Source organism: Oncorhynchus nerka, linkage group LG28 (genome assembly GCF_034236695.1).
Source record: "Oncorhynchus nerka isolate Pitt River linkage group LG28, Oner_Uvic_2.0, whole genome shotgun sequence".
NCBI lineage: Eukaryota > Metazoa > Chordata > Actinopteri > Salmoniformes > Salmonidae > Oncorhynchus > Oncorhynchus nerka.
Window position 1 is genome coordinate 53,400,513 of NC_088423.1, and position 127,351 is coordinate 53,527,863.

The 127,351-nt window shown below is 42.9% G+C and overlaps 2 protein-coding genes across 10 annotated transcripts in view; one reads left to right on the plus strand and one right to left on the minus strand.

Moving 5' to 3' along the window:
- The window catches only part of LOC115113423 (FHF complex subunit HOOK interacting protein 2A-like), a 16,800-nt gene extending 5,176 nt beyond the window's left edge, over positions 1–11,624 (plus strand). For 2 of the 4 annotated variants that reach the window (XM_029641030.2, XM_029641031.2), the window contains 4 exons: positions 3,256–3,334; positions 3,472–3,641; positions 3,926–4,033; positions 10,805–11,624. In XM_029641030.2, the coding sequence (XP_029496890.2) occupies positions 3,256–3,334; positions 3,472–3,641; positions 3,926–4,033; positions 10,805–11,242 (795 nt within the window). In that variant the 3' untranslated portion in view covers positions 11,243–11,624. Of the gene's footprint in view, positions 1–3,255; positions 3,335–3,471; positions 3,642–3,925; positions 4,034–6,018; positions 7,061–10,804 lie in introns of those variants that run through there. The other 2 variants (XM_029641034.2, XM_029641032.2) reach the window with 2 other exon arrangements.
- A 10,455-nt stretch (positions 11,625–22,079) lies between these two features.
- Positions 22,080–90,947, minus strand: LOC115113426 (serum response factor-like). 6 transcript variants are annotated; one of them, XM_029641036.2, is made up of 8 exons: positions 89,849–90,946; positions 59,298–59,531; positions 35,811–36,054; positions 31,109–31,261; positions 30,414–30,515; positions 29,940–30,161; positions 29,466–29,542; positions 22,080–26,735 (listed from the first exon to the last, which is right to left on the minus strand). In XM_029641036.2, exons 1-8 carry the CDS (start codon positions 90,479–90,481, stop codon positions 26,640–26,642), a joined length of 1,761 nt encoding a protein of 586 aa, XP_029496896.2. In that variant the 5' UTR covers positions 90,482–90,946; the 3' UTR covers positions 22,080–26,639. The 6 variants fall into 6 exon arrangements, with proteins under 6 accessions (XP_029496896.2, XP_029496895.2, XP_029496897.2 ...); XM_029641035.2 differs by having other exon boundaries at positions 59,265–59,531; XM_029641037.2 differs by having other exon boundaries at positions 29,982–30,161; positions 59,265–59,531; positions 89,849–90,944.
- Between the last annotated feature and the right edge of the window lie 36,404 nt (positions 90,948–127,351).

Genomic DNA, 127,351 nt, shown 5'->3' on the forward strand with positions numbered 1-127,351 from the left:
ACATACAGTGGGGCAAAAAAGTATTTAGTCAGCCACCAATTGTGCAAGTTCTCCCACTTAAAAAGAGGAGGCCTGTAATTTTCATCATAGGTACACTTCAACTATGACAGACAAAATAAAATTAAAAAATCCAGAAAATCACATTGTAGGATTTTTAATGAATGTATTTGCAAATTATGGTGGAAAATAAGTATTTGGTCACCTACAAACAAGCAAGATTTCTGGCTCTCACAGACCTGTAACTTCTTTAAGAGGCTCCTCTGTCCTCCACTCGTTACCTGTATTAATGGCACCTGTTTGAACTTGTTATCAGTATAAAAGATACCTGTCCACAACCTCAAACAGTCACACTCCAAACTCCACTATGGCCAAGACCAAAGAGCTGTCAAAGGACACCAGAAACAAAATTGTAGACCTGCACCAGGCTGGGAAGACTGAATCTGCAATAGGTAAGCAGCTTGGTTTGAAGAAATCAACTGTGGGAACAATTATTAGGTAATGGAAGACATACAAGACCACTGATAATCTCCCTCGATCTGGGGCTCCACGCAAGATCTCACCCCGTGGGGTCAAAATGATCACCAAAACGGTGAGCAAAAATCCCAGAACCACACGGGGGGACCTAGTGAATGACCTGCAGAGAGCTGGGACCAAAGTAACAAAGCCTACCATAAGTAACACACTACGCCGCCAGGGACTCAAATCCTGCAGTGCCAGACGTACTGGCTTAAGCAGGGGGACACATGTCCAGGCCCGTCTGAAGTTTGCAAGAGAGCATTTGGATGATCCAGAAGAAGATTGGGAGAATGTCATATGGTCAGATGAAACAAAAATATAACTTTTTGGTAAAAACTCAACTCGTCGTGTTTGGAGGACAAAGAATGCTGAGTTGCATCCAAAGAACACCATACCTACTGTGAAGCATACGGGTGGAAACATCATGCTTTGGGGCTGTTTTTCTGCAAAGGGACCAGGACGACTGATCCGCGTAAAGGAAAGAATGAACGGGCCATGTATCGTGAGATTTTGAGTGAAAACCTCCTTCCATCAGCAAGGGCATTGAAGATGAAACGTGGCTGGGTCTTTCAGCTTGACAATGATCCCAAACACACCGCCCGGGCAATGAAGGAGTGGCTTCGTAAGAAGCATTTCAAGGTCCTGGAGTGGCCTAGCCAGTCTCCAGATCTCAACCCCATAGAACATCTTTGGAGGGAGTTGAAAGTCCGTGTTGCCCAGCAACAGCCCCAAAACATCACTGCTCTAGAGGAGATCTGCATGGAGGAATGGGCCAAAATACCAGCAACAGTGTGTGAAAACCTTGTGAAGACAGAAAATGGTTGACCTCTGTCATTGCCAACAAAGGGTATATGACAAAGTATTGAGATAAACTTTTCTTATTGACCAAATACTTATTTTCCACCATAATTTGCAAATAAATTCATAAAAAATCATACAATGTGATTTTCTGTATTTTTTTGTCTCATTTTGTCTGTCATAGTTGAAGTGTACCTATGATGAAAATTACAGGCCTCATCTTTTTAAGTAGGAGAACTTGCACAATTGGTGGCTGACTAAATACTTTTTTGCCCCACTATATGGACGAGCGATGTCAGAGTGGAACGAACTAAGATACAGTAGAATAGTATAGAAAACAGTATATACATATGAGATGAGTAATGCCATATATGTAAACGTTAAGTAACTAAGTGTAGAATACAGTTTATACATATGAGATGAGTAATGCCAGATATGTAAACATTATTAAAGTTCCATTCCTTAAAGTTTATGCCTGTAGGCAGCAGCCTGTAATGTGCTAGTGATGACTGTTTAGCAGTCTGATGGCCTTGAGATAGAAGCTGTTTTTCAGTCTCTTTGTCCCATCTTTGATGCATATGTACTGACCTCACCTTCTGGATGATAGTGGGGTGAACCGGCAGTGGCTCAGGTGGTTGATGTCCTTTATTATCTTTTTCGTCTTCCTGTGATATTGCCTCCGGTAATGTGTTGGGCAGACCGCACCACCCTCTGAAGAGCCTTGCGGTTGCGGGCGGTGCAGTTACCCTACCAGGCAGTGACACAGCCATCAGGATGCTTTCAATTGTGCATCTGTAAAAGTTTGAGGGTTTTAGGTACAAGCCATATTTCTTTAGCGTCCTGAGGTTGAAGAGGCCCTGTTGCGCCTTCTTCACGACACTGTCTGTGGGTGGTCCATTTCAGTTTGTCAGTGATGTGTACGCCAAGGAACTTGAAGCTTTCCACCTTCTCCACTGCGGTCCCGTCGATGTAGATAGCGGGATGCACCCTCTGCTGTTTCCTGAAGTCCACAATCATCTCCTTTGTTTTGTTGATGTTGAGTGAGAGGTTGTTTTCCAGGCACCACACTCCCAGAGCCCTCATCTCTTCGCTGTAGGCTGTCTCATCGTTGGTAATCAAGCCTACTACTGTTGTATCGTCTGCGAACTTGATGTTTGAGTTGGAGGCGTGCTTGGCCACACTGTCATGGGTGAACAGGGAGTACAGGAGGGGGCTGAGCAGGCACCCTTGTGGGGCCCCAGAGTTGAGGATCAGCGAAGTGGAGGTGATGTTTCCTACATACCTGGGGGTGGCCCTACTTGTCCAAGTGGCTAAAAAAAGGTAATGTCAAGCCCTGTAGCCTATCGAACTGTTATGCATGCAACTGCATATGCCTGTCAGATAACAACAGTGTGGGCGGCACAGCTGCTTGTGCAAACGAGAAATAGGCATATCTCTGTTCTATTTACAAACGTGTTGTCAGTCACAGAGCTCACTCTGACAGAGCTCCAGTGTTCCTCTGGAGATGGGAGAAACCTACTGTTCACTGTGTTAACCAGTTTTAACACAGTTGCAGCCAACAATATTTTTTCACTGACAACACGTTTGTGGCGTCCGTCTTCCGTTTACACTCATTCGGTGACGCAGATAGCTAGGGCGTAATTAGCACAGCTATGACTATCTTCCGTCTGTTTTCTGTAAACAAGCACTGTAACATGGAAATATGGGCGTGTGAAAACCCTAACCCTTTTAACGTCCAGAACGAGCGTCGGGTCTCTTAACAAAACTCCTCCGTCCAGAAAATACTACCATCAATAGGCACTAAAGGTAGTTTGTGTGCCTGAATGGGTTAGGTCTAGAGTAGAGATGTCTAAACTAATTAAGCAAACACTGGACTTATCCCATCCTCATATCACAATCTTGTGTGGTAAACATGCTTTTGATTGAATCTCTCCGTTTCAGGTTGCGCCTTCACTGCCCTTGCAGGAGGACTTTGTGTATCACTGGAAGGCCATCACACATTACTACATAGAGACATCGGGTAATAAACAGCACTTAATAGAAATCCAGTATGAGTTTCAAATCACTGTAAACATACATGGAGAATAGATGTTATTAATTATGTATTACCTGTAACGACAATGTGCATCATTTGCTTGTTTATTTCTACCTTGTCAGATGACAAAGACCCAGTGACAGACACCAACATCCCGTCTCATCTGGAGCTGATGCTGGACATCCTGACGCAGGAGGAGTCAGAGAGAGATTCTGGAGAGACTGGGCCATGCATGGAGTACCTGCTGCACCACAAGATCCTAGAGACCGTCTACACCCTGGGCAAGGCAGATGTAAGGGGAACAATGCCATTTTCACACTATCATGCCAACTCATACCACACTGTGCTGTCTTGGATATTTTATTTTCACATTGTCCTTTTCAGCAACTTTAGTGGATGCGTAACCAGGCCAGCACAGTACAGTAAGACTTGGCTCAGTAGTGTGAAAAGAGTAAAATACCTCACTGCGCTCTATTGGGTAGTTAGCCTATACCAAACCATGTACGAAATACCAGATCATGTATGAAAAGTACCACAATGTTTCTTCATCTTAATCTAGTGGTGTTTTGTCGCCAGCAGTGTCCTCCGGGAATGAAGCAACAGGTCCTGAGTTTCTACACCAAGCTGCTAGGACGCATTCGCCAGCCTCTTCTGCCCCACATCAATGTCCATAGACCTGTACTGGTGAGATCCCAGAAGTTCTCATGTAACATGTAGATATATTTACTAGGGTTGGGTGATATTATGATAGCATACAGTGGGTCCTCAACTAAAAGTTTTGAGATTATGCTGCGGGATTTAGAGGTAATTTAGTACGGTACCCTGCGTACCTGCTTCATTGCTCCAGACCAGGGCAAGCGGGAGTTAGAGCACTGATTATGCTTTTGGGTCCCAAGGTGCTAATATATCACTAACTGACAATGAATGGGCGATATAAACCAAATAGAAACTGATAATTGTGCACGTCTTCAAAGTTGAATTTCAATTAACTGAATGATGAGGATGAAGAAGGTGATTGAATTTAGAACAATAATGTAAGAATTGCTATTCCTCTGTCCTGCACGTTTACACCCTTGTTTCTACTCGTCAATATTACTTACTAAAACTGTTGTTACACTAAGGTTTTTATTCTAGGCGAAACAAAAAAGGTCAACTCTATTCCATGATATTCTTAAGATATGTGTTGACTGAATATAATCAAAGGATGGATGTCTGCTAAATAATCAAGTTGATGGCGTAGTCATATAGCCCCGGCACCTACATAAAGCTGAGTGACTCAGCTTTGGATCAAAATAAATAAGTAGCAACATTCTTTCTGATACTCTTTAATAAAGACATTTTTTTGTTATTTTCATAGCCCATTATGGGCTGTTAGCAGGACAATAGACTCTTTCCAACACCTCTCTGTATTTTGATACTTTGTGCAAGGCAATTGATCTGCATTAAAAACTTTGAAATCATCTCCACAATATCACTATGGTTTTAAACAAGCCATAGAAAGTTGCTTGCAATTTTAGTTTAGTCCACCAGAAAAGACAGAACAAATAATATAACAAATATTGTGGTTAAACTCAAATAAATATACTAATTGGTTAAAACAAAACATTGCCTGTACTAGATTTTCCGTTCATCCTGAAGGCCCTAATCTGCTCACTTAAATGAATAGAGATCCTGGTCATGTTGCTACAGTATGCTGTTACAGCATAATCAAAGTGAGGACAATCGGCAATCTGCTGTATACTTAAGGCCTATTGTAAGCTGAAAGTCACACCTTACCAGTACTCCTCGAGCCGTTTATCATTCAAAAATGACATTGCAACCAAAGAGAAGAGACGAAATGGACATTGTTTTCATCAAGCCAGCTACTTTCTATGGTGCTACCCATTCCAGGGTTAGGACCGTAACCACCAGAGGACTTGAAAATGAGCCGGAGCTGAGAGGATCACCAAAACTAAAAGTATTTTTGTTTCAGTGCATTTTCTTTAAAAAAAAAAAATCTATGTGTAGCCATACTGTGTAATAAAATTGATAATTAAATAAAGGCGAAATAAAAAATGATTGCGTATTAAAAACGTGAATGTGTTTTTGCAGATCATACAACCAACCATCCGTGGAGATCAGTGGACAAAGGGCTAGACAATGGGCCGCACTGAAAAAACGCATGGTTCCCATAAAAAGCTGTTAGTTTTGCTGGATTCTTAAAATGTGTTTCTGTACGCAGCATTTGTGTGTTGGAGTCACTTTTAATTCTTAGTTGATCTACCGTTTCTATCATAGGCCACTAATCGATGGTGGCTCAGGGCGGTAAACATTCTGCTCATCTGATGAAGGTGCACATGGATCAGATTCAAACTTTGAAGACCGAGATCGAGTCATTGAAGGCAGACCAGAGTCATTGAAGGCAGACCAGCAGAAAGAGAAACATTATCTGAGGGCAGAGATACGAGGGACAGCTGATGCATTGGTCCAGAGCCAGGCAGTATTGGCAGAGTGTCACTCGTCATTGACAGAGAGTCAGGCGGAGAATGACGCGTTGAAGAGGGCGAGGATGGAGATGGAGTCACAATCCATACCAGGCACACCTGTGAGCTCTGGAACTCCACCTCCTACAGGCAGAGTCAACATATGTGGCAACATATGTGACATTTACATTTTCCTTCTGACAACAGAACTGGACCAACTGCTCACCAGGCACAGCGAGGGCTGTCCGGATCGTTACGCTGCTCTGCTATTCCAAAGATGTTTAACCGAAGAGAGATACCACGAGTGGACACAGAATACGAACTGCGATGGATCCCGAGGCAAATGTGGCTCTGGGTGTTCGTCATTAAAACTGTCTCCAGAAGTTTCTGTCCGTGACTGATGCAACCTGAAAAAGCATTCAAGAAAGAGTTAATGAGTACTTGAGGTCACCGAGAAAGTCTAGACATGGCCTGCTCTCCCTTATGTAAGGAATTATTAATTACTTTATACCATATTTACTACAGTATTTACTGTAGGCTATGTTTACTTGTCAGACTGCACAGTAGCCTAATAAACAAATGCAGGTGGCTTCTATCTTCAAAATGCTTTAAATGCTTTATTCAAATGTTTAAAGTGCATGTGGGCAACCTCATGCAACCGCAAAATGTTGGATAAACCATATACTGTATTTCTTCATCAGCATCTTTATGCTTTCGTTAATGAAAAAATACTCAAAAAGCAAATGTTTATTTCGTTATGGATCCATAACAAATTATTTTATGGGATTAAATATCACTGAATGACAGATTGTTTACCTTCATTAGCCTACTTTGTTCCAAAGTGTTGCTTACTGGAAAATACTCTTTAAATATTAATGGAAGAGACAGCATTCAGAGGTCAAGATAGCGCTGCTCTGAGACAAGCATGGGGACTGGTCTTGATAAATCAACAAGATTTTTATTTTTACTGTATCGCCGTGTGGGTATTGGTTAGACTACAATTAGGGTGTGGAAATGTTAGGATTATTTTGCTCTTACTGTAGTACTGTAGCCTACTCCCGACCTGTCACATTGTATAGCTCCATTATGTTCTATTAGCAGGACAACAGACTATTGCCAAGAAGGAGGGTATCGTCAAATGTATTTCTTAGTTAAGTTGGCTGTATCACAACCGGTGTAGGCCGTCATTGTAAATAAGAATTTGTTCTTAACTGACTTGCCTTGTTAATAAAGGTCACGTTGTACAGGGTTTCATTTTTTCATTTTTCTTGGAATAGAAACACCATAATATGATTCACGTTAATTAATCGTAATTTCTTAAAATCAATCCCATATACTATGTTTTTACAAAAGGTTTTATGAGGTGACGGTGTACTTTTGGTTTATCTTCCTCTAAAAACAGAAATAAATCATTCTAAATAATAAACTGGCTTTATTTACAAATTAGTAAGAATGTCTCAACTCATGTTCAATAATGGCCTTTTTCTCGCTCACTTTTGGTAATTTGAAAACAAAATAATCTCCAAAATATTGTTATTTTTTAAACAAGCCATAGAAATTTGGTTGCAATTTCAGTTTAATCCACCAGAAAAGACTGACTAAATAATACAACAAATATTGTGGTTAAATTCAATTATACTAATTGATAAAAAAATTTAAAAAACGTTATCAATTGGAACATTTTAACATGTGGAAGGGAGGAAAAGTATTATTAACCATGTTTTTCACAAGCGTAGCAGGCTGTGAATTCTGCAAACAATGTTTCTAGGACAATATATATTGGTGATGGCTCCCGAGTGGCGCAGGCACTGCATCTCAGTGCAAGAGGCATCAGTACAGTCCCTGGTTCAAATCCAGGCTGTATCCCATCCGACCGTGTTTGGGCGTCCCATTGGGTGATGCACAATTGGCCCAGCGTCGTCCAGTTTAGGGGAGAGTTTACCCAGCCAGGATGACCTTGTCCAAAAAATGGTTGGTTTCTCTCCCTCTAAAAACAGAAATATTTTGGCCTTTATGAATATTATTTTGGCCTTTTATTCAGATTACAATCGTTCACTTTAGGTTATTTGAAAACAAAATCATGTCAAATGTCATTATTTAAAAAATATATAGCAATGGATGTTATAATGGCGCCGATGGAGATGGCAACATTGCGACTAGCTTTTAATCCACCTGGCGTGTCAGATTTCAAAAAAGCTTTTCAGCGAAAGCATACCAAGCGTTTATTTAAGGACATCTCTCTCAGCAGACAAAACATTACAAACAGCTAGCAGCCAAGTAGATTGGTCACTAAAGTCAGAAAAGCAATAAAATGAATCGCTTACTTTTGATGATCTTCGGATGTTTGCACTCACGAGACTCCCAGTTACACAATAAATGTTCCATAAAGATGATTTTTTATATCCAAAATACCTCCATTTGGTTGACGCGTTATGTTCAGAAATCCACAGGCTCGAGCGGTCACGACGGGGCAGATGAAAATTCCAAATAGTATCCGTAAAGTTCGTAGAAACATGTCAAATGTTTTTTATAATCAAACCTCAGGTTGTTTTTACAATATATAATTGATAATATTTCAACCGGACTGTAGTTTCTTCAATAGGAGAGAGAGATGGCACCCAGCCATCCAATGATGCGATGTGATCTTTCTCACTTTCTAAATAAAAGCCTGAAACTATGTCTAAAGACTGTTCACACCATGTGGAAGCCATAGGAAAAGGAATCTGGTTGATATCCCTTTAAATGGAGGGAAGGCATGCAATGGAACAGAGAGGTTTCAGGAAAAACAGCACTTCCTTGTTGGATTTCCCTCAGGTTTTCGCCTGCAATATCAGTTCTGTTATACTCACAGACAATATTTTGACAGTTTTGAGTGAGTGAGTGCTACGAAGCGATACTGCCTTTTACTGAGGAGTGGCTTTCATCTGGCCTGATTGGTGGAGTGTTGCATCTACACAGAGGTACTCTAGAGCTCTGTCAGAGCTTTAAAAATGTGTAATACATTTGCACAGAAAAAATATTTTTGCTTTGTCGTTATGGGGTATTGTGTGTAGATTATCCTTTTTATAATAAGGCTTTAACGTAACAAAATGTGGAAAAAGTCCAGGGGTGTGAATATTTTCTGTAGGCACAGTAAATAAAGGACTCCTTTCCAAAATCCCAAAGTATCCCTCTAAGGACACACCTCAAATATTGCTATTCCTCCCACCTCAATGCAAAAAAATAAGATGGAGAACAAGCTATAGGATGAAAAATACCAGGGGTTTGAAACAAGGGCACTGCGTTCATCCACCTCTGGCCTGCTCGCCTCCCTACCACTGAGGAAGTACAGTTCCCGCGCAGCCCAGTCAAAACTGTTCGCTGCTCTGGCCCCCCAATGGTGGAACAAACTCCCTCACGACGCCAGGACAGCGGAGTCAATCACCCCCTTCCGGAGACACCTGAAACCCCACCTCTTTCAGGAATATCTAGGATAGGATAAAGTAATCCTTCTCACCCCCCCCCCCCTTAAAAGATTTAGATGCACTATTGTAAAGTGGCTGTTCCACTGGATGTCTTAAGGTGAACGCACCAATTTGTAAGTCGCTCTGGATAAGAGCGTCTGCTAAATGACTTAAATGTAAATGTTTGAAGCAAAATTATTTTCAAATTGTTTCCTCCGAACAACACCATCATTTTTTTCCGTTCCGATCAGCAAAATATAGTTCTGAACCAATTCGAACCCCAAAAAAGTACAGATATATATCATTCCTTTCTGTTTCTTTTTAAACCTCTGAAATCAGCAAAACAAATGTACATCTAGCTCGACATTAAATTACTTCACCAATCAGTGCGGCTAGAGCAGTTTGCTATGTAGCCGGTAAGCGATTTAATCTCTATAGGAAAGTCGTTAAGAGCAAATTGTATTTTGCCTTAACAGCATGGTTTAATCATAATAAAAGACAAACACACACACACACTGTGCTGCCAATCACAGTGTATGGCGCGAGGTGCAACAGAAATTTTGCGGGTGAGGAAAGAGCGAGATAGGATGGAGGAAGCTTGCCTTGAAGAGCTGGTCATCTTATGACAGGCATTGTCTAAATTAGGCCCACAGAATTATACAGTACCTACGGAGGAGGCTTCTATGGAGGATCTTTACATTTCCGAGTTGGTTTAACATTGAACCAGAGCAAATGCTAAGTAGCTAGCTAGCTAACAAGTTTGTGTGTGCAGAGCAGCACTAGATAAAAAAAACATCTTACCTTTTTGTAGTTAATAAATCCAATGTGAAACGTGATAACTATAGTATCCTTAACTAGCGTTAAAAAGGTGAATCCAATCTTCTCTAATTAAACATCTCTCCCTAATTTATAAACCACGCTTGTAACGTTGTGAGTAGGCTTCAGAGGGGGAGGGGCAGGTAGTCTACACACACAAGCACTGGTACTTGGAGTCAAATATTGATATAATATCGTCCAAAAATAGTATCATGATATGTAAGTGTATGTCCCCCGCCATCACTAGGGCAAACAAATATATTTTTATGTTTCTAAATATGAGATTCATAGGCAAATAAGGCACATCTCTCCTTCCATGGGCAATGTGGATCATGGCTGGATAGGCTGCGCATCCGCTCTCAATATCCATGGTCTTAAAACTTCCCATTAGCGCTGCATGAAATTGTCACTTTTGCACTTGTTTATAAGGACATACTTCAAATATTGCCATTCCTCCCAACTCAGCGAGCTGATGTTAGACGATAAATTGACAAACCTGGAGTTTGGGCTGAAAAATGCCAGTGTGCCAGTTTTTACATGATGAAATTGCAAACTAATGTGCGTTTGCCACTTGTGCCTCCTTATCGCCAGCCAAAAATAGAGCCCAGTGTCTCTCTTGCCTTTTCTGTGTAGCATTGACCACAGACACATTTCGTTCAGATATCCTGATGTATTTGACTTGAAGTGGATGTTTTAAGGTTTGACACAGTGTTTCTCTGGTCTTTTCTATGAAGCATCGACCACATGACCCTGCTGGAGGGGGTGATCCTACTGGAGGAGTTCTGCAAGGAGCTGGCTGCCATTGTCTTTGTCAAGTTCCACACATCTGCCTCCAGCTCACCCTAACCCAGCTGCCAAGACCAGGCAGGCAAGGCAAGACTGGACCCTCGGGGGGGAATGGCAAAGAACAGGATCAACAAACCACTGATTACTTACCCACTGGTCATCCCTATATAGGTTTTGTCCCAAGGACATACTGTAAGCAGGACACGTTTCATCAAATGTCTCGGGGCTCCACTACAGAGAAAGTATTTTGCCCCTGCTCTACCCAGTACAGTACAGAACAGTATGACTGGCCACCGGGGAAGGCACTAGAGTCTTCTTCTCAGGGTGAGGAAGCGGATGGATGCAGAAGAGAGGGGACATCCTCTGGACGGTTTGACCTGGGCTAGGCAGGGCCTGCGGAGTCCCTTCATGCTCTCTCTCCGTCATTATCTTTCTCGCCAGCCAAAACAAGATGGTAGCCCCTTCACTATGTGTGTCGAGAGAAGAGGTTTATTGTGTATTTGTGCGTGTATCTATTTCTGGATTTCAGAATGCCTTAGTGTTGGATTATTACGACTGTTCAGTTAGTTACTTTTAGGGGATTGTTTCCTATTGAAACATGTTATCTTTAGCCCACATGTCTAATATATTCATATTCTGTCAGATTATCAATGTCTCAAAAAGTCTGGGTGAAATATAGACAAATTAGCCCATCTGTTGTTTACCAAAATCAGGTAATTTACTCAATTTGTTTGAAAACAATTAAAAAGTTGTATTTATTTAACTTCATTTTCTGATGGAGAAGTTTAACTGTAGTATCTGAGATACTGGTGTGGCAGAATTTATTCTCACCATTTTGCTTTCAGGTTGCCTTCTTAACTGATACATATTTGTATTGAGAGAAAAAAAAAGTTTTTAAACCAAGTAAATATAATTTGAATTATGTGGACTAACAGGAGAGACAAGGAGCTCATAATGCTTTGTTTGCAACACATCCATCAACTTTTGAATTATCTGTTACTGGTAAACTTCACTGTTGAGATGTTCTAGTGTTACCATTGCTGAGGCTACCTACCGAACTATGTTAGTAGTTGTGCATATTTCTTATTGGTTGCACCCTCAACCTCACTAGCAATGGGGTAACGTTAGATTAATGTGGCTTCACATTTTGTACAATGTGGATCCTGAAATTACAAATTCTGTGGATTTGTATATAGATAGATGGATAGATAGATGTGTGTGTACATACATACATACATACATTATGTTCTGTATCACGGAGGCCCTCCGCACTGCTAAAGCTAACTCTCTCTCCTCTGCTCTCATCCTTCTAGACCTATCGGCTGCCTTCGATACTGTGAACCATCAGATCCTCCTCTCCACCCTCTCCGAGTTGGGCATCTCCGGCGCGGCCCACGCTTGGATTGCGTCCTACCTGACAGGTCGCTCCTACCAGGTGGCGTGGCGAGAATCTGTCTCCTCACCACGCGCTCTCACCACTGGCGTCCCCCAGGGCTCTGTTCTAGGCCCTCTCCTATTCTCGCTATACACCAAGTCACTTGGCTCTGTCATAACCTCACATGGTCTCTCCTATCATTGCTATGCAGACGACACACAATTAATCTTCTCCTTTCCCCCTTCTGATGACCAGGTGGCGAATCGCATCTCTGCATGTCTGGCAGACATATCAGTGTGGATGACGGATCACCACCTCAAGCTGAACCTCGGCAAGACGGAGCTGCTCTTCCTCCCGGGAAGGACTGCCCGTTCCATGATCTCGCCATCACGGTTGACAACTCCATTGTGTCCTCCTCCCAGAGCGCTAAGAACCTTGGCGTGATCCTGGACAACACCCTGTCGTTCTCAACTAACATCAAGGCGGTGGCCCGTTCTTGTAGGTTCATGCTCTACAACATCCGCAGAGTACGACCCTGCCTCACACAGGAAGCAGCGCAGGTCCTAATCCAGGCACTTGTCATCTCCCGTCTGGATTACTGCAACTCGATGTTGGCTGGGCTCCCTGCCTGTGCCATTAAACCCCTACAACTCATCCAGAACGCCGCAGCCCGTCTGGTGTTCAACCTTCCCAAGTTCTCTCACGTCACCCCGCTCCTCCGCTCTCTCCACTGGCTTCCAGTTGAAGCTCGCATCCGCTACAAGACCATGGTGCTTGCCTACGGAGCTGTGAGGGGAACGGCACCTCAGTACCTCCAGGCTCTGATCAGGCCCTACACCCAAACAAGGGCACTGCGTTCATCCACCTCTGGCCTGCTCGCCTCCCTACCACTGAGGAAGTACAGTTCCCGCGCAGCCCAGTCAAAACTGTTCGCTGCTCTGGCCCCCCAATGGTGGAACAAACTCCCTCACGACGCCAGGACAGCGGAGTCAATCACCACCTTCCGGAGACACCTGAAACCCCACCTCTTTCAGGAATACCTAGGATAGGATAAAGTAATCCTTCTCACCCCCCCTTAAAAGATTTAGATGCACTATTGTAAAGTGGCTGTTCCACTGGATGTCTTAAGGTGAACGCACCAATTTGTAAGTCGCTCTGGATAAGAGCGTCTGCTAAATGACTTAAATGTAAATGTTGAAGTCGGAACTTTAAATACACTTAGGTTGGAGTCATTAAAACTCGTTTTTCAACCACTCCACCAATTTGTTGTTAATCTATAGTTTTGGCAAGTCGGTTAGGACATGTATCTTCTTTGCATGACACAAGTACGTTTTTCCAACAATTGTTTACAGATAGATTATTTCACTTACTGGACCACTGTATCACAATTGCAGTGGGTCAGAAGTTTACATACACTAAGTTGACTGTGCCTTTAAACAGCTTGGAAAATTCCAGAAAATGTCATTGCTTTAGAAGCTTCTGATAGGCTAATTGACACCATTTGAGTCAATTGGAGGTGTACCTGTGGATGTATTTCAAGGCCTACTTTAAAACTCAGTGCCTCTTTGCTTGACATCATGGGAAAATCTAAAGAAATCAGCCAAAATCTCAGAATGTGTGTGTGTATATATACAGTCGTGGCCAAAGGTTTTGAGAATGGCACAAATATTAATTTTCACAAAGTCTGCTGCCTCAGTTTGTATGATGGCAATTTGAATATACTCCAGAATGTTATGTAGAGTGATCAGATGGATTGAAATTAATTGCAAAGTCCATATTTGCCATGCAAATGAACTGAATCCCCCCCAAAACATTTCTACTGCATTTCAGCCATGCCACAAATGGATCAGCTGACATCATGTCAGTGATTCTCTCGTTTCACACAGGTGTGAGTGTTGACGAGGACAAGGCTGGATATCACTCTGTCATGCTGATTGAGTTTGAATAACAGACAGGAAGCTTCAAAAGGAGGGTGGTGCTTGGAATCATTGTTCTTCCTCTGTCAACCATGGTGACCTGCAAGGAAACATGTGCCTTCATCATTGCTTTGCACATAGGATATTGCTGCCAGTAAGATTGCACCTAAATCAACCATTTATCGGATCATCAAGAACTTCAAGGAGAGTGGTTCAATTGTTGTGAAGAAGGCTTCAGGGCGCCCAAGAAAGTCCAGCAAGCGCCAGGACCATCTCCTAAAGTTGATTCAGCTGTGAGATCGGGGCTCAACCAGTACAGAGCTTGCTCAGGAATGGCAGCAGGCAGGTGTGAGTGCATCTGCACGCACACTGAGGCAAAGACTTTTGGAGGATGGCCTGGGTGTCAAGAAGTGCAGCAAAGAAGCCACTTCTCTCCAGGAAAAACATCAGGGACAGACTGATATTCTGCAAAAGGTACAGGGATTGGACTGCTGAGGACTGGGGTAAAGTCATTTTCTCTGATGAATCCCCTTTCCAATTGTTTGGGCCATCCGTAAAAAAGCTTGTCCGGAGAAGACAAGGTGAGCGCTACCATCAGTCCTGTGTCATGCCAACAGTAAAGCATCCTGAGACCATTTGTGTGGGGTTTCTTCTCAGCCAAGGGAGTGGGCTCACTCACAATTTTGCCTAAGAACACAGCCATGAATAAAGAATGGTACCAGCACATCCTCCGAGAATGGTACCAGCACATCTCCCAACCATCCAGGAACAGTTTGGTGACGAACAATGCCGTTTCCAGCATGATTGAGCACCTTGCCATAAAGGCAAAAGTGATAACTAAGTGGCTCGGGGAACAAAACATCGATATTTTGGGTCCATGGCCAGGATACTCCCCAGACCTGAATCCCATTGGGAACTTCAAGCATTGATAATGCAAGAATGGGCTGGCATCAGTCAACATGTGGCCCAGAAGTTAATTGTCAGCATGCCAGGGCAGATTGCAGAGGTCTTGAAAAAGAAGGGTCAACACTGCGAATATTGACCCTTTGCATCAAGTTCATGTAATTGTCAATAAAAGCCTTTGATCGTTATGAAATGCTTGTAACTATACTTCAGTATTCCATAGTAACATCTGACAAATATCTAAAGACACTGAAGCAGCAAACGTTATGGAAATGAATATTTGTGTCATTCTCAACTTTTGCCCACGACTATATATAAAACTTTGTTTCTATTGAACATGCCATACAAATAAAGGCATTTTAATTAATTATATGAAGAGTACCTTCTGACAAAGAGTACCTTTTACCAAAGAGTACCTTCTGTCTACCAAAATGTACTATTGTGTACCTTAGTAGCGCTTACCTTCCTCAGCATATGTGGGAACTTCAAGACTGTTGGAAAAGCATTCCAGGTGAAGCTGGTTGAGAGAATTCCAAGTGTGTGCAAAGCTGTCATCAAGGCAAAGGGTGGGTACTTTGAAGTAAATAAAAATGTAGGTGTGTCCAATCTTTTGACTAGTACTGTTAATATGTTTTTAATAAACCCAAAAAGAATTTGGATGTACACTTATATGACCAAAAATATGTGTACAACTGCTGGGTATTAATATGGAGATCGTCCCCCATTTGCTGCTATAACAACCTCCACTCTTCTGGGAAGGCTTTCCACTAGATGTTGGAACATTGCTGCTGGGACTTGCTTTCCATTCAGCCATAAGAGCAGTAGTAAGGTCGGGTACTGATGTTGGGCAATTGGGCCTGGCTTACAGTCGGCGTTCCAATTCATCCCAAAGGTGATCAATGGGGTTGAGGTCAGGGCTCTGGGCAGGCCAGTCAAATTCTTCCAATCGTCTGGAATGTCATTGTATGCTGTAGCGTTAAGATTTCCATTCACTGGAACTAAGGGGTCTAGGCCGAACCATGAAAAACAGCCCCAGACATTATTCCTCCTCCACCAAACTGCATTCGGGCAGGTAACGTTGTCCTGGCGTCTGCCAAATTCAGATTAGTCCGTTGGACTGCCAGATGGTGAAGCGTGATTCACCACTCCAGAGAACACGTTTCCACTGCTCCAGAGTCCAATGGCGGCAAGCTTTACATAACTGCAGCCGACGCTTGGCATTGTGCATTGTGATATAAGGCTTGTATGCAGTTGCTCGGCCATGGAAACCCATTTCATGACAGTTTTTGTGCAGACGTTGCTTCCATAGGCAGTTTGGAACTCCGTAGTGAGTGTTGCAACTGAGGACAGAGGATTTTTACGCGCTTCAGCACTCGACGGTCCCGTTCTGTGAGCTTGTTAACCACTTACCTGCTGAGCCATTGTTGCTCCTAGACGTTTCCACTTCACAATAACAGCACTTACAGTTGACCTGGGCAGCTCTAACATGGCAGAAATTTGACAAACTGGCTTTTTTGAAAGGTGGGAGCCTATGACGGTACCACTTGAAAGTCACTGAGCTCTTCAGTAAGACCATTTTACTGCCAATGTTTGTCTATGGAGATTGCATAGCTATGTGCTCGATTTTATACACCTGTCAGCAACTGGTGTGGCTGAAATGGACATATCCACATACTTTTGTGTATATATAGTGTAGCAGTGACCTTTCTATTTTAATAGAAGAAAAAATTGTGTTAATCATGCACATTTGTTTGTCAACATTTCCAACTTTTCTGGACCTGCTGCTGGGTATAAATGCATGCATATCATTTATAGTAATGAGGAAAGCAGCCTCTTTCCTAGCATAGTCCCAGATCAGTTTGTGCGGTCTGGCCATCTCCTACGGCCATTGTCACGCAAATGACCATAGGAATTGGGAAGACGGGCTAAACAGATCTGGAACCAGGCTCTCTTCCCATCCATAATGATTTCTTAGCTGTCAGCACTGCTCCTCTTCTGAAGACACTGATAGGGAAATAAAACAATGCCTTACTTCACACTGGTTCTCAATGACAACATTTAAAAATAGACGATTGTTTCCCTGCTTGGGTTTGTTTGTTACACAGGATGCACTCTTTTGTGTTTGATTTGTGAAGGTATACAGGACTTATATTTCTTTGTCTGGGCAATATTCTAGCAGTATTATTATCGTAAAATCTGATGCCAACTTATTTTGTTTTCTTTCCTGTTATGTATCACCATAGACCTTAAAAACATCATACCCTATTTCACTCCATGTTAAGCAGCAATGGAGTTAACGATTAAATGCAGCAAAGATTTACTGTATATCTTTGATAAAAAAATCTTTGCTGCATTTAATCGTTAAAACCTCCATGGAGTGAAATGGGGTATGATGTCTTTTTAAATTGGTTTGACGACCAGTATGATTTCTTCAGTGATTAGTGCAATGTTATTTAAATGTAAGAAATTGCATGCTCATTCCTCATCATGCCTCTCGATGCCTATGATCAGTGTCGAAGGTGACTATCTCTGATGGGTGGGTTATTTTCTACAGTTTCTCTCATGCACATCACATCTTTTTCTCGCATCTGCCATTTCTGCTTTATGCCTGCTACTTTTCAGTGTGTATTATAAATCATACAGGACATTATGGCTAACATATTCCCGTCCCCAATAAAGAGCGCTTTCATCAAGTTGTTTGGTTGTTATTGCTGAATGAAATTGTGGGATTATGGACAAAATACATTCAAAAGGTTTAATTCGGTTTTTATTACAAAAGTTTTGGACATATACTATTACATTTAGATTCAAAAGTACTAAAACAAACCATTTATATTTTGCCATGACTGAGTGGACTGCACATTCCATTTATTCATAATCTCCTTTAAAATGCACTATTCTTATGTTTTTAAGAACTATTGGAGGGACCTGAGTATCTGATATAACAAGTGTCAACTTCTAACACACAAGAGACTTTGGATGGGATTCAATCCAAAACCACGCTATAGCACGCTTGACATTTAAATATTTTCTCCAATTGAGCCGACATCACAGTAAAGTGCCTGTAAAATACACATTGTCTTCAAACGCGACCGGATTGGTTCCTGGTCTTTGCAACCGTCAGGAAAATAAAATCTAAGCATTGCATGACCCTGCTCAACAGATCTTGTCAGCCCAGTCCATACACAATAAAAAACTGACTTCATAAAGACTGCACTGACTGGTGAAACAAATTTGTGGTTTGGGAGAAAAACATGACAGTTTCAATATACAGTATAAGGTAAGGGCCAAGGCTCTTGTGATGGTTTGCAGAATAAAGATGTTTAAATTCCCTTCATGTAAACATAAACCCACACTTATGAAAGAGGCATTGTGGTATATAAAAAATAAAATGGTGCTTTCACTACACCCAATCCACCATTACTTCTCCAAATAAATACTATGAAATTATGGATATAACCTCTGTCTTTAATACTTGTTTGGGGTTGACAGTAAATGTATAACTTTATTACATTTACATTTAAGTCATTTAGCAGACGCTCTTATCCAGAGCGACTTACAAATTGGTGCGTTCACCTTAAGACATCCAGTGGAACAGCCACTTTACAATAGTGCATCTAAATCTTTTAAGGGGGGTGAGAAGGATTACTTTATCCTATCCTAGGTATTCCTGAAAGAGGTGGGGTTTCAGGTGTCTCCGGAAGGTGGTGATTGACTCCGCTGTCCTGGCGTCGTGAGGGAGTTTGTTCCACCATTGGGGGCCAGAGCAGCGAACAGTTTTGACTGGGCTGCGGGAACTGTACTTCCTCAGTGGTAGGGAGGCGAGCAGGCCAGAGGTGGATGAACGCAGTGCCCTTGTTTGGGTGTAGGGCCTGATCAGAGCCTGGAGGTACTGAGGTGCCGTTCCCCTCACAGCTCCGTAGGCAAGCACCATGGTCTTGTAGCGGATGCGAGCTTCAACTGGAAGCCAGTGGAGAGAGCGGAGGAGCGGGGTGACGTGAGAGAACTTGGGAAGGTTGAACACCAGACGGGCTGCGGCGTTCTGGATGAGTTGTAGGGGTTTAATGGCACAGGCAGGGAGCCCAGCCAACAGCGAGTTGCAGTAATCCAGACGGGAGATGACAAGTGCCTGGATTAGGACCTGCGCTGCTTCCTATGTGAGGCAGGGTCGTACTCTGCGGATGTTGTAGAGCATGAACCTACAAGAACGGGCCACCGCCTTGATGTTAGTTGAGAACGACAGGGTGTTGTCCAGGATCACGCCAAGGTTCTTAGCGCTCTGGGAGGAGGACACAATGGAGTTGTCAACCGTGATGGCGAGATCATGGAATGGGCAGTCCTTCCCCGGGAGGAAGAGCAGCTCCGTCTTGCCGAGGTTCAGCTTGAGGTGGTGATCCGTCATCCACACTGATATGTCTGCCAGACATGCAGAGATGCGATTCGCCACCTGGTCATCAGAAGGGGGAAAAATTATGAAAAATAATAATAATATAATATAATTATAATATAATTATAAAAATTATTACTATTAATTATTTATGAAGTACTCTAAAACATTTTTCCTCAACGCAGTTAAACAAATACAAGCAAATACCAGTATAGTATGTGTACACTCCATGGACAAAAGTATGTTTGACTAGCAGGTGTCCCATCTCATTCCAACATCATGGGCATTAATATGGAGTTGGTCCCCCCTTTGCTGCTATAACAGCCTCCACTCTTCTGGGAAGGCTTTCCACTAGATGTTGGAACATTGATGCAGGGACATACTTCCATTCAGCCATAAGAGAATTAGTGAGGTCGGGCACTGATGTTGGGCGATTATGCCCACAGTCGGCGTTCAAATTCATCCCAAGGTGTTCAATTGTGGTTGAGGTCAGGGCTCTGTTCAGGCCAGTCAAGCTTTTCCACACCGATCTTGACCTTGCTTTGTCCACAAGGGGCATTGTTATGCTGAAACAGGAGAGGGCCTTCCTCAAACTGTTGCCACAATGTTGGAAGCACAGAATCGTCTAGAATGTCATTGGCTATAGCGTTAAGATTTCACTTCATTGGAATTAAGGGGCCTAGCCCGAACCATGAAAAACAGCCCCAGACTATTCCTCCTCCACCAAACTTCACAGTTGGCACTATGCAATCGGGCAGGTAGAGTTCTCTTGGCATCCGCCAAACCCAGATTAGTCTGTCGGACTGCCAGATGTTGAAACGTGATTTATCACTCCAGGGAACATGTTTCCACTGCTCCAGAGTCCATTGGCGGCGAGCTTTACACCACGCCAGTTGATGCTCAGCATTGCACATGGTGATCCTAGGCTTGTGTGTGGCTGCTCGGCCATGGAAACCCATTTCATGACCCATTCAGCTCCCGACGAAACCGATCTTGTGCTGTGGCAGTTTGGAACTCGGTAGTGAGTGTTGCAACTGAGGACAGACGATTTTTATGTGTTACACGCTTTGGCACTCGGAGGTCCCATTCTGTGAGCTTCTGTGACCTACTAATTAGCAACTGAGCCATTGTTGCTCCTAGACTTTTCCACCTCACAGTAACAGCACTTACAGTTGACCGGGCAGCTCTAGCAGGGCAGATATTTGATGAATTGACTTGAGGGTGCCACGTTGAAAGTCACTGAGCTATTCAATGCGGGCCATTCTACTGCCAATGTTTGTCTATGGAGATCTCATGGCTGTGTGCTCGATTTAATACGCCTTTCAGCAATGGGTGTGTCGGAAATAGTCGAATCCACTATTTTGAAGGGATTTCCACCTACTTTTGGCTATGTAATGTAAATGGTCCAGAGGCAATAGAATGACAGATTGATTGATTAACCATGTTACTGTATAAGCAGACCTGGGTCCAAACACTATTTGAAGTCATTTTAAATACTTATGTTGTGCTTGAGTGAGCTTGCCTGTTCCGATGGAACCAATAGAAAAGTCCCATAAGTGCAAAGCACACCCACCTAGCACTCCAGACAGGCTAACGCAAATGCTTAAAGTATTTGGAAGATACTATGTATAATACCTGAACCCAGGTATGGTTAAAAGGACACTAACAAACCCATCATACAGTACACCTATAGAACGTGGATAGACCCTTTTTATTTCAGTTTATGAGAATAGCAGAAAACCATTGAAAATGACAGTGTTTTATCTTGGCTTTATGTCTAACTCTTAAACGGCACAGGAGTAGAGGTCGTCACAGGTCCGTGTGGACCCAATATACCAGAGCCCCGCCCCGGGCCCCATTGGGTTCGGGTCTGAAATTCTAACTTGTCCCTCTGGTCCTGTTTAATTGTTATCGGGTCTATGTAACTACAGCTGATAGATCCGACCACTGCTCTGCATAGCCTATAGCAGTGGTTCCCAACCAGGGGTACAAGGACTCCTGGGGGTACTTGGCCTAGCCACAGGGGGTAGTTGAAAAGACTCACGAGACAATATGCTTACTGGTAAAATGCACATGATGGGGTACTTCAGTGGTACTCCGGTCGGGTCTAGGTTGAGTTGTCCTCTGGTCCATTCGGGTTCAGTCTGATTGTTCTCGTATCCGGGTCCCCATGTATTTTTAATTATCCATTCTGGTCGGTTCTGATTGTCCTCGGGTCCAGGTCCAACTTTTTGGACCTGTGAATACCTCTACACAGGAGCTTGCCAGTGTCCTGCTCACATCTGCCCTGATTAGAGAACATAACAGTATCTTTCAGTAGCCTACATGGCAATACAGGCACCAGTAGACGCAGTCCTTCAGCAAGGCAAGGGGTCATTGTGGATCACTCAGAATTCATCACCAGGGAAAATGCATTTCTTCACCACTATCATTGTCAGTTTGGCACAAGCTGGTTTGTATTTCAAAATGCAGGATCCTTACATTATCCAACTAGCTCATTATTTAAACATGTTTATCATGCCCGTTTCAAGGTTATCCTACTCAATATTCATGTTTATACTTTAAGATTCATAAATTAATGTAAAAACAGTTATTGAAATCAAAATACTACTCATTACAGATCAAGCAGGAAGTCCAGTAAGTGGCTGTTTCAGACTATTTTATTTAGTAAGGTTTAGCCAACTCGTTAATCCTGCTTTAAGAAATACTCTCAGATGTCAAAATGGAAAACGTCAACAAATATCCAGCGTCTTTGCACTGACTTGTAAAGAATAAATTGTCCTGGATGTCAATTCCCATCCGCATATATAAATCAACATAATATGCATGAATATTACATTAATTTACATACATAGTGTGTAAATAATTGATTTATATGCAAATTAGTTGCATATACATATATACACACACAAAACAACTAAATAGAAAACAACTACATGCCATCGCAGACAGGCTAAAAATACAATTTGATTCAATTTAAAAAATAATTATGTACATTTCCAAATGCCTTTAACCTCAATGTCCCGCATTCCCCACCCATTTATAAATCCCCCCCACACACACACACACACACACACACACAAACATTCAGACAATTAATGTATCTTTGGCTGACGTGTGAAGCTGCAGCACCTGCATCGTGTTCACATGGCAATTACTTACAAATCTTCCTAAAAAAGATAAACAAAAAGATAAAACACCCAATAGAAAAGGGGATGTAGTGAATACCTCAATTCTTTCCTCTGCTTTAGTGAATGAATACATATGTTTTTTCAAACATCTAACATACAAGGGTTAACACACACCCTTCCGTGCTTGTGTACAGTGCATTCGGAAATTATTCAGACCCCTTGACTTTTTCCACATTTTGTTACATATTCTAAAATTAATCAAATAAACATTTTCCATCAATCTATAAACAATACCACATAATGACAAAGCGATTTTGTTTTATTTTTTGACTTATTTACCTAAATATGCAGACCCTTTGCTAGGAGACTCGAAATTGAGCTCAGGTGCATCCTGTTAACATTGATCATCCTTGAGATGTTTCTACAACTTGGAGACCACCTGTGGTAAATTCATTTGATTGGACATGATTTGGAAAGGCAGTGAATTATCAGAACAAAAACCAAGACATGAGGTCGAAGAAATTGTCTGTAGAGCTCTGAGACAGGTCACTCTGTGGAGATGGGAGAACCTTGCAGAAGGACAACCATCTCTGCAGCACTCCACCAATCAGGCCTTTATGGTGGAATGGCCAGACTGAAGTCACTCTTCAGTAAAAGGAACATGACAGCCCACTTGGAGTTTGCCAAATGGCACCCAAAGGACTCTCAGACCATGAGAAACAAGATGCTCTGGTCTGATGAAACGAAGATTGAACTATTTGGCCTGAATGCCAAGTATCACCTCTGGAGGAAACCTGGCACCATCCCTACGGTGAAGCATGGTGGTGGCAGCATCTGTGGGGATGTTTTTCAGCGACAGGGACTGGGAGACTAGTCAGGATCGAGGCAAAGATAAACAGAGAAAAGTACAGAGAGATTGTTGATGAAAACCTGCTCCAGAGTGTTCAGGACATCAGACTGGGGTGAAGGTTCACCTTCCAACAGGACAACGACCCAAAGCACACAGCCAAGACAACGCAAGATTGGCTTCGGGACATGTCTCTGAATGTCCTTGAGTGGCCCAGCCAGAGCCCGGACTTGAACCCGATCGAACATCTCTGGAGAGACCTGAAAATAGCTGTGCAGCGACACTCCCCATCCAACCTGACAGAGGTTGGATGAGGAGAATGGGAGGATCTTCAGAGGATCTGTGGGGAAGAATGGGAGATACTCTCCAAATACAGGTGTGCCAAGCTTGTAGTGTCATACCCAGGAAGACTCGAGGCTGTAATCACTGCCAAAGATGCTTCAACAAAGTACTGAGTAAAGGTTCTGAATACTTACACTACCATATAAAAGTTTGGGGTCACTGAGAAATGTCCTTGTTTTTGAAAGAAAAGCACATTTGTTGTCCATTAAAATAACATAAAATTGATCAGAAATACAGTGTAGAAATTGTTAATGTTGTAAATGACTATTGTAGCTGGAAACGGCTGATTTTGTACGAAATATCTACATAGCTTGTACAAAGGCCCATGATCAGCAAACATCACTCCTGTGTTCCAATTGCATATTGTGTTAGCTAATCCAAGTTTATCATTTTAAAAGGATAATTGATCATTAGAACACCCTTTTGCAATTATGTTAGCACAGCTGAAAACTGTTGTCCTGATTAAAGAAGCAATAAAACTGGCCTTCTTTAGACTAGTTGAGTATTAGGAACATCAGCATTTGTGGGTTCGATCACAGGCTCAAAATGGCCAGAAACAAAGAACTTTCTTCTGAAACTCGTCAGTCTGTTCTTGTTCTGAGAAATGAAGGCTAAATTTCCAAGAAACTGAAGATCTCGTACAACGCTGTGTACTACTCCCTTCAGAGTAACAGTGCAAACTGTCTCTAACCAGAATAGAAAGAGTGGGAGGCCCCAGTGCACAACTGAGCAAGAGGACAAGTATATTAGAGTGTCTAGTTTGAGAAACAGACACCTCACAAGTCCTCAACTGGCAGATTTATTAAATAGTACCCGCAAAACACCAGTCTCAACGTCAACAATGAAGACGCGACTTCGTGATGCTGGCCTTCTAGGCAAAGTTGCAAAGAAAAAGCAATCTCAGACTGGTCAATAAAAAGAAAAGATTAAGATGGGCAAAATAACACAGACAGTGGACAGAGGAAGATTGGAAAAAAGTGTTATAGACAGACAAATCTAAGTTTGAGGTGTTTGGGTCACAAAGAACATTCGTGAGATGCAGAAAAATTGAAAAGATGCTGGAGGACTGCTTGACGCCATCTGTCAAGAATGGTGGAGGCAATGTGATGGTCTGCTGGTGCTTTGGTGGTGGTAAAGTGATTTGTACAGCGTAAAAGGGATCTTGAAGAAGGAAGGCTATCACTCCATTTGGGAATGCCATGCCATACCCTGTGGACCGCGCTTAATTGGAGCCAATTTCCTCCTACAACAGGACAATGACCCAAAGCACAGCTCCAAACCATGCAATAGCTATTTAGGGGATACGCAGTCAGTATTCTGTCTATAATGGATATTATATTCTGGTATTCTGTCTATAATGGAGTGGCAAGCACAGTCACCGGATCACAACCATATTGAGATGTTAACTCTTGGAACTACCCATCCCGGATCCGGGAGAATTGTCATCAACTACACTAATTAGCATAGCGCAGGGTCCAAAAAATATTACTAGAAAATATTCATATTCATGAAATCACAAGTGAAATATAGTGAAACACAGCTTAGCCTTTTGTTAATCACCCTGTCATCTCAGATTTTGAAATTATGCTTTACAGATTATTATACCCCAAATTCCTCCGTTTGTTTGTAACGTTATGTTGAGAAATCCACTGGAAACAGCGGTCACAACAACACCGGAAAAAAAATCACATTATATCCATAATATCGACAGAAACATGGCAAATCCTTTTTTATAATCAAACCTCAAGGTGTTTTTCAAATATCTATTCGATAATATATCAACCGGGACAATTGGCTTTTCAGTAGGAGCGAGAGGAAAAATGACTACCTCTGTCTTTTACGCAAGAATCACTCTGAGAGCCCTCAGCTGGCCACTTACGCAATGTAGTCGTTTACACTCATTCTTCAACATAAAGGCGTGAAACTATGTCACAATGCTGTAGACACCTTAGGGAATACGTAGAAAAAGGAAACTGGTTGATATCCCTTTCAGTGGCCAATAGGGGAACATAGGAACACAACGGTTTCAAAACATGAGTCACTTCCTGATTGGATTTTTCTTAGGCTTTCGCCTGCAATATCAGTTCTGTTATACTCACAGACAATATTTGGACAGTTTTGGAAACTTTAGTGTTTTCTATCCTAAGCTGTCAATTATATGCATATTCTAGCATCTGGTCCTGAGAAATAGGCGGTTTACTTTGGGAACATTATCTTTCCAAAAATAAAAATAGTGCCCCCTAGTTTCAAGAGGTAGGGAGCAGCTTGACCTTATGGTACGTAGGAAGTGCCCATCAAACCAATACAACTTGTGGGAGGTGCATCAGGAAGCATGAGGTGAAATATCCTCAGATTACCTCAACAAATTCACAATTAGAATGCCAAAGGTCTGCAAGACTGTAATTGCTGCAAAAGGAGGATTCTTTGATGAAAGCAAAGTTTGAAGGACACAATTAAAATCATTATTTTCATTCATTTATAACCGTGTCAACATCTTGACTATATTTCCTATTCATTTTACAACTCATTTCATGTATGTTTTCATTGAAAACAAGGAAATTACTAAGTGACCCCAAACTTTGGATATTTCAGTTTTTAATTTGTAATAAATGTGTAAACATTTCTAAAATCCTGTTTTTGCTTTGTCATTGTGGGCTATTGTGTGTAGATTGAAGAGAAAAAACAACAACAATTGAATCAATTATAGAATAAGGCTGTAATGTAACAAAATGTGGAACAAGTCAAGGGGTCTGAATACTTTCCGAATGGACTGTTTACTTACAGTATTATACTGTAAAGCAACAGAGGTGTAAAATGAAGTGCTAAGGCATCAATAAATAGAGAGTCTTGGTCTATTTGGCCAGTTCTCATGCGTTTCTCTGTCAGTCGTTCTTAGCGCTCTGTGTGGTGTCCAGGTTGACCATCTGCAGCTCTGCCAGTTTTCTGCTGCTAAAGCTCGACTTCTGACTAATCACCATCTGCAACACAACACATCAACGTCAGCATGCGCCACTGAAGACCTCAGTTCCACTTTGCATGCTTTAATTTGTGATTGTTGAGTAGCCTTCTGTCACACAATACAAGGTTAGGGTCAACAAGGTTAGGGTCAATTTCATTTCAATTCCATTCCTGTAAATTCATGAATTAAACCAAATTCAAATGACAATTTTTCCTCATTGAAAAGCATTGATACCACCCGCACACACGCCTGCACACATACACACATCCACTGTTTTTTTCCTGCTGTATTTGTACTGTTGCCAGTTTCTTCGGTCTGTGTTGTCCGTTTTGTCTAACATTGTTGTTGTTTTTCAGTCCCTTTTGCCTCTTGCCAGGCCTTCACTGTAAATATGAATTTGATCTTAATTCACTTAATTGATATTTGTTAAGAGAATATCCTGAATTGACTGGAAATGAAATAGACTCCAACCCTGTTGCCTAAGCACCAAATTATTGACATTAAATCATCTCTTTTAGATAAGAAAGCCTTTTCTAAAAGCATCACTTTGCACAAGTTTGGTCATTTGTGTTGTTACAGTGTAACTATGTACTCTAACTAGGGCTCTTGAAACACAATGGCTTATATTCTTACTTATATTATATATATATTGAAAAGAAGGTCGACGACATCCGATCCTCGTTTGCTAAGTCAAACGACACCGCTGGTTCTGCTCACACTGCCCTACCCTGTGCTCTGACCTCTTTCTCCCCTCTCTCTCCAGATGAAATCTCGCGTCTTGTGACGGCCGGCCGCCCAACAACCTGCCCGCTTGACCCTAGTCCCTCTGTCTCTTCTCCAGACCATTTCCGGAGACCTTCTCCCTTACCTCACCTCGCTCATCAACTCATCCCTGACCGCTGGCTACGTCCCTTCTGTCTTCAAGAGAGCGAGAGTTGCACCCCTTCTGAAAAAACCTACACTCGATCCCTCCGATGTCAACAACTACAGACCAGTATCCCTTCTTTCTTTTCTCTCCAAAACTCTCGAACGTGCCGTCCTTGGCCAGCTCTCCCGCTATCTCTCTCAGAATGACCTTCTTGATCCAAATCAGTCAGGTTTCAAGACTAGTCATTCAACTGAGACTGCTCTTCTCTGTATCATGGAGGCCCTCCGCACTGCTAAGCTAACTCTCTCTCCTCTGCTCTCATCCTTCTAGACCGATCGGCTGCCTTCGATACTGTGAACCATCAGATCCTCCTCTCCACCCTCTCCGAGTTGGGCATCTCCGGCGCGGCCCACGCTTGGATTGCGTCCTACCTGACAGGTCGCTCCTACCAGGTGGCGTGGCGAGAATCTGTCTCCTCACCACGCGCTCTCACCACTGGCCTCCCCCAGGGCTCTGTTCTAGGCCCTCTCCTATTCTCGCTATACACCAAGTCACTTGGCTCTGTCATAACCTCACATGGTCTCTCCTATCATTGCTATGCAGACGACACACAATTAATCTTCTCCTTTCCCCCTTCTGATGACCAGGTGGCGATCGCATCTCTGCATGTCTGGCAGACATATCAGTGTGGATGACGGATCACCACCTCAAGCTGAACCTCGGCAAGACGGAGCTGCTCTTCCTCCCGGGAAGGACTGCCCGTTCCATGATCTCGCCATCACGGTTGACAACTCCATTGTGTCCTCCTCCCAGAGCGCTAAGAACCTTGGCGTGATCCTGGACAACACCCTGTCGTTCTCAACTAACATCAAGGCGGTGGCCCGTTCTTGTAGGTTCATGCTCTACAACATCCGCAGAGTACGACCCTGCCTCACACAGGAAGCAGCGCAGGTCCTAATCCAGGCACTTGTCATCTCCCGTCTGGATTACTGCAACTCGCTGTTGGCTGGGCTCCCTGCCTGTGCCATTAAACCCCTACAACTCATCCAGAACGCCGCAGCCCGTCTGGTGTTCAACCTTCCCAAGTTCTCTCACGTCACCCCGCTCCTCCGCTCTCTCCACTGGCTTCCAGTTGAAGCTCGCATCCGCTACAAGACCATGGTGCTTGCCTACGGAGCTGTGAGGGGAACGGCACCTCAGTACCTCCAGGCTCTGATCAGGCCCTACACCCAAACAAGGACACTGCGTTCATCCACCTCTGGCCTGCTCGCCTCCCTACCACTGAGGAAGTACAGTTCCCGCGCAGCCCAGTCAAAACTGTTCGCTGCTCTGGCCCCCCAATGGTGGAACAAACTCCCTCACGACGCCAGGACAGCGGAGTCAATCACCACCTTCCGGAGACACCTGAAACCCCACCTCTTTCAGGAATACCTAGGATAGGATAAAGTAATCCTTCTCACCCCCCTTAAAAGATTTAGATGCACTATTGTAAAGTGGCTGTTCCACTGGATGTCTTAAGGTGAACGCACCAATTTGTAAGTCGCTCTGGATAAGAGCGTCTGCTAAATGACTTAAATGTTAAATGTATTCTGTTCCTAAACTTTAGTCAATCTGAAATTTCAATCTTGCATGACTTTCTCAATTATAGTAACAAAACCAGTCTTCCAAATAACATATGGTTTTGCTTGTGTCACACGTGTTGTCCAAATGTCATAGGACTATATCATCCACATACAGTAACAGTACAGGAGGCAGGACAAACCCTATCCCTCCACAGTGAGAAGACAGTGCTCTGTCCGGATGCATTAGTGCAGGTCAGTGGCATGCTGGTTGCAGATAGAATATGAGAGTTTCACTTGTAAAATGTAGGTCTTGCCGTACTGGGTGTAGCTGCACTGCCGAGACTGGGATCTGCATGGTGCCCGAGGGTGCCGTAAGGAATACCTGAGGGACAGCACCTAGCCAGAGAGAGACGGACACAAACAACATGAAGGACAAAGCACTCATCTAAACTAACATTTTATCACTGAATATATACAGACACTATGTGCATGGTGTGTAATGTATACCACCCCACTTTGGGTCATGATCAAACTCACTAGCCTGTCATAATCAACGTCCTGACTATATAGCTATATTCATACCAGACCTAGGTTCAAATAGGATGTGTTTTCATCCTTTGAGCACTTGATTGAGCCTGCCTGGAATGGGAGCATTTTGAAAGTTCCAAGCTCAATCTGCCCAACTAAAAATATTGTCAAGAAAAAAATATTTATTGAACCCAGGTCTAATTCATACGTCAATCAACCTCCCCCTCCCTGGTTCCCCATTAGCCCATGACTGATGTAGTCTCACCTGTGTCCCAGCGTAGCCTACTGTAGTCTAGCGTGGTCTCACCTGTGTCCTGGCATTGTCCATGGGACACCTGCATGGCCGAGGGGCCCTGGGAAAAGGTATTGAGCACAGTCAGGCCACCATCGGCCAGCGTGGGCGTGGACGCATACATCACTGTATGGGGGCTGGTGTACATCATGTGACCCGCCATAGATGTGGGCACTGACGATGTGACGATGGTCGCTGGGGGGAGAAGAAAAGTTAGTGTGTGAGACAAAGAAAGATTAGTTTATAAGAGACATTGCCCACCAGATGGCACCACCAGATGGTCCATTCTGTTCAACCTTAGTTGACCCTCATAACAGTATTGTAGACTACAACCTTCACCCACTCAGCTCACTCAGAGAGATACGTTAGAGTTAAGTTAGACTATGGCTTCAGCTTCTCACACATAACCAGAGTTGTACAGCCCTATGTTTATTAAAGGATAGTTACCAGTGGAGACAGAGGAGGTCTGGGATATCTCCGAGCTGCTGTCGTTGGCATGTGTGGTGGGGTGCACCTGGATGGCCTGCAGCTGCTGGGTCATCCCTCCCCCTGGAGGAGAACAGGCAACACCAAACACCTGCTCACTCACCTGTACACTATTCTATCTTAATGTCAGAACACATAAATTATAATAATACTACAATTTTGACCCATACAGTTTTGGACATGGTTTCATACACCTACGTATAATCAACTAAAGTTCATGCCTGCCTCATGCCTGTTATCCATTGTACATCCCCTCTGCAGCCAGACAGACAGACTAGTCTCCCTATTTTTTCCTGGAGCACAAATCAAAACATGAGTAACTACATCTGCACAAATGAAAGATAAATACTAGCCATTTATGGAAATCTGTAGTAAGGCCTATACCCAATTCCCCCCTCTTACAATCACATTTATTTTATAAAGACCTCAAGACATCGGCCTTATCATCCCACGAATCTCAAAAAACACAACTGGGGCAGGGGATGCCCGCTTACCCATTGATATAGGAAGGGGAGAAAAAGGGCTCTGTGTTTCTGTAGCGCACATCTTACACCCAGCACCACACTGACTGGACTGCGCCAGGCTCTAACGGTGTGCAAGACTTCTCTCTCGACAGAGACACAGACTAGTCTCTTTCTCTCGACAGACGGACTGACCTAGGGAGACTGCAGTGGGGAAGCGGAAGACGGCCTGCTGGCCCTGCTGTGTCAGTTGCGATGAGGTGAGCGTCTGCCCCTGGATGGCCAAGGAGTGCTGGTGCAGCTGGCTAAGAGGAATGGTGGGGGTGCCGGGGGGGAGCGAAGTGCCTGCTGCAGGTTGGAGAGGAGAAAAGGAAGAGTTAAACAGTGGGAGGGTGTTGCATAGCCACACTTGGTCATATGGTCCATTGACAGTTTCTTTAGTTGCGCTATTAGTGTTTAAGATTTCAGAGTTTTTTTTTGTTTTTTTAAGTAGTTTGTTGTTCCACCTGGCACTGGTCATGTACCAGACAGGTGGTGCAGAGAGAGTGGAGGAAAGGGATAGAGAGGCTCCCAAGCTGCCCTTCAGCCTGCTGTCATAATGGGAGAGAAAAGACAGATGGGAAGAATGATCTGCTACCTCAACTAGCTACAGCTTCAGCCACACTGTCACTACATACAGACTTCACCCAGCAACAACAACAACCTTACCATCAGTGACTGCACCACTACACGACATAAGACTTTCTAAGCTTTAAGGTGGTTATTGCCCAGTACTGCATAGTTGTAAGAGACCTGGACCTCCTGTACTGATTTTACCTATTTTAATATCAATATTCCAGTGAGAGTAATACAATGAATTCATGGCAATGCAAATATACAGAATCAAAGATTCCTTATTAAAGGCGACAGCCACCTTATATTACAAAGTTTTCAAAAATCTGAACCAGAATATATTCAAATCAAAATGTATTAGTCACATGCGCCGTATACAACAGTGAAATGCTTTCTTACGAGCCCCTAACCGACAGTGTAGTTTCAAAAAATACGGATAATAATACGAGAAAAAAAAAAAACAATACAGTGCCTTGCGAAAGTATTCGGCCCCCTTGAACTTTGCGACCTTTTGCCACATTTCAGGCTTCAAACATAAAGATATAAAACTGTATTTTTTTTGTGAAGAATCAACAACAAGTGGGACACAATCATGAAGTGGAACGACATTTATTGGATATTTCAAACTTTTTTAACAAATCAAAAACTGAGAAATTGGGCGTGCAAAATTATTCAGCCCCTTTACTTTCAGTGCAGCAAACTCTCCAGAAGTTCAGTGAGGATCTCTGAATGATCCAATGTTGACCTAAATGACTAATGATAAATACAATCCACCTGTGTGTAATCAAGTCTCCGTATAAATGCACCTGCACTGTGATAGTCTCAGAGGTCCGTTAAAAGCGCAGAGAGCATCATGAAGAACAAGGAACACACCAGGCAGGTCCGAGATACTGTTGTGAAGAAGTTTAAAGCCGGATTTGGATACAAAAAGATTTCCCAAGCTTTAAACATCCCAAGGAGCACTGTGCAAGCGATAATATTGAAATGGAAGGAGTATCAGACCACTGCAAATCTACCAAGACCTGGCCGTCCCTCTAAACTTTCAGCTCATACAAGGAGAAGACTGATCAGAGATGCAGCCAAGAGGCCCATGATCACTCTGGATGAACTGCAGAGATCTACAGCTGAGGTGGGAGACTCTGTCCATAGGACAACAATCAGTCGTATATTGCACAAATCTGGCCTATGGAAGAGTGGCAAGAAGAAAGCCATTTCTTAAAGATATCCATAAAAAGTGTTGTTTAAAGTTTGCCACAAGCCACCTGGGAGACACATTAAATATGTGGAAGAAGGTGCTCTGGTCAGATGAAACCAAAATTGAACTTTTTGGCAACAATGCAAAACGTTATGTTTGGCGTAAAAGCAACACAGCCCATCACCCTGAACACACCATCCCCACTGTCAAACATGGTGGTGGCAGCATCATGGTTTGGGCCTGCTTTTCTTCAGCAGGGACAGGGAAGATGGTTAAAATTGATGGGAAGATGGATGGAGCCAAATACAGGATCATTCTGGAAGAAAACCTGATGGAGTCTGCAAAAGACCTGAGACTGGGACAGAGATTTGTCTTCCAACAAGACAATGATCCAAAACATAAAGCAAAATCTACAATGGAATGGTTCAAAAATAAACATATCCAGGTGTTAGAATGGCCAAGTCAAAGTCCAGACCTGAATCCAATCGAGAATCTGTGGAAAGAACTGAAAACTGCTGTTCACAAATGCTCTCCATCCAACCTCACTGAGCTCGAGCTGTTTTGCAAGGAGGAATGGGCAAAAATTTCAGTCTCTCGATGTGCAAAACTGATAGAGACATACCCCAAGCGACTTACAGCTGTAATCGCAGCAAAAGGTGGCGCTACAAAGTATTAACTTAAGGGGGCTGAATAATTTTGCACGCCCAATTTTTCAGTTTTTGATTTGTTAAAACAGTTTGAAATATCCAATAAATGTCGTTCCACTTCATGATTGTGTCCCACTTGTTGTTGATTCTTCACAAAAAAATACAGTTATATCTTTATGTTTGAAGCCTGAAATGTGGCAAAAGGTCGCAAAGTTCAAGGGGGCCGAATACTTTCGCAAGGCACTGTATATACAGGGGGTGCCGGTACAGAGTCAATGTGCGGTTAGTTGAGGTAGTATATACATGTAGGTAGAGTTAATTAATTAAAGTGATTGTGCATAGATGAAAACAGAGAGTGGCAGTGGTGTGGAGAGGGGAGGGGGGGGGCAATGTGAATAGTCTGGGTAGCAATTTGACTAGATGTTCAGGAGTCTTATGGCTTGGGGGTAGAAGCTGTTTAGAAGCCTTGTGGGCCTAGACTTGGCGCTCCAGTACCGCTTGCCGTGTGGTAGCAGAGAGAACAGTCTATGACTAGGGTGGCTGGAGTCTTTGACAATATTTAGGGCCTTCCTCTGACACCGTCTGGTATGCGATATACAGTGCATTTGGAAAGCATTCAGACCCCTTCACTTTTTCCACATTTTGTTACATTACAGCCTTATTCTAAAATTGATTAAATAAAAAATGTTCCTCATCAATCAATACATAATACCCTATAATGACAAAGTTATTATGTTGTTTTATTATTTTTTTATTAAGAAAAATAATAATAAAATGAAATACCTTATTTATATAAGTACTTAGGACTTTGTTGAAGCACCTTTGGTAGAAATTATGACCTCAAGGTGGTTCGTTGCAGTAGCGTGACTTGCGTCTCCACATCAACTGTTTACCTTATGGAGCATTTCACATCTCCAGGAAGTCCTCTCAGTTTGGCTATGTTTTACATGTATAACAAAACACCAGTATCCAGGAAGGAAACGTCTACATCTATGGGCTCAGCAGCTCCTGCCTTTGATTTCCATTGTAATAGAGGGATAATTGGAAGGTCCAACACAATGGCCATCGTGGAGAGGGCTGCCGAGCTCAGCCTATAATTAGTAATGAATATTCAATGAATATTGGGCAGCTAGTGCTGAGATTATTATTTAGTCCTACTTCATGGAGCCCCGGCTCAGACAGAGTGTTGAGGAACCAGGCGTGGCCCCTCATTACATCACATCGCATCGTGCCAGAAAAGCTACAGTATCCATCTAGAGAGATGGTGTATAAAATGTGCCCCTTGTAACAGGATTTGCTATACAGTGCATTTGGAAAGTGTTCAGACCCCTTGACTTTTTCCACATTTTGTTAAGTTACAGCCTTATTCTAAAATGGATTCAATTATTTTTTCCCCCTCATTAATCTACACACAATACCCCATAATATACCCCATAATGACAAAGCAAAAAAATATACATGTCGACAACCAGACCTGGATTCAAATATACGCTTATTTAAGTATTTGTATTCTACATACTTATTTTCTGTGTATTTTTTTATTTTTATTTTTTATAATTTAGCAGAATTACATACTTCTATTTGAAGTATTTTGAAATATTTCCTATAAATATTTGAAAATATTTTCAAATACTTGTTTCCAAATACAATTTAAATACCCCTAGGACCAAAAAGACCTGGGTTCAAATGCATGGAAGTACTTTAATGTTTGTATTAAAAAATGTACTTGAGTATTTTCAAATACATTGCAATTTACCAAGTGTATTTCGAATACATTTTAAATATTCAACTACTTGTATTTTTTAAGAAAACATATCCAAATACTTACTTTGAAAGATATGTGAAAGTAATGTAGATACTTTAAAAAGTATTTGTGAAGAACTAACCCTCTTGAGTGACACACAAGCATGTGTCACCGAGTTGATCCCGGTGAACACCAACTCCATTGTAGAGAAGGATGTCTATGTATCCCAGTAAACAAACAAACTGCAGTAAATGGTATGCGTTTCTCCTTAGAGATGGGTTGTGTTCATTAAGACACAGACAGACCAGTAGGATTGTCGAGTTTCTACTGTCCGAGAGTACTTAGTACCTCTGAACAGAGTGCCAGACATAATTTGCTAACCTAGTGCCAACTGATTCTACATGTAGAAGTGGGCAAAAAGGAAATACGTCAGTCGTCCACTGGCGGATGGTGCCTATAACACACCGCGCACAGTCAGCAAGCGAACGAACGGCAAACTAATGGCCCCCTACTGTACAGACGAATATTTGGTCTGGTGAGTTTTCTCCTTTAGCCACCAAGCAGAAGAATACAGGCGCTCATTTTCATTTTCTGTTGCAAAAAATGTCAAAACATGACCCTGGATGCTGACTGGTATGGTATAGTACAGCATAGCATAGTATTTTTTATTAAAGTATAGCATAGCATAGCTATAGTTACCTGACATGAAGGTGAAGCCGCTGGGCAGCTGCATGACCTGCCCTCCGGAGGCACCGGTGGTCTTGAGAATGGTGCCGTTGGCATTGACGTTGCTGCTGGCCGAGACGGGCGCCAGGTAGTTGGTAATTGGGAAGGAGGGCCCGCTGCTTACCTGCATGCTGGTAGAGGTGGTGGGGGCCGTGGGCGTGTGGGTACTGGTGGTGCCTGGGAGGCTGGCCACCGTGAACGCAGGCTTTAGCTGGTCCTGGGAAAGGAGGGAAAATATGAATTATGAGTGGGGCTGTCAAAATAGCAGTTTCATGTTTCCATCAGAAAGTGCAAAAATGTTGTATTTTTTGGCTCTTATCCACGGGGCTTACTGACTAACTCAATTACTGACAGACATATTTTAATAAACAAACCAAGCCCATGACAGCACTATTCACTAGAGCTAGTGGGGTAGAGAGGAAGTTCATAGCCAAGCAATTACTATTGATTTACTCTCAGCAGGTAGCCATTTCCCCCCTTTAATATATTGTATGTATGTATGGTTGGAATTGGCTAAACTTCGAACATTGAGATATTAAATGAATGATAGGAAATGAAAGAGACTGGGTTATGTTAGAAGTTAATGGTTCTCAGAAGAAAGAAGAAGGCTTTGGAATGTGTTTGATGGAGGAGAGGAGAGCTATGTGTTGAAACAGGGGAGACAGATGTACATCTGTATATTAGATGAAAGAGGGGTTGAGGTCAGGAGGTGAGGACAGATTCTCCTACAAGAGTAATGAATGTTTGGAATTCTGTTACGCTTTTTATTAGCTTCTGTAGAACCATAAAATGTAAGGATTTGAGAAAAGGGGAGTGTCTTAAGTAGGATGCATATAAACTGTGAAGTGTGAAAACTTTTGCTGTCTGTTTTCAGCTGTACAGAACCTTTGGGATGGATGGATGGATGTATGTATGTATGTATGTATGTATGTATGTATGTATGTATGTATGTATGTATGTATGTATGTATGTATGTATGTATGCACAGTGGGGAGAACAAGTATTTGATACACTGCCAATTTTGCACGTTTTCCTATTTACAAAGCATGTAGAGGTCTGTAATTTTAATCATATGTACACTTCAACTGTGAGAGACGGAAAATCCAGAAAATTACATTGTATACTTTTTAAGTAATTCATTTGCATTTTATTGCATGACATAAGTGTTTGATACATCAGAAAAGCAGAACTTAATATTTGGTACAGAAACCTTTGTTTGCAATTACAGAGATCATACGTTTCCTGTAGTTCTTGACCAGGTTTGCATACACCGCAGCAGGGATTTTGGCCCACTCCTCCATACAGACCTTCTCCAGATCCTTCAGGTTTCGGGGCTGTTGCTGGGCAATACAGACTTTCAGCTCCCTCCAAAGATGTTCTATTGGGTTCAGGTCTGGAGACTGGCTAGGCCACTCCAGGAACGTGAGATGTTACTTACGGAGCCACTCCTTAGTTGCCCTGGCTGTGTGTTTCGGGTCGTTGTCATGCTGGAAGACCCAGCCACGACCCATCTTCAATGCTCTTACTGAGGGAAGGAGGTTGTTGGCCAAGATCTCACGATACATGGCCACATCCATCCTCCCCTCAATACGGTGCAGTCGTCCTGTCCCCTTTGCAGAAAAGCATCCCCAAAGAATTGTTTCCACCTCCATGCTTCACTGTTGGGATGGTGTTCTTGGGGTTGTACTCATCCTTCTTCTTCCTCCAAACACGGCGAGTGGAGTTTAGAACAAAAAGCTCTATTTTTGTCTCATCAGACCACATGACCTTCTCCCATTCCTCCTCTGGATCATCCAGATGGTCATTGGCAAACTTCAGATGGGCCTAGACATGCGCTGGCTTGAGCAGGGGGACCTTGCGTGCGCTGCAGGATTTTAATCCATGACGGCGTAGTGTTACTAATGGTTTTCTTTGAGACTGTGGTCCCAGCTCTCTTCGGATCATTGACCAGGTCCTGCCGTGTAGTTCTGGGCTGATCCCTCACCTTCTTCATGATCATTGATGCCCCACGAGGTGAGATCTTGCACGGAGCCCCAGACCAAGGGTGATTGACTCATCTTGAACCTCTTCCATTTTCTAATAATTGCGCCAACAGTTGTTGCCTTCTCACCAAGCTGCTTGCCTATTGTCCTGTAGCCCATCCCAGCCTTGTGCAGGTCTACAATTTTATCACTGATGTCCTTACACAGCTCTCTGGTCTTGGCCATTGTGGAGAGGTTGGAGTCTGTTTGATTGAGTGTGTGGACAGGTATATTTTATAGAGGTAATGAGTTCAAACAGGTGCAGTTAATACAGGTAATGAGGGGATAACAGGAGGGATTCTTAAAGAAAAACTAACAGGTCTGTGAGACCCGGAATTCTTACTGGTTGGTAGGTGAACAAATACTTATGTCATGCAATAAAATGCAAATTAATTCCTTAAAAATCATACAATGTGATTTTCTGGACTTTTGTTTTAGATTCCGTCTCTCACAGTTGAAGTGTACATATGATAAAAATTACAGACCTCTACATGCTTTGTAAGTAGGAAAACCTGCAAAATCGGCAGTGTATGAAATACTTGTTCTCCCCACTGTATGTATGTATGTATGTATGTATGTATGTATGTACAATTGAAGTCGGAAGCTTACATGTACTTAGGTTGGAGTCATTAAAACTCGTTTTTCAACCACTCCACAAATGTCTTGTTACAAACTATAGTTTTGGCAAGTCGGTTAGGACATCTACTTTGCGCATGACACAAGTAATTGTTCCAACAATTGTTTACATACAGAATATTTCACTGTATCACCATCCAGTGGGTCAGAGGTTTACATACACTAAGTTGACTGTGCCTTTAAACAGCTTGGAAAATTCCAGAAAATGATGTCATGGCTTTAGAAGCTTCTAATAGGCTAATTGACATAATTTTTGTCAATTGGAGGTGAACCTGTGGATGTATTTCAAGGCCTACTTTCAAACTCAGTGCCTCTTTGCTTGACATCATTGAAAAATCAGCCAAGACCTCCAAAAAAAAATTGTAGACCTCTACAGGTCTGGTTCATCCTTGGGAGCCATTTCCAAATGCCTGAAGGTACCACGTTCATCTGTACAAACAATAGTACGCAAGTATAAACACCATGGGACCACGCAGCCGTCATACCGCTCATATATGTGGATATATTGAAGCAACATCACAAGACATCAGTCAGAAAGTTAAAGCTTGGTCTCAAATGGGTCTTCCAAATGGACAATGACCCCAAACAAAGTCAAGGTTTTGGAGTGGCCATCACAAAGCCCTGACCTCAATCCTATAGAACATTTGTGGGCAGAACTGAAAAAGCGTGTGCGAGCAAGGAGACCAACAAACCTGACTCAGTTACACCAGCTCTGTCAGGAGGAATGGGCCAAAATTCACCCAACTTATTGTGGGAAGCGTGTGGAAGGCTACCCAAGTTGACCCAAGTTAAACTATTTAAAGGCAATGCTACCAAATACTAATTCAGTGTATGTAAAGTTCTGACACAATGGGAATGTGATGAAAGAAATAAAAGCTCAAATAAATCACTCTACAATTATTCTGACATTTCACATTCTTAAAATAAAGTGGTGATCCTAACTAACCTAAGACAGGGAATTTTTACTAGGATTAAATGTCAGGAATTGTGAAAAACTGAGTTGAAATATATTTGGCTAAGGTGTATGTAAACTTCCAACTTCAACTGTGTTTGTATGTATATAGATATATATGTATATATGTATGTGTGTATATACACATATATGTGTGTATGTATATATAAATGTATTTGGCTAAGGTGTATGTATATATGTATTTATTCTGAAAGTATTCCATTTGTCTATTTCCACATTTTCTTCATTACAGCCTTATTCTAAAATTAAGTCGTTTTTTCCCACCCTTCATCAATCTACACGCAAAACAGGTGATTGGAAATGTTTACAAATGTATTACAAAAAAAACTAAAATATCACATTTACATAAGTACTCAGACCCTTTACTCAGTACTTTGTAGAAGCACCTTTGGCAGCGATTACAGCCTCGAGTCTTCTTGGGTATGACTCTACAAGCTTGGCACACCTCTATTTGGGGAGTTTCTCCCATTCTTCTCTGCAGATCCTCTCAAGCTTTGTCAGGTTGGAAGGGTAGTTTTACTGCACAGCTATGTTCAGGTTTCTCCAGAGATGTTCGATCGGGTTCAAGTCCGGGCTCTGGCTGGACCACTCAAGGACATTCATAGACTTGTTCCAAAGCCACTCTTGCATTGTCTTGACTGTGTGCTTAGGGTCGTTGTCCTGTTGAATGGTGAACCTTCATCCCCAGTCTGAGGTTGTGTGTGTTCTGGAGCAGATCTTTCTGTGCTTTTCTCCGTTCACCTTTCCCTTGATCCTGACTAGTCTCCCAGTCCCCACAGCATGATGCTGTCACCACCATGCTTCACCGGATGATGGATGATGCCAGGTTTCCTCCAGACGTGACGCTTGGCCAAAGAGTTCAATCTTGGTTTCATCAAACCAGAGAATCGTGTTTCTCATGGTCTGAGAGTCCTTTAGGTTTCTTTTGGCAAACTCAAGGCCCTTCTGGAAGGTTCTCCCATCTCTACAGAGGAACGAGACGTGGTGTGATCATAACAGCATACAGGAACTCAAGTCCTTCTGTTCACCTGACTTAGAATTCCTCAATCAAATGTCCACCGCATTATCTACCAAGGGAATTCTCTTTGATTATAATCACAGGACTATATATTCCCCCCCAAGCAGACACATCGATGGCCCTGAACAAACTTTATTTGACTCCATGTAAACTGGAAACCACATATCCGGAGGCTGCATTCATTGGAGCTGGTGATTTTAACAAGGCTAATCTGAAAACAAGACTCCCTAAATTCTATCAGCATATTGATTGCACAACCAGGGCTGGTAAAACCCTGGATCATTGTTATTCTAACTTCCGCAACGCATATAAGGCCCTCCCCCGCCCTCCTTTTGGAAAAGGTAACCACGACTCCATTTTGTTGCTTCCAGCCTACAGACAGAAACTTAAACAAGAGGCTCCAGCGCTCAGGTCTGTTCAACGCTGGTCCGACGAATCTGATTCCACGCTTCAAGACTGCTTAAATCACGTGGATTGGAATATGTTCCGCATTGCGTCCAACAACAACATTGACGAATACGCTGATTCAGTGAGCGAGTTCATTAGAAAGTGCATTGACGATGTTATACCCACAGGAACGTTTAAAACATTCCCAAACCAGAAACCCGTGGATTGATGGCAGCATTCGCGCGAAACCACTGCTTTTAACGTGCGAACCACTGCTTTTAACGTGCGAACCACTGCTTTTAACGTGCGAACCACTGCTTTTAACGTGCGAACCACTGCTTTTAACGTGCGAACCACTGCTTTTAACCATGGCAAAGGTGACCGGAAACATGACCGAATACAAACAGCGTAGCTATTCCCTCCGCAAGGCAATCAAACAAGCTAAGCGTCAGTATAGAGACAAAATAGAGTCGCAATTCAACAGCTCAGACACAAGAGGTATGTATGTGGCAGGGTCTACAGTCAATCACAGATTACAAAAAGAAAACCAGCCCCGTCGTGGACCAGGATGTCTTGCTCCCAGACAGACTAAATAACTTTTTTGCTCGCTTTAAGGACAATACAGTGCCACTGACACAACCCGCTACCAAAACCTGCGGACTCTCCTTCACTGCAGCCGACGTGAGTAAAACATTTAAACGTGTTATTAACCCTCGCAAGGCTGCAGGCCCAGACGGCATCCCCAGCCGTGTCCTCAGAGCATGCGCAGACCAGCTGGCTGGTGTGTTTTCAGAAATATTCAATCAATCCTTATCCCAGTCTGCTGTTCCCACACGCTTCAAGAGGGCCACCATTGTCCCTGTTCCCAAGAAAGCTAAGATAACCGAGCTAAACGACTACCGCCCCGTAGCACTCACTTCCGTCATCATGAAGTGATTTGAGAGACTAGTCAAGGACCATATCACCTCCACCCTACCTGACACCCTAGACCCACTCCAATTTGCTTACCGCCCCAATAGGTCCACAGACGACGCAATCGCAACCACACTGCCCTAACCCATCTGGACAAGAGGAATACCTATGTGAGAATGCTGTTCATTGACTACAGCTCAGCATTCAACACCATAGTACCCTCCAAACTCGTCATCAAGCTCGAGACCCTGGGTCTCGACCCCGCCCTGAGCAACTGGGTACTGGACTTCCTGACGGGCCGCCCCCAGGTGGTGAGGGTAGGTGACAACAACTCCACCCCGCTGATTCTCCACACGGGGGCTCCACAAGGGTGTGTTCTCAGCCCTCTCCTGTACTCCCTGTTCACCCACGACTGTGTGGCCATGCACGCCTCCAACTCAATCATCAAGTTTACGGACGACACTTCAGTGGTAGGCCCGATTACCAACAACGACGAGACGGCCTACATGGAGGAGGCGAGGGCCCTCGGAGTGTGGTGTCAGGAAAATAACCTCACACTCAACGTCAACAAAACAAAGGAGATGATTGTGGACTTCAGGAAACAGCAGAGGGAGCACCCCCCTATCCACATCGACGGGACAGTAGTGGAGAGGGTAGTAAGTTTTAAGTTCCTCGGTGTACACATCACTGACAAACTGAATTGGTCCACCCACACAGACAGCATTGTGAAGAAGGCGCAGCAGCGCCTCTTCAACCTCAGGAGGCTGAAGAAATTCGGCTTGTCACCAAAAGCACTCACAAACTTCTACAGATGCACAATCGAGAGCATCCTGTCGGGCTGTATCACCGCCTGGTATGGCAACTGCTCCGCCCACAACCATAAGGCTCTCCAGAGGGTAGTGAGGTCTGCACAACGCATCACCGGGGGCAAACTACCTGCCCTCCAGGACACCTACACCACCCGATGTCACAGGAAGGCCATAAAGATAATCAAGGACAACAACCACCCGAGCCACTGCCTGTTCACCCTGCCATCATCCAGAAGGCGAGGTCAGTACAGGTGCATCAAAGCAGGGACCGAGAGACTGAAAAACAGCTTCTATCTCAAGGCCATCAGACTGTTAAACAGCCACCACTGACATTGAGTGGCTGCTGCCAATGTCACGCCCTGACCCTAGATTGCTTTGTACGTTTCTATTTTTCATTTGGTCAGGGTGTGATGTGGGTGGGTATTCTATGTTGTATGTCTAGGTGTTGTGTTTCTATGTTTAGGCCTGGTATGGTTCCCAATCAGAGGCAGCTGGTTATCGTTGTCTCTGATTGAGAACCATACTTAGGCAGCCTGTTTTCCCACTATGGGTGTGGGTAGTTGTTTTCTGTTTTGTGTGTATCACCTGACAGAACTGTATCGTTCTCGTTATTCCTCGTTGTTATTTTGTTTAGTGTTCAGTTTTGATAAAAATGTACAACATGAACACTTACCACGCTGCACCTTGGTCCTCTCCTTCTTCTACCTACGACAACCGTTACAGCCAACATACTGACTCAACTCCAGCCACTTTAGTAATGGAAATTGATGGAAATTTCTGTAAAAAGGTATCACTAGCCACTTTAAACAATGCCACTTAATATAATAATGTTTACATACCCTACATTACTCATCTCATATGTATATACTGTACTCGATACCATCTACTGCATCTTGCCTATGCCGTTCTGTACCATCACTCATTCATATATCTTTATGTACATATTCTTTATCCCCTTACACTTGTGTGTATAAGGTAGTAGTTGTGGAATTGTTAGGGTAGATTACTCGTTGGTTATTACTGCATTGTCAGAACTAGAAGCACAAGCATTTCACTACACTCGCATTAACATCTGCTAACCATGTGTATGTGACAAATAAGATCTGATTTGAACTAGAGCTCTGTCAGAGTGACCATCGGCTTCTTGGTCACCTCCCCCGTTTGCTATGTTTGGCCAGGCGGCCAGCTTTAGGGAGAATCTTGGTGGTTCCAAAATTCTTCCATTTAAGAATGGAGGACACTGTGTTCTTGGGGACTTTCAATGCTTTTTGGTACTCTTCACCAGATCTGTGCCTCAACGCAATCCTGTCTCGGAGCTCTACGGACAATTACTTCAACCTCATGGCTTGGTTTTTGAAAAAGTCAAGGGGTCTGAATACTTTCCGAAGTCACTGTATATATGGGGAAGGACTGCCCATTCCATGATCTCGCCATCACGGTTGACAACTCCATTGTGTCCTCCTCCCAGAGCGCTAAGAACCTTGGCGTGATCCTGGACAACACCCTGTCGTTCTCAACTAACATCAAGGCGGTGGCCCGTTCTTGTAGGTTCATGCTCTACAACATCCGCAGAGTACGACCCTGCCTCACACAGGAAGCAGCGCAGGTCCTAATCCAGGCACTTGTCATCTCCCGTCTGGATTACTGCAACTCGCTGTTGGCTGGGCTCCCTGCCTGTGCCATTAAACCCTACAACTCATCCAGAACGCCGCAGCCCGTCTGGTGTTCAACCTTCCCAAGTTCTCTCACGTCACCCCGCTCCTCCGCTCTCTCCACTGGCTTCCAGTTGAAGCTCGCATCCGCTACAAGACCATGGTGCTTGCCTACGGAGCTGTGAGGGGAACGGCACCTCAGTACCTCCAGGCTCTGATCAGGCCCTACACCCAAACAAGGGCACTGCGTTCATCCACCTCTGGCCTGCTCGCCTCCCTACCACTGAGGAAGTACAGTTCCCGCGCAGCCCAGTCAAAACTGTTCGCTGCTCTGGCCCCCCAATGGTGGAACAAACTCCCTCACGACGCCAGGACAGCGGAGTCAATCACCACCTTCCGGAGACACCTGAAACCCCACCTCTTTCAGGAATACCTAGGATAGGATAAAGTAATCCTTCTCACCCCCCCCCTTAAAAGATTTAGATGCACTATTGTAAAGTGGCTGTTCCACTGGATGTCTTAAGGTGAACGCACCAATTTGTAAGTCGCTCTGGATAAGAGCGTCTGCTAAATGACTTAAATGTAAATGTAAATGTCTACACTTCGGCGCATGTGACAAATAAAGTTTGATTTGATTTAATCCGCAACATCACCCCTGCCAAGACCCAGCACCCACATCACTCTCAGCCACATGGCCTAAAACAGCACCATTTTTTAAATCTCTGTCGCTTACACACTTTCAACATTTTGATAAAGCATTTGACCATTCCATTGTGTTAAAAATTGAGTATTGGTTCATTTCCAGTTATGTATACATTATTTCAAGATGATTGATGAGAAAAGTATCGTCCAATCCATCAGTATTTCCCTGCACCCTGATATACCATGTCTTGAAATATGCAGACAGATTCAAATTTCATTTACATTGTAATACTTCTAACAACCAACTTTCGAACTCCACCCATAACTTTTGGACCCTATAGCATTCCCAGAAGACATGGATTATTGAGTGGTTATTAGTTTTACACTTCAGAAATGACTCTGCCGTTGTGCTGTAGAATGTGAATTTTGTCTCGTGTAATATATTTGATACATTCATTTATACTGGATTAAGCGTACATTTTCATGAACTGTAATTTTGTTGGTTATGTTCCAATATCCCCTCAATTAGTTATTTTTAAGTCTTGGTTCCAATAGTTTATCATTTTTGTTCTACAATATTGTCTGTTGGATAGGCTCTCTGCAAGGTTTTGTATATCTTACTTATCATATTTTCCTTTTCTAACTCAAATAGGATTCCCTCAAATTTGCTCTGATGTCCAAAAGATTTCAAATAAAATTGTCTTGATATGAAACTTAAGTTGCATCTACTGTATTTAAAAATATCTACATTGGTTAATCCAAAATTGCTTTTTAATTCTATCATGGAATAAATACAGTTTCTTCAGTTTCCCATGTGGCCCAATTTATCTGTGATTTCTGAAAAGCTATCCAAGGATTGTTCCATAGGATTGTGTTTTTAGGTCATCCTAGTTGTTATCGACAATATACCATTACTACCACTATGTCAGTTTTTTTACTAGGTGTCTTCAGGACTTGCCTCAAATTTAATATTAATGATGTACATCAAATTGTTAAATCAGCCTCCGAGACTCCAGCTAGCAAGAATGAAAAGGGGTTCAAGATGTATATAGGAAGCTACATAGACAACTATGAAGGTGAGTACCAAGTCAGTGACAGATATAACGTTAGCTAGCTACAATCATTAGCTAATTTAACTATTAACTGTAGCTAGCTAGTTACTTCGTAAAATTATGTAACGTTGACAGAATCTACCTGAGAATGTGCGCATTTGTTAGCTTGGTTAAGTTATGCTTGCTAGCTATATTTTCTAGCTAAAAATAATTGTTATTCATGTCTTCTACACAGTATCTAACAAAGATACGTTGACAGGAGAGATCACCGTGAGGGCTGCCTGTCACAGGTCCATGAGGAAGAGTGAAAAGCCACACAGCATGAGAGCAGGGAAAGGTTATAGATAGCTACTAGGGACCTTGTTAAACATCTCCTGTGGGACACTGTCATCATGGTCAAAATGTGTTGGAGACAGTGTCAACGTTTAATCTTAGGCTCTATGCATTATACCGCCTCCAACGTTCTAATTTACTTCCGATCGGGTTGATGACTTCCGGAGCGAGATCTGCTATTGTTTTTATCATTAGCTTACTAGCCATTATCGATGCATTTCTGACTGAAATAGTTCGCAATGACTACGTTTAAATTACAGCCCCGCGAAGGAGGTGCTAATGAACATTGTTCAGTGCCTCTGTGTTCAGTTTCTTCCAAATGCAATGGTATTGTGAGCTTCCATCATTTCCCGGTATTACCGAGAATAAATATAAAAACTTTAGGAGCCATGCCATTCTGAAGAGATTTATGTAAAGATTATTCCGTTTAATTAGATCTACTTTCATATGGTTGATTAATGAATTAAAGTTCTTTATATATTTGTTGTCAATTATTAAGCATCCTAAGTATTTTATACTTATTTGTGGTCCACTGTAGATCATGAGTTATTATTTTCCCTGTTGATATTATTTCCGTTTTTTCCACATTAATTTGATATCCTGAGATTTTAGAGTATTCTGAAAATATTCTTATCAAGGGGGGCATTGCGTTTTCAATATTGGTCAGGTATATCAGGAGATCACTTCAATTAAGTTTAGTTTATGTTCATGTTTACCAATACCGGTTACGTTTAGGTCCTGTCTAATTATTTCTGCAAGTGGTTCAATTGCCAGTGCAAACAGGAGGGGTAGAGGAGACATCCCCGACATGTGCCCCTTTCTAAAGCAATTGCATCAGATAAATTATTTGGTGTATTTTTGCTTTAGGAACTGTATTTAATATTTGTTTTAATAAAATGTATTATTTCAGCTGGAAAGTAACCTGTTTGGGATAGGGGGCAGCATTTTCACTTTTGGATGTATGGCATGCCCAGAGTGAACTGCTTCCTACTCAGTCCCAGATGCTAATATATGCATATTATTATTTGTATTGGATAGAAAACACTCTGAAGTTTCTAAAACTATTTGAATGATGTCTATGAGTATAACAGAACTCATATGGCAGGCGAAAACCTGAGAAAAATCCAACCATGAAGTGGGAAATCTGAGGTTTTTAGTTTTTCAAAGCTTGGCCTACCGAATACACAGTGTCTATGGAGTCAAGTTGCACTTCCCAAGGCTTCCACTAGATGTAAACAGTCTTTAGAAACTGGTTTCAGGCTTCTGCGATAAAGGAGGGGGGAATGGGAGCTGAATGAGTTAGTGGTCTGGCAGAGTGTCTCAGGCTCGTGAAGTGCGCTCCCGACAGACTTAGCTCTCGTTCCAGTGCTTTTCTACAAACAATGGAATTCTCCCGTTGGAACATTATTGAAGTTTTATGTTAAAAACATCCTAAAGATTGATTCCATACATCGTTTGACATGTTTCTATGACCTGTAACGGAAATGTTCGAGTTTTTGTCTGGGCGTAGTGCTCACGCACGCCTCATGATGTTGGATTACTGGCTGAACACACTAACAACAAGTGGCTATTTGGACATAAATGATGGACTTTATGGAACAAATCAGTCATTTATTGGTGAACTGGGATTCCTGGGAGTGCATTCTGATGAAGATCATCAAAGGTAAGTGAATATTTATAATGTTATTTCTAACTTCTGTTGACTCCAACATGGTGGATATTTCTTTGGCTGGATTGGGCTCTGAGCGCCGTACTCAGATTATGCTTTTTCCGTAAAGTTTAAAAAAAAATCTGACACAGCGGTTGCATTAACGAGAAGTCTATCTTTAATTCTGTGAATAACACTTTTATCAATGTTTATTATGAGTATTTCTGGGATTTGATGTGGCTATCTGCAAAATCACCGGATGTTTTGGAATCAAAACATTACTGCACATAACGAGCCAATGCTTGGCTGGAAAAATGGCTGTGTTTTTGTGACTTGGCTCTGACTTAACATAATCATGTTGTGCTTTCGCTGTAAAAGCCTTTCTGAAATTGGACACAATGGGTAGATAAACCTCTTGTTAACCTTTTGCATGTAGGGGCCAGTATTTTCGTTTTTGGCAAAAAAACATATCCATTTGAAACTGCCTATTTCTCAGCCCCAGAAACAAGTATATGCATAGTATTGTCAGATTGGGATAGAAAACGCTCTAAAGTTTCCAAAACTGTAAAAAATATTGTCTGTGAGTATAACAGAACTAATATTGTAGGCGAAAACCTGAGGAAAATCCAATCAGGAAGTGCCTCTTATTTTGAAACCTCTCTGTTCCTATAAATGCCTATCCTCCATTTAAAGTGATATCAACCAGATTCCTTTTTCTATGGCTTCCCTAAGGTGTCAAGTCTTTAGACATAGTTTCATTTGAAAAATGAGCGTGAAAGATCACATTGCGTAAGTGTAGGGGCTCTCTGCGCTACAGAGTAAAGCGGCCATTGTTTCTCCCAGTGTTATTGAAAAACGTACACACCCGGTTGATATATTATCGAATATATATCTTAAAAACAACATGAGGATTGATTATAAAAAATGTTTGACATGTGGACATTATGGATATTATTTGGAATATACAGTGGGGCAAAAAAGTATTTAGTCAGCCACCAATTGTGCAAGTTCTCCCACTTAAAAAGATGAGAGGCCTGTAATTGTCATCATAGGTACATTTCAACTATGACAGACAAAATGAGAAGAAAAAAAAAATGCAGAAAATCACATTGTAGGATTTTTACATTTACATTTACATTTAAGTCATTTAGCAGACGCTCTTATCCAGAGCGACTTACAAATTGGTGCATTCACCTTATGACATCCAGTGGAACAGTAGTGCATCTAAATATTTTAAGGGGGGGTGAGAGGGATTACTTTATCCTATCCTAGGTATTCCTTAAAGAGGTGGGGTTTCAGGTGTCTCCGGAAGGTGGTGATTGACTCCGCTGTCCTGGCGTCGTGAGGGAGTTTGTTCCACCATTGGGGGGCCAGAGCAGCGAACAGTTTTGACTGGGCTGAGCGGGAACTGTACTTCCTCAGTGGTAGGGAGGCGAGCAGGCCAGAGGTGGATGAACGCAGTGCCCTTGTTTGGGTGTAGGGCCTGATCAGAGCCTGGAGGTACTTAGGTGCCGTTCCCCTCACAGCTCCGTAGGCAAGCACCATGGTCTTGTAGCAGATGCGAGCTTCAACTGGAAGCCAGTGGAGAGAGCGGAGGAGCGGGGTGACGTGAGAGAACTTGGGAAGGTTGAACACCAGACGGGCTGCGGCGTTCTGGATGAGTTGTAGGGGTTTAATGGCACAGGCAGGGAGCCCAGCCAACAGCGAGTTGCAGTAATCCAGACGGGAGATGACAAGTGCCTGGATTAGGACCTGCGCCGCTTCCTGTGTGAGGCAGGGTCGTACTCTGCGGATGTTGTAGAGCATGAACCTACAGGAACGGGCCACCGCCTTGATGTTAGTTGAGAACGACAGGGTGTTGTCCAGGATCACGCCAAGGTTCTTAGCGCTCTGGGAGGAGGACACAATGGAGTTGTCAACCGTGAATGAATTTTTAATGAATTTATTTGCAAATTAAGTATTACCTCAATTACCTCGTACCCCTGCACATTGACTGGGTACCGGTACTCCTTGTATACTGTAAAGCCTTGTTATTTTTTTGTGTTGATATTTCCTTTTTTTAGTTGCTTATTTTTTAACTCTGCATTGTTCGGAAAGGGCATGTACAGTTGAAGTTGGAAGTTTAAAATGTAGTTGGCTAAGGTGCATGTAAACTCAGGTTCTCACAATTCCTAACATTTAATCCTAGTAAAAATTCCCTGTTTTAGGTCAGTTAGGATCTCCACTTTATTTTAAGAATGTGAAATGTCAGAACAATTGTAGAGAGAATGATTTATTTCAGCTTTTATTTCTTTCATCACATTCTTAGTGGGTCAGACGTTTACACACACTCAATTAGTATTTGGTAGCATTGCCTTTAAATTGTTTAACTTGGGTCAAACGTCTCAGGTAGCCTTCCATGAGCGTCCCACAATAAGTTGGGTTAATTTTGGCACATTCCTTTTCCATAGGATTGAGGTCAGGGCTTTGTGATGGCCAATCCAGTATCTCAACTTTTTGTTGTTGTTCTTAAGCCATTTTGCCACAACTTTGGAAGTATGCGTGGGGTCATTGTCCATTTGGAAGACCCATTTGCGACCAAGCTTTAACTTCCTGACTGATGTCTTGAGATGTTGCTTCAATATATCCACGTAATTTTTCATAATTCTATTTTGTGAAGTGCACCAGTCCCTCCTGCAGCAAATCACCCCCACAACATGATGCTGCCACCCCGGTGTTTCACGGTTGGGATGGTGTTCTTCGGCTTGCAAGCCTCCCCCTTTTTCCTCCAAACATAACGATGGTCATTATGGCCAAACAGTTCTACTTTTGTTTCATCAGACCAGAGGACATTTCTCCAAAAAGTACGATCTTTGTTCCCATGTGTAGTTGCAATTCGTAGTCTGGCTTTATGACGGTTCTGGAGCAGTGGCTTCTTCCTCGCTGAGCGGCCTTTCAGGTTATGTCAATATAGAACTCGTTTTACTGTGGATATAGATACTTTTGTACCCGTTTCCTTCAGCATCTTCACAAGGTCCTTTGCTGTTGTTCTGGGATTGATTTGCACTTTTCGCACCAAAGTACATTCATCTCTAGTAGACAGAACGCATCTTCCTGAGCGGTATGACAGCTGCGTGGTCCCATGGTGTTTAAACTTGTGTTCTATTGTTTGTACAGATGAACGTGGTACTTTCATGCGTTTGGAAATGGCTCCCAAGCATGAACCAGACTTTTTTTTCGTGAGGTCTTGGCTGATTTCTTTTGATTTTTCCATGAGGTCAAGCAAAGAGGCACTGAGTTTGAAGGTAGGCCTTGAAATACATCCACAGGTACACCTCCAATTGACAAAAATGACGTCAATTAGCTTATCAGAAGCTTCTAAAGCCATGACAGTTTCTGGAATTTTCCAAGCTGTTTAAAGGCACAGTCAACTTAGTGTATGTAAACTTCTGACCCACTGTGATACAATGTATTATAAGTGAAATAATCTATCTGTTAACAATTGTTGGAAAAATTACTTGTGTCATGCACAAAGTAGATGCCCTAACTGACTTGCCAAAACTATAGTTTGTTAACAAGAAATTTGTGGAGGGTTTGAAAAACAAGTTTAAACCTAAGTGTTTGTAAACTTCCGACTTCAACTGTAAGTAAGCATCACACTGTAAAGTCATAGACCGTTCTCTCTGCTACCGCACGCGAACCGGTACTACAAGTCTGGAACCAGAAGAACCGAGAACAGCTTCTACCCCCAAGCCATAAGACTGCTAAATAGTTAGTCCGGGTATCTATTTGGTTATCTGCATTGAACCGTTTTGCACTAACTTATCACATACGCTGCTGCTTACTATCTGTCACTTGATTCCTAGATACATGTACATAACTACCTTAACTATCTTGTACCCCTGCAAATGGATTCGGTACTTGTACCCATTGTATATATCCAAGTTATCATTACTCATTGTGTATCTATTATTACTTTTTTTAAATTATTATGCGTTTTACTTTTCTATTATTTCTCTTTTTTTATTTCTCTCTGCATTGTTGGGAAGGGCCCATAAGTAAGTAAGCTTCTCACTGTTAGTCCACATCCGTTGTTTACAAAGCATGTGACGAATAACATTTGATTCGTGATCAGTGCAGGCTACTGCAGCAGCAGCAAACCAGAGTAACACCCCTGTTGGTTTTTATATGTGACTGATTGAGTGGGTGAGAGGTACTGGATGCACCATGGACTACAGAAGCTTTACTGATAGGGCCCTCCTCACACACACACACACACACACACACACACACACACACACACACACCCCAACATAAACCCACAGTCCCATGTCGCAGACAGGAAAATAAGGAAGGCATTTTGGGGCTATCACAAAATAGAGGTAGACGTTCAATAAATGACATCTACTCTCAAATATTTCCATTGAGAATATAATCTACATACTAAAATGCATAGTATATGAGTAGTGTCCACTACTAGACATTAATAATTTGTAAACATGCTCCTTATCAGAGACAAATGAGTATTCCTGACTGGCAAACAGACAGAAGGGAGCAGCATAAGCATGGCACAAATGCAAAGCAGAGCAGTGTCCATACTCTCCAAACCTCAAGTCTAATCCACACAGAGAAAGGGAGCTCTACTAGGCCAAGGTCCTTTCCCTCTCTAGTTAAACAGCATGTGCATGCATGTCTGTATGTGTGGGATAGGATAACAGTAGATCTAGAAAAAAGAACTCTGTGCCTCGGGTGTTTGGGTTCAATCACATCAAATCAACAGAGATATATCGACCCGAGAGTAATAGCCCAAAATGCACTGAATAACTACTATGGTGCTTTTGCCAGGGGCTAAAAGGAGAGAGTGACAGGGTGAGGACCAGTTGTTAGCCGGCAAGACCACAGGGTGGGAGTGAGGGTGTGAGGAGTGTCTGAGGTATTCAGGAGGGAGGGCCATGAGGGCCAGGGGACAGAGAGAGGACAAGGGTGAGTGTATGAACAGCTGAGGGGGCAGTAGACAGCTGGTGGGAGGAGGGGGGGGGTAACCCAAGCACCTCGGGAGGGGAGTTAACCCTTTGCACACCAGCTGGGACGACAGGGCAGGAGGCCAGCCGGCGTGAAGAGCCACAGGCCACAGCCTGAATAGATGTCATGTCGCAGACCTTTGGTCTGACATGAGTGGTATGAGAAGACTGCATTCTTGTGACACTCAAACGCATCCTTCTTCAGTAGTAGCAGTAAGTAAGCCTTGTCTGAACCATAGGGCAGGAGTGAATCTCCTGTTTCTGAAGTGTGAGGTAGCTTGATGAAGTACATCCCCTGAACAGGACGCTAGTCTGTCTCAGGGCCTTACCCCCAATGCCAAACAGAGAGACATTGGGTCCCAATTTTAAAGTCCAACAACCTTGCAATCTCCGGGCGGACATTGCTTCAGTACAGACCTAGGATTCAAATACCACTAAGTATTTCAATTACTTTCACATAAGTTTCGATGTAAGTATTTTGAAAAAAATGTGTTGAAAGTACAAGTAGACGAATATTGAAAACTATTTGGAAATACATTAGGAAAGTATTGGCATGCATTTGAAAATAGTGAAATGTACAGATACAAATATTTAAAACGTCATGCATTTGAACCCAGGTCTGTTTGGCAGTGTCGTGTTCAATACCACCTAAAGCAAGACCGATTCAAGACCAAGACTGGAGAGGGGTGAGACAGAGTCGAGACCAGGAGGGAAACAAGGGGTCTGAGACAGAGTCAAGACAGAGACCAGAAAAATGCGAGTTTAATTCAAGACCATGATTGTAATTTGTCAAATCGCCACCATAATAAGAGTTAAAAATGTCCAGTATTTCTGTGTTCATATTTCAGAAAAACATATGGATTCTTTAGACATTCAGAATGTTGGAAAAATGCATGCTGAGAGAAAATAGAGCCACTCAACAAATTATTACTACCCCTCTTCAGTTTTTGTTGGAAAGGAAAGGGTTATCACTGAAGAGAAAAAAGATCCAATCGGGATTTTTCTTTAGTGGTCTCTGGGAAGATAAATCTAACTAGCATAAGTCAACAATTGGCTTGGCCATCAGAAGCTAGATAGAAGGCATGTGCCATTCAACTGTATTAGGGCAACAGTTGGAGTGACAGTGGACTCAACCAATCACATTTTGACTTGTAATTGGTGGGACAGTTTTTACAAAAAATATATTGGTCTGTGAGCTGTCCCATGCCAAAACCTGTTGAGAGCTGTGCGCTCTTGATGCCTGCAGATGATGTTCAGCTGAAACTAGGCTGTGTTGTTTTGCAACTGTGTAGGCTACTTTGTGCATGATTTCTCTATTGTGCTACATAATTGATAAGACGTATACCTCCACCACACTACTTTGATAAGCATCAGTAGGGATTAAGAAGTGCGTATATGCAACGCCCATACATTTTTTGGGGGGGTATACGGCACCTGCGTATAGCCTCCACTACGCCACTGGCCCTTTGTGTTTTATAAAAAGTGCACTCTCCTACAGGAGTGTATTGGTATTACCGTTGCTGTACTTTCAGCATCACAAACCTGTCATACACTGAAGGCCTAGGACCAATAGGATCGCTATTGCACAAACATGTCTATAATAGATATAAAGACTGCACGTATTAATGTTTCAAGAAAGGAGTGTATATATTTGACACAGAGACAAGACCCGAGACACTCAAAATGTTGTCTCAAGCCCGGACTCGAGTACTACAACATTGCTGTTTGGTCCTAGGGATATTTTAAACTTATTTGGAAATTGATTGAACCATAACATCTGCATTGGCTTTTGGTTCAGACCGACCTGGAAAAAAATAATGTTAAACCAAGTTTCTTTTCAACATACAGATGTTGAACATCAGTTATAGTTTTGGTTGAAAACACTAAAAAAGTGGTGAAATACACTAATTTGAACCAGATTTCAACCACAGCCTTGCATTAGTCTCTCCCCAAAGCAACGAGCTCTGAGGCTGCAAGCCAGGCTAGCAGTGTATTAAATGTAGCCTACCACAGTGCACTCAAGTTACTCCTTCAGTCCGGTGGTACAGAAGAAAACATCTGTCCTTGACATAAAGATTCCACTTACGGGAGCCAACTCTACGAGAGCAGCATTACATTTTCTCTCCTCCAGTAGTATTCTCTACCTGAAACCTGTCTCTCTGTCATTCAATCAAACACTACTCATGTCACACAGCTGCATTTATTTATGAAGGGTGCACTATATTCTTTTGTCATTTTTCCATGGGACCTTGGTGAGAGAAGCTTAGTCACTAATGGAACCTCAGCCCCCACACCCCCTACTCCTTTACTTCATCTCCAGCACTGCAACCATCTCTAAGGAAACCAAGACTGACGCAGAGAAAAACACTGACGCAGAGAAACACACCACTTAATATAATGGATTTAACAAAGTACGTCCAAATAGATTGTTCGGGGTAAAAAACTGTGCTAGCAACCAGTTGGGACAGGAGTTATGGATGGATGGGTCCTCTCTGGGCTAATGTATCTATCTGCCCCCTCCAGTGAGAATGCATGTACTTAAATACCTTCTTACATCTGAGGAACAATATTGTACTACTTAAGCCAGGAGAGATATTACCAATCATTTTTACACACACAGACATGGTCAAATTTATACGTAACACATACACGGCACGCACAGCGCACACACATACACACAATGGCCTGTCCTTGTGCTCATTCTTCTATTTAACTGAGGTGACAATTCTTTTCAACTATAAGTAATGTTGTGATGATAGATAAAGTGAGGGGAAATGAGAATTGCCCCCCCTCTCCCATTGGAGGATTGTGAGATGATTCAGTATTCATGGGAGGTTAAACAAATCTCAAATGAAGGTGACAACTGGCAGCCCACCACTACTTCAGACCCTTTTCTGCTTTGAGTGTCCATCGTAGCTAGCTACAACTTCACTGGTAGCTGTCTGTCCCCCTAATAATCTCCCATTTGCTGGCTCCGAAACTGGCACCCTGCCAGCAACATGGAATTCACGGCTCCTTTTGGGGGACTTCTAAAAAAGGAAAGGCAGCCCAAGTGGAGGAGGTGCAGCCAATGGCAGCTGGCCTGTCCACTTGCTCGCTGTAAAATAAAGGGGGGTAACATAATGTCATAGCCCTCCCTCTCTTGCACAGCGACACATTGCGCTCACCTTCCCCCCATCCACCCACTTCCACTAAATGTGTCAGACTCCCTATTTAGGAGTAACCTTGTGATAAGGCAGCATATCTGAGTAAATTAACTTTCTATTATCTCCATGACACTCAATTGTCACAGAATGCCCCCTGCCCTGCTGCAGCCCTCCACAGCCAAAGCTCACCTTGTGTCCAGAGCGGCAGGGTAGCCAAGTGGTTAGAGCATTGGACTAGTAAACGAAACGTTGCAAGTTCAAATCCCCGAGCTGACAAGGTACAAAATCTGTCGTTCTGCCCCTGAACAGGCAGTTAACCCACTGTTCCTAGGCCGTCATTAAAAATAAGAATTTGTTCTTAACTGACTTGCCTAGTAAAATAAAGGTACAAAAATTAAAAAGAGAGGTACAGTGGTGGAAGAGCAGAAGTAGAAAAACTTAATTTACCTAAAGCAGTTTTCCATCAACTGGAATAATATAACAGACCTGATTCATTACTATGGGGAATGAGGACTAATGGAGAAAATTAAGCTTTGAATTATTTGAATAATGAGAACATTATAATTCAATAGTATTCATCCCTGAGTGGCAATTATTGTACAACTGAACTCATTGATCACCAATATCTAGAAAAACAAACATTTTAAATCTTAGTTTGCATTCTCTGGCCTAGTGGTGTCTTTGTGTGGGAGCTCTGGTGAGAAGAATGCAACAATGTTACAACAGTGGTGGTGAGGAAACACGATCTGCACTAACAACCGCTGGGAACAAATAAAACCACCCCAATTACAACTACGACAATACTAGCAGCCAGGCAGAGAGAGCAGGAGGGAGGGAGTGCAAGATGTCACTAGGATGCTACCCTTACACACAGATCTAGGATCAGTTTACCCTCCCCAAATTATAACCATAACTGTTATGGAGAAAAAAAACACATGCCTTAGATCAGTGTCTTGAGTAACCCCACTAACAGACAGAACAGGGAAATACACAAAAAAACTAAGGAGATAGAAGTGACAGATGTAGAGAAAACCTATTGAAAGTAATCATATGATGTACAGTAGTACACACATCATTAGGCTACGACAGGTTTCCAAATGTCACATGATGTTCGCAGCATGGCTCGACTGCATCTTGTCACGTGGGTGCTGCTGACCTAACTCTTATGTTTCACCCTGCACCCGTCCCTCCCTTCATCTCCCCCTCTCCCTCCACCAACCAGACCAAAAGGTGAAATGTTTAGACTAGTTTCTACAGTATGTATGACATAGTGTTCTCAAGACCAATGGTATCTAGAGACTTCAGGGAAGCACAAAGCAGCAGCCTTGAAAACTAAAGCAAAGGGATCAAGAGTTCATCATGGCTACAGTAACCATCTGCCAGTGTCTAACAATACACGTGTTCATCCCCCACATGTATTAAACTTGGATTGCCTTTACAATGAAACCATACTCAAGAGTCTCTCTCTCTCTCACACACACACATTGATCTTCCACACAATAACTGAACTGAGGCCCCATCACCAACCATCCACAGTCTCAATGACAAATGACATCCAAGGGGACATATCACTGATAACAGCCAAATGTTTCCATTCCATCGGTCTTCTTAAATAATATATCCCTATCTACACCCCCATCCCCCCACTCAAATGTACATACAACCCACCACCACATCACTGTTGCAGGACTCCAAAGACAGCTGCAGCTTATAAGGAATGTGAGGAGCCTCAGCCAAGAGAACAGGCAGGGAAACCATACCATATATGGCCTTGGAGGCAGAATCCTTTTTTCTTTTTTACCAATGAGTGAAGCGGGCATTAGTGACTTAACAACCCAAAGGTTGATCACCATCCTCAAGGTAGACAGCAAGTAACTGGCTTGTGAAAACATGAAATGAGCACATAGTGTATGGTCCTCTTCAAAGGAGGTCCTCTTCAAAGGAGTGTACTTAAATCAAGTCAACAGCGGAGGAAATCCCGGTGGCTAGCATGTGACTATGTAAGCAACAGCATCACAGTGTTCCATTGGGTAATGAAGCACATCTGACTATAAAGAACGTCCAAATGGATTTAAAACATTGTAATCTCTTTCCACTGCACATCACAAAGCCTACTACCTTTTTAGAACAGTATCAGGTATATCACTGCACAATTAGAATAGCAATATTGAGTTTCTCATGAAAAACCATTCTTCCACTAATACAGTGAGTAACTACAGTGAAGTGCTCATGCTGAATGAGCATGCAAAAAAAAAAAAATATGTATTGTATTATAGATATTATAGGACGACATGAATAATCATACTGTAAAAAAACATCCATACATACATATACAACCGGCTGTACGCTTCTCATAATACAACCCCGACCTGCCTTGACCTACAGGTTTATAGTCAGGGGTTTGAGAGCTTTTCTGTGCCAAGTTCAGCGAGGTAGATTGAAGATGACTTCTAATCCATTCTGTTGAGTGGTTTCGTGTTCCACTACTTTGGTCTGTCTTTACACCCCTGCTTCCTGCCACAAGAGACGTAACCAGGCTGTTTGAGCCAACAAAAAAATATTTAGTAGATAATCAAACAAAACCGCGAGCAACAAGCCAAAATAGGTTGCCTTGAGTTTGACACAAAGGTTTAAAACCGGTGACAAACCACAGCTCATTCTATACATACCAGTAAGCTCATTCTATACATACCAGTAAGAGTTTCCATAACTGAATGTGAATCTGATGAACTAGTCTAGTTCTCCTCTGCTGTGCTTGGCTATAAAATTCTGGGGGGATTTGACTGAGAATCTATTATAGTAACTCTCTGGTGCAATATCTTTTTTAAGTAAGTGACTATGTTGACTACAATTACTGTATTCCTTTAGCATTGAAATACAGACAACAGTTAACAAACAAAAAAATAGCAATGCCATTCTTTGTAAACACTTGGGAACCGGACAGCATGTACAGTACAGGTAAAGTGATGAGCAGAACATGCAGATGTGTTCTGTTTCTGTTCCAAAGCCAGTTTGTTCTGGGTCATTTTCATTAGGGCACTCTGTAGCAAAAAGTTTTGCAACGGAAAATAAAAATGAGCATTTTCTATTTGTCAAGTTCATGTACTCCCTCCTTGTTTCAGTCCATTTTTTTGGTATGTTCGGTGCCTAATGAATACGACCCTGGTCCTTATGGTGAAGAGCAGCAGCAGAACTCACCTTGGTCTCCCCAAGGCTCTCCGACTCAGACACCTGGTAGGTAAGGTCCGTCTCCTCGAAGCCTGTGGCGCTCATACGCTGGTCAGTGGAGGGGTCGTTGCGGGGCGGGGAGTCCGGAGAGTTGAGGCACGTCTGGATGAGGGCCTTGCCTGTCTCGCTGGTGATCATGGGCTGGAGCTTCCGCGTGGCGAACGTGTAGACGTGGCCTGTCTCGCTGGCCACCAGTAGCAGGACCTGGGTTCCTGTCAACGTGGAGAGCTCATAAGCCTGTCATGGCAGGGAGGGAGAGAATCAGCATCAACATCTAATATCAGTTTCAACATCCATATCAGCTTCAGTTTTAGCATGAGCATCAACATCAGTCTGCATCATGTGCCAAAATAAACAAAGTAAGCTGACATCCCACCACGTTCTTAATAACTGAAACAAATTATTTAAAACTTTCCTTACCAACACAGACAAGACTTAATTGTAATAGGAAAAAACATAGTTCTTGGTGGTGTTACCCAAGGATAACTGGTTGAAATTGCAGCCAACTAGCCAAGAAACACACTGCAAGTCTAACAATACATCTCTGGTGAATTCTGGACATATAGCACAAATGTAGCTAAAATATCATGAGATAAAAAGTCCAAGAATAGAGTGTGATATTGTGAGAATAATTGCATTCCTTATGATGGGTGTCTTGGTTGTAAGGGAGAGAAAGGAAAGGGGGAGTGGTAATAACCATGTACAGTGCCTTCGGAAAGTATTCACACCACTTGACATTTTCCACTTTGCTACGTTACAGCCTTATTCTAAAACAGATTTTTTTTTAAATACATTTCAGCAGTCTATACACAATAACCCATAATGACAAAGCGAAAAACAGAAATACCTTATTTACTTAAGTATTCAGACCCTTTGCTATGAGACTCTAAATTGAGCTCAGGTGCATCCTGTTTCCATTGATCATCCTTGAGATGTTTATATGGCTTGATTGGGGTCCACCTGTGGTAAATTCAATTGATTGGACATGATTTGGAAAAAAAAACTAGCCATGAGGTCAAAGAAATTGTCCATAGAGCTCAGAGACAGGATTGTGTCGAGGCACAGATCTGGGGAAGGGTACCAAAAAATATCTGCAGCATTGAAGAAGGTCCCCAAGAACACAGTGGCCTCCATAATTCTTAAATGGAAATAGTTTGGAACCAGCAAGACTCTTCCTAGAGCTGGCCTCACGGCCAAACTGAGCAATTAGGATGAGAAGGGCCTTGGTCTGGGAGATGACCAATAACCCGATGGTCACTCTGACAGAGCTCCAAAGTTCCTCTGTGGAGATGGGAGAACCTTCCAGAAGGACAACCATCTCTGCAGCAGTCTACCAATCCAGCCTTTATGGTAGAGTGGCCACACGGAAGCCAATCCTCAGTAAAAGGCGCATGACAACCCACTTGGAGTTTGCCAAAGGGCACCTAAAGGACTCAGACCATGAGAAACAAGATTCTCTGGTCTGATGAAACCAAGATTGAACTCTTTGGCCTGAATACCAAGTGTCACCTCTGGAGGAAACCTGGCACCATCCCTACGGTGAAGCATGGTGATGGCAGCATCAAGCTGTGGGGATGTTTTTCAGCGGCAGGGACTGGGAGACCAATCAGGATCGAGGCAAAGATGAATGGAGCAAAGTACAGAGAGATTGTTGATGAAAACCTGCTCCAGAGTGTTCAGGACATCAGACTGGGGTGAAGGTTCACCTTCCAACAGGACAACAACCCTAAGCACACAGCCAAGACAATGCAGGAGTGGCTTCGGGACACGTCTCTGAATGTCCTTGAGTGGCCCAGCCAGAGCCCGGACTTGAACATCTCTGGAGAGACCTGAAAATAGACCTGATAATGCTCCCCATCCAACCTGACAGAGCTTGAAAGAGAAGAATGGGAGAAACTCCCCAAATACAGGTGTGCCAAGCTTGTTGCGTCCCAAGAAGACTATGCTGCAATTGCTGCTTCAAAGAAGTACTGAGTAAAGGGTCTGAATACTTATGTAAACCTGATATTTCAGTTTTTTTTTTATATAATTTAGCAAACCTGTTTTTGCTTTGTAATTATGGGCTATTGTGTATAGATTGATGAGGAAAATGTTTAGGCTGTAACGTAACAAAATGTGGAAAAAGCCAAGGGGTCTGAATATTTTTTCAAAGGCACTGTAGATCTTAAATAGAGCACATGAGCAATGACTCCTCTCACAAGCTGTGAAACATTAGAACATGAGTTGTCCCGCCTTGTCATACATTACACCAGACATCTCACACACACACCAGTGGTATAAGTAACTAACCTTGCACGAGCGAGCTGGAACAGCTCATAGGAGCAGGGGCCTATCTCCTGTTTCTGTGGCGTGAGGCATCTTGATGTGCAAGTACACTCCCTGGACAGGACACTAGTATATCACAGGCCCTTTCCCCCAATCTGTCTCCTTAATATGGAGTGCCAATCAGGGACGCATCAGGCCCCATTTTTGGTCTTTGGTATGACTCGGTCAGAGAACGAACTCCCAACCATCCAAACTCAGGGTGGACACTAACCACAAAGCCAGTTGTGTAGTGTTCCACAAATACAGCACAGGTCTTGCATCAGATATGCAACCCACACCATGAGCTATTCTCACACAGACTTATTGTTGCACTTGGAGCGAACCTTGTGCACTCCCTAAGAGAGCCTTTTGATTTACTTGAGTGATCAGTAAAGTGTAGGATGCTTCTGGTGGCACGTTTTTCAGAGAGAAAGGGAGAAAAGGAGAGAGATGTAGAGTAGGCAGACTACCATTACCATCACCTTAATAAATACAATATCTGTAGGCTGATTAATGATTTCATTGCTAGCCACAGGGTATCATTCTGGCAGAAATGCAGAGTAGGAAGGAGAACTAGAGGATGGCTGTCATTCACACAACCAACAATCGCTTCTTTACCTTTATCAAATAGCCTATGCTAAATCATCATTTACTTGGCTCATCGCGCTCTAGCGACTCCTTCTGGCGGGCCGGGCGCCTGCAGGCTGACTTTGGTCACCAGGTGAACAGTTTTTCCTCAGACACATTGGTGTGGCTGGCTTCCGGGTTAAGCAGTCGGGTGTTAAGAAGTTTGGTTTGGTGGGTCATGTTTCAGAGGATGCATGACTCGACCTTCGCCTCCGGATCCCATTGGGGAGTTGCAGGGATGAGACAAGATCAAAATTGGAGGGAAAAAGGGGAAAATAAATAGAGGGTCAATGAGTGTATGAGCAACTTCCAACACTCTTTCTGTGGGTCTGTCATACTTGCTAGGCCAGCGGTGCAGGCTTCACTTCTAGAGCTGATGTGTCTAATGAACGAATCAAAGACAGCCAGCTTCTGGAAATATATGCATGCTCTGAAAAACAGCGAAGATGAGACCTGTGGTTGGCTGGACTCACTTCACCATTTAATTATTCATCTTCAGTGGGCCCTGCGGAAATATTCTTAGAAAATGGAGTGCATAGAGTATGCAGTGCTCAGTAACACTTCCAATTGATTTTATCCATAATTCAATGAGAGGATGTCTTGCTGTACCAAGAACTGTGTTATCAGCTTGTCTCAGCCATACCAGGGCTATATATGTGTGTGTGTGTGTGTGTGTGTCAGGGTGGCTTGGCCAATACCCAAGTGCACGGCTTGATAACTACATAGTGTTGAAAATGGGAGTTTGTTCATTCCTATTTGTTCATTCCTATTTGTACCCTCTGTCATTCTAGCTTGTTTGCTTTATAGTCCAGGGCCTGAGCAAAAAAAAACATTACGTGGTGGATTAAAGCATGAAATTTGGTACAAACTGTCTTCAGGCGATACGAAAACATCCCAGAAGGGGTGCCCATTTCAAACTTCACCAGGAAACGTGTTATTGCAAAAATACCAAATGGTTGCCATAATAGCTGGTATTTGACCCGAAGAAAATGTATGCAAGTATGATGCAACAGATAAAATCATGACATTTAGTTGTCACTAAATGTCATGATTTTATCTGTTGCATCATACTTGCATATCAAATCGAAGTTTGTCACGTACACAGACTAGCAGATGTTAAAGCAGGTGCGGCGAAATGCTAGTGTTCCTAGCTCCAGCAGTGCAGTAAGTGTCTAACAGTACAATAGAAAAAAGCAGTACAAATACTAATACACAAATAACCCCCCCCCCAAAAAAAACTAAATTAACAGGTATCAGAATGAGCAATAACAGAACAAGCAATGTCAGAATCTGGAATACTAATACGTGGTGTGTATAGACAGTATGGACAATATACAAGTAAGAAAAGGTATCTATGGCAGTGGTTATATAGGATGAGCTATGTACATATAAACTGTAATCAATTACCTTTATTTCTCAGAGTAAATAAATCAACAAAACAATATTTCACAAATGCTACTCTTATCAGTTTCCAACTACAGAAACGATTTCAGAATAACAATAATTAATAAGTGATCAGTGTTCAATGACTATATATACACATAGGGCAGTAGACAAAAATACATGGTAGAGTACCGGGCAGTAGCCAGCTAGTGACAGTGTCTAACGTGCAGGGCAGGGAACCGGGTGGAGGCCGGCTAGTGATGACTGTTCAACAGTCTGATGGGCCCAGCTTTGATGCACCTGTACGGTCTCAGTCTGGTAGCAGGGTGTGACAAGCCAGGACTCGGGTGGCTGAGGACCTTGATTATCTTTTTGGCCTTCCTGTATCACCGGGTGCTGTAGATGTCCTTAGGGTAGGCAGTGTGCCCCCGGTGATGTGTTGGGCTGACCTAACCACCCTCTGGAGAGCCCTGCAGCCCGACAGAATGCTCTCGATGGTGCATCTGTAGACGTTTTGGAGGGTCCTAGGAGCCCAGACGAATTTCTTCATCCTCTTGAGGTTGAAGAGGCGCTGTTGCAACTTCATCACGGTGCCGATGTGGAGGGAGCATTTCAGGTCCTCAGTGAGAAACTTGAAGCTTTTGACTCTCTCCACTGCGGCCCCGTTGGGCATGCTCACTGCAGCCTCCTCAGTTCCTTCGTTTTATTGACATTGAGGTTACACCTCCTCCCTGTAGGCTGTCTCGTTGTTGTTGGTAATCGGGCCTACCACTGTTGTGTTGTCAGCAAACTTAATGATGGTGTTGGAATCTTGTGCGGCCACGCAGCATTGGTGAACAGTGAGTACAGAAGGGGACTAAGCACATACCCCTTAGCGGCCTCCGTTTTGAGGATAAGCGTGGTGGAGCAGTTGTGTTGCCAACCTTCACCACCTGGGGTCGAGGTTCAGACCCAGGGCTCTGAGCTTAGTGATGAGCTTGGAGGGCACTATGGTGTTGAAGGCTGAGTTGTAGTCGATTAACAACATTCTCACATATGTATTACTCTTGTCAAGGTGGGATAGGGCAGCGTGTAGTGCAATGCAGCGATTGTGATATGAAAACATCCTAGAAGCGGTGTTCATTGTAAACTTTAGGCAGAAAGCGGAATTCAGAATGGCTGCCAATGTAGATGTAATGAATCCATAGTCATGTTTAAAATAGCTTAGTAAGTGTTATTTTCAGAAAAATAACATGAAATTAAGTGATAAAACATCAAATGTATTCCTTAGAGAGGCAATCAACAGTTGAAACAATAAAGCAGCCTCCTCGCCCCTGTTGTTTCAGTAAAAAGCATGATGGAGCTGGCGAAATGTAACCAATTAAATTCAATTTGGATGCACAGACTGACCATACATGATATCAAAATTATAGTTTTAACAATGTTTTGTATAGTGTTCGTTTATTTTTTACTTTGTTTACAAACAAGCTTCCCTATTGATCTTGAGGGACAATATCCTGCCTAGACTAGTCTACCACAATGCAATGAATAATTGCATTATTGTTTACAAGGGAGTACAAAATTCTACTCTAACCTGCAGTGAAAATGTCATTTGAATAACGGTGCAAAAGCCCAGTGATTTGAGTGTTTCATTCCATTTGGATCAGTCGTGGATCTACTCGACAGTTTAAGATCTAGAAAGGCACAGTAGCATGCCAGTTTGCCTGTAATTTTACGTCTGATATCCATGACTACGTCGCCAAGCACCTCTCCAACTCAATCGTCAAATTGGCTAACGAGACAGCCTACAGGGAGGACGGGAGGTCCTTGGCATAGTGGTGCCAGGAAAATAACCTCTCCCTCAATGTCAAATAAAATGAAGGAGCTGATCATGGACTTCAGGAGACAGCAGAGAGAGCACTCCCCAATCCACATCGACGGGGCAGCAGTGGAGAGGGTGAAAAGTTTCAAGTTTCTTGGCGTGCACATCACTGAGGACCTGAAATGGTCCACTCACATAGACAGCATGTTGAATAAGGAGGCAGGGAGGCTGAAGAAATTCGGCTTGGCCCCTAAGACACTCTCAGACTTCTACAGATTCATCATTGAGAGCATCCTGTCGGGCTGTATCACCGGCAATTGCACCGTCCAGAACCGCAGGGCTCTCCAGAAGCTGGTGCGGTCAGCCCAACACATCTCCGGGGGCACACTACCAGCCATCCAGGACATCTACAGCACACAGTGTCACAGGAAGGCCAAGAAGATTGTCAAGGACCTCAGGCACCTGAGCAATGGCCTGTTCACCCCACTACCATCTAGAAGGAGACAGTACAGGTGCATCAAAGCTGGAACCGAGACAGAAGCTGTTTTTCAATCTCCAAGCCATAAGACTGTTAAATAGTCACCACTAGCCGGCCTACACCTAGTACCTTGCAGGGGTCTTCACGGGTCCAAAAAGTTAGACCCAAGGAGAAATCAGAACTGACCCGAATGGACCCCCAATTTTTTTAAATAAAATAACAAAAATGGGGACCTGGACGGACCAGAGAATAATCAGACCTGAATGGACCCGAGGAACACTCAACATAAGGTACTGGTCAGGTCTAACAGGTCCGGGGTCTAGACCAGAATGAGCACGGGTGACAAAAAAATATGTTTTTCAGCTAAGTTGCTTTTCTGGTTAATTGATAATTCTTTATAGATGTTGGCTAGGCTGGCCTGAACCTTAGTCACTGTTACTAGCCATCTACCACCCTGTACTTTACCCTGCACCTTAAAGACTGCTGACCTATGTACACTGGTCACTTTAATAAATGTTTACATACCGTTTTACCCACTTGATATGTTTTTCCACTTCTCAATTGACGAGTGTTGGTGATCGTGTGCCCACTGACGCCACTTTTGTTTTTAGCTGACAGGAGTGGAACCCGGTGTGGTCGTCTGCTGCAATAGCCCATCTGTGACAAAGGTCGACTAGTTGTGCGTTCCGAGATGCAATTCAGCACACCACTGTTGTACTGAGCCATTATTTGTCCGTTTGTGGCCCACCCGTTAGATTGCCATTCTCCTTCGACCTCTAATATCAACAAGCTGTTTTCACCCACAGGACTAACGCTGACAGGCAACTGTTTACTCCTGTCCTATGCCGTGCCTTGATTCTATTACTATTGATGATATCTGGAAATGTACATGTACACCCTGGCCCATCTACTGTTGCTAGCCCCAATTCCGACTTGTGCTTTGATATCTGCTTCACTGATTTATGCTCTCGTAAAAGCCTGGGTTTTCTGCACGTTAGCACTAGAAGCTTATTACCTAAAATGGATCAATTGAAAGTGTGGGTTCACAGCTCCAATCCAGATGTGTTGGTCATTACGGAGACGTGGTTAAGAAATAGTACTTTGAATACCACCAAGTCTGTACCCCAAAAAATGTATTTGCTGGTTTTAACAATTCAACTTTCAAATATCTCTTTGTTGACTGTTGCTGGGTGCTATCGTCCTCCATCAGCACCAGCTTGAATTTGTCCTTCTTCGTGACCTAAACTGTGACACACTTAAACCACCTGACCAAGTCCTAAAGCAATGGGACTCCCTGAATCTTTATTACCAATCCCACAAAGTGTGACTTCAAACACCCAGGCAAGGCTACTCATCCTCGATGTTATCCTCACAAATAATCCTGATAGGTATCAGTCTGGTGTTTTCTGTAATGGCCTTAGTGATCACTGTTTTACAGCCTGTATTTGTAATGGCTGCTCAGTGAAAAAAAAACGGTCCTGATTTGTCATAGGACGTTTGCTAAAAAACTTTAAACCCCACCTCTTTAAGGAATACCTAGGATAGGATAAAGTAATCCCTCTCACCCCCCCCTTAAAAGATTTAGATGCACTATTGTAAAGTGGCTGTTCCACTGGATGTCATAAGGTGAATGCACCAATTTGTAAGTCGCTCTGGATAAGAGCGTCTGCTAAATGACTTAAATGTAAATGTAAGCCTTCGTTCATGAACTGGCCTCTGTAAAATGGTATGAATCAGCTTGATACCCTCTGTCGAAGACACTTGGCCCTTCTTTTTTGATATTTTCAGTGGTATTGTTAACGCCCCCATAAAGAAAATGTAAAAAAAATAGGTTCAGCCCCTGATTCGACCGTGATGTTGCATAGTTACTCCACCTCAAGAATTGCATTTGGCGAAAGGCTCGGCACACGCATACTCAGGCTGACTGGCTATCCTTCAGGCAAATGAGAAATAAGTGCACTCAGGCCATCCGGAAGGCCAAAGTTAGTTACTTTAAGGAGCAGTACTCTCTAACCCCAAGAAATTCTGGAAAACGGTTAAAGACCTGGAGAATAAACCCTCCTCTTCACAGCTGCCCATGTCCCTTAATGTTGATGATGTGGTTGTTACTGACAAGAAGCACATGGCTGAGCACTGTTATAGGCCTATTTCTATTTCGCCCTGTTTATCAAAAGTGTTGGAAAAACTTGTCAATAATCAACTGACTGGCTTTCTTAATGTCTATAGTATTCTCTGGGGTATGCAATCTGGTTTCCTCCCAGGTTATGGATGTGTCACTGCAACCTTAAAGGTCCTCAATGATGTCACCATTGCCCTTGATTCTAAGCAATATTGTGCTGCCAGTATTATTGACTTTGTCAAAGTGCCACTAAAAGAAGCTCGTCAAAGGTAAGGCATGAATTATATTTTTATTTCTGCATTTTGTGTCGCGCCTGCAGATAATAGCATTGTTTGCTTTCGCCGAAAAGCCTTTTTGAAATCTGACATTTTGGCTGGATTCACAACAAGTGTAGCTTTAATTTGCTATCTTGCATGTGTGATTTAATGAAAGTTTTATTTTTATAGTAATTTATTTTAATTTGGCACTCTGCATTTTCCCTGGCTTTTGGCCCAGAGAGGTTAAGGAAAAGTCTCTTTAATTCTGTGAATAACACTTGTATCTTTTATCAATGTTTATTATGAGTATTTCTGCAAAATCACCAGATGTTTTGGAATCAAAACATTACTGCACGTAACGAGCCAATGTAAACTGAGATTTTGGATATACATATGCACATTATCGAACAAAACATACATGTATTGTGTACCATGATGTCCTATGAGTGGCATCTGATGAAGATCAAAGGTTCGTGATTAATTTCATTTCTGCTTTTTGTGACTCCTATCTTTGGCTGGAAAAATGGCTGTGTTTTTTTTGACTTGGCGGTGATCTAACATAATCATATGTTGTGCTTTTGCTGTAAAGCATTTTTGAAATCGAACACGATGGGTAGAACAACAAGAAGTTTCTTTCATGTGCTGTATTGGACTTGTTAAATGTGTGAAAGTTATACATGTCAAAAATATATTTTTGAATTTCGCACGCTGCCTTTTCCGCGAAATGTTGTCGAGGGGTTACGCTAGCGGAATTTTAAAAAAAAATATATAAAAAAAAACAACATTTAGGCTTGCCATAAAGGGGTTGAATACTTGACTCAAGACATTTCAGGTCTTCATTTTTTATTAATTTGTAGACATTTCTATAAACATAATTCCTCTTTGACATTACACTGTTGGCCAGTGGCACAGAATTTCCTTTTTTATTCAGGCTGTAACAACAAATTGTGGAGAAAGTCAAGGGTTGTGAATGCTTTCTGAAGGCACTGTATGCTCTATTTCTGGCCCTACATAATAATAAAAAAGTGGTCAGATGAAGCAGATGCTAAGCTACAGGACTGTTTTGCTAGCACAGACTGGAATATATTCCGGGATTCCATTGCATTGAGGAGTACACCACATCCATCATTGGCTTCATCAATAAGTGCATCGATGACGTCGTCCCCACAGTGACCGTATGTACATATCCATGGCTTCTGGATGGGGTTACAGGCAACACCGCACTGAGCTAAAGGCTAGAGTTGCCTCTTTCAAGGAACAGGACTTTAACCCGGAAGCTTATAAGAAATCCCACTATGCCCTCAGACGAACCATCAAACAGACAAAGTGTCAATACAGGACTAAGATCTAATCATACTACACAGGCTCTGACGCTCGTCGGATGTGACAGGGCTTGCAAACCAGTACAGACTACAAAAAGGGAAGCACAGCTGAGAGCTGCCCAGTGACACAAACCTACCAGACGAGCGAAACTACTTCTATGCTCGCTTCGAGGCAAATGACACTGAAACATGCATGAGAGCACCAGCTGATCCAGAAGACTACTACCTTTAAACAGGTCAGCATTCACAAGGCCGCAGGGCCAGACGGATTACCTGGATGTGTACTGTGAGCATGCGCTGACCAACTGGAAAGTGTCTTCACTGATATTTTCAACCTCTTCCTGTCCAAGTCTGTAATACCAACATGTTTTAAGCAGACCACCATAGTCCCTGTGCCCAAGAACACTAAGGTAACCTGCCTAAATGACTACCGATCCGTAGCACTCATGTCTGTAGCCATGAAGTGCTTGGAAAGGCTGGTCATGGCTCACAACACAATTATCCTAGAAACCCTAGACCCACTCCAATTTGCATACCGCCCTAACAGATCCACAGATGATGCAATCACTATTGTACTCCACACCTGGACAAAAGCAACACTTACGTGAGAATGCTGTTCATTGACTACAGCTCAGTGTTTAAAACCATAGTGCCCTCAGAGTTGATCAACACGCTAAGGACCCTGGGAGCAAACACCTCCCTCTGCAACTGGATCTTGGACTTCCTGACAACACATCCACCACGCTGATACTCAACACAGGGGCCCCTCAGGGGTACATGCTCAGTACCCTGCTGTACTCCCTGTTCACTCATGACTGCACGGCCAGGCACGACTCCAACACCATCATTACGTTTGCCAATGACACAACAGTGGTAGGCCTGATCACCGACAAGACAGCCTCAGAGACCTGGCCGTGTGGTGCCAGGACAACAAACTCTCCCTCAACGTGATCAAGACAAAGAAGATCATTGTGGACTACAGGAAAAAGAGAACCGAACACACCCCCATTCTCATCGACGGGGTTGAAAGTTTCAAGTTCCTTGGTGTCCACATCACCAACATACTAACATGGTCCAAGCACACCAAGACAGTATTACCTTTATTTAACTAGGCAAGTCAGTTAAGAACAAATTCTTATTTTCAATGATGGCCTAGGAACAGTGGGTTAACTGCCTGTTCAGGGGCAGAACGACAGATTTGTACCTTGTCAGCTCATGAAGAGGGCACAACAAAACCTATTCCCCCTCATGAGATTCAAAAGATTTGTCATGGGTCATCAGATCCTCAAAAAGGTTCTACAGCTACACCATCGAGAGCATCCTGATAGGTTGCGTCACTGTCTGGTATGGCAACTGCTCGGCCTCCGACCGCAAGGCACTACAGAGGGTAGTGCGTACGGCCTACTACATCACTGGGGCAAAGCTCCCTGCCATCCAGGACTATACCTGGCGGTGTCAGAGGAAGGACCTAAAAATGGTCAAAGTCTCCAGCCACCCTAGTCATAGCCTGGTCTCTCTTCTACCGCAAGGCAAGCGGTGCCTTAGCGCCATGTCTAGGTCCAAGAGGCTTCGAAACAGCTTCTACCCCAAGCCATAAGACTCCTGAACATCTAATGAAGGGCTACACAGACTATTTGCATTTCACCCCCCACCCCTTTTACACTGCTGCTACTCTGTTGTTATCATCTATGCATACCACTTTTATAACTACCTACATGTGCATATTACCTCAACTAACCGGTGCCCCCCTGTATATAGTCTCGCTATTTTACTGCTGCTCTTCAATTACTTGTTACTTTTATTTCTTATTCTTTTTTTTAACTGCATTGTTGTTAGGGACTCATAAGTAAGCATTTCACTGTAAGGTCTACACCGGTTGTATTCGGCGCATGTGACTAATCAAATTTGATTTACATGTAAAGCTTTGGTGCATGTGGCTCCATTGAAGCAGTCACACAGATTAGCACTGTGGTGATGAACAGTCATTCAGATCTATCAATACATTAAAGCTCAGGGGCATGATAATTTTGAGCAGTAGTAAAATCCTGGTCTTGGAGAAATAGACTTGCTAGAGGGTGTGCAGGCTTGACATGCCTTTGAATGAGCCTGCAGATCCTTTTCTGAACCAGAGGCAGATTTCAGATCTAGAAATCCATTAATTTCAACCATTTTACACTGCCCTGGCCTGCACCCTCAGAGATCTGAAACCAAACTGAAGAATGCTGTCATACTTTGTCAAAACCAGAGTGCACAGAACAATCAGTCATGCTGCTGCCTACTGTACAATATACAGAAACCTCAGTTTCCACGACAACAGTGGAGGATGCCAAAAGGAAACAAGCACAAGCAAGGTAGGGACTTGCTCATCAGTCAGAATTCAACCTTTTTACAAAGATCAAACAATGCAAAGAGTGGCATTCTAATTATGTATTATAATAATTACATTTAAATGAACACAAACCCCAACATTGTGCCATTATGCAATACATACAGCACCAGTCAAAAGTTTGAACACACCAAGGGTTTTTCTTTATTTTGATTATTTTCTACATTGTAGAATCATAGTGAATACATCAAAACTATGAAATAACACATATGTAATCAAACAAGCGTTAAACAAATCAAAATACATTTTATATTTGAGAGTCTTCAAAGTAGCCACCCTTTGCCTTGATGACAGCTTTACACACTCTTGGCATTCTCTCAACCAGCTTCATGAGGAATCATTTAACAGTCTTGAAGGAGTTATCCCATATGCTGAGCACTTGTTGGCTGCTTTTCCATCACTCTGTGGTCGAACTCATCCCAAACCATCTCAATTGAGTTGAGGTCGGGTGATTGTGGAGGCCAGGTCATCAGATGCAGCACTCCATCACTCTCCTTCTTGGTCAAATAGCCCTTACATAGCCTGGAGGTGTGTTTTGGGTCGTTGTCCAGTTGAAAAACAAATTATAGTCCCACAAAGTGCAAACCAGATGGGATGGCATATGGCTGCAGAATGCTGTGGTAGCCATGCTGTTTAAGTGTGCCTTTAAATCTAAATAAATCACAGACAGTATCACCAGCAAAGCACCCACACACCATCACACCTCCTCCATGCTTCACGGTGGGAACCACACAAATACGGACTCATCCATTCACCTATTCCCAGTCTCACAAAAACACAGCTGTTGAAACCAAAAATCTCAAATTTGGACTTCTTGGCCCAAAGGTGCAGTTAACACGACTGAACTTATCCTCTGCAGCAGAAGTAACTCTGAGTCTTCCTTTCCTGTGGATGTCCTCATGAGAGACAGTTTCATCATAGCGCTTGATGGTTTTTGCGACTGCACTTGAAGAAATGTTCAAAGTTCTTGAAATGTTCTGGATTGACTGACCTTCATGTCTTAAAGAAATGATGGACTGTCGTTTCTCTTTGCTTATTTGAACTGTTCTTGCCATAATATGGAATTGGTATTTTACCAAATAGGGCTATCTTCTGTATACCACCCTACCTTGTCACAACATACAGTGCCTTGCGAAAGTATTCGGCCCCCTTGAACTTTGCGACCTTTTGCAACATTTCAGGCTTCAAACATAAAGATATAAAACTGTATTTTTTTGTGAAGAATCAACAACAAGTGGGACACAATCATGAAGTGGAACGACATTTATTGGATATTTCAAACTGTTTTAAAAATCAAAAACTGAAAAATTGGGCGTGCAAAATTATTCAGCCCCTTTACTTTCAGTGCAGCAAACTCTCCAGAAGTTCAGTGAGGATCTCTGAATGATCCAATGTTGACCTAAATGACTAATGATGATAAATACAATCCACCTGTGTGTAATCAAGTCTCCGTATAAATGCACCTGCACTGTGATAGTCTCAGAGGTCCGTTAAAAGCGCAGAGAGCATCATGAAGAACAAGGAACACACCAGGCAGGTCCGAGATACTGTTGTGAAGAAGTTTAAAGCCGGATTTGGATACAAAAAGATTTCCCAAGCTTTAAACATCCCAAGGAGCACTATGCAAGCGATAATATTGAAATGGAAGGAGTATCAGACCACTGCAAATCTACCAAGACCTGGCCGTTCCTCTAAACTTTCAGCTCATACAAGGAGAAGACTGATCAGAGATGCAGCCAAGAGGCCCATGATCACTCTGGATGAACTGCAGAGATCTACAGCTGAGGTGGGAGACTCTGTCCATAGGACAACAATCAGTCGTATATTGCACAAATCTGGCCTTTATGGAAGAGTGGCAAGAAGAAAGCCATTTCTTAAAGATATCCATAAAAATTGTTGTTTAAAGTTTGCCACAAGCCACCTGGGAGACACACCAAACATGTGGAAGAAGGTGCTCTGGTCAGATGAAACCAAAATTGAACTTTTTGGCAACAATGCAAAACGTTATGTTTGGCGTAAAAGCAACACAGCCCATCACCCTGAATACACCATCCCCACTGTCAAACATGGTGGTGGCAGCATCATGGTTTGGGCCTGCTGTTCTTCAGCAGGGACAGGGTAGATGGTTAAAATTGATGGGAAGACTGATGGAGCCAAATACAGGACCATTCTGGAAGAAAACCTGATGGAGTCTGCAAAAGACCTGAGACTGGGACGGAGATTTGTTTTCCAACAAGACAATGATCCAAAACATAAAGCAAAATCTACAATGGAATGGTTAAAAAATAAACATATCCAGGTGTTAGAATGGCCAAGTCAAAGTCCAGACCTGAATCCAATCGAGAATCTGTGGAAAGAACTGAAAACTGCTGTTCACAAATGCTCTCCATCCAACCTCACTGAGCTCGAGCTGTTTTGCAAGGAGGAATGGGCAAAAATTTCAGTCTCTCGATGTGCAAAACTGATAGAGACATACCCCAAGTGACTTACAGCTGTAATCACAGCAAAAGGTGGCGCTACGAAGTCTTAACTTAAGGGGGCTGAATAATTTTGCACGCCCAATTTTTCAGTTTTTGATTTGTTAAAAAAAGTTTGAAATATCCCAAAAATGTCGTTCCACTTCATGATTGTGTCCCACTTGTTGTTGATTCTTCACAAAAAATATAGTTTTATATCTTTATGTTTGAAGCCTGAAATGTGGCAAAAGGTCGCAAAGTTCAAGGGGGCCGAATACTTTCGCAAGGCACTGTAACTGATTGGCTCAAACGCATTAAGGAAAGAAATTCCACAAATCAACTTTTCACAAGGCACACCTGTTAATTGAAATGCATTCCAGGTGACTACCTCATGTAACTGGTTGAGAGAATACCAAGAGTGTGCAAAGCTGTCATCAAGGCAAAGGGTGGCTACTTTGAAGAATCTCAAATATATTTGTTTAACACTTTTTTGGTTACTAAATGATTCCTTATGTGTTATTTCATAGTCGTCTTCACTATTATTCTACAATGTAGAAAACAGTAAAAAGAAAAGAAAACCCTGGAATTAGTAGGTGTGTCCAAACTATTGACTGGTACCGTATATGTGATTTGTTTAAATTACCTACTGTCACACATCACTACTTCACAGGAAAGGTGAACGTAAACAATTATTAAAATCAAAATGGATTTTTGGGCAGAAATGCCCTCTGGAACATGTGAACGTTCATGTGCCTTTATAGCAAACTTGTATTCCATCCTGTAAATAGAAATATAATTGTTAAAATTACGAGCCTAGTTGGTTTAGCCACGGAAAAATTAAGGAACCTTCCCACTAGCCATGATTGGCTGAGACAATGGATGGGATGGACATTCCGGGAGTGTTTCCCAGAGACGGTGATGTGACCTGCACCAAAGTCTGATTAGGATATATGTCAAGGACTAAATAGTGTATTTTTACCTGGAGATTTTCCTTATTGTAGGCTACTACTTTCACCACTCTTAGTCTTGCAATCTTTGTTTGTTTGTTTACTAAACTAAATCGCTCTGTTCAAATGGTCTCACCTGAATCCTAAAAGAGATGGGTGGGTCTAAGGCTTTAAATGGTGTGAACGATGCTGAATGGGTATAGACAAAGAAGAGTTCCAAAACATTCAAGGGCCATTTTCTCAAAAGTGAGGTGACAAGTTTATCAACTTTCAAAGCAGAATTACTATCCCAGTGTTCTTCCGCTGCAGTGTATGACATACAATTTCCTAGCTCGGAGTCTCTACTTTTAGCCAATGTAAAAAATAAAATTTCGATTTTTGCTGCACAAGACTGAATCGAGGCAGTCAGTCACATATGATATAGGCTATTGCACATTATGCACAACAGACAATTATAAAAGCCCATAGATGTTGCTAGCTACAGTATTTATGATCTTTGGTAAATAAATTAAACTAGGTCCAGTAGGCTAATCGTTTTGAGTGTGTACCATCTTACTGGACTGGAATTATATGGACTGGAATTACACACATTGATCAAACCATGATAAAGCAGAAGAGAACATGTTATTCTCCTGCAGCACATAAGGCCTACAAAGTTACAAATATAGGCAAGCGAATTTGATATATAATAGGGCCCATTTGTATAATTAGTAGGCTGTCGCATATATAGCCTTCATAATATTTCCCCTAATGTTAGCCTATCCCCCCCTTTTGCTCTCGATTGTTGCTTCATTCCTTTCAACAGTTAAATTAAATAAGTTTCATTGTCCTCATCTTAATCATTCTAATGACATCCTTGAATAATATAGGACTAGAATTAGATGCAGAAGGCTTTCACTTCTCTTCACGAAGATTGGAAAGTTATGGGTTAACTGCTATAGCCTACCGCCATCACGCGTTCACTCTTCTTTCAAACTACCGGTGAGTTCTATTGGCTGCTGTATTTAACATTCAGCAAAATAGAACTTGCCTCACTCCTCAAATATTGGTATAAGAAATGCTAAAACAAAAATAAATGTTCAGCAAGCTATTCTAGTCTAGCTTTTCTTGCATGGGACTCCAAGAGCTTCTTCAAGGTGCTTGCGTATTGCGCAAGAGACAATATGCTTTTAAGTTATAGATTCTATGTATAACCCATCATTAATTAGCTAAATATAAAAGACAAATACTGCATTGAATATGTTACCCGAAAGAGGTAGTCTAGGATATCTAAATAAGGCAACATATCTACAAAAGGATGCACTATTTTAGATGCGATTTGAATGGAGTTGGAGAGAAAGACTGCGAGAGCACTCGTGCGTGCATTGATTTAAAGCAACGACATTCGATATTGATAGGCTGTTAAAACTTGAGCTGCAATTAACAACGTATATATTTATTTATTTTTAAACAAGGTGACCCCCGAAAGCCAGATGAAGATGGGTCAATTAGACACACATTGTCTTTATATTACTGTAGCATAGGCTAAGCTACAGCAAATTTAGGCCTGCATGTGACAAGATTTTTTTACCATGAGATGATAGGTCTACATGCATTGTGAAGTGTGCTCCATACTGAGATAGTTCTGTTCCCACCCTGACCACACCGCTCACGTGTGGTCAGCATACGTGTTATTCAAACACTGCACTCACACTGCTCGTGAGCGTCTGCGTGGCCAAGTGCTAAAATAAACCTTGGTTCTAATTGTGACCCTGCAAGTCCTGCTTTTCAAATCTCATTGTTTTTTTAGAAGCATATAGCCACATGGGTGATTGAAAGATCAACCGACTGGAGTGTGGACGTCAGTTCTAGTAATGCACCGTGAAGTTGGTTGCCAACCGCCATATAAAGTCCAAAGAAGATAAAGAAGCCTGTAGGAAGGAGGAGAGATGACAAGGAACGTATTTGTTTTATCTGTGGATTAATTGTCAGAGTAGAGGACCTTGTGCATGTCAGGTAAAATAACAACCCAATGTTTATATCCCAGGACAAATTACAAGCTAGCTAAACAGGACAAATTACCTAGCCACAGCAAGCTAGCTAGCTAAATTGCCATAAATGTTTAATGCTCTCAACCTGTCCACAAATTATTATAATTGGTTCAGATTTTGTTTTGATATTTCAACCTGCGTGTCCTGAACAAAATCAACTTGCGCACGTCCGGTTTGGTCAGCATGTGAGCATTGATTCATCGTGCAGAGGCCGTAGAAAAACCACATTTAGACATTACATATAATTTAACAATTCCATTTCACGCCATTCTGTTCATAAACACTGAACAAAAACATAAATGCAAAAGATTTGACTGATTTAGAAGGAAATTAGTCAGCTGAAATAAATTCATTTAGGCCCTCATCTATGGATTTCACATGACTGGTAATACCGATATGCATCAGTTGGTCACAAATCCATTTTTTTCAAGTAGGGGAGTGGATCAGAAATCCAGTCAGTATCTTGTGACCACCATTTACCTCATTCAGCGCAACATCTCCTTTATATAGAGTTAATCAGACTGTTGATTGTGGCCTGTGGAATGTTGTCCCAATCCTCTTCATTGTTGCTGGATATTGGAGGGAACTGGACACGCTGTTGTACACTTCGTTCCAGAGCATCCCAAACATGCTAAAATGGGTGACATGTCTGTTGAGTATGCAGGCCATGGAAGAACTGGGACAATTTCAGCTACCAGGAATTATGTACAGATCCTTGCGACATGGCGTTGTTATGCTGAAACATGAAGCACGACAATGGGCCTCAGGATCTCGCCATGGTATCTCTGTGCATTCAAATTGCCACCGACAAAATGCAATTGTGTTTGTTGTCCGTAGGTTACCATACCATAACCAACACCCCCCCCCACCCCGCTGGGCACTCTGTTCACAACGTTATCAGAAAACATGATGCCATACACACGGTCTGCCATCTGCCCGGTACAGTTGAATCCAGGATTAATCTGTGAAGCGCACCCTTCAACATGCCAGTGGCCATCGAAGGTGAGCATTTTCCCACTGACGTCAGTTACGATGCTAAACTGAAGTCAGATCAAGACCCTGGTGAGGACGACGAGCACGCAGAGGAGCTTCCCTGAGACGGTGTCTGACAGTTTGTGCAGAAATTCTTTGGTTGTGCAAACCCAGTTTCAACAGCTGTCCGGGTGGCTGGTATCAGACTATCCCACAGGTGAAGAAGACAGATGTGGAGGTCTTGGGCTGGCATGGTTAGCCGTACTGACAAATTCTCTAAAAGGACATTGGAGGTGGCTTACGGTAAAAGAATGAACATCCAATTTTCTGGCAAAAGCTCTGGTGGACATTCCTGCAGTCAGCATGCCAACTGCATTGCTGCCTCAAAACTTGAGAGATATGTGGCATCGTGTTTAGAGTGGCCTTTTATTGTCCGCAGCACAAGGTTCACCTGTGTAATGATCATTCTGTTTAATCAGAATCAGCTTCTTCATATGCTACACCTGTCAGGTGGATGCATTTTCAAATGTGCACAAAATGAAAGAAATAAAACTTTTGGAAATTTCTAGGAAATGTTATTTCAGCTCATGAAACATGAGGACCAACACTTTACATGTTGCGCTTATATTTTTGTTCGGTGTAGATTAAGATCACGCAGTAATTCAGATTGAGCACAGTTAGACAGCAGGTCAGAATTTGCTAAGATAACATATGGAGACCAAGGGAGGGCAATAAATTTCCATTAGCATTAGATAGGCATTTTTACTAAGTCCCACATTTAGGTCTAGACATTCAAATTGCTTTGAGACAGAGGTGGTGATGGATACAGAAACATTTCAAATGGCTCTTTATGTAATTTGCGACACCCCTTCCTCTGCCAACTCTATCAGATCTAAAAACATTAAAACCAGCCAGTCAGATACGCAAGAGTCCAGCATACTGCTTTAGCTAAGTTTCAGTTATAACCAGAATGTCCGTGTTTGTTTGAGATGTCAGACTAACAATAAAATTGAAATCAAAACTTCTCGCATTTACATGAATCAGTCAAAGGCTGCAGCTAGGGCTGCTGTGGTGACCGTATTACCGTCACACCGGCGGTCAGGAGTCATGAAGGCGGTCAAATTCAACGTGACCGTTTAGTCAGTTACAACTAGAGTGGCCAAATAACTTATTAAAATGAAGCACATTAATCCACTTTACAAGGGGTGTAGAGCCTAACTGGGATACATAAGCAGCACATGAGTTTCAAGTTTGGGGAATATAATTTGCATGCATAAATCAGATTTATGGTCGCTTTTGAGAATGTTGTTTTCTGCTAATGGAACATTCGTGCTTATAGCCTGCTGCTGTGTGTGCATTGCTGCGCTTATAATGTGAAGAAATAGCCTAATAATTTTAAAACAGCTTAAGCTAAACGTTCTGATCGGCTGCGTCAGCCTCATTGCGTAAAAAAGTGTTTTGATGTTAGTGCTTGTACTCATTTGGGATCCATTGTATCCCACAACTGTGCCAGACTGTTTGGGAATATTTATTTCTCACACAGAACAGCACAACTTTTGTACTATGGTGGATAGTAGACTGACATAGGCTAGTGCTTTTGTTGTTCGTTAGGCCTACTCATCTTGTTGGCTGACAAAACGTAAAATGTGGACAGTTCCAATATCTTCAATATGCACCTTGTAATTGGATAAGGATGTGCGTAGTTGCGTCCCCGATGTGTCGGTCTTCACTTGTAGCCTGTGAGAAAGACCCGATCACTTGATGGAGAGCCGTGTGAGTGAGATGAGCTTTGGAGCAGGCAGAACTCAGGGAGCAGGGCTGCAAAAGGCATGGATTTTTTAGGGTGCATTATGGCCACACAAAGGGGATGCCCCCAGGATATTCGAGGCATTATCAAGTGCTTCTCAAATTGTGAATGAGAGACTGACGAAGTGTGTACAGCCTGCGCATTAAAACAAAGCAGAGCTCATGCCTTTCAAGCAACTTTAAAAAAAAATACTCATTTGTTGCATCATGCAACCTTACAATAGAGTAAAATCAAAACATACAGCCCAACGTTTGTAGAACAACTAAAGGTACAGTAATAACTATAAATTAAGCATATAGGAGTACCTATTTCTTTGTTACCCACTCAAATCGTTTGGAGAAAATATCCTTTTGATTTTATTCAGCTTTGTTCAATTTAATTCTTCATACTATAAAACAATGCCACGGAATTCTAAGCAAATCTTGTCTACTAAATGAACTTGTGTAGCACACAGCCATATGGCATAGCCAGATCAGGACAACTAAGGGTACGCTATTCTGTTCTTCTGAATTAGACTACATTTTCTCCATATCATGGTGTTTCTTTAGACCCGTCTAAAATAAATCAGGGATTTATTGTGAAGGTGTAGACTACATTCCATGGATTTAGACGTTTAAAAATGTAGACATTCCAAAAAGTCTGCATCAGTGGCTTGTAGGCTGTGAGTGGAAGCCAGGAGATACTAAATGTGTTTATATTAATTAAAATTTTTAAAAACCCGACAGTTATTTGCTTGACAATCACCAGACAAAATTGTGACCGCCACAGCCCTAATTGCAGGATTTCAGATCAAATTGAGATAATAATACAAACATGCCATGTTCAACAGATAACCCCCCCTTAATAGAAAATACCATGGTTGGCTTGAATTGTTGCAGACCTTCAATATGATGATAATACTAAGAATTTATGGTTGGGATTACCAAAGTGGGACTTGGGGTGTTGATAAGTCAACGTCTCAGCGCAACCTTAAAATGCAAGGACAGGGTCCAGGCACCAAGATGATTTGGATGGACCCCATCCTCTCTATAGAACATCTTCCATTTCCAAAAGGTGTCAAAGTTATCCACAAAATTAACTCCAACAGAATTGCAGTAGACTCATAGCCAGTCATGTAGTGGCAGCAACCTACTGAATCTTTCGCTGCCATGCTCAGTGATGGCACTGGGCCTGAAATAATTTGATTTTTATTTATTTATTTGAGTCTTTCAGAGTTCCAATCAGTTCTATAAAATCCAGATTCAGACATTCCGAGCTAGCCATCCTAATGTCATTAGATCGCACATGGATTACGACAGCGACAGCCTCCATATTCTGGCATAAAAAGGTAGGAAGAGATGGCAGAGGGGATCCGGCAGTTTTTTCACCTCGTGCCGGCCGCAAAACCCATTCTGGCTGACAGAGGAACTAGTGCATCAGACACCCTCAAGGTCCAGTGATGACTCCAAGGTAGAATCCGGGTCAGAATCTCCCTGGGAAGGAGTCAGGATAGGGGCGGATGGCGCTGGAACCTCCAAACCCAAGAGGACAAAGCTGTTTGACAACTGGATTTGGGTCAGGCTCCCAACACCAAAGAAGGCACAATCGCCACAGGCTGCTTCCCTCCATTTGGCAGTATCACCCACTAAATCCATCAGAAGCGACAGTCCTGCTTCATTTTCCAGGGAAGTGGGAGATTTCTTCGGTGAGGGGTCCCTGGAAGGCATTGGCCATGTAGTCAATGAGTGTTGACATGGCGGTGATACTCTCAGCACATCGTCCAGACTGTGGAATAGAGGAGAAGGTAGGCGAGGGTGCTTTCCCCAGTCGATTTTGCAAGCTCTTAAATCTATTTGTTAATAGTAGCAACTTCTTCTCTATAGTCCTCTGTGGGTAAACAATTGTTGCATTGGAACTCCAGTTGGTGCACATTGTCCTGGAAGAGCGCGTAGTAAATACAGCTCCTGCAGCGCACAAAATGCTAAATTTTACATCTGAACAGGGAAGCCTCCATGAGAAGAGACATTGCAACACGGATTATGTTGCTGAGATAACGATTTACAGGTAGAGTAAAAAAAGACAGGTCATCGGTAAATACACCAAAAAAATTAAAACATTTAATGAAACAAATAGACTAGCCTGTTAACCATAACTTTCTGCAACAATTTGTGCACTCGCTCTCCTTCCAGTGTACCTAGAAATCAACAAATGTTACCAACCCTTAGTAAACTTCTGGGGGGAAAAAACCTGTTTGACCAGATACAATGCTACTTCACAGTAAACACATTGACAAACAGAATTTCAGTATTCTTATAGGGAAGGACACTCAACAAACACAGCACTTACACAAATGACTGATGATTGTCTGAGAGAAATTGATGATAAATGATTGTGTGGGCTGTCTTGTTCGACTTCAATTCAGCTTTTGACATTATCAAGCAGAGTCTGCTGCTGGAAAAACATGTGTTATGGCTTTATACCCCCTGCTATAATGTGGATAAAGAGTTACTTGTCTAACAGAACACAGACGGTGTTCTTTAATGGAAGCCTCTCAAATATAATCCAGTTAGAATCAGGAATTCCCCAGGGTAGCCGTTTAGGCCCCTTGCATTTTTCAATTTTTACTAACATGCCACTGACTGAGTAATGCCAGAGTGTCTATGTATGCGGATGACTCAACACTATACACGTCATCTACTACAGCGAATGAAATGACAGCAACACTCAACAAAGAGTTGCAGTTAGTTTCAGAGTGGGTAGCAAGGAATAAATTAGTCCTAAATATTTCTAAAACCAAAAGCATTGTAATTGGAACAAAAACACTCACTAAACCCCAAACCTCAACTAAAACTGAAATAAATCATGTGGAAATGTGGAAGTTGACTAAACTGCTTGGAGTAACCCTAAATTGTAAACTGTAAACGTATTAATGCAGCTAAGATGGAGAGAAGTATGTCTATAATAAAGCCATGCTCTGCCTTAACAACGCTATCAACAAGGCAGGTCTTCCTGGCCCCAGTTTTGTCGCACCTTGACTACTGTTCAGTTGTGTGGTCATGTGCCACAAAAAGGACTTAGGAAAATTGCAATTGGCTCAGAACAGGGCAGCACGGCTGGCCTTTGGACGTACACAGAGAGCTAATATTAATAGTATGCATGTCCATCTTTCCTGGCTGAAAGTGGAGGAGAGATGGACTTCATCACTACTTTTATTTATGAGAGGTATTGACATGTTGAATAAACACCTTATGGAACAGTGGGGACTGTGAAGCAACACAAACATTGGCACAGACACATGCATACACACACGATAACATACACACACATGGATTTAGTACTGTAGATATGTGGTAGTGGTGGAGTAGGGGCCTGAGGGCACACAGTGTGCTGTGAAATCTGTGAATGTATTGTAATGTTTTTAAAATTGTATAAACTGCCTTAATTTTGCTGGACCCCAGGAAGTGTAACTGCTGCTTTGGTTTACACCATTTTAAGCTAATGGGGATCCATAATAAATAGAAATAGCTACTTTAAAAGGTTGAATGAGAAACATTCAAACATACTGAGCACAAACCGCTCTTTGAAAATGTGTTACTGTGTTACATCTCTGTGTCCGGTAGGCATAGTTGCAGTATAATGGAGGTGACATTGTGGTTAGAAATAGGAATGTCAGTTGCTCTAGTCTATTTAAAACACAAATCCAGACATGAATGTTGTGACTTCCAGTCACTCAGTGCCAGGACAGAGATGGCATGTCCCACTTGGTTCTTTACACATTATGTCTGCGAGTCTTAATACATCAGATTATGGCAAATTCTGTTGGATTTTGGGTTGAATTGAGTCTTCCACGGGTTAAATAATGTATAAGTCAAAGTGACACAAGGGAAGGATATTGTACAGGGAAGTTGAAATCTACCTCATGATGACATTCTTGGTCAGTGTAGCCTATAGGTCAGGGCTCCCCAACTGGCAGCGTCGGCACCCCCCAAAAATATATATTTTTATTTGTTGGTCATAAGACTAAAAACAAGTGCCAAGTGATTATAATTTTTGAAATCTATTCCAAAGTATTTTCATGAATGATAGAGAGATGTGAACGTATACACATGGAAGCAAAGTTTGAAATGATTCAATTATATCCGTTTGGGCTTCTTGCGGTCAATTTGCAGCCTACAAATTATTTGTATTTATGTTCCAGCCCCCTAACCATCCGCTCTTGAATATTTTATTACATTTTTTAAATGGCACGCAGCTAAATCTAGTTTAATTTTTTTATCTAGTTTATTTATTTATTTACCTTGAACTACGTGAGTCATTTAAGAACAAATTATTATTTACAATGACGGCCTACCCCGGCCAAAACCGGACGATGCTGGGCCAATTGTGTGCCACCCTATGGGACTCCCAATCACAGCCGGATGTGATGCAGTCTGGATTCAAACCAGGGACTGCAGTGACGCCTCTTGCACTAAGATGCAGCGCCTTAGACCGCTGCGCCACTCAGGAGTTTTACAGAGTCACAGGACTTGATGATGCCCCATACACATCAAGCAATGCAACATCTAGTCTGATTAATCAGGCTGTAACACACACACACACTAGGCTTGGATGGTATACCGGAGTACTTGGAAATAGCCACGGGATGGTTTTGAAGTGTTTTTAAATACATTTGAATATTTGTAGCTACTTTTAAATTAAATACCTGCAGTCAACTTCTGCAATACGTTAGGATATAAAGCAGATCACGTTATTTATTTCAACAGTCACATTATGAGGCTTAGAGATAGTCCCTAGTCACGTTTGTTTACAAGCACACAACGACGAGAGACCGGAGCCTTGTGAGTAACTCACTCACTGTTGTGCACCACACACTGATCTAGTTACAGTATGGAATTCACAGCAAAATATTTGCCAGCTAGATGTCGTATTAGGCAGGGCAAACCAGTTTGGGTGATTACAGGGAAATCAAAATAAAATCACAACATGTTTTTGAGCTCATTCAGGAGTTTTTACCTGATTAAGTACAATATCATTGTAAATTAAATGTTGAAAGTTCATTTTTAACTTAAGAATATACATTGATGCGGTCGCTGCTTCCTGTTGACAACAACCTACACGTGCAATAATAGTAATCATATTGCTTGGGGGGGTTAAAACTAACACAGCTCAAAAACCACACGGAATCTGGCAGTGGTGGAAAAAGTGCCCAATTACCCAAAGATACCTTCATAGAAAATGACTCAAGCAAAAGTGAAAAATATACTTAAGTATCAAAAAGCATAAATAATTTCAAATTGCTTATAATATGCTAAATCAGACAGCACAATCTTACTATTTTTTATTTATTTACAGATAGCCAAGGGAACACTACAACACGCAGACATAATTTAAAGTACTTCAAAGTATTTTTGTACATCACTGGTTAGGGGACAATTTGTATAAGACAGCAAGCTACATTTAGAAGTGTTGCATTTTGAATCAAGTGGGTCACCAATGTGGTAAGTATAACAACACTTTTGTTAAATCACTTCCATCGGTATTACGCAGAAATCAATAGTACAGTGGGCAAACATTTGGGGTGCAGCGCTGTTTAAACTAAAATTATTCAAAGGCCACACTGAAACTTGGAATAACCTATACATGGTTGGTTAGCTGAAAATTTGTAGAAGGCTTCCATCTATATTTTGGAATGGCGGACGTTGATTTCGGGGGGCTGCCATCATGGAAAAGGGAAGGAAAATGTGTTGTTAGTCAACTTCAATGAATCCCGAACCGCCACAAGATATTAACAGTGACAACAGTTGGCTGCTATTTAAGTGATAGTTTGACTGTCAACTCCATATTGATGTGTGGCCAACGACTTTATAGAGAGACCTCCCCCAGAATGATCCAGTACCATTTGAGATTATTTTTTTTATAGCTGCGTTCTAAGTTCCAGCACGTTTGATCAACTCAACACTACAAAACCAAATACATTAAGCAATTGATTGTGTCACTATGTTGACTAAAACTCTTATACTAACATCACGAATCTGAGGTAAAAGGGTTAACCACTCCCCCAATTCGATGTGATCAAAACGTTCGCTTCTGTGCACATACAGCCCCATCAGGGAAAGAAGCGTAATATACAGGGGCTTCCAGAAAGTATTCATACCTCTTGACTAGGGTTGCACATTTTGGGGAATAGTCAGAGGTGGAAACTTTCTGTGGGAATTAACAGAAACATATGCAAATTAATATTAATCTATTTAAAATGTAAATGTTTTTGCATTGGATATATTTACAATATCATATGAAGACAGAAACATAAACCTTTTACCTTAGTGGACATAATTGCAAATTATTTAAACCTTCCAATATAAATAAAACAATTTAAATTGCGAATTTAACTTTAATTAAATGAGTTGACTCATCACATGGGATGATTTCACTGAACAACAAAAGGGAATATTGAATTATCCATCGCATCTCACAATAAAATTTTCAACATACATCTGTAAAATGATAACCAAAGCTTTAGATTCTAGACTGTCTTCCTCTCAGGCTTACATGTCTTCTCCCTGGACCTCCTTAATTGTTCACCTCTTGAACATCAGACCGAGGCCTCAACGTCACTGTCACTTTCCAACCTTGTTGTGGATGGCTCGAATTTGCCCGGATAGCCACCAATTTTTCAAACCTTGTATTGGTCAGACTGTTGCGTGCTTTGGTGTGTGTGTTCCCAAACAAGGACCAGTTGCGCTCTGAGGCGGCTGATGTTGGTGGGATTTGGAGGATGATGGAGGCAACAGGGGAAAGAGCCTCAGATCCACAAAGTCCCTTCCACCAGGTGGCTGATGACATATGTTGGCATGACTGCCATATTGCATCTCCATCCCAAAGCCTTTGCTTGGAAGTGTACTCCAGACTGTCAAGAACCTTGACCGCATCCAGGCCAAGGTGGCAAGACACAGTATTGATGACACCATACGCCTTGTTGATCTCTGCACCAGACAGGATTCTCTCGCCAGCATACTTGGGGTCCAACATGTACGCCGCGGCATGTATGGGCTTCAGGCAGAAGTCTTCACACTTCTTGATGCATTTCAGAGCTGCAGATTCCTCTTCTTGGAGCAACAGTGAAGTGGGCAGGGAAGTACAGATTTCTTCTCTTACATCTGCAAGCAGAGTCTGAACATCAGACGGGGTGGCATTGTCTCCCTCAATCCACGCAATGGCTACTGCTATAGGTTTCAGGATTTTCAGGCTGCTTACCACTCTCTCCCAAAATACATAATCTAGGAGGATCCTCTTGATGGGGCCGTCCATAATCGGCAGACTGATATGGCCATTTATTGGAGACTCCTTCCCCTCCAGGAGACTGTCAAACATATTGACAACACCACCTCAATGGGTGTTGCTGGGCAGCTTCAATGTGGTGCTCTTATTCTTCTCACTTTGCTTGGTGAGGTAGATTGCTGCTATAACTTGATAACCCTGCTAAATGCTACACAGTTGTGCATTTGGTTTGCCAACTTAGTAATTAGTTATCTAGCTAGCTAAGTGGTTAGCTTCTTGCAATCAAGCTCTTCTTGGTAACAGCAGAGAATCCCCCCAACTGGATCAAGAGACTTTTGGTCTAATATTTGTTTTGTGTGTGCAGGAAACTGTCAGTAGCATTTATAAGTCACTTGATGAGCTGGGATGTCTGCCCTGCAAACAGTTTGTCAGAGAGTGCTATGGGATTTTATATGTACTTATTGTGCCCCTTGTGTTCAGTGCCGGTATTACAGAATATCCCAGGATGGCACATGGTTGACATGACAATCTGGATACCGCCCAAGCCTAGTATACACACAGCTTGAAACTAATGTCTGCAAAATCGTTTAAAATCAGTAGAGGCTGCTGAGGGGAGGACAGCTCATAATAATGTCTGGAACGGAGCGAATAGAATGGAAACCATGTCTTTGATACCATTCCACTCCAGCCATTACCACAAGCTATCCTCCCCAATTAAGGTGCCACCAACTAGAGGTCGACCGATTATGATTTTTCAACGCCGATACAGAGTATTTGATGACCAAAAAAGCCGATACCGATTAATCAGACAATTTTTTAAAAATGTATTTGTAATAATGACCATTTCAACAATACTGAATGAACACTTATTTTAACTTAATATAATACATCAATAAAATCAATTTAGCCTCAAGTAAATAATGAAACAATTTGGTTTAAATAATGCAAAAACAAAGTGTTGGAGAATAAAGTAAAAGTGCAATATGTGCCAGCTAACATTTCAGTTCCTTGCTCAGAACATGAGAACATATGAAAGCTGGTGGTTCCTTTTAACATGAGTCTTCAATATTCCCAGGTAAGAAGTTTTAGGTTGTAGTTATTATAGGAATTATAGGACTATTTCCCTCTGTACCATTTGTATTTCATTAACCTTTGACTATTAGATGTTCTTATAGGCACTTTAGTATTGCCAGTGTAACAGTATAGCTTCCGTCCCTCTCCTCACTCCTGCCTGGGCTCGAACCAGCAACACAACAACAACAACATCGAAGCAGTGTTACCCATGCAGAGCAATGGGAAGAACTACTAGAAGGCTCAGAGCGAGTGACGTTTGAAACGCTATTAGCGCGCGCTAACTAGCTAGCCATTTCACCTCACTTCACACCAGCCTCATCTCGGGAGTTGATAGGCTTGAAGTCATAAACAGCGCAATGCTTGAAGCACAACGAAGAGCTGCTGGCAAAATGCACAAAAGTGCTGTTTGGATGAATGTTTACGCGCCTGCTTCTGCCTACCACCACTCAGTCAGATACTTGTATGCTCAGTCAGATTATATGCAATGCAGGACACGCTAGATAATATCTAGTAATATCATCAACCATGTGTAGTTAACTAGTGATTATGATTGATTGTTTTTTATAAGATAAGATTAATACTTGCTAGCAACTTACCTTGGCTTACTGCATTCACATATTTGTTTTACCTTTATTTAACTAGGCAAGTCAGTTAAGAACAAATTCTTATTTTCAATGACGGCCTAGGAACAGTGGGTTAACTGCCTGTTCAGGGGCAGAACGACAGATTTTTACCTTGTCAGCTCGGGGATATAACTTGCAACCTTTCTGTTCTTAACTGATTTGCCTAGATAAATAAAAAGGTATATATAAAAAATATTTAAAAAATAAAGTTTTTAAATTAAAAATAAATAAATAATAATAATTAAACCAGCGCCCAAAAATACAGATTTCTGATTGTTATGAAAACTTGAAAATCGGCCCTAATTAAATCATCCATTCCGATTTATCGGTTGACCTCTTCCACCAATGTTTAATAATATTGCATTTGAACTTACTCTACCGGTTGAAGGTGTGGTTTGTCCTTCAGCTGCTTGAAATGAGATAAAATATCCACAGGAAAGTATTGTTTACTAGACTTTTTAGAGAGCCTGTAGATATGGTTCAGTTCAACAAGGTAAAATTAGTTTCATATTGGATAAATCGGTTCTCTCGTCAATAGCTATGGAACCAAGCATGCCATGACAATTAATATTTTATATTCTGAATCGGGGGAGGAGGAAGAACAATTCACTTTTTTTACAACATTGAAATCCAAATGAAACATTTAAAATTCACATCAATTGTCACGTGTGATGAGATGCAACAGCTGGAAATTTCACTGTGATTACTCACCTTCTTCATTATGCCTGTCTTCCTCTTGCTAAAAGTTGTGTATCGTCTCAACTTGTTGTCGATAAATTCCATTTTTATCTTTACACGTCCACGTGTCTTCTTCCCCGGTTTTGCGCCAGCAACACCTCCGGGGACTAAACCATAAGCCCCCGGTGGTACCCCAGTCCCCTGCCCTGTCACCGCAGCCTCCATCTCCAGTCTCTCCCGCTTTACACCTCTTCTGTTGTCTCTGATTGATCCCATCAGGTCGTCATCATCCCCCGAGTCCGAATCAGCGTCTGACCCACTGCACCCCATGGGCGCACACTTTTTGTCTGGGTCGTACCGGCTCCCTCCGTGAACCCCAACTCCCGTATTCAGACTTCCGATGCCTCCCTGTCCGGCGGTCTGTAGAGTCGTCAGTCCCGTCCCGCTCACTGGTCTTGCCCCACCTCTTGGACCCACTTCTGGACCGTTGCCCCCCAACATCCCAACCGCACCGGTGCTGTCGCTGACCCCAGTTGTCGTCTGCACTGCTCTGACCAACACGGGGCGAATTCCACTCCCAATAACCACAGAACCGTAACCTGTGTTACCACTGACAGACGCTGATCCGTTTCCAGATGGTGCTGATCCAGCCTGGCTTGGTAACATTCTATTTAGAGGACCCGGTCTCTGAAATCGCCAGCCGACTGCTGGAGCGCGTGTGTTAGTAAAATTACGGCACAGCTCATGCAACCCAACCACCCAAAAGGTAAACAAGCAGCGAAAATGAGGACATTGCGAAATTGGCGTTTGTTTGAAACCACCAGCGTAAACTTCCAAAAGTGATGCTGCCCCTAGGACTCTTCAGCCCGGTCCAGCTTGGCTCAACCTCCTCTATTTCCAAAACTCCGAGCAATTTCTCTAAAAGGAAAAAGCTTAGAGCGCATTAGTTATTACTCCGCCATGTCATGTAGTTCACACCGTAAACGCTTTAAGTGTCATCGGTATCCGCCTTCAATGCACAAACGCTGTAAATATTTAATCGAATATCACGCAGTATTTTAGCCGTGCATTTGCACACAAACCTGATGCCTTTTGAAATAATGTATCAGATAGTGGACTAATATTACAACCCAAGAACTACTTTCCTCCTTATAAAGAGATACAATGTTTCCTTTTATGGAGTTGTCTCTCCTTATTTGGCGAGTCAAAGCGTCGTCTACGGATTGGCCGATGAGGATCTCAGTAGAGCTACCATTGGTCAATATAGCATGTTTATTAGAATAAATACCAAAATGGTCGCGCTGTACCAGACGTCAATGTGGTCATGCGTTGAGATATTGAAATATCAAAACATGCATGCCCTCAAAGCAGCATAGTATTTAATTTGTATGAAGACAGTAAATTAAAGGGTATAATAAACGTGTTTATAGACGATAATAAAAGTGGTGTGCCTAAGAATAGGATAGTGGGTTTTAGAATTGACTACATTTATCATAGCTAAATAAATGGTGGTACTATCTAAAATATCACATTTAGAAAATAATTCAAAAGCAGATTGAATCGGAACATTACATGTTCCAAATTTTGATAAATACTTTATCTGATAGTAATAGCCTAAATAATTTTGCTATAATCTTGTTAGAATGAGCGACATTGGATGTTGTTAAATACTTAGTAATAAAATGTTATAACTTGACATATTAGAGGTAATTAACACTCCTCCTTACACAAATCACCTTCAATCAAGGGCCATGGACAACAAGCCCAGTAGATCATTGTAGAATAAATCAGGCAAATCAAGGGTCAATGTCATCATTAATGACAAGCAGTAGGCCTACATATCACAGGCAACACAATATTGGGAGCACAGTAGGATCACAGTATTGCACCTAAATATTCTCAATAGCTATGCAAATACTCAATGGAAAAAGTATTCGTAAGCATGAGTCCAACTAGCTCTCCCATATCAGTACCCCCCCCCCCCCCAGATTTGTTTTCTATATTTGTTTATAGGATAAAGTTTGGACACACCTACTCATTCAAGGGTTTTTCTTTATTTTTACTATTTTCCACATTGTAGAATAATAGGGTGGACATCAAAACTATGAAATAACATATGGAATCATGTAGTAACCAAAAAAAGTGTTAAACCTCCCGTTGTCCTCCTATTATGCCTACCACACAGTGTCCCCCCGGGTCACCCTGTCCCGTCTTGGCTAAAGGCCCAGTGGGCACAAGTGTGACAGTATGCGTGTGAACAGCCTTTGCAGATGTATTTCTTACACCTGCAGCACGCGGTGTGTGTCTTGACGTCCTTCTTGGGTGGGCAGAGCTGACACCTCTTTCTCTTACTCACCCCCAGCGGGACGGCTGGGGCGTCGGCCGGGCCAGCGACTTGCTCCCGGGCTTGCGGACGAGCCTCGGCGGTGGCACTCTGTAGGACTTTGACAAGTGCGGACGCGGCTTGGGTGCGGGGGAGACGGTGCATTCTTTGGATCAAGGCCTAAAGAGTGCCTTTCCGAGCTGCTCCAGGAACACCCTCCTCTTGTTCCGCTGCCCAGGCATCCAGTCGGGCTTGATCTCTCGCCTTATGACAAAGGCGGTGTAGGAGGACACGTCGAGGATGTTGTGGAAGATGACCAGGGGCCAGCGGGCGGTCATCCGTCTGCAGCTGTAGGTCCCGACCACCTTGTCTAGGTTGTCCACGCCGCCCTTGTTGCAGTTGTAGTCTAGGATGAGGGCCGGCTTCCGGTCGCGGCGATCGCTAACGTCGGGCTCCGTGTGCAGCGTGCTCAGAAGTAGCACATTCTTATTTCTCTTTGCCAGGTAGGACACTAGAGTGGCGGTGGGCGTGAAGGCGAACCTGGAGGACGAGACCTGTCTGCCCTTTGACTGGAGCAACACGGGAGGGATTGGGCTTGTTCTTTCGCACCGTGCCGGCCATGGTGAGGTTCCTCTCGAGGAGCCGCTGCCCGAGTTCGTAGGAGGTGAAGAAATTGTCACACGTGACGTTGTGACCGCCCGGCAGTCCCTCGGTCAAATCGAGGACAACGCGCGCGCCCTGGTTCTTCTCTGGGCCTATTTGGCCGACTTGCTGGGAATGTACTGTCGGAAAGGACAGCGTCGGGAGAGGGGAGAGGAGATTAGCAGCGTCATCGTTACTGGCTCACCATCGGGGCGCACTACATTTATATTACACGCAGCCGCCGCCGCCGCTACTGCCGATTGCTTACTACTGCCGATTGCTACTACTGCCGATTGCTACTACTGGCCATGCGACTACTGCTACCTCTCTATGCTACACGTACATACACAAATACATAGACGGTACCTCTGAACCTTCTAGTTGTTCGTCCACCGTCACGTCGGGCCCCGGGTTGTAGAGGGCCGGCAGCCGCTCCTCCCACAGGTCCCATACCTCTCTTATGGCCGCCAGTCTGTCGGTGGCGAGTCTCGCGGGTCTCGACTGGCGGTCGTCGAATCGCAGCAGCCTCGAGTACTTGTGAAACACCTTGAGTGGCATGGTGGCATGGAACACAGTCCTGCCGCTCTCGGCGTCCCACAGGTTGGCCGCGGCCTCGCCTCGGGACCTGTAGACGCCGGCTAGGATCAGCAGCCCTACGTAGGCGCGCAGGTCGGTGGAGTCCATGGGTCGCCAGCTTTCGCCGTATTTTCTCACCCCCTGCAGATTTGTCATGTCCACAATTATCCTTTCTATCGCCGGTGTGACAAACAGCCGGAAGGTGGACGCGATGTCGAGCGCTCGCGTCGCAGCATAGGCCGTGGGGCCCGGCGTCACGACGGGCGGATTGCGCGGGGCCGGTCCGGGCCGCGATAGGCCACGGAGGACCATTTGATTTTGACTTTTTTTGACAGCAACGTCTCCCTTTGGTCTCGGGCGGCTGCCGCCGCGTCCTCTCTGTCTCGATCTGTCTCTCTGTCTCGCTGGCTCTGTCTCGATCTGGCTCTCTGTCTCGCTCTCGCTCTCTGTCTGGCTCTCTGTCTCGCTCTCGGGCAGCGGCCGTGTCTCCCTCTCGCTCTCCCTCTCGCTCTTTATCCGAAGAGGAGCACGACCACGAGGCCGAGTCGTCGTCGTCGTCGTCCGCATCACGCTCGGGGTTGTATTCCTCACCGTCTTCATCTTCCAAAACGTCCTCCTCTTCGGATTCGCAGTAGTCTTCTTCGTCTTCTTGGTCGACACTGGAGGATATCTGTTCCAGGACCTGAGCCGCGCCGAAACAAGGACTGTGAGGCGTCGTAGGCGGAGGGGTTCACGCTCGGCGGGGTCATATTCCTCCTCGTCGTCCTCCTGCCGTCGTCCTCATCATCGTCCTCATCTTCTTCTCCTTCTTCTTCCTGACAATATTAGTAGCCTCTCTACGGCCGGCTTACAGTCGTAGGCGGAGGGCTCACGCTCGGCGGGGTCGTATTCCTCCTCGTCGTCGTCCTCATCGTCGTCATCCTCATCTTCTTCTTTTTCTTCTTCCTGACAATAATAGTAGCCTCTCTACGGCCGGCTTACAGTGGCCACGTGAATGGGACGAGGCACGCGAATGGACGAGGCGCGTGGTCGGCCCTGTCTGCTCCTTCGGGCCCTTCGGCCCATCCGGTACGCTTGGCTGGCCTCCCCGTGGGATTGCACCGAGGTCGTGCACTGAGTTCTTGGGGACAAGTGGTGACAGGGTCACTCTGACCCGTCCCAGACAGAGGGGAACAACTCGTAACACAGGGCCAGGGTCACTCTGACCCAGCCCAGACAGTGGTAGGAGGGTTACAACATACACCTTGCTAACGCTGCCAGGGTCACTCTGACCCCAGAGGGGAACAACTCATAACACAGGGCCTACACAGGGCCCGGGTCACTATGACCCAGCCCAGGCAGGGGTAGGAGGGTTACAACATACACCTTGCTAAGGCTGCCAGGGTCACTCTGACCCACACAGACAAGGGGAATCAACTCGTAACCCTGCTCGGGGTCACTCTGACCCGCCGAGACAAGGGGAGGGTTATGTAACAACAACCATACCCAAAAGGCACAATATCCACAACCAAGGGAAGGTAGTATAGGAGGGGGGCGTTTTTAGAATCAATACCCAAACTCACACGGGGCCCGTACGGGGGGACAGCCTGCCGCTTCGCACACAGGGCCCTTGCCCGGAATGTGGCGCATGTCAATTCTGGGGCAGGACCTTCGACTAGTATCCAACAGGTGGTAGTGTGGGTGACTATGACCCGGCCCAGACAGGGGTAGGAGGGTTACAACATACACCTTGCTAACGCTGCCAGGGTCACTCTGACCCACACAGACAAGGGGGATCAACTCGTAACGCTGCCCGGGGTCACTCTGACGTCACTATGACCCGGCCCAGACAGGGGTAGGAGGGTTACATATACACCTTGCTAACGCTGCCAGGGTCACTCTGACCCACACAGACAAGGGGGATCAACTCGTAACGCTGCCCGGGGTCACTCTGACGTCACTATGACCCGGCCCAGACAGGGGTAGGAGGGTTACATATACACCTTGCTAACGCTGCCAGGGTCACTCTGACCCACACAGACAAGGGGGATCAACTCGTAACGCTGCCCGGGGTCACTCTGACGTCACTATGACCCCGCCCATACAGGGGTAGGAGGGTTACAACATACACCTTGCTAACGCTGCCAGGGTCACTCTGAGCCACACAGACACGGGGAATCAACTCGTAACGCTGCCCGGGGTCACTCTGACCCGCCGAGACAACGGTAAGATTAAACAAATCAAAATATATTTTAGATTCTTCAAAGTCGCCACCCTTTGCCTTGATGGCAGTTTGCACACTCTTGGTATTCTCTCAACCAGCTTACATGTGGTAGTCACATGAATGCATTTCAATTAACAGGTGGAAATGTTTCTGAAAGTTAATTTGTGGAATTTCTTTCCTTGTAAATGCGTTTGAGCTAATCAGTTGTATTGTGACAAGGTAGGGGTGGTATACAGACGATACAGCTTTGCACACTCTTGGCATTCTCTCAACCACCTTCATGAGGAATGCTTTTACAACAGTCTTGAAGGAGTTCCCACAATGCTGACCACTTGTTGGCTGCTTTTCCTTCACTCTGCAGTTTAACTCATCGCAAACCATCTCAATTAGGTTGAGGTCATGTGATTGTGGTGGCCAGGTCATCTGATGCAGCACTCCATCACTCTCCTTCTTGGTCAAATAGCCCTTACACAGCCTGGAGGTGTGTTGGGTCATTGTCCTGTTGAAAAAAAAAATGATATTCCCATTAAGCGCAAACCAGATAGAATGGCATATCGCTGCAGAACGCTTTGTTAGCCATGCTGGTTAAGTGTGCCTTGAATTCTAAATAAATCACAGACAGTGTCACAAGCAAAGCACCCCCACACCATCACACCTCCTCCATGCTTCACGGTGGGAACCACACATGTGGAGATCATCCGATCACCTACTCTGCGTCTCACAAAGACACAGCGGTTGGAACCAAAAATCTCACATTTGGACTCGTCAGACCAAGGACAGATTTCCAGCAGTCTAATGTCCATTGCTCGTGTTTCTTGGCCCAAGTAAGTCTCTTATTATTGGTGTCCTTTAGTAGTGTTTTTTTTGCAGCAATTCGACCATGAAGGCCTGATTAATGCGGCCTCCTCTGAACAGTTGATGTTGAGATGTGTCTGTTACTTGAACTATGTGAAGCATTTATTTGGGCTGCAATGTAAGGTGCAGTTAGCTCTAATGAACGTTTCCCCTGCAGCAGAGCCTGGGCCTTCCTTTCCTGTTGCGGTCCTCATGAGAGCCAGTTTCATCATAGCGCTTGATGGGTTTTGCGACTCCATTTGAAGAAACTAGAAGTTCTTGAAATGTTCCGGATTGACTGACCTTTATGTCATAAAGTAATGATGGACTATCATTTTTCTTTGTTCATTTGAGCTGTTCTTGCCATAATATGGACTTGGTCTTTTACCAAATAGGGCTATCTTCTGTATACCACCCCTACCTTGTCACAATACAACTGATTAGCTCAAACGCAATAAGGAAATAAATTCCACAAATGAATGTTTACCAAGGCACACCTGTTAATTGAAATGCATTCCAGGTGACAACCTCATAAAGCTGGTTGACAGAATACCAAGAGTGTTCATAGCTGTTATCAAGGCAAAGGGTGGCTACTTTGAAGAATCTCAAATATAAGATATATTTAGATTTGTTTAACACTCCTTTGGTTACAACATGATTCCATATATGTTATCTCATAGTTTTGATGTCTTCACTATTATTCTACAATGTAGAAAATATTAAAAATAAAGAAAAACCCTTGAATGAGTAGGTGTGTCCAAACTTTTGACTGGTACTGTACATTAACAGCCTGGACTATACACTGCTTAGGCTCTCATTACCTGTTTTTTCAAGCTCTGTCCTTCTAGGAAGAGGTAGCAACATCATGGGGCTGTGAAGTTCTGTGAAAAGTTCTGTGTCAGACCAAGATCCTGTTGCCTCCAGCCTCGGTCCTGTGTGACCGTCCATTCATGTAAACACACATCAGAGACAACACAGCTCTTATAGACCCACAGAGTACAGGCCTACAATGACACGTCCCTAAAGCCTCAGAGGGACATTTGTCAAACAATTTTTCTTTAACTTCTATAAAGTTCCTTACACTGCTGGCTCTTCAGTATCTCCAATCTCTCCAGTCTACATGGCCCTGTACACATACATTCATGTTGGTAAACTCATGTACAACACATTTGACACAATGGTTGTGGCACAACTGATATTTTTGTGACACAGTGGAGGGTTAGTCTGCACAAAATGTCTACACAGCCATTGTGTGGCATGTCCACAACACTAGTGTACTTATTTTTGTACAGAAAAACACTCCATTGTATCACAACCATACACTACTAGAGAAAAGGGTTCCAGAAGGGTTCTTCGGCTGTCCCCATCGGAGAACCCTTTTTGGTTTCAGGTAGAAGAACCCTTTTGGGTTCCATGTAGAACCCTGTGTGGAAAGGGTTCTACACGAAACCCAAAAGGGTTATTCAAAGGGTTCTCCTATGGGGACACCCAAATAACCCTTTTAAGTTCTAGATTGCACCTTTTCTTCTAAGAGTGTACATGTAAAACGTGTTGCACATCAGTTTCAAAACTTGAGTGTGTATGGGGCCAATCAGAGTGAGTTCTATGTAACACAGAAATTAAAAAGACGAAACACCTTGTTTAAAAACACATGAAACTTTATTGGTAGCAGCTTGTATACATCATGGTTACTGTGGCCATTAGCTGAAGCGGATTCAAAAACAGGCCTAAGTGTAAGCACATAGCCTTCATAAAAAACAAACATTTGAGGATGCTTTGCTCCCTCAGGACTTGGACGACTAGTCTTAATAGAAGGAACCATGAATTATGCTCTGTATCAGAGAATTCTACAGGAGAATGACAGGCCATCCGTATGTGAGCTGAAGCTGAAGCGCAGCTGGGACATTCAGGAAGACAATGATCCAAAATACAAAATCAAGTCTACATGAAAATGGCTAAATAGCAACAAATTTGACATTTTGGAATGGCTTAGTCAAAGTCCAGACCTAATCGCGATTGAGATGTTGTGGCAGGAATTGAAACAAGCAGTTCATGCTTACCCACAAATGTCGCTGAGTTCTGCATGGGAGAGAGGGCCAAAATTCCTCCACAGCGACATGAAAGACTGATAAACAACTACATGAACAGTTTGTTTGGAGTCATTGCAGCTAAAGGTGGCAGAACCAGTTATTGAGTGTAAATTACTTTTTTTCACACAGGGGCATTGTGTGTTGCATAACTTTCTGTATGAAATAAATGAAATAAATCCTGTATGTCATTGTTGTGTTATCTGTTCACTCAGATTCCCTTTGTTTAATATTTGGTTTTGGTTGAAAATCTGTTAACATTCAGTATCAAAAATATGCAAAAGTAGGGCCTCCCGAGTGGCGCAGCTGTCTAAGGCACTTGAGGCATCACTACAAACCCGGGTTGGATCCCAGGCTGTGTCACAGCCGGCCGTGAATGGGAGACCCATGAGGTGGCGCACAATTGGCCTAGTGTTGTCTGCATTAGGGGAGGGTTTGGTCCGCCGGGATTTCCTTGTCCCATTGCACTCTAGCAACTCCTTGTGGCAGGCCGGGCACCTGCAAGCTGACCACGGTTGCCAGCTGGACGGTGTTTCCATCGACACATTGGTACGGCTGTGTTAAGCGAGCAGTGTGTCAAAAAGCAGTGTCGCTTGGCAGGGTCGTGTTTCGGAGGACGCATGGCTCTCGACCTTCGCCTCTCCCGAGTCAGTGTTGCATCGATGGGAGAAGACTAACTACCAATTGGATATCACGAAATTGGGGAGACAAAGCGGTAAAAATACACATTTGTAAAAAAAAAAATTGAATAAATAAATATATATGCAGAAGTAGAGAAAATTAGAAAGGGGGCAAATACGTTTTCACGGTACTGTACATACAGCATTCAGGTGGTGAGTCCAGTGCAGCACATACACAATGCACCCCCTGCTGGACAAAAGTAGTTTAAATTCTCCTCCTGGATTAGTTGGGGGGATTTAAGGGTTGGTAGATTGAGGTCCTGGTAGGCAAGGAGAGGCACTGTAGTTCCTATGGTTCCTGTGCTGCAGGGTCATAGAGGAGAGGGAGAGCGTCTCTAGGACACACTCTGAGGGACCCATGCCAGGCATGGGCACAGTGAAACCACATGAGCAAAGAGGGACAGCGTCAGCGGGCATACCTTCCATGCTGCAATTTTTCTCCATTTCTGCCTGATTGACATTCCCAAAGTAGCTGCCTGAACTTGCTCAGGCCCTGAAGTCAGGATAGATATAGATATGGTAGAGAAAATCCAAAGAAAAACCAACCATATTTTATTTTTTCTTTGAGAGCCAATGCTCTTCCATTAGAACGTATACGGAAATAATGTAATCTAGCTCCCAGTATGCAATTCCTATGGCTTTCACTGGATGTCCAAGGTTTGTTCAAGGTTTCAGGCCTGTTTCTTCCCAAACGAGGAAGAATTATGAGTTTTAGTACTGGGATACAGACTTAGAAATCAGTCTGTGCGCACGCGACGAAGAGGACACGCACCTGCTAATATCGTTTTCCTGTTGAACATACTTCTTTCTGTACGAAATATTATAGTTTAATTACATTTTAGGGTACCCAAGGATTAAATAGAAATGTATTTTGACTTGTTTTAGCAAAGTTTAGCGGTAGCTATTTGGATTCCTTTCTCTGCATGTTGAACGAGTGGATTCCTCAAATCGATGGTGGCAACTAAATGGACTTTTTGGGATATAAAGATGGATTTTACATAACAAAATGACACTACATGTTGTAGCTAGGACCCTTTGGATGACAAATCAAATGAAGATTTTCAAAAAGTGAATATTTAATCGCTATTTGTGAATTTATGAAACCTGTGCTGGTAGAAAAAATATTTTGATGTGGGGCGCCTTCCTCAAACAATCACATGGCATGCTTTCGCTGTAAAGCCTATTGGAAATCGGACAGTGCAGTTAGATTAACAAGAATTTAAGCTTTTAACCAATATAAGAGAATATTGTATGTTCCTAAATGTTAAATATCCATAATCTTTATGATTATTTAATTGAATTGCATGCCCTCCAGTGTCCCTGGAAGTTGTACTGCTAGTGGGACGCCTAGCCTTAGGGTGCATGCTTATTAGTAACTGGGATAAGCAACGTTTATTTGCTCCTCATTACACACCACGGACCAACAAATATTCTTTACATCAATAACATAGGAATCACTACAAAACTTATTGTATGACCTCTTATACACTATATTAAACCCAGCCTTTGGAACGTTGGTTTTGACTACTATATTGTGATCACTACATCCGATAGATCTGGATAATGCTTTCAAGCACATTTCTGTAGCATTAGTAAACATGTGATCAATACATGATGATATCATTCCTGTGCTGTTTAATTACCCTGGTAGGTTGACTGATAACCTGAACCAGGTTGCAGGCACTGGTTACAGTTTGAAGCTTTTTCTTGAGTGGGCAGCTTGATGAAAGCCAGTCAATATTGAAATCAGAAAATATACTTTCTATGAGCACAGTCATCAATAACAATGGAATCAATCACATTATCACACTCAACAGAGAAGTCATGTACATCACATTTTAAATGAAATAAAAAAACAATTAATTAATTGGCCTTGGTCTGCTCATCTGGTGTGTGCAATGATTTTTGCAGGGTTCATGTTGGTGATTGTTGTCATTGACCCCAACAGTTTTTTGGAGTTCATTGTAAAGAACTCTTTTTTTAATTGATTCCATGTGTTGTTTCCTTGTCTCCCTGAGCTTTTGGCTGAGCTCCTTGTGCACACATTTCAGTTGTTGTGGGTCCTTATTTTTGAATGCTTGTCTCTTGCAGTTGATACAGTCCTTTACCTCCTTTGTGATGTACGGTTTGATGTTTGGATATGCCTTTGTTGTTTTTTGGGGTATCACAGAGTCAACAAAGAAATGTATGTAGTCTGTGACAAATCTGTATTGATTTGTGCATGTCTAACTCATAAAAAATATCCTGTACAAAAAAAACATCCTTGAAGTGATTCTATGCTGTCCTCAGTCCACACATTCACAGATTTCACAAGGGGTTTACTGCTCGATCAGTACGGTAGGTGGGAATGAGCTGGAGAATGTTGTGATCAGAGTTAGACAGGGATGGTTTGGCTTGGCTCTAGCAGTATATGCATTTTTAACATTTCCGTAACATATTTCTATTTTCAGATGTAATATATTGTTCATACCCAGGTAGTGACATTTCCAGTTTGAAATGATTGAAGTCCCACAAAATAATAGAGGCTTTTGGGGTGTGTTGTATACAGTACAGTACAGCATGTTGGTGGACAGTCAGCCACTTGGGCAGCAGCCCTCGCAGCCTTGGCACTAGAGGGTACATACACAGAGCAGATAAGATTTTTTTATTTTCTCATACCCGATCAGCCTACTATTTAGAACATAAGTACCAGGGATGCAAACTGGTGAGGGTCCAAAAAGGTGACACTTTTTTTGGCACTGAAACATGCAAAAGAAATCCCTGCTAGGGGGGATACATTTTTAAATTTTTACATCAGCTTTAAAATGCTCATTTCTAGTGACTAAGGCTGGATCCCTTCTTGAAATATAGGTTTTAACTAATTAAACAACAAAGAATACGATCTACATGATCAGTATCTGTGTGTAAAATAAAAAGTGGTAAATGTGAACCTATCTCACTGCTAAAATATGTAAGGAAAGCAAACCAATGTTATTTGTTGCCTAGACTTTACTGCAAATGACACAAGTCCAGAGAAAAAAAACAATACACGAATATTGCAGTTAGCCATGATAGACTTTATTATAGAACGCTTGTGACCACATACATCTAAATATTGCAATTGGGGGGGGCATCTTATAGTAGAAATCAAATGAAACAGGCATTCTATTTTTGCTCTATTATAGTGGCCACTATAGTAGACATCGTGACGTGCACCAACAAAATTAATGTTCACTGTGTAAAATGTTTTATAATCCCCCCTCACTTACAAGTGTTACGCTATGTCAAATTCAACAAGACAAAAGCAATGTCTTTGGGCTACACTGCACGTTATTACATTGTATACTTTCTGCCTGTGGACATGTGTTCTACAATGTGCTAGAAGCAGAACATGAGACCCGTTGTTGGCATAATTGATCTCTTTCAGGCAGAGAGTACACCTGGTATAGCCCTTTTTATCCACTGTATTGAAAAAGTGAGAAATAGGAAAAAGTGTGGTGTTCCTTTCACGTCTATAGTGGCATCCCGTTTAAGCCAAGCCCAGCTCCACTTCATCCCTGAATCCACTTGTTTAACAAGCAACGCCTCATTTTCACCTAATTCCCTCATTCTGAAATTAACCACATACTATAGAGGGAAAATATTAGTTCATAGATAGTTTGTTCGTTGGCTAGTTAACATTTCACAGATTGCCAGGTTCCAGTAAGCAACAAACGTTATAACTTGAGGAACGGCAAGGAGTCGTATACCAGTTAATACTATAGTGAATTGGTTAGGTTACTAACGTTAGCTCATCTGTTGTCAACTAGCTGTCTGATTTTATTAGCCAGCTAATTTTCACACCATAAACTTAATTATTTGATCAGCTAAATTGGCTAATGTTGGTCAACAGTTCTCTGGCTAACTAACGGATAATTTGATCCAGCTAGCAAGATACTTAACAATGCTAACAAAGTACATAGTCTATCGGTAAATAGCCCACCCAATTTACCTACCTCATCCCCATACTGTTTATATTTATTTACTTTTCTGCTCTTTTGCACACCAGTATCTCTGCCTGTACATGACCATCTGATAATTTATCACTCCAGTGTTAATCTGCAAAATTGTAATTATTTGCCTACCTCCTCATGCCTTTTGCACACAATGTATATAGACTCTCTTTTTTCTACTGTGTTATTGACTTGTTAATTGTTTACTCCATGTGTAACTCTGTGTTGTCTGTTCACACTGCTATGCTTTATCTTGGCCAGGTCGCAGTTGTAAATGAGAACTTGTTCTCAACTAGCTTACCTGGTTAAATAAAGGTTAAATAAAAATATTAAATAAAAATATTGTTCCACCACACTTGCTCCCTCACCTCAAACTTTCCAAATGCCAGTTGTTTTTCAGTTACAGCTCATGAAGTAGCTTCATCACCATCTCACCCCCATTGTCAGGGGTTTCACCTACCTCTTCATTATCGTTCAGGGGACACGCTGCTGTAACTGACAAACTCCCTTTCCACTCTCTGCTGTCTTTCCAGAGCGTGCACTGATGCTGTAACTAAAACGTTGGTTGTCTCTTCTCTCCAGTCGCATGCTGCATTCTGTTGTTATGTGAATGATTGGCTGAGCCTTGGATACAGCTAGTATTGCTCCAAATGCACATTAGTTGTTTGCTTGCAGCCAGTAGTGATCCAAAGCCCCCCCCCCCTTCTGAACAGTGGTTGCTCAGCCATTGGATTACAAAGATTGGTGGGCACTATGTAATCTGGTACATTGCACTAGTCAAAGTACTTAATTTCAAAATGTATTTTGATTTATACAAACCTTCCAGCACCTCATCATCACTGAGTTTGGTGTATGGCAGTTCCTCGTGGTTAAACACCTCCCACACGAGCACCATGAAGGCCCAGACCTCTGACTTGGTGGAAAAGTCATCCTCAAACACAGACTCGGCCAGGAGCCAGCACAGGGGGATCCACACCTGCTGGTAGTGGTAGTACTCACTGCAGACAGACCAACACATGTATAGAGGGTCAGACAAACAGACTAATGTCGAGAGTTTAATTATGTGCATGATGTTACTATTTTGTCTTGACTTTATGCTTAACCAAGGCTGCATACATTATCCTATTACAAATGTGCTATACTTTTTCACATGATGGACCGTCACTACACGTGGCAGGCACCATCTCTTACTTGTTGTAAATGTTCTTGCTGAGGCTGAGAGCTGAGATTTTGACACTGCGTGGGCCAATGATCATGCAGTTACGAAGCGGTGATTGGACATATGCTCCATCCCATGAGCTACCTGGGCACAGATGGATACCTGGGTAGACAGAGCGAGAGAGAGCGAGAGAGACAGAGAAAGGGCATTGGCATATAATACAAAGCTGTTCAACTCAGATCCAGAATGGCATGAATCAGGTAGGTTTTACATAGGGTTTTTAAAAGCTGTCTAAAGCCCCATTAGACAAAGCAATCCAATTATAGAGAAAAAAGGACTCATTTGCATCAAAATGCAGACACCCGTGTACCCTCCAGCTGGCACATAAGGTTTCCAACAGAGCATAATGATTGTGTTGTGTGCTTGTTTTTCAAATTAAATTAGCAAATTCCATCCAACATGTAGTGAATGCTACTTACTTTGGTCTTTGTGCTGATAGGTTGATACTAGATTTTCTCATCTTTGCTTTGGTAGATTCTCAAGAACTGTTTCAGATCTCCCTATTTCCAAGGAAACCGAAAAATGTTTTTCTTTTTGAAAAATAGAGAATCAAATGTAAAAAAAATCAAAAACAGCAGCATAACAATAAATATAATACACTTGGAGGCATGTCTCAAGGTTAGTTACGTAATCTATTAGAGTACTCAAATGTAAACTGCTTAACTTCCTAAACCTTGCATAGATAATTGATATAGTCTATATCAGTTGTGTCAAACTATTTTTGCCCCAGCAACTGCATTCAGTCTTCAACAAGGTCCAGAGGCCCGCACACAAAATGGATTGTTACCTCCCGTCAAAATGTGCAAAAAACAGTCCTATCATTTTGGGAATTCTGGATGCTCCCTGACTTTCTACCTTTCATTTCGGGGATTATTAGTGAGCTGGACACAGTCAAGAATAATTTCTACATAGTGCCAATTTGGTTTTAGTCATTTTAAAGTATATTGAGACAATTCAAACCCCTCACGGATCTGTGTATGTTTGACACTGTTGGTCTAAATGAATGAGAGTCTGTTATACTATGTTATATGGGTATGTAATTGTTCAGCATCTATCATGTAGTGTGTGTGTTGTGCATGTACAGGGTTGGGCAGGTCATTTTTTTCAATGTAAGCCATTACAGTTACTAGTTCCCTGTAAAATTGTAATTAGTAACTTAACTTTTGGATTACCTAAACTCAGTAATGTAATCTGATTACTTTCAGTTACTTTTGGATTACTTCACCCGTAAACACATAAGAAAAAAATGATTATTACCAATTTAACATTTGTTGCAGGATGCCACTAAACAGAGCCACATTAGAACACATCACAAAACATTGTGACAAAAATGTATTTAAACCCTTTATACCTGCCTCTAATATGCGTCCTGCATCCTGATCTTTTCCATTTACACCTATAAGATCTCATCAAAGTCAGACCACAATGCATTTTTTTATCATGTGCACCTGTCAAAAATGTGGGCACAAACACAATGAGCAGGACAAAGGATACATCTTAAAACCAGGAATAAATACGGGCTTAACACAGCAACATATAGTTGAAGTCGGAAGTTTACATATACCTTAGCCAAATACATTTAAACTCAGTTTTTCACAATTGCTGACATTTAATCCATGGTGGTGACAGCATCATGGTGTGGGGATGTTTTTCAGCAGCAGGGACTGGGAGACTAGTACAGAGAGATCCTTGATGAAAAACTGCTCCAGAACACACAGAACCTCAGACTGGGGACGAAGGTTCACCATTCAACAGGACAACGACCCAAAGCACACAGTCAAGACAATGCAAGAGTGGCTTCGGAACAAGTCTATGAATGCCCTTGAGTGGTCCAGCCAGAGCCATAACTTGAACCCGATTGAACATCTCTGGAGAAACCTGAACATAGCTGTGCAGTAAAAAATACATCCAACCTGACAAAGCTTGAGAGGATCTGCTTAGAAGAATGGGAGAAACTCCCCAAATAGAGGTGTGCCAAGCTTGTAGTGTCATACCCAAGAAGACACGAGGCTGTAATCGCTGCCAAAGGTGCTTCAACAAAGTACTAAGTAAAGGGTCTGAGTACTTATGTAAATGTGAAATTTCAGTTTTTTTTGTAATACATTTGCAAACATTTCTAAAACCTGTTTTGCGTGTAGATTGATAAGGCGGGGAAAAAACTACTTAATTTTAAAATAAGGCTGTAAATGAAGAAAATGTGGAAATAGTCAAGGGGTCTGAATACTTTCAGAATAAATACATACATACCTTAGCCAAATACATTTAAACTCAGTATTGCACAATTCCTGACATTTAATCCTTGTAAAATTTCCCTGTCTTAGGTCAGTTAGGATCACCACTTTATTTTAAGAATGTGAAATGTCAGAATAATTATAGAGAGAGTGATTTATTTCAGCTTTTATTTCTTTCATCACATTCCCAGTGGGTCAGAAGTTTACATACACTCAATTAGTATTTAGTAACATTGCCTTTAAAATATTTAACTTGGGTCAAACGTTTCGGGTAGCCGTCCACAAGTTTCCACAATAATCCAAGATGGCGTAGCAGTGCAGACGTGTTTTGTTCATCCTCTCGTGTACTTTTGAATTTTTTCTTATTTTTTTGTTTATATTTCAATTTTATTTACAATCCCTTCTCCATTTTAGTTCAATTGTACCTTCCGGTAACCTGCCTCACACAATGTGATACGGAACCGCTATTATTTTTAAACCTCATAGCAAGAACCTCTTAGCCATCAGAAGCTAACCAGCTAATTAGCTACAAGCTATTTAGCCACTGCTAGCGGCCTTTACCTTCTGGTAAGGTCCTTTTTTTTAGTTTGGATAATACTCGCCAACCTACCAGTAACGGACTGTCTCTCCACTACAACGCCGGATTCCTGCTGTAATCCCTGGACCATTCTCCTGATCTTCACAGCTAGCTAGCACCCACCGAGTTACCCAGTACCGAAGCTATCCCTGAGACCCACCTCCCGGCCTACTCAGTTGTTCACCCGGACTCCACCCAAACACGGCTAGAACACACTACTCCACCGGATCCTTGCTGTAAGCTCTGGACCTTGGCACCGGATCACCGCTGCTAACGAGTGGCTATAGTGACTAACGCCCCTGCCCCGAAACTAGCACCAGTTAGCCATGAGCCAGGCGCATCTCCCGGATAGAAAACTAAGTTACTACAGCACATCTTTCACCATCGGGCTTGGATCCTTAGTCGACACCAGGTCTACCGACGAATACTCCATCCGCTGTGCCTTCAACCGGCCTCCGTCTAGCCCCGGGCAACTAACTTTAAACACCGCGTCGCCCGCGTGAAAGCGTGGTAGCGACTACTCCGTGGCTCCCCTGTTCCTTCTATTGCTGCCCCCTGGAACCTATGATCACTTGGCTACATAGCTGATGCCCGCTGGACTGTCCATTAACAACGGTACTCCATTCTGTTTATTTATTTGTAAAAAAAAATAATAATATCTGTCGGCCCCTGCCGCAAACTCAGGCTCTGTGTGTAGTTAACCGACCCTCTCTGCCCAGTCATCGCCATTTTACCTGTTGTTGTTATAGCTGATTAGCTGTTGTTGTCTCACCCGTTGTTGTCCGAGTTAGCTCCACAAATCAACACCTGTGATTACTTTATGCCTCTCTGTATGTCTCTCTCATAGGTCAATATGCCTTGTATACTGTTGTTTAGGTTAGTTATCATTGTTTTAGTTTACTGTGGAGCCCCTAGTTCCACTCATTATACCTCTGATACCTCCTTTGTCCCACCTCCCACACATGCGGTGACCTCACCCATTATAACCAGCTTATCCAGAGACACAACCTCTCTTATCATCACTCAGTGCCTGGGCTTACCCCCTCTGTACCCACCCCATACCCATCTGCACATTATGCCCTGAATCTATTCTACCACGCCCAGAAATCTGCTCGTTTTACTTTTTGTCCACAACGCTCTAGGCAACCAGTTTTGATAGCCTTTAGCTGTACCCTCATCCTACTCCTCCTCTGTTCCTCGGGTGATGTGGAGGTAAACCCAGGCCCTGGATGTCCCCAGGCACCCTCATTTGTTGACTTCTGTGATGGAAAAAGCCCTGGTTTCATGCATATCAACATCAGAAGTCTCCTCCCTAAGTTTGTTTTACTCACTGCTTTAGCACACTCCGCCAACCCTGATGTCCTTGCCGTGTCTGAATCCTGGCTTAGGAAGGCCACCAACAATTCTGAGATTTCCATACCCAGCTACAACATTTTCCGTCAAGATAGAACTGCCAAAGGAGGAGGAGTTGCAATCAACTGCAGAGATAGCCTGCAAAGTTCTGTCATACTTTCCAGGTCTATACCCAAACAGTTTGAACTTCTAATTAAAAAAATTAACCTCTCCAGAAATAGGTCTCTCACTGTTTCCGCCTGCTATCGTTCCCCCTCCGCTCCCAGCTGTGCCCTGGACACCATTTGTGAATTGATCGCCCCCCATCTAGCTTCAGAGTTGTTCTGTTAGGTGACCTAAACTGGGATATGCTTAACACCCCGGCAGTCCTACAATCTAAGCTAGATGCCCTCAATCTCACACAAATCATCAAGGAACCCACCAGGTACAACCCTAAATCTGTTAACATGGGCACCCCCATTGACATTATCCTGACCAACTTGCCCTCCAAATACACCTCCGCTGTTTTAATCAGGATCTCATCGATCACTGCCTCATTGCCTGTATCCGCTATGGGTTCGCGTTCCCCTCATCACTGCTCCCTAAAACACTTCTGCAAGCAGGCCTTTCTAATCGACCTGGCCCGGGTATCCTGGAAGGATATTGACCTCATCCCGTCAGTCGAGGATGCCTGGTCATTCTTCAAAAGTAATTTCCTCGCCATCTTAGATAAGCATGACCCGTTCAAAAAATGCAGAACTAAGAACAGATATAGCCCTTGGTTCACTCCAGACCTGACTGCCCTTGACCAGCACAAACATATCCTTTGGCGGACTGCAATAGCATCGAATAGTCCCCACGATATACAACTGTTCAGGGAAGTCAGAAACCAATACACGCAGTCAGTCAGGAAAGCAAAGGCTAGCTTATTCAAGCAGATATTCACATCCTGTAGCTCTAACTCCAAAAAGTTTTGGGACACTGTAATGTCCATGGAGAACAAGAGCACCTCCACTGATGAATAATACAATTTCAATAAGCATTTCTCAACAGCTGGCCATGCCTTCCTCCTGGCTACTCCAACCCCGGCCAACAGCCCCCCCCCCACACACCCCGCAGCTACTCGCCCAAGCCTCCCCAGCTTTTCCTTCACCCAAATCCAGACGTTCTGAAAGAGCTGCAAAACCTGGACCCGTACAAATCAGCTGGGCTAGACAATCTGGACCCTCTCTTTCTAAAACTATCTGCCGCCATTGTTGCAATCCCTATTACCAGCCTGGTCAACCTCTCTTTCGTATCGTCCGAGATCCCTAAAGATCAGAAAGCTGCCGCGGTCATCCCCTCTTCAAAGGGGGTGACACCCTAGACCCAAACTGTTACAGACCTATATCCATCCTGCCCTGCCTATCTAAAGTCTTTGAAAGCCAAGTTAATAAACAGATCACTGACCATTTCGACTCCCACCGTACCTTCTCCGCTGTGCAAACCTCAGGCTCGCTCAAGGTACTAAACGATATAACCGCCATCGATAAAAGAAAGTACTGTGCAGCCGTCTTCATCAACCTGGCCAAGGCTTTCGACTGTCAATCACAGTATTCTTATTGGCAGACTCAATAGCCTTGGTTTTTCTAACGACTGCCTCGCCTGGTTCACCAACTACTTTGCAGACAGAGTTCAGTGTCAAATCGGAGGGCATGTTGTCCGGACCTCTGGCAGTCTCTATAGGGGTACCACAGGGTTCAATTCTCGGGCCGACTCTTTTCTCTGTATATATCAATGATGTCGCTGTTGCTGCGGGCGATTCCCTGATCCACCTCTACTCAGACGACACCATTCTGTATACTTCTGGCCCTTCCTTGGACACTGTGTTAACTAACCTCCAAACGAGTTTCAATGCCATACAACACCCCTTCCGTGGCCTCCAACTGCTCTTAAATGCTAGTAAAACCAAATGCATGCTTTTCAATCGTTCGCTGCCCGCACCTGCCCGCCCGCCCGCCCGACTAACATCACCACCCTGGATGGTTCCGACCTAGAATATGTGGACAACTATAAATACCTAGGTGTCTGGCTAGACTGTAAATGCTCCTTCCAGACTCATATTAAACATCTCCAATCCAAAATCAAATCTAGCTTCCTATTTCGCAACAAAGCCTCCTTCACTCACACCGCCAAACATACCCTAGTAAAACTGACTATCCTACCGAACCTCGACTTTGGCGATGTCATCTACAAAATAGCTTCCAACACTCTACTCATCAAACTGGATGCAGTCTATCACAGTGCCATCCGTTTGGTTACCAAATCACCTTATACCACCCACCACTGCGACCTGTATGCTCTAGTCAGCTGGCCCTCGCTACATATTCGTCGCCAGACCCACTGGCTCCAGGTCATCTACAAGTCCATGCTAGGTAAAGCTCCGCCTTATCTCAGTTCACTGGTCACGATAACAACACCCACCCGTAGCACACGTTCCAGCAGGTATATCTCACTGATCATCCGCAAAGCCAACACCTCATTTGGCCGCCTTTCCTTCCAGTTCTCTGCTGCCAGTGACTGGAACGAATTGCAAACATCGCTGAAGTTGGAGACTTTTATTTCCCTCACCAACTTTAAACATCAACTATCTGAGCAGCTAACCGATTGCTGCAGCTGTACATACACTGTAGTCCATCTGTAAATAGCCCACCCAATCTACCTACCTCATCCCCATATAGTTTTTATTTTATTTACTTTTCTGCTCTTTTGCACATCAGTATCTCTACTTGCACATCATCATCTGCTCATTTATCACTCCAGTGTTAATCTGTTAAATTGTAACTATTCACTCCTATGGCCTATTTATTGCCTACCTCCTCATGCCTTTTGCACACACTGTATATAGACTTTCTTTTTTCCACTGTGTCATTGATTTGTTTATTGTTTACTCCATGTGTAACACTGCTTTACTTTATCTTGGCCAGGTCGCAGTTGCAAATGAGAACTTGTTCTCAACTAGCCTACCTGGTTAAATAAAGGTGAAATAAATACAATTAAAATTTAAAAAATAAGTTGGGTGAATTTGGCCCTTTCCTCCTGACAGAGCTGGTGTAACTGAGTCAGGTTTGTAGGCTTCCTTGCTTGCACACGACTTTTCAGTTCTGCCCACAAATTTTCTATAGGATTGAGGTCAGGGCTTTGTGATGGCCACCCCAAAACCTTGACATAGTTGTCCTTAAACCATTTTGCCACAACTTTGGGAGTATGCTTGGGGTCATTGTCAATTTGGAAGACCCATTTGCGACCAAGCTTTAACTTTCTGATTGATGTCTTGAGATGTTGCTTCAATATATCCACATCATTTTCCTCCTCACGAAGCCATCTATTTTGTGAAGTGCACCAGTCTGTGAAATAATCTGTCTGTAAACAATTGTTGGTAAAAGTACTTGTGTCATGTGCAAAGTAGATGTCCTAACCGACTTGCCAAAACTATAGTTTGTTAAACAAGACATTTGTGGAGTGGTTGAAAAATGAGTTTTAATGACTCCAACCTAAGTGTATGTAAACTTCCAACTTCAACTGTAAATGGTGCTAAACACTTATCCCACCGGACACCAGTACAAAAAAATATCAAAATGTATGCACTCGTGTAAGTCTCTCTGTATAAGAATTTTACATTTAAGTCATTTAGCAATGCTAAATGACTAAAATGAGAAATAGAAATATCAAGAATGAAATTTTTTTTTCAACATGCACTAGTTTTTTCAACATGCACTAGTCACCAAGTAGTTTTTTTAAACGTTTAAGCAAAAAGTGCAGCTAGGTGCAATAAACCCACATGTCACACAGTAGGCCTATTCTGAAGCTAGCCTACTCAGATGATTGAAGGCAGAAATTACTGTTGTATCGCACCAAGAGGACATACCCTACATGAGCATCAGACATCCTGTTTCGCTGAGGGGTAAAACAGGTTTCCAACATAAGACGCTCAACTGGGGCAATGGAGGGCAGTGTAGTGTTGTACTTCAGTTCTGGACTATGGGGAACGATTTCAAAGAGTCCAAAGACTCGTCTTTGTCTTGGAGGTACTTCCTCACCTCATCCTCTGCAGTGCCACCGGCCCTTGTTGTTGCACCTTCGAACACAAAAATGACTCCTCGGACTCGTTCTGTGCTCCCTCATCGACCTCTTCGGAGTGTATGTTCTCCATGGAAGCTGCTTCTTGAACTAATGTGCGCCGCATCTCCTCTCTCTTTCCAGGGTTGAGCCAACACAGTCACGGTAGCAGATGTCATTTTTGCTTCATGGGTGCAAACCGGCAGTCTACAGCCTCAATGACCGCAGTGATGATATGTGCAGTGAATGTCGCAATAGGTATTTTCTCTGAGAGCATAGGCTTCAAGCTTAGGATTGTTGGGATAAGAAAGCCAAGAAAACACTTCTCTCCCTAAAGAAGATCAATAGAGAATGTGAGTGGCTGTAGAACTGTACTGTACTCCTTGAGAAAAGCAATTTCACGAGGATGTAGTTTGCTGCTCACACCCGGGTCTTCACAAATTTGCCCCAGCTGGTCATCTGTGAGGGCTATGAGTTTGGAGATAGCTCTATCTTGTCACACATGGAACAGTTACTTTCATGCTTGCAATGTCCTCTATTGCCTCTGAAGCTAATGTGGACCTGTGTGCATTGACATTGCACTTCTGTACAATTTTCGTGATGGACCTTGGGATGTAGCTTTGTCCAGGAGGTTGAGGGTGTGTGCCACACAATGTTCAAGAATCACACCCACATCAAACCTCACTCCATCATCCGTCTCATCTTGTTCCTCTTCATTTTCACTGAACGCCTTATCAAACTTGGCAGCAATCACATCGTAGGTATGACGTCCTCGGTCTCACACAAGCCAAAGCAGCTGACTTCCTCTCCAAGGTGCCCTCCTCGATCCAGTGGCATGTCATGCCGAAGAAGCTTCTGTTATGGACAGACCAGATGTCTGTTGTGGTGCAGACTGACTTTATGCTCTGGTGGAGAGAGCATATTTCATGGACTCAAATTCCCTTCAATTCGTTGCATTAGTCTTTCGACACATGACCTTTCTCCCACCACTGTTTCCTCTTCTACTAGCTACTATCTTGTGGAATGAAGGCACCTCTACTAGTGAAAAGGGTTGCAAGTCCTCTATGATGATGTCAAATACCAGGTGATTAACCCGGCTTTGTGAGGTGTGTGGACCTCCTGGTTGTAGTTTTGCTTGTTTCAATGGTGTACAAGATGTCCCTTTTTGGCCATCTGTAGATGGCTGTGCATCTCTGCACTCAATCATGTCATCTGGCTGCCTTTTCCTGCTCAATGTCTTCCATTGATTGTATTGCATCCTCTGAAAAAATTTGTAATTACTAAACTATGACACTACAGTATAATGTAAGTATTATAACATTGGCGTGAGCACCTTGTTATTGTTTCAATTAAGGATTGTAGCTTTACCCAACTTTTGCCCTCCTTTTGAAACATATGTTTCACTTTCTATAGCCTGCCACTGTCTGATGAACACATGGCTGGAGTTGGGACATGGAACCACTCACACATGGATAAGGCTATGGATGCAAGGATGTCTATGGTTTATATGATTTATATTGTTTGTCTAGAAATACTGAAATATAAAAACATATATATTTGAGTTATGGTTGAAAAACTATTGAACAGCAATAAAACTGCAGTGTGGATTTGATTTGGGTAGCATGTTAATCTGAAACCATAGTTAGCAACAACCCTGACAGTGAGCATCTTGTTATGTTGAGTTACAGAGCGCAGCTAGCGTTCAAAACTTAATTTTTTAAACTTTTGATTTAGCTAGCCAACTAGGCTATTTAGTCCAGTTTCTCACCCAACTATCTACAACTGATTTGATCTTAGTTAAAATAGACTTAATTAGCTCAATTGTTAGCATAGCAAGTATGCTATTGTGCTAATTTGTTATCTTTCTAACTACAGTAGCTAGCAACCGACAGAGCAACTTTAAGTGAGCAGCATACCCCATAGTGTAGTAGAGTTGGCAAGCAAATTAGCAAACTAAACAGGCTAGCTAGAAATCTGACTAACTAGTTAGCTAGTACTCTCTGACCTATGCTGGAACATTGGTAACATTGTGAAGACAACCTGTCTGCCTCTAGAGACTAGCTAAGCAAGCTAACGCGCCACACCTGCCAATGGTCATCCTTACCTCCAAGTGTTTCTTCAGGTTCGAAGTCAAGTCTCTGGATGTTGACAGCAGCTTTACAGTGGGCAAACATAGTTTGCATTGATTGAACTGTTACATTCCTGCCCTTTTCTTCTTTGAACACAAATTGCTATTTGAAGCACCATCCAAAAAATGCATTGCGTTGGCACGCCATACCATTTTCTTTTGTGACCGTGTATGTTGCTCAGGCAGGAAGATCAATTAGTACTTTTTCAGTTAATGATTGACGTCAATATAAAAGGTCATTAAGAAAACAGGCAATTGTTTCATGGACATTTTTTTTCTGCAAACATTCCTTTTAAATTTGAAAGTAATCCTAGAAGTAATTATCTATTTTTTTTAAAGTATCGGTAATCTGATTACAATATTTGTGCTGGTAATGGAACAGATTACATGTAATCCGTTACTCCCCAATATCTGTGTGTGTGTTCGCTCATTCTCACTTGTGTATGTGTCTGCATGTGTGTGCATGCGTCTGTGCTGTATCCATGTGTGTGTGTGTCTTTGTGTGCACGTGTGTGTGTCTTTGTGTGTGTGTGTGTTTACCAGCTCATAGTACTCCAGAATCATATAGTGAGGCTCGGCCTTCCTACACAACCCCAGCAGTCGCACCACCTTGCCATGGCTCAGCTTGGAGAAAATGTTGGCCTGGCGGCTGAAGACTTACTGCAGCTGCTCGTCTCTGCAGGCTCTTCACCAGCACCACTGTATCCTCCTCGCCCTCCTCGATGGCCTTCGCCTTGGCCAGCAGCACCTCGCCAAACTTCCCTTTCCCTACTGTAATGGTTTTGACTTACATTACAATACATTTAAGTCATTTAGCAGACGCTCTTATCCAGAGCGACTTACAAATTGGTGCGTTCACCTTAAGACATCCAGTGGAACAGCCACTTTACAATAGTGCATCTAAATCTTTTAAGGGGGGTGAGAAGGATTACTTTATCCTATCCTAGGTATTCCTGAAAGAGGTGGGGTTTCAGGTGTCTCCGGAAGGTGGTGATTGACTCCGCTGTCCTGGCGTCGTGAGGGAGTTTGTTCCACCATTGGGGGGCCAGAGCAGCGAACAGTTTTGACTGGGCTGCGCGGGAACTGTACTTCCTCAGTGGTAGGGAGGCGAGCAGGCCAGAGGTGGATGAACGCAGTGCCCTTGTTTGGGTGTAGGGCCTGATCAGAGCCTGGAGGTACTGAGGTGCCGTTCCCCTCACAGCTCCGTAGGCAAGCACCATGGTCTTGTAGCGGATGCGAGCTTCAACTGGAAGCTAGTGGAGAGAGCGGAGGAGCGGGGTGACGTGAGAGAACTTGGGAAGGTTGAACACCAGATGGGCTGCGGCGTTCTGGATGAGTTGTAGGGGTTTAATGGCACAGGCAGGGAGCCCAGCCAACAGCGAGTTGCAGTAATCCAGACGGGAGATGACAAGTGCCTGGATTAGGACCTGCGCTGCTTCCTGTGTGAGGCAGGGTCGTACTCTGCGGATGTTGTAGAGCATGAACCTACAAGAACGGGCCACCGCCTTGATGTTAGTTGAGAACGACAGGGTGTTGTCCAGGATCACGCCAAGGTTCTTAGCGCTCTGGGAGGAGGACACAATGGAGTTGTCAACCGTGATGGCGAGATCATGGAACGGGCAGTCCTTCCCGGGAGGAAGAGCAGCTCCATCTTGCCGAGGTTCAGCTTGAGGTGGTGATCCGTCATCCACACTGATATGTCTGCCAGACATGCAGAGATGCGATTCGCCACCTGGTCATCAGAAGGGGGAAAGGAGAAGATTAATTGTGTGTCGTCTGCATAGCAATGATAGGAGAGACCATGTGAGGTTATGACAGAGCCAAGTGACTTGGTGTATAGCGAGAATAGGAGAGGGCCTAGAACAGAGCCCTGGGGGACGCCAGTGGTGAGAGCGCGTGGTGAGGAGACAGATTCTCGCCACGCCACCTGGTAGGAGCGACCTGTCAGGTAGGACGCAATTCAAGCGTGGGCCGCGCCGGAGATGCCCAACTCGGAGAGGGTGGAGAGGAGGATCTGATGGTTCACAGTATCGAAGGCAGCCGATAGGTCTAGAAGGATGAGAGCAGAGGAGAGTTAGCTTTAGCAGTGCGGAGGGCCTCCGTGATACAGAGAAGAGCAGTCTCAGTTGAATGACTAGTCTTGAAACCTGACTGATTTGGATCAAGAAGGTCATTCTGAGAGAGATAGCGGGAGAGCTGGCCAAGGACGGCACGTTCAAGAGTTTTGGAGAGAAAAGAAAGAAGGGATACTGGTCTGTAGTTGTTGACATCGGAGGGATCGAGTGTAGGTTTTTTCAGAAGGGGTGCAACTCTCGCTCTCTTGAAGACAGAAGGGACGTAGCCAGCGGTCAGGGATGAGTTGATGAGCGAGGTGAGGTAAGGGAGAAGGTCTCCGGAAATGGTCTGGAGAAGAGAGGAGGGAATAGGGTCAAGCGGGCAGGTTGTTGGGCGGCCGGCCGTCACAAGACTTGAGGTTATTATTTATAGGGGTGCAATCTCAGTGAGATTGGTCTGTGGCTGATAGGCCGTGGTCAACTTCTGTCTCAGGTTCCATCTTTGGCAGGTCTCCTCAAAGAGATCAGAGACAAATTGGGAACCTCGATCAGACAGGATGTAATCAGGCACTCCTCCTGCTTGACAGGACAGTAGCACATGTAAGATGAGGGCCACCTTTATCACAAGCAGGAGCTCTGGATAAGGCATCTGGAACAGTGTTGTATTTTCCTTTCCTGTATTCTACTCAATCATGTCATCTGGTTGTGATGGAGACGTGAATGAGGATGTGTTCAACCCTCAGTTCCGAAGCTTCTCTATTCCGTTTGTTTTGTTGCCGTTAAACGTGTGTTTTGTAGCCTAATAGAGTTTACCCAGGATCGGATCCACTCTTTGCGTCTGTGGACTACACCTCTCCGTTCTCCGCTGGAGATCTATTGGCGGATTGGATTGTCTGACTGTCTGATGATTTATGTTGTTAGTTGTAGTTGAGGACTTAGTAAGAGTTGATACGCTTTAAAGTTCTGTGGTAAAATAATTGTTATATTGATTGTATGATTAATACTGGGTTTACGCTACACTTGAATGAACGGACAAACATTGCGTGACAAAAGTCACTTGAGTTCACTGGACTCCTTTACCGGGCTGGACACTTTTTAGGCCCGAGGTACAGGACATTTCTGGAGGAACCAGAACTCATTATGATATTATTATATGTGTGCGTAATCATTGATGTTGCTAATACAACCTACGCAAAAGAATATAGTTGTTTTGGAAGTTTTTTCAATGATGGGTTTATGAAAAGTTTATTTCCATCCTGACTTTTACATAAGTCCTTTCTATTGGTGTAGACTTGACGGACCAGATGGGACTCATTCCCTACCAAACCAAAAGGAGAAACCAATGTTTTCTCTGGTAGGCACAACCTACATGGCACCCATATAAATAATAACCTCAAGTCAAAAGCGTTACATAAAAAATCATGTTCTCTGCTATGGTGTGGCTATTCTCCCCTTGAATTGCGTTCCCATGCAAAACTAGACAGATAGCTAACAAGTAAGTCTTCAATAAAACTCCCAAGGTGTGACTTTTCTTGAATTAATATATTGAAAACGTTTATGTTGTGAAACTGTAAAATACAGAAAAGAATATACTTTAGTATTCAATTCAAATTGACATATTGTTGCTGTACATTATACATTTCAAGTTGAAGTTGCATGAAAATACAAAGCACGTGCCAATGTATCATGCATCTGGCATGACGCCAAACCATATAGCTAATTGTTACTCATAAAGTAATTGGCTAACTGCTTTCATTACTGTAGAATAACAAATCATATTACACTAGAAACAGTAACAAAACTACAGTATTGTATATTTTACCATTCGTTTGCATGACGAACGAGCAAGGTAATACAGCTGCAATGCAATTTGTGTGAGTAAATGCAACCAACATTGATATGTAAGCAATTATAACAATAACAAGATTATCATCACTAGCTAAATGCTTGAATCGAACTTACAAACACATATTTTGAAGCGTGACAAAAGACCTGCACTGTAGCGTTGTTTTTAGCTGCTTCTCGGCGTCTCTTCCTGTTTCCTTCTCTGCGTGTCTCTTTCTGTTTTCCTTACAGTCTAAGTACCAGAAAGCTCCACTAGGGGCGAATAACACCATGGAACACAATGAAAATCCATCTTAACCATTGTTATAAAATTAATGATTCGTTATCTTCTAACAGGATGGCAGCACAGTGGCCATTCTGCTGCACAGCTCTTCCTGGTGGACAGCAACCACATTACACAATTTGCATGTTTGAGATTGACTATATTGCATTCGGACTGCAAATTACAAATCACCTTGCATCCCAAATAACTACTCATTATGTGATCAAGATAAGCGATACTGCTCGCCTTGGCCAAAATGATCCCCCGAAACACTGTGTCATGTGATTTGAAATCCACAAGAACTAAGCATAGTAAAAAGTGCAGACAGTAACATGGGCAGATATTGCCCACTACAAATTAAACATGCTCAGGCCTTTATGATTGGAAACATGATAATGATCATATTTTGAAAAAGTTTATTGAGTGCACAACCCCCACTTTAAGAGCTGAGCACTTTAGGGCAGAAACTGAGATTAGTGCTGGGTTGTACAGATGAGAGGGAACAAGTGGAGACATTATATGTGGATTAACTTCACAAACAAATGCTTTTAGTTTTTAAAGAGAGCACCCCAGTTTACTTTCCTTAATCTTTAAGACTCTCACCAAACTACAAGACTGCGTAACACTCCAAACTCAGGTTTGTGACTATGGTGACTAATTGCATTTTCCTTGCAATGCTCTTGGTAGCCACAAGGTGGTGTCATGTCAACTGGATATGAGTGAGAACAAAATGTTCAACATAGGGGCAGAGTATGATGTAGGTAGGAGCATTCAGACACACATCAGACTAATAAATACATGTTTATTCTGTGACTCACATGGACACTTGCCAGACACGTAGCCTACACAAGATGATAGCAAACAGTGCATTTACTCAGAAACCCACTGTCAATTGACGCTCCCTTTCTCCCTATCCATACTATTAAACACACACACACACACACACACCTATCCACCCACCCAGCACCATGTTACCCAACACACTCCACACCTACCAACCCCCCCACTTAATTGGCATCTTAATTGGGGAGGAGGGGCTCATGGTAATGGCTGGAGTGGAATAGGTGGAATGGTATCAAAAATACATGAAACACATGGCTTCCATGTGTTTAGTGCCATACCATTTGCTCCGTTCCAGACATTATTATGAGCAGTCCTCCCCTCAGCAGCCTCCACTGCCCCCCCACACACACACACACACACACACACACACACACACAGCCATTTATATAGTGCTCTTTTCCAGTCATTTGGGATTGAGATGCCATATACACAACAGATGACATGAGACATGGTTGGACAGAGCTCAGCTTGGAATGTTTTTTAATCAGGTATGTTTTATGTCTTTTTTATTTTTTTATTTAATTTAACTAGGCAAGTCAGTTAAGAACAAATTCTTATTTTCAATGACAGCCTAGGAACAGTGCCTGTTCAGCGGCAGAACGACAGATTTGTACCTTGTCAGCTCAAGGATTTGAACTTGCAACCATTCCAGGTACCAGTCCAACGCTCTAACCACTAGGCTACCCTGCCACCCATTCATGTGTGGGGTTGCTTCTCAGCCAAGGGAGTGGGCTCATTCACTTTTCCATAAGAACACAGCCATGAATAAAGAATGGTTCAGCAAACTGGCCCAGAAAAAAAAAGATCCAAAGATTTCACACACATCATTGATTCATAACCAGAGCTTTAAAAACTAGAACAAAATGCTAAATGAATTGTCTCTCCTACAATGAACTACTTCTGCAAAATAAATTGTTTGCTTACCTTAACTCCTCAAAGGGAGAGGTTTGGATAATAAAATACCCTTATCAACCTATTTTAAGCTACAAGCCAAGCACAAGAAAGCGTCACAGTGTGTGAGAGTGGGTTGATTAAATCTAGGGTCTGTCCAGTCCATGTCACCTCACTGATGGCCCTGGCATCACAGGTTATTAGAATGCTCAGATGGCTGAGTGGTTAATTACAGTCCTCATCCAGTCTTTGTGATTATTGCACACACACACAGTAACAATGGTGTTGGTGGCATCCCGTTTCAGCTGTGTGTTTGTGTGTGTGCGTGTGAGGGAGCGAGACTCACCCACTACATATACTCGTGGCCAAAAGTTTTGAGAATGACACAAATATTAATTTCCACAAAGTTTGCTGCTTCAGAGTCTTTAGATATTTTTGTCAGATGTTACTAAGGAGGCTTTGTAGTCTTTTATTTACAAAGGCTTTTATTGACAATTACATGAAATTTATGCAAAAGAGTCAATATATGCAGTGTTGACCCTTCTTTTTCAAGACCTCTGCAATCCGCCCTGGCATGCTGTCAATTAACATCTGGGCCACATCCTGACTGATGGCAGCCCATTCTTGCATAATCAATGCTTGGAGTTTGTCAGAATTTGTTTGTCCACCCACCTTTTGAGGATTGACCACAAGTTCTCAATGGGATTACGGTCTGGGGAGATTCCTGGCCATGGACCCAACATATCGATGTTTTGTTCCCTGAGACACTTAGTTATCACCTTTGCCTTTATGGCAAGGTGCTCCATCATGCTGGAAATGGCATTGTTCGTCACCAAACTGTTCCTGGATGGTTGGGAGAAGTTGCTCTCTGAGGATGTGTTGATACCATTCTTTATTCATGGCTGTGTTCTTAGGGAAAATTGTGAGTGAGCCTACTCCCTTGGCTGAGAAGCAACTCCTCACATGAACAGTCTCAGGTTGCTTTACTGTTGGACCAAGCCTGGCCTGTTGAGGAGTGACGGACTCCATCCTAGCTGGAGGGGTGCTCTCATCTTATATACGAACACAGACAGGGCTCTAACTCCTCTAGCTCCACAATGAAATAGGGTGCAGGCCAGGCAGCAGGCTGTTAGCAGTGGAGTCTGCCACTAGCACAGTCAGTGTAGTCAGCTCAGCTATCCCCATTGAGACCGTGTCTGTGCCTCGACCTAGGTTGGGCCAAATTAAACATTGCAGGGTTCGCCTTAGTCATCTCACTAGAATAAAGACCTCCTCCATTCCTGCCATTATTGAAAGAGATCGTGATACCTCACATCTCAAAATAGGGCTACTTAATGTTAGATCCCTCACTACAAAGAAAGTTATAGTCAGTGATCATAATCTTGATATGATTGGCATGACTGAAACATGGCTTAAGCCTGATGAATTGACTGTGTTAAATGAGGCCTCACCTCCTGGTTACACTAGTGACCATATCCCCTGTGCATCCCGCAAAGGCAGAGGTGTTGCTAATATTTACGATAGCAAATTACAATTTACAACAAAAAAAACTAAGTTTTCGTCTTTTGAGCTTCTAGTCATGAAATCTATGCAGCCTACCCAATCACTTTTTATATAGCTATTGTTTACAGGCCTCCTGGGCCATATACAGCTTTCCTCACTGAGTTCCCTGAATTCCTATCGGACCTTGTAGTCATAGCAGATAATATTCAAATTTTTGGTGACTTTAATATTCACATGGAAAAGTCCACAGACCCACACAAAAAGGCTTTCGGAGCCATCATCGACTCAGTGGGTTTTGTCAAATATGTCTCTGGACCTACTCACTGCCACAGTCATACTCTGGAACTATGGAATAAATGTTGTGGATCTTAATGTTTTTCATCATAATCAAGGACTATCGGACCACCATTTTATTACGTTTGCAATTGCAACAAATAATCTGCTCAGACCCCAACCAAGGAGCATCAAAAGACGTGATATAAATTTTCAGACAACCCAAAGATACCTTGATGCCCTTACAGACTCCCTCTGCCTACCCAAGGACATCAGAAGAGAGAAATCAGTTAACCACCTAACTGAAGAACTCAATTTAACCTTGCACAATACCCTAGATGCAGTTGCACCCCTAAAAATGAAAAACATTTCTCATAAGAAACTAGCTCCCTGGTATACAGAAAAAACCCGAGCTCTGAAGCAAGCTTCCAGAAAATTGGAACGGAAATGGCATCACACCAAACTGGAAGTCTTCCGACTAGCTTGGAAAGACAGTACCGTGCAGTATCCAACTTAATTGAGGAAAATAAGAACAATCCGAAATGTATTTTTGATACTGTCGCAAAGCTAACTAAAAAGCAGCATTCCCCAAGAGAGGATGGCTTTCACTTCAGTAGTAATAAATTAATGAACTTCTTTGAGGAAAAGATCATCATCATTAGAAAGCAAATTACAGACTCCTCTTTAAATCTGCGCATTCCTCCAAAGCTCAGTTATCCTGAGTCTGCACAACTCTGCCAGGACCTAGGATCAAGGGAGAGACTCAAGTTTTTAAATACTATATCTCTTGACACATTGATGAAAATAATCATGGCCTCTAAACCTTCAAGGTGCATACTGGACCCTATTCCAACTAAACTACTGAAAGAAAGAGCTGCTTCCTGTGCTTGGCCCTCCTATGTTGAACATAATAAATGGCTCTCAATCCACCGGATGTGTACCAAACTCACTAAAAGTGGCAGTAATAAAGCCTTTCTTGAAAAAGCCAAACCTTGACCCAGAAAATATAAAAAATGATTGGCTTATATCGAATCTTCCATTCCTCTCAAAACATTTTGAAAAAGCTGTTGCGCAGCAACTCACTGCCTTCCTGAAGACAAACAATGTATACGAAATGCTTCAGTCTGGTTTTAGACCCCATCATAGCACTGAGACTGCACTTGTGAAGGTGGTAAATTACCTTTTAATGGCATCAGACCGAGGCTCTGCATCAGTCCTCGTGCTCCTAGACCTTAGTGCTGCTTTTGATACCATCGATCACCACATTCTTTTGGAGAGATTGGAAACCCAAATTGGTCTACACGGACAAGTTCTGGCCTGGTTTAGATCTTATCTGCCGGAAATATATCAGTTTGTCTCTGTGAATGGTTTGTCCTCTGACAAATCAAATGTAAATGTTTGGTGTTCCTCAAGGTTCCGTTATAGGATGTAGTGGAAATTTCCTGTATTTACCAAATCATGAGAGCAAACCACCACACAAGTCAGAGTTATCATAAAGTCCATCGTTAATTATTATGAGCTCCATCACAACCCTGTGACTCTCAGATCAATTCAGTGTCTATAAATTAATTTTCTGAGAGTGCTTACACATTGCAACTGAGATCCTTTATAGCAAAGACACACATAGCCAGACAGCATTGGCTATAAATTATCGTTCAGCTTTGGTCTCCTAAACTATTTTCTTATCTCACTCTTGGTACCACTCAGGACCAACACCATTACCTCACCCAATGGCATATATCAAATACACCCCCTCCTGGACAAGATCACAGAGAGACAGTGACTGGCACACAGACATTGTGGAGCCAAGAGATAATTGGTTCCCCCTCAATCATCCCTTCACATGGTTTAAAAGATACGTTTACACATGACACATTCACAGATAAGACTAACCAGACTTCTCCCCTCTCTGGGCCCACATAAGCATGCTATAAAATGAATAAAACATCTTATTTATAAATGTTACTTAAAGAATTCTGATTCTGCCACGATAAGGACCACTATTGTTTTCACTATATATTTTACCTCTTGGGGATGTCATTCGAAAACATAATGTTAACTTTCACTGCTATGCGGATGACACACAGCTGTACATTTCAATGAAACATGGTGAATCCCCAAAATTGCCCTCGCTAGAAGCCTGTGTTTCAGACATAAGGAAGTGGATTGCTGCAAACGTTCTACTTTTAAAACCTCTTACAGCTACCCCCTACTTTGTGCAATTTCCGCCTGAAGACATACCCAAATCTAACAGCCGTAGCTCAGGCACAGAACCAAGGATATGCATATTCTTGGTACCATTTGAAAGAAAACACTCTGAAGTTTATGTAAATGTGAATTGAATGTAGAAGAATATAACACAATAGATCTGGTTGAGATAAAACAATGAAAAAAAACATACGTTTTTTATTTTTGTATCATCATCTTTAAAATGAACAAGATAAAACAAACATTCAGATAGGATGATGGGGACAATTTCAGTGAAAAATATAAGAGGGCAACAGTACTTGTGCAAAGTTTTTCAGAATGATAACTTCCAAAATGAGTGTGCTACATGACATTTACCCAAGTGGCCAAATTGGTGAAGGTACACATTTTGAAACAAATAACTATATACAAAATACCAAAATGGTATTCTAACACCCCCCCCCCCCCAAACAAATTGAAAAAATGAATGAAAAAAAAAATGGGGAAAAAAAATCATTATTGATAAAAAAAATATGAAATATATATATATATATATATACATTTACAAAATTACATGGGTAACTATTTACACACTTTCAATATTTGGAAGACCCTCAGTCCTCTATCAAATCAAAACTATTTATATAGCCCCAGCCTAAAACCCCAAACGGCAAGCAATGCAAGGGTAGTAGAACAGTGGCTAGGAAAAACTCCCTAGAAAGGCAAAAACCTAGGAAGAAACCTAGAGAGGAACCAGGCTATGAGGGGTGGCCAGTCCTCTTCTGGCTATGCCGGGTGGAGATCACAGTGGTTGTAGAGGGTGCAACAGGACAGCACCTCAAGAGTAAAAATGAACAGTTTAGGGTTCCATAGCCGCAGGCAGAACAGCTGAAACTGGAACAGCAGCAAGGCCAGGTGGACTGGGGACAGTAAGAAGTCCTCATGCCAGGTAGTCCTGACGCATGGTCCTAGAGCTCAGGTCCTCCGAGAGAGAGAAAGAGAGAATTAGAGAGAGCATACTTAAATTCACACAGGACACCTGATAAGACTCCCATTCGGAGTCAGTGTCACTGTGAAAGAAAATGTTCAGTTAGAAAACTTTCACATATGAGCCCTGTATCAACAGGTATAATAAACAGTTATATACAGTGGGGAGTATTTGATACACTGCCGATTTTGCAGGTTGTCCTACTTACAAACCATGTAGAGGTCTGTAATTTCTATCATAGGTACACTTCAACTATGAGAGACGAAATCTATAACAAAAATCCAGAAAATCACATTTTATGATTTTTAAGTAATTAATTTGCATTTTATTGCATGACATAAGTATTTGATCACCTACCAACCAGTAAGAATTCCGGCTCTCACAGACCTGTCAGTTTTTCTTTAAGAAGCCCTCCTGTTCTCCACTCATACCTGTATTAACTGCACCTGTTTGAACTCCTTACCTGTATAAAAGACACCTGTCCTCACACTCAATCAAACAGACTCCAACCTCTCCACAATGGCCAAGACCAGAGAGCTGTGTAAGGACATCAGTGATAGAATTGTAGACCTGCACAAGGCTGGGATGGGATACAGGACAATAGGCAAGCAGCTTGGTGAGAAGGCAACAACTGTTGGCGCAATTATTAGAAAATGGAAGAGGTTCAAGATGATGGTCAGTCACCCTCGGTCTGGGGCTCCATGCAAGATCTCACCTCGTGGGGCATCAATGATCATGAGGAAGGTGAGGGATCAGCCCAGAACTACACGGCAGGACCTGGTCAATGACCTGAAGAAAGCTGGGACCACAGTCTCAAAGAAAACCATTAGTAACACACTACGCCGTCATGGATTAAAATCCTGCAGCGCACGCAAGATCCCCCTGCTCAAGCCAGCGGATGTCCAGGCCCGTCTGAAGTTTGCCAATGACCATCTGGATGATCCAGAGGAGGAATGGGAGAAGGTCATGTGGTCTGTTGAGACAAAAATAGAGCTTCTTGGTCTAAACTCCACTTGCTGTGTTTGGAGGAAGAAGAAGGATGAGTACAACCCCAAGAACACTATCCCAACCGTGAAGCATGGAGGTGGAAACATCATTCTTTGGGGATGCTTTTCTGCAAAGGGGACAGGATGACTGCACCGTATTGAGGGGAGGATGGATGGGGCCATGTATCGTGAGATCTTGGCCAACAACCTCCTTCCCTCAGTAAGAGCATTGAAGATGGGTCGTGGCTGGGTCTTCCAGCATGACAACGACCCAAAACACACAGCCAGGGCAACTAAGGAGTGGCTCCGTAAGTAACATCACACGGTCCTGGAGTGGCCTAGCCCGTCTCCAGACCTGAACCCAATAAAAAATAAAAAATATACACAGACTTTCAACTCCCTCCAAAGATTTTCTATGGGGTTGAGATCTGGAGACTGGCTAGGCCACTCCAGGACCTTGAAATACTTCTTACGAAGCCACTCCTTCATTGCCCGGGTGGTGTGTTTGGGATCATTGTCATGCTGAAAGACCCAGCCACGTTTCATCTTCAATGCCCTTGCTGATGGAAGGAGGTTTTCACTCAAAATCTCACGATACATGGCCCCATTCATTCTTTCCTTTACACGGATCAGTCGTCCTGGTCCCTTTGCCGAAAAACAGCCCCAAAGCATGATGTTTCTACCCCCATGCTTCACAGTAGTTTTGGTGTACTTTGGATGCAACTCAGCATTCTTTGTCCTCCAAACACGACGAGTTGAGTTTTTACCAAAAAGTTATATTTTGGTTTCATCTGACCATATGA

Excerpts from the sequence above, each read along its gene's own strand:
- LOC115113426 (XM_029641035.2), bottom strand. The coding sequence starts at position 90,481 with ATGTTACCAAGCCAGGCTGGATCAGCACCATCTGGAAACGGATCAGCG. Across the intron at positions 31,262-35,810 it reads CGGCTTCACCTTCATGTCAG|CAGGCACTTCGCTCCCCCCC; the intron begins GTAACTATAGCT and ends TCCAACCTGCAG. Across the intron at positions 26,736-29,465 it reads CGGCAGTGCAGCTACACCCA|ATGGTGATTAGTCAGAAGTC; the intron begins GTACGGCAAGAC and ends GTTGTGTTGCAG.